The sequence below is a fragment of the Plectropomus leopardus genome, chromosome 5 (assembly GCF_008729295.1).
Source record: "Plectropomus leopardus isolate mb chromosome 5, YSFRI_Pleo_2.0, whole genome shotgun sequence".
NCBI lineage: Eukaryota > Metazoa > Chordata > Actinopteri > Perciformes > Serranidae > Plectropomus > Plectropomus leopardus.
Window position 1 is genome coordinate 2,696,656 of NC_056467.1, and position 144,179 is coordinate 2,840,834.

The 144,179-nt window shown below is 39.0% G+C and overlaps 4 protein-coding genes and 1 long non-coding RNA gene across 8 annotated transcripts in view; 3 read left to right on the forward strand and 2 right to left on the reverse strand.

Moving 5' to 3' along the window:
- Nucleotides 1-11,699: 11,699 nt before the first annotated feature.
- LOC121943647 (POU domain class 2-associating factor 1) lies at nt 11,700-33,458 on the reverse strand. Its single transcript, XM_042487222.1, has 5 exons — nt 33,385-33,458; nt 22,351-22,481; nt 16,189-16,228; nt 15,786-16,078; nt 11,700-12,335 (listed from the first exon to the last, which is right to left on the reverse strand). Exons 1-5 carry the CDS (start codon nt 33,398-33,400, stop codon nt 11,898-11,900), a joined length of 918 nt encoding a protein of 305 aa, XP_042343156.1. The 5' UTR covers nt 33,401-33,458; the 3' UTR covers nt 11,700-11,897.
- A 21,399-nt stretch (nt 33,459-54,857) lies between these two features.
- zgc:113279 (uncharacterized protein LOC553749 homolog) lies at nt 54,858-68,850 on the forward strand. Of its 2 annotated transcripts, XR_006105854.1 has the most exons (11): nt 54,858-54,920; nt 55,003-55,177; nt 57,940-58,061; nt 58,837-58,861; nt 60,267-60,313; nt 60,446-60,593; nt 61,645-61,948; nt 62,907-63,011; nt 64,026-64,172; nt 67,738-67,798; nt 68,769-68,850. XR_006105854.1 is itself a non-coding variant. In XM_042487041.1 (9 exons), coding segments are annotated over exons 2-9 (915 nt in total). In that variant the 5' UTR covers nt 54,858-54,920; nt 55,003-55,014; the 3' UTR covers nt 64,027-64,585. The 2 variants fall into 2 exon arrangements, 1 of the variants encoding a protein (XP_042342975.1); XM_042487041.1 differs by lacking the exons at nt 67,738-67,798; nt 68,769-68,850 and having other exon boundaries at nt 64,026-64,585.
- LOC121943516 lies at nt 68,848-74,097 on the forward strand. Its single transcript, XR_006105855.1, has 2 exons — nt 68,848-68,935; nt 71,584-74,097. It is a non-coding gene; the product is annotated as an uncharacterized LOC121943516 (long non-coding RNA).
- Nucleotides 74,098-83,522: 9,425 nt separating this feature from the next.
- On the reverse strand, nt 83,523-88,102 carry LOC121943715. Its single transcript, XM_042487306.1, has 4 exons — nt 87,906-88,102; nt 87,060-87,281; nt 85,491-86,679; nt 83,523-84,330 (listed from the first exon to the last, which is right to left on the reverse strand). Exons 2-4 carry the CDS (start codon nt 87,196-87,198, stop codon nt 84,144-84,146), a joined length of 1,515 nt encoding a protein of 504 aa, XP_042343240.1. The 5' UTR covers nt 87,199-87,281; nt 87,906-88,102; the 3' UTR covers nt 83,523-84,143.
- Nucleotides 88,103-109,525: 21,423 nt separating this feature from the next.
- LOC121942980 (alpha-2-macroglobulin) overlaps nt 109,526-144,179 on the forward strand; it is a 60,443-nt gene continuing 25,789 nt past the window's right edge. Inside the window, exons 1-28 of one of the 3 annotated variants that reach the window (XM_042486317.1) lie at nt 109,526-109,771; nt 111,869-112,049; nt 113,807-113,963; nt 116,961-117,013; nt 118,539-118,559; nt 118,972-119,140; nt 119,248-119,332; nt 120,399-120,519; nt 120,613-120,727; nt 121,187-121,296; nt 121,876-122,031; nt 122,190-122,426; nt 123,840-123,903; nt 124,919-125,064; nt 125,903-126,052; nt 126,921-127,163; nt 127,891-127,978; nt 128,093-128,222; nt 129,853-130,078; nt 130,762-130,888; nt 133,218-133,339; nt 134,653-134,704; nt 136,120-136,203; nt 136,341-136,517; nt 137,158-137,239; nt 140,983-141,139; nt 143,701-143,775; nt 143,910-144,075. In XM_042486317.1, the coding sequence (XP_042342251.1) occupies nt 109,689-109,771; nt 111,869-112,049; nt 113,807-113,963; nt 116,961-117,013; nt 118,539-118,559; nt 118,972-119,140; nt 119,248-119,332; nt 120,399-120,519; nt 120,613-120,727; nt 121,187-121,296; nt 121,876-122,031; nt 122,190-122,426; nt 123,840-123,903; nt 124,919-125,064; nt 125,903-126,052; nt 126,921-127,163; nt 127,891-127,978; nt 128,093-128,222; nt 129,853-130,078; nt 130,762-130,888; nt 133,218-133,339; nt 134,653-134,704; nt 136,120-136,203; nt 136,341-136,517; nt 137,158-137,239; nt 140,983-141,139; nt 143,701-143,775; nt 143,910-144,075 (3,577 nt within the window). In that variant the 5' untranslated portion in view covers nt 109,526-109,688. Of the gene's footprint in view, nt 109,772-111,868; nt 112,050-113,806; nt 113,964-116,960; nt 117,014-118,538; nt 118,560-118,971; nt 119,141-119,247; nt 119,333-120,398; nt 120,520-120,612; nt 120,728-121,186; nt 121,297-121,875; nt 122,032-122,189; nt 122,427-123,839; nt 123,904-124,918; nt 125,065-125,902; nt 126,053-126,920; nt 127,164-127,890; nt 127,979-128,092; nt 128,223-128,269; nt 128,415-129,852; nt 130,079-130,761; nt 130,889-133,217; nt 133,340-134,652; nt 134,705-136,119; nt 136,204-136,340; nt 136,518-137,157; nt 137,240-140,982; nt 141,140-143,700; nt 143,776-143,909; nt 144,076-144,179 lie in introns of all 3 variants that reach the window. The other 2 variants (XM_042486318.1, XM_042486316.1) reach the window with 2 other exon arrangements.

A 144,179-nucleotide genomic window follows, 5' to 3' on the forward strand; every position in this document is an offset into this window, starting at 1 on the left:
CCTACGTAAAATGTTATCAGGCCTGAAGTAAAGGTGGATGGTGAACGGTGTAAATAACATCACTATATTTCGCAACAACTGATAAGTGAGCCCATCACCTCTGCGTATTCATATCAGAGGGTGTTTCTTTATTGAGTAAATCAAGGGGCTGCGTACATTCGTTCATATTTTCTGCACAAAACTCCCACACCCAGGTCTGATAACAGAAACTCAGACTGGCAAGTCATACACTGTACAGGCGTGCGGGAAAAGTCTTATTTACACATCAAACAGACGGTAAGTGGAGGGTGAACACACCTAATACAAGATAGTACTGTTTTTCTATTTGTGAAGTAGGTTAGTCAACATTATTAAAGTCAGGATTTTCACAAACTGAAAATAAATTGCAGCAAAAAGAACAGTAAAGTCATTCAAACTCATTCCAGCTCACCAAGACTCTTACTTTCACTGTTCGAAGTCATCAAAAGTCACAAATACATTTGAGTATTTTGTATGTAACTGTGTTTCCAGAGGGTTTTAGCTTCTGTTGCTGTGTTTCCACAAGATTTTTTTAGTTTCCTGTAGCTGTTTTTCCAGCAGCTTTTTTATTTATTTTTGCTGTGTTTCTAGTGGATTTTTCAGCCTCCTGTAGCTGCCTTTTCAGCAGCTTTTTAAGCGTCCTGTAGATGTGTTTCAAGCTTCCTCTTTTTTTTCCTTTTTGCTTCCTGTAGCAGTATTTCCAGTGGAGTTTCCACAGCTGTGTTTTCAGCAGCTTTTTCAGCTTCCCATAGCTGTGTTACCAGCTGATTTTTAACTTTCTGTTGCTGTGTTTCCAGCTGATTTTTAACTTTCTGTTGCTGTGTTTCCAGCTGATTTTTAACTTTCTGTTGCTGTGTTTCCAGTGATTTTTTTTAGCTTCCTGTAATTGTCTTTCCAACACCTTTTTTTAGCTTTCCATAGCTGTGTTTCCAGCAGCTTTTTAACAACAAAAAGCAAGTCTTCTTTACCAAGACGTTACTTCTTTTCCAGCCCCCTTAAATGCACACTTTAGGCCAAAAAGTGATTCGTTTTGTTGGAACTTTAGCCAAGAGGGTTTTGTGCCTAAGCATACAGTTTATCCGCTTCATAATAAATGTAACACATCTGTGCTTTGCAGAAACATACAACACTTTCTGCAGGTTGTTCTGTTTCTCTCTTCTAACACTGCAAAGAAAGTGATGCTTTTATGTTACTGTGGTGTTTTTTCACTGAGCCAGGCATGATTAGTGATCATGATTAGACAAAAAAAAGAGGTGCACCACCAAATGTGCATATTCTCTAAACACAGAGTTTAAGTATTTGGCAATATACATAGATTAATCTAAATTACGCCAGCTGGTAATAATCATTAACCACTTCTGTATTTTACCGCAACATTCCTGGCATTAACGCTCCACGTGCATTGCTGCCCTCATTAGATAACTGTACAGATTTTATCTATATGTGAGAGCAGTTGAAAGAAATGACAAAATGTGAGGAAACAATAACATGCAGGCTCCTCTAGACCACTCCTCGTTTTTATTCGTGGTCTGCTATCTTGATCTGCGGCATCTTGGACTATTTTCAGGATAACCTTCACGTAAAATGTTCTCTGTGCTGAGCAGGAAGAACAGGCCTCGGCATGACCGCGCTGGTTCAGGTGTCACTCCTGCTGTTGATGTGCCGCCTGCAAAAAGCTGTTTTTCTTCACAGATGAGGACTGAGATAAATCAAAGTAGCAAAAACCAAAAATGACAGCCGGTGATTGGCACGTTTTATGTACATGTGCAGAACTAAACCCCCCCCCCACCTCCCCGGGCTTTCACGAAACCTTTTGGGAAGGTGTTGTATGACTACAAACTTGGGCACCAAACAATCGTGCTTTTTTGTTGGCTTTTTTAAAAATGACTTTTACCCTAATTCTAGTCTAAGCTTCTGTCATCATGGTGTTGTGCTTGTCTGAGATAAATCAGTTGACATTTGTTTATATAAAGACACCTCACATTGGTTCCTGGAAATACAATATTCTCTTTATTTCCAAGAGTCAGATAAGAAGATTAATACCCCTTTCATTTATTAATCTTTTCAGCACATTCTGCATCAAAGTGAATAACCATTTTTCCCAAAATGTCAAACTATTCCTTCATCCTTTTGGGATACAACTATACACTTTTGCTGTATATGGGTTGAATTAAAAAAGTAAAAAAGAAATGATTTCAGGTTGTTTTCGAGCCTATTTTGTTGCAGCTAAACAGCCGCAGTATAAAACCATTACATGAAGCGACTGGTGCCCCACAGCTTATAAAATAACCAACTTAATGTTTAATTAAAATCATAAATCAAAAGTGTTTGACTGATTTAGTAGCACCAGAGTTAACTTATTAAAAGATTAAAAGACCACTTCATCCACTTCAGAAGGAAAATAGGATTCTTTGCTACTAAAGCAGTGATTTGTTGACAAGGTGAGTCAGTGTTTTTCTTCGGCTATAAATTTAATCTCTATGGCAACCTAACACAGATCTCTGACCTCATTGTGCACTCGGGCTTTTATCAACTGGGATAAATAAAACGATAACGGTTGGCTTACACACTGGCCAAAACAGCAGACACCTTGTACCTCTTTCCACCACCATGAAACCTGCTCTGCCCTAGTTTTTGCACCTAATTTTGAAGCGTTTAAAGCATTTTGACTGTAATGCGCAGATATAAGCGATATGCCAACATGTTTGCATCCCAGTTCTTTACATGGTTCCACTTTGTCAGTGAAATTCTGCTTCAGCTGTTTACACTCTGGGATACGTTACAGTGATGTTGACAAACTCACAGGGTGGGATGACGTAGTACGCGGTTATGTTTAGACAATATGAGGTTACCAGCGTGGACTGTGTAAAAATGCACATGTTGGGAATGATGGTTAGGATTAGGCAACCAGGTCATGGATTGCTGGATTTAGGCAACATAGACATATGCTGTATTATCCCCTTGTATTACGTCATCACTAGCAGCGTTACAACCTGATGGCGTCTTTTTCTGTTTCATGCACACACGACCCGTTCCATCCGGCCCTGTTATTATTGTAGCTGCATGTGCACAAATTATGTGGATGCACCTGGTGCCATTCGACCATACGCCAGCAAACAATAACAGCGCCACCGGGTCCATCCAGCTACGTTCTCAGCAGACGCCTTCCAGCACCGTTCTGCAAAAGGTGGCTTTTGGTGTTCTACAGGTTGGAAAGAGAGGATGGAGAGTCAAGAAATCCAAAAATAAAATAAAATAAAATAGCGTGCAATGGTCTCATTATTAGTTGGTTCATGTTTTTTGGGTGAAAGCTGTCTTTAAAAACAGTATTTGGAGTTAATCAATGTTATCTGCAATTATTTCTATGGTGCATTGATGATACATCCTTGATTAGACAGAAAACTGGTGGGCTGGTTTATTTAGGTGGGAAAGCGGCATTAAAGCATGCGACCTCCAGAAGCCCCAAATAAACTGCAGAGCAATTTTGATATCTTGTATCTTGGGAATATGTATCCTACTTAACAAAACGTTAGGCACGATGACGAGGGCCCTCTCAGGAGTCGTGCTTTCCCGTCTTGAAAAAGGTTTTTATTCCGTGACAATTTCTTAATATGTGATATTAAATAACATTAAGTTATATGCATTTGTTGTGTTGCAGTTACATGCTTTGTAATGTAGCACAGACACAGATAGAACTTTATAATTTAAAGATGGCGTTTTTTTTTTTTTTTTTAAATGTGTTCTATAAATAAATCTGACTTGACCTTTTTTAATCTGAGATGATACTTCCTTTTTGGTGCAAAAACCCCACAGATAAGCTAATAATTATGATTTAGTAGCTGTTCTGGAGCTTTCAGTCATATTATCACACTGTCTCCTTCAGCGGTGTCCAGTCACTTGTCTCGCAGTGCAGTGGCGCTCCCAAGGGGGGACACCCTGATAAAACTGCTGGCCCCCGACATTCATTATTCATTAACTCTTTGAAACCAGGATCAACATCAGTTTTCTTGTGCTGTGTTCAGAGGCCTTTCATATGCTAACTGACCCTTTGAAACTGGAGCAAATTGGTTTGACTTCTTTCGTAAATGTGAGGAAAAAAGGCAGCAAGCAACCTGTCAAGAGATGTCCCACAAATTGCAAGAAATTAGTAAAAGATGACAAGAAAATTACCTTAAGAAGCAATTTTTCAAAAGAGAGCAGAGGTATGAGAAAATGATAAACAATTTGGGGATACAGCTAGAAAACTTTTTTTTAGCTTATTTTGGGTCACTTTTGTTTCTTTTTCTTTTTTCTTTTTGTTGCCTGTTTTCAGGTAATTTTCTTGTAACTATTTTTTACTGATTTTTAAAATTATTAAACAAAAACAACATCACACCAATGTGCTCAAGTTTCAAAGTGGTTAATTAATGCTACTTTTTTAATTCTTTGACTGTTTTGATTGTTTGAACACATATTACCTGGACCAAATGTCTCTCATTACCAGCTTGTTAACGTGACTTGATGGCTTCTTAGAAAGTGAGAAATCCCCTTTTATAGCAACATTATTTCCAAATAAAAAGGGCATAAACCTGTTAAGGGCTTTTTCATCACCTGAAAAACTCTTTAAAGCATTAGAAAAACATGTATTATCCATCAATAAATCCATTAGTTTACAATTTATAAACTCTGTATGGGGTAAGGGTGGATTACGACAAAGTAAGAAGCACGTTTATAATGGCAGCAATTGTTGTGCTGCAGCAGAATGAATATAAAAGGACTCTAAGTGGGATGAATTGTGAAATGTGTATTCTGGGGTGCCAGATTTCTGAGACCCTGGGGCGCAAGCTTTCCATGATAAGGCCTACCGGTGAGGACTCCGTGTGTTTCGCCCCTGCGTGCCATCAAAGGTGCTGCACAGGCATGTTCCTGCAACGCCTCTAAGCCCAAAAACGGAGCACTTTAAAGGGACTGTGTGATCAACACGTGGAGCTCTCGACACAGTACAGCCCCCACTGTGTCTTTGACATGATACAAACTATTAGGCTGATGCACTTGAAAGCGAGCGGACAGAGACTGGCTTGACAACCTTCAGCCAATGTTAAGCCAACTATCACACATGAACTTACCTTACCGTCGCTGCTGAAACCCCCTGAGGACATGTCAACCTGTCTGCGAGGCAGCAGAGGACCAACTGTCCCTGCTTTGATCCACTGTAAGGACAACACATGCTAACTGAATGAGTCATGAGATAAACCATTTGACATTAATCAAAGAGAGCCAATGAATGATGAGAAAGTCCTCTGGAAAAAGGTTACGGGGCCGTGGTCTTAAACCCTGAGGGACTGTTTAGCACTTTTTTTTATTACACTTTTCATTCTTCATTTATTTGATAATTTTGGTTGTGTTCATGTATATGGCAAACATTTTGGCAGGATTGTGCATTTTTGCTTAATCTGTGAATTTCCAGCTCAGCTTCTACGATAAGTCAAAAAAAAAAAATACACAGTGGAAACAAAATTGGTACATTCAGACTGTGCACCATTGAAACCCATTCAAACTGACATTTTTTGATCCCACAGCCATCAAAGCATAAAAACATCCACTGGGTGTTATTCTGGGCTTTTGTCTTGGTATTTGTAATTTTTACTATTTTCCAATTGACTTTTTTTTTTTTTACATATATTTGGCATATGGAGAAAATACATGCTATTTCCATTAGGCGCACAGTCAATGTTACTGCAAACCATTCAATCAAAAATAAATCTACTTTCCTTGTAATATATATGAAAATAATTCTTTTGTGTGTTTTTTATTTCATCTAAATACAAAGTGGCATCATGACAAAAACCTGACATTTAAAGGGTTTAAATTCAGAAAATTAATGCATATTTGATATTTAAGATTAGGAATGATGTTGGTTAAAAAATAAACTCAATTAAAGTAGGAAATAATATTGTATAAAGTGTTTTAAAGCTTGATTTTGAAAACTGCATTTCGTGCACAAAGTGTGTTTAAACGGGCCCTAAGGGTTAACACTGATGAATGATGACAGCTCAGACGCCACTGTGACGCTTTTACTAGCATTCATAAACATACAACCTTCTAAACAAGCACAATCATGTTTGACAAAACCCTAGAAAGCCTTTATGTTCAGTTCACCGAGGATCTTGACTTACTTACGTTCAGGGTGATTTACAAAAATAACTCGGTAACAAAGTTATTATAACAACAAAAACTAAAAACTATGTGTGAAAACATTTTAGTAAACTGAGATAAAAATTAAAAAAAACTAGAATTTATAAAGAAAAAAACTAACTGAAACAATATTGTGTACTTAGAAAGTTAACTGGCATAAAATAAAACTATACAGGAAATGTCTTTAACACAACAAGCATGAGGAGGCATTGGTCCATATGTTTATTGAAATTGGGTGCCAGCATCTGTATGTGGGGCCCCTGTGGTCAGCAAATGGGCTGAAAAATGGGCCCTGTCTGGGCTCCATGACAGACTCACATGGGTGAGTTGGTGAGCCCCACATAGGCTGGGGCTACTAAGCAGGTATGGGCCCAGAATAGATATATTATCTGGGGCCCACTTGCGTAAACCCTGCATTTGGCAAATGCAGGGGACCAATATGGAGCTGGTGACCTATCCCATGTAGGGCCCATTTTTCAGCCTATTGACTAACCACAGGGGCCCCACACAGAAATGTTATGTTGTATTTGTATTAAAACACTGATTCTGACCTTCTTGGCTGTTACAAATGTAATATAATGTATTTTTAATTAGAGAGGGACAGTGCACTATAAAAACATTGTCCTTTTATAAAACAAGGAGAGATGCATTGTACCAGGTTTTCAGCAAAAGCTGCTATTTTCCGCCTGCAGTCCCTGGGCAGGAAGGTGGAATAAATAAATTAATGACAGAAACTGTTTAAATAAAGTGCACAACATCAGTTCATAAATTTTACAATATAATTATCCCCATAGCCCACCCCACCTTATCATGAAAAATCTCACATTTGTGCAAAATTGCAGCTGTAATTTAGTTAAATAACCCCTAAATTATCATTAAAAATTAAACTAATACTACAACTAATAAAAACTAAAACTTAACATTTTTAAACAATAAAAACTATATTAAAACCAGGACACCCTCAATGGGAACTACCTGAAATCAAACTGAATTGAAAACAAAAATTAAAACAAAAAACAAAAAACTACAACCCGTCTTGCAATGGGATCACTCCAGATGTGATATCCATAATTTACAGCAAATGTGGGCCAGGGGCATTAAGTGGAGGGCCAATAGCCTCCTCCCGAATTCCTACCCCCCTTCTTTTGGCTCCTTGCTCACACGTCACGCCATGCCGATTTTCAAAGTCTGCCCTCAATTTGATCTCAACTACACACCCGTCAAGTTTCGTGACTCTATCTTGTACAGTTGCGACGTTATCGTATTGACATAATCTGTCCAGACAGATAGATATGTAAACACCTGTCAGAAAACTAAAAACGGCTTCTGAAGTAGTTCCCGCTACAAAAGTTGTCACCAGGACAATGTTTTGTCATGATAATGCACAAACAGAGACTGACAAGGTGATAATCAGACGCCCGTCACAGCGCTGCTGCTAACTATTGAAAAATACAAAACTTTTATAACTCCGCTCAGAAACCGGCCCTTATGGAATTCATACGCACCTCCTACGCATGAGAAATATGCAATTTCTCAAGTTTCGGCTGCACTATACATGTCTGTCATTTTGATTTACTATCTTTTTTTCCCCGTGTCATTACCTGTTTGGACACCTTTTAGAGTGTCACCTACACTCTTAGCATTTGTTTTGTTTTCGCAGTATTTAATTCTGCATGCGAAAGCCAAAGTAAACTTCTCTTCACATATTCTCATCACATGAGCGGGACCGCCACGTTTTCTCCCCAATGATACGATCTCAGGCATTTCCAGGTGTGTGGTTTGACAGATGAGTTGCAGCCCCTCTCACGATGTCAGTTTCCCCTGGGGGAAAACCCCTGAGACTGCTGAGAGCAAGCGCACTGGAAGACACTTCAGTGTGCCCCTGAGTTAATAAGACAATACCAAGCCTTGGATTTTAGACTTTTTTAACCACCTTGCATGTCTCTGCTTGAACAACCCAAGAAGACTAATTAAGTTAACATGTCCTGAAGTTTAAAGCAGCGTGAGTCTGGTTAATGGCTGATTTTATTTGTCTTGAATAACTCATTTTTATTGTTTATTGATTTTCTACCCTCATCATGTACACAAGCTCATCTGAGATGGACAAACTGTCAAAAATGTGTCAATCATATTGTATTTCAAATTCAAATTGTCAGTCAAATTATTTTTTTGGAAATGATTGTCATCTTGTCCTCCAGGCTGAAGAGAGAAAACACCATCCATATTGCTGAAAGTTCAAAGCCAGCATCTGTGATGGCATGGGAGGGTGTTCGTGCCCAGGGCATCATGGGTAACTTGAAGAAAAAGGTAACACCTGCACACCTACTTCACTACACTATTTTATTTCAGACAGCGTTTTGATCCTGCTTGGATCTTCATCAGGTGGTCCAAGCAGGATCGAAACCTGGTATGAAATAAACTTGTTTGGCATGGAGTGAGCGTGCAGACGTTACCTTTTCCCTCATGTACGCTGAATTGATAGCCTTTCACCTACGTGATGTGCATATCAAAACCCTCTTTCATCATAGGTAACTTGAACATCTGTGAAAGCATCATGAATGCAGAAAGGTATATACAGGTTTTGGAGCAACATATGCTGCCATCCAGATAACGTCTTCTCCAGGGACGTTCTTGCTTATTCCAGCAATATAATACGTTCTGCACGTTTTAACAGTGTGGCTTCGTAGTCAAAGAGTGCAGGTACTGAACTGGTCTGCCTGCAGTCCAGAACTGAGTCCTAAATCAAGCCACAATCAGGAAGATTTTCACTGTCTAAACTGAAACCCTTAGTGTCCTCAGTTACTTACTGAGTTGATGTTAGTTTTTTTGCTTACATGAGGTGGTATTTCAGGCAAGTCAGAAAAGACATACATTGCAAAACCGCAATTGTAAGACTTTTTTTCACTTTTTCTAGGTCACATGATGCTATGGCTATGTGCTTGTCAGTAGGAACTGGCTCCCTCAAGATGCAGCAGGAGCTACAAGAGCTGTTATTGCATCACATAACTCTTTAAAAGTTGAGCGGATCATCCGGAAGTTCTGAATCCACAATTCCTCTGTGAAATAGTGAACTCTCACCTCCCAGAAATCCCTCATACGTGGCTGCTCCCAGTTAGTTATCAGTTTGAATATTAAATATCATGGGGTGTTGGAGTTATAGAAGTCAACATCTGCATCCAGCTGTCTGTAAAACTTTAGCAACAAATTTGCAGTCTCAACAAAACTAATATGCTTGTAGCCCACTCATCCAACATCCGCACTTTGGCTGTTTGACCTGCGTTTGACGTCATTACAATAATCATGAAAAGGAACAAGGACATCAGTCTTTTCTGAGGAAAACTACAACAGAGAGACTGCTGGAAATGTGAAAATTAATAGCAGGTTCCACCGCTGTATTTCTATGAAGTTTCTTACATTAACCAAATGTGCTTCTTATGGCACGTCAACTTAATCGGGCAAAAAGAAAAGGAGAAAAAAGAAGAGCTGGATGGCAGCAGAGGAATCATGGATGTAAACAGAAAAGGATCAACATAAAAGCTTCGAACAGAGCAATCCGTCATGTAATCATGTAGACCCCCGCTGTTCAAATATGAACAAATATGAACAGCTTTCAAGAGTTTACCAAATAATCTCTAATGTTGACTCTTGACTCAGTGAGCAGAGAGAGCAGCAGAAAGAGTGAAGGAGGTTGAAGAAAGGGCAGGCACAGTCTATCATTACTCTTTACGGCCACCTCATTGTTAGGCACACAGGTTTGTGGAGGCTTACTGTATAGTTGGGCATTTTAACATGGAGGTCTATGGGGACTGATTGTTTTGGAGCCAACCACAAGCAGCCAGTCATTGAACTGCACTTTTGGGCACTTTTGCATTGGCTTCATTTTTCAGCCACTGCATTTGCTCTTAATGATTCAGGGAGAGGTGAAGACAGGGCAGGCACCGGTGAGCGAGAATTGACACCATCTTGGAAACGATGACAGAATACAATAATGAATTAGACTTTGTTTACATCTACATTTCAAAAACCAAACCGTTTGAGTATTTGTTCAGGTCTCAATCTCCTTGTTGGAGAGAGCTGTTAGGTTTCAAACACCATCCCTAGACTATGTATCATCCCAGCTAGCAGGGAGTGTTCCCATAACATTGACTAACATTACCTACAAGTTGTAATAATGTTTTAAATAAAATGTTTTTATTCTTGTTCAAAGAACGTTTTAAAGCTGTTTATCACTTCAGATAATGTGTCTACAAGGTTAAATGCTGACTGAGATATAATGTTTTAACTTCAACATTCTGACAATGTTTTGGTGACGCTGAAAGGAGACAGATCAAAACGTTCCCACAATGTTACATGAGAACAAAGGAAGAACATCGAAAAAGCAACATTCAGAACATGTTACTGAGAACCGTAACTTTAAGAAGAACATTCTGGGAACTTAAAGAAAACATACCGCTGAAAATGCTACCAAAACATTGGATTGGTTGCACTGAACGTTTCTCAGAACGTTTTTAGAACCAAAACTTGGTAGCTGTGATCCATATACAGTCTAGGATGGTGCCGCATCGGTGTCAAACAAACATGATGTTAAATTCAGGCAGAGACGTTGATCTTTAATAACTGGTCAAGGAAAGAAATCAGTTAGAGTGGACGCAATGTCAGACTGAAGATGGAAATAGAGTGCGCCCAGTAACTTATCAATACGTTGTTTTACCGTTTGATATAAATCATCAGCAAGAAAAACAGGAAGCAAGCTGTGCAGGACACATGACAATTCTGCAGGCTCTCGTTGACTGACAACATTAATGACAGATTTTACGACGAAGACAAACACCTCAAGGCGATGAAGAGATGGTTGGCGCTGAACTGTGATTTAGAAAACTGCAACTGTCTCGGCCATAACGTCTTTTTATGGGGACAGCAGTGTCTTTTTCCTGTTTTTCAGTTGCTGCAAAAATGCTGCTAACATGTATATAAATCAATTATATCAGAAGAAAAGCTCTAAAATTACACACTCATTTAGCAACGGTCTTAAAACATAAAAAATCATCAGTTATACATGATACAGCAGAAGTTTTGCCCTTTCATTGAGCTTAACTGGTGAATATAACTAAACAACGCTAAACGCAAATACTGAGTTATTATCACACATACAATCTTTAGGCGTTTTGGGCCCCTGAGTGCCTGAGTTTTGGAGGGAAGTTGCCGCCAGCAATTACTCTACTCAATACAGGGCTTTCATAATCAATATGAATAAAGCCAAAAGTACCCTTAACCCTATGAAACCTGAACCTTGGTTTCTTTAAAAAACATGGGAAAAAAGCAATGAGCAACATAAAAGAAATAACCCAATATTTATCCAGAAATAAGTAAAAAGTACTCATGAGTAGTAATTTTGTAACATAATTTTAAATATGTATTTATGATCATATTTTTCCTAGCTTTGTAAAAATAATTTTCTAAATCTGCTATTTCTCGAAATTTGCTGGACATTTCTTACCAAGTTGCTCATTGTCTTTTTTCTCCCCATGTTTTTGAAAGAGATCGCACCGATTTGATCGAGGTTCAAAGGGTTAAATACTGATAAAAGTCTTCTGAAAGACGCACAAGAAAAGTGAGGGCGCTCCAGGTTTCAAAGGGTTAAATGGCAGCCCTTCAGAAACAAATAATGAGAAAAGTTGCACTCTATGGAAAAAACACAAATATTTTCAAACGTTTGGAATGAAGAGCGAGCTGCTGAACGAGTCTTTGCCCTCCTCTTCGTCGTCACCCTTTTGATCCTCCAGAAGTTTATCCAGGAGGTTCGGTGACTCCGGTTGTACCTCTGTATCTTCATCCAGAGACTGGTCTTGTGGCTCAGGGTCCAGCTGGTGTTCTGCACGCTGCGGGAGGTCCAGTATCTGCAGATGAGGCGGATCTACACCCTGAGCCTCCAGCTGAGGGATCATGGTGGTCAAAGACATAGACAGGGGCATGTGGACCAAAGGGGACCCGGGCAGGGCTGCAGAGCCAGGGGCAAACTGGACTCCCGGGTTCGGCACGGTAGAGATGGTGGTGATGGGCTGGGCCCAGGGGAGGTAGGTCAACCCTGAGTCTGAAAGATCCATCTGAGGGAGGGAACCTGGTGCAGGGGCCACAGGGATCGTCTGAAACAACAACAAATACACAAATACTGTCTCATGTTGATCCCAACTAAACTAAAACTAACAAAGACACAAACATTTGCTCAAAACTGCAGTTAAATGGTAGATGGACTGCACCCGTATTGTGTTTTTCAAGTCTTTCAGCCACTCAAAGTGCTTTCACACTACACTTCATATTCACTCATTCACACACACTCACACACTGATGGCCGAGGCTGCTGTTTAAGGTGCTACCTGTTACTCAGTAACCAATCAGGCACACTCACTCACTGATGGGACAGCCTTCAGGAGCAATTTGGGGTTCGGTACCTTGCCCAAGGATTCACAAGGGATTGAACAACAATCATGACAATGACCAAAACGGATTTTCCACTGTCTGTCTGTATTCTTAAGCCTCTGACACACAAAACCGCCTGTCAATGTTGAGCCGTCGAGGAGCGTACGTCGTCCTACCCAGCAAGCAATTTTCAGCTCTAAAAACATTCTGAGAACGGTACAATACAATGTTTTAGTAATGCCTAGTGTTGCCTGACCTTCAGCTGATAATAATAATCAGTCAGGAGTATTTCCACTGCCAGCTCACCCAAGGCTGAAGAGAGCCGAGCGGAGGGCAGTCAACAATCAGGGCCTGCTGGTCGAAGAGGAGAGCAGCAGCAGTCACAGAGAGAGAAACCGTGGAGGCAGCAGGACTCGAGGAAGTAAGCGAGGCTCCCAGTGAAGAGTTCAGCTCGTCTTACGTGTCTCTCTCTGTGTTTCTTCGGGTCATAAACCCCACATAACAAGGGGAGTGACTGCTCTGATTTGGGAAGACTTTAAGTTTGTTAACTCCACTGCCCTTCTCCCTGAACATTAATAAAAACAAGCCTTCGCTGTAACCGCACCCTGCATCTCCTGACCTGATGTCGCTTCCATTGATCAAAGAGGGGTTCTTCCTTTCACACAGGCGCAGGACATATGTTTCGTGGTCAGTTTGGTGTGTTCATGTGAAACTTTTAGGCTGAGACACAGCGAAGTGGCGCCACAACAGGAGTTTTTTAATCGCCGCTATCTCTCCGATGTCGGTGTGGTGTGTCTGGCCTTTTAGTGTGTTTCATTTTTGTTTCACATCTATTAGTTGGCAGGTTTCCATTACAGATTTGTGCAAAACTTAAAGTGATATTTTCGAAAGAACAAACTTGTGGGATGATTGCATTTCTAGTGAGTGATGTTATGAGACTTCTGTCAGGGGTCTATGTGACTTCTCGTTTCGTGATGACATTCCAAAAAACATGGCGATGAATGTTTAAAATATTAGCAGTTATTTTCGGTTAAAGGCGAGGAGAGATGTTCTGCGAGCGATAATGGGAAGGCAAGAACCTTACATGTGGGGGCGGCCACGTATGAGGGATTTCTGGGAGCTGATAGTCCACAATCTCACAGAGGAATTGTGGATTCAAAAATTTCAGACGATGCGCTGAACTTTCTCAGAGTTATGTGATGCAATAACAGCTCTTGTAGCTCCTGCTGCATCATCAGGGAGCCACTTCATACTGACAAGAACATAGCCATAGCATCATGTGACCTAGAAAAGTTTTCCAGTGTCTCCATTGCACTTTTGCAAAATATGGCCTTATTTAATTGCCTGAAATAACAACTCATGCGAGTGTAAAAACGTTTTGTGTGATAAATGGGAGTTTTTTTCGAAATTGCCGCTTACCATTAGTCATATTTTATGCAATTTCAATTTGCGCAAGTTAAAGGGTAACTGAAAACCCGGTTAATGATAAATGGATGGCAAAGAATCTCTTCTTTGTGTCAGTTAACCATCTGTTAACTGTTGGTATCATTATATTAATTACAGGTAGTCAGCTCTGCTTTGATGTAATGTGTAACTCTTGGGCAGTACAGTTGTTTTGCTTCTCAGTGCCAAGCTGCACTTCATCAGGAGGTTGACAGAAAGAAGCAGACTGAAAAAAACTGAGGCTCCAGTCCAGCTCTGCAGCTGCAGGATGTGTCTTTTAGAAACAACACATGATCATTGTGCTCGACACAGATTTAGCTGAACTTCGCATTGCACTCCTGTAACATTGTTGGACTCATGACGGGAAGTTAAAAAATAAATAAATTTAAAATAGTTTACAAAAAGCAGAACTTTAAAGCCTCCAGGAAACCAAATCACAAAAAAAAAAATTCTAATTTAGGGGTCTTACATGAAAAATAAAAAGCATAAAAAATGATCAGACATTAGCCTCAGTCCAAATTTGAAACACTTCCCTTTTAGTTTTTTCACAGTTCCCTGAAGCTGGGTTGATTTGGGCATGTTTATATTCATATCACGCCATATGAATATAAAACCTATCAAAAACTCAAAGTCAGGTGTCAGTTGATACTAATTCAACATGCCAAAATGAAATTCCTCAACGCTCCTTTCAATAGGGTGTGTTCAGAAACACTCACTCTGACTGCGGGAGTGCACTCTGGCACAAACTGGAATTGGAATTGGTAAATTCGGAGCGCTGTTGGAAAGTACCGTTGGGTTATCCAGAGCACTGCACTTTGGGAGTATCAGAGCACATTGTGTGGGAGAAGGAGCAGCAAAGTGCCAAACAGAGTGAATGTGTGATGAACTTAACCGTTTTTTAATTCATGGAGAAACAGAACTCTCCGTGGCTTCACACAGAAGCTCTCTCATTTAGTATAGAGCGTCAGATCGGATTTAGGAACGCAGTCGGTCAGAGGGCAGGAACAGATGGAGCTCCACCACAGCGACTGCTTTGCTCCGTGGCTGTCGTCACTGTTGCCAGATTGGAAATGTTAAACTATCGTACCAGAGGCTAAATAATTATCATATTTTGACAAAAACGATCGTCCGCCAGTCACAATCACAAGAACCAATAGGTTCAATTTATAACTCTAGTAAACAAGGATTTAAACGACTTTTTGACACATCTACGAATCTGCCCATGCCCACTGACTTAGAGGGAAGCTACTTCTCAGTCTACGCGGCTCAGCCCACAGCTTACGTCTTTTTCCAGCAGCCTGACGTAGTTATATGAGATCATGTGAGAAGTGATGCGTAAACACAGATGTAGGAGCCAGGAAATTAGTTAAAATGAGACGTGTAAACTAAACTAAATGCTTATGGGAAGTGTCACAATGGTCAAATGAAGGTACATTACGGCAATATTGGAATTATTGATCGTACAGACGGCAAAGCTGGCTGTCGTGGAGACGAGAGACAGTTGGCAAAGGTGAAATCCGAGAAGGTGTCAATCAAAACGTGATCAGCCGCGCCCACACAGTCTGGAGAAATACTGTTATCCTCAAAATCAGCTGTTGCTGAACTCAGTTTTCTAATAGCTGGGAACTTTTATACTTCATACTTAATGAGACACTGATATAAAATGTGCTTTCTTACTAATGCAAGCCACGTTTCCAGAGGCTTTAAGCATACTTTTACATTCTCTCACTCACCCCAAAGTTGGTGAGCAATGGTGTGTGTGTGTAGGTCAGCATGGTGTAGCTGGGGCACAGAGTCTGCATGTACACATCAGCAGTGAGGGTGGGGGTGGCTGGGTAGGTCAGAGTCTGAGCTGAGGAGTCCTGCTGGTTGTAGTCAGACGAAGACCAGGGCGTTAAAGGGGGCTGCAAGCCGGCGCTGCTGGCAGGTGGTGCAGGTCTCCATCCTGCACACTGCAGCCCTCCATCACAGACTGCAGTCGACGACTCAGCTGGGGAGCCGCCGGCAACATCACAGTCAAACGTGCCTGATTTCGAAAGAGAAGTTTTGAGCGTAAGTCTTCAAAGGCAGGCAGAGACACATGCTCTACTTGCAGAGATGAATTTGGTTTCGGGTAACTCTCAGATGCAGCCGTACCTTGTGTGTATGATGACTGGTTGTTGTGTGTGACCACATCCTAAAGAATAAAAAAGAAATTAAAAAGTGAGTTCAGCATATCAGTAATTTGCAGTGAAACCATAAAAACATGTTGCTGCTGTAAAAGAGTCGACACTGTTATGTTGATATGTAAATATGCAGTATTTACAACTGAACATGTCGAGTCCAGGTGTGAGCAGCAGCTGAGTCGAGATTATAATTAAAGTGTGTTTGTGTGTGTTATAGTTACAGCCAACAGTTTGTTGGTGTATTCATGTACAGGTACAGTCTTGAAGGGTTTGTCTGGTGCAAAATCATCTTTGTTAATTGATTCATGTGTAACTAAAGCTGAATTTTGTGAGTTGCTTTTTTTTTTCATGAACAAACATTTAAAAGAAATATGAAATATGCGTTTCTTTGCAAAAATCCAAACACAAGAAAAGTCCCAAATGATGACAATTTCAGAAGCTTGATTTGGCCTGATACTGGGGCATCATTCATACCCAGCCTTAGCCGAGTTTGGCAACATGACACAGCCCGTCGATCGAGATCATTTTTGACAACAATCTAGAATGGCTGCCGAAATCAGACCAGCTTTTTTGGCCCAATTCTGGGACATAATTCTTTTGAGTCTCGGCCAAGTTGGAATTTAGGACACATCCCGACCACTTTCTTCCATCATGCTGAGTTTGGGCCAATGCTGGGCCAGGCCATTTTTGACAACAGTCCAGTGATGACTTTGTCAGCAGGCGGAATAGGGTCAGTTTATTTGGCGTGATTCTGGGGCAGCATTCATACCCAGCCTTAGCGGAGTCGGGCACCAGGATGTGGCCTGACTTATTTCTTCCAGCATGCTGAGTTTGGGCAGATGTTGGACCACATCATTTTTTTAAATGGGGTGGCAGTGTTGGCAGTAGGATTCAGGTCAGTTTGTTTGGCTCGATTCTGGAGCATCTTGAAACCCGAGTTTTAGCTGTGTCTGGCAATGGGATGTCAGGTTATTTTTGATAACGGCCCAGTGATGTTTGGCGTGTTCTGGAGCATCAATCATACCGAGTCTGACATGAGTCAGGCAACTGGATGCTGCCCAACTTATTCCCTCCAGCGTGCTGAGTTTGGGCCGATGCTGGGCCAGATCATTTTAGCTACCTGGGCCAAAAAAAATGTTTTAAGGCTGGCCAAATGGTTAAGACACAAGTTAAGGCTTGTTTTTCTGTCTTCCATTGGGGCTGAGCTGCCTTTGTAACTGTCACAACTATTTGGATATTGTTAATAACATGTCTGCGATCCCCAAGATTATAGCCTATGTAGAGTTCAGCAAAGAAGGAAACAGTTTAAAGATTGACCAGATTGCGTAAAGGGGATATCATGTTCCCTGAAGGCACAACAGACACATTTGTCTCACAGCAGAAGAGTTTCTTACTGTCAATGAGAGGGTGGAGTCTAGCTGCCCCCACAGATGGACATAGATTAGAAAGACTATTAACAATTGTCTGAACCTACAAAGACCAGACAAATACAACTCTAAAAACCTTACAAAAGATTGGTTCACAGTTGTTTCAAGTCTTACTAAAATACTGACATGCCAATATAAATTTTCGCCGCCCTGGATGCAAAGGTCAGTAAATGGACATGCAAATATTTTAGTTGACAAAAACAATGTCTCAGGTGTATCTTAAGAAACCCTGACTCTATAAATCTATAAAGATCATTTTAAAACCCAGTATACACTGTGCAATTTTGGGCTGTCCCAAATGAAAAATGACACAGTCACTGTCACAGTCATCGATCAAAGACAGCCTGGGATAAATATCTGACAGTGTCAGAAATTTGGGATGTCCATCTCATTGTGTGACTTCTGTTGCGATGTACGTCTACTAACAACCAATAGAAATGCAGCACGAAATAAAGCACTGATCAGCTGCTAAATGCCAGGAGATGCATGAAAAATTCACCTCTTATCTCCGGCCACAAACACGTATACTTTTTCCTTCTGAGCATAGTTTGCACTAAACTTATAAGATTGTGTAAATTTCACAAGGAAGGTCTCCATTAACCCTCAGAGTTATGAGTTGCGCAAATTGACATTGGGATTATAAAATATGTCTCATGGAAACATCAATTTCAATATGCTTACATGAGGCGGTATTTCAAGTGATTAGAAATAGCCATATTTTAACTGCAATGGAAAAGCTTTTTTCACTTTTATAGGTCACATGATGTACAATGAAGAGTAAAGAATCACTAAAAGAGGTGTTATTGTATTGTATAAATTTGAGCTGATTATCCGGAAGATTTGAATCCACAGGTCCTCCGTGAAATAGCTCACATTACACGCCTACGTCTCCTTGGATCAGAAATAATGACAGCTAGCGCGGTGGCTGCAATAGAAATAAACCTGCTAATATTTTGAACATCCATCGTCATGTTTCTTGAAATGTTTCCGCCAGAGGAGAAGTTGCATAATATCACTCAGCGGTAACGCAGTCATCTCATAATTGTGTTTTATCGACATTTTGACACAATTGCTTAACTTTTGCCCATTTCTGTAATGGAAACCAGCCTACTGTTTGCAGGAGGCTTAAAGAATAGGTTCAGATCTGTGTTAAAGGGGAACTTCCCTGCACAGTGCACACCGAGGGACACTACGTCCAGCAGAGAGCTCAAATGAGCCAAGTAACTGCAAGATGCAGCATTTTTATTTATTTGTCTTAATGTTTTTGTCAGTTGTCTGACATTTTATCTGCCTCCCTGCTTCCTGTGTTACCTTTTTGTATGTTTCATGTGCACACTCAGATGTCCATCGTGCAGAACGGTGTGTATATTCTTGAAAGACATCTGTATGCACATATGAAGGAGAGTATTTGCTCTGTATGGGCTCTATACAAGTGAGTGCATAACAAGCAGCGGAACGGTACACAGTCTGCATTGACACAACAGTCAGAGGGAATGAGAGAGGCCGCAGCGGCAGCGACAGTCCTAACTGACAAGTTTTCGGGCGCTGCTTGACACGAGCACGGTGAAAGTGCATCCACACGCCTGCAGTCAGCCAGCAGGGCATGTTCAGAGGCAGCGGGGCATGTGCTGTCAGATGCCTGAGTGACCGCAGAGGCACTGAGGAGCTGGTTAGTGATACGGCTCTGATAGCAGGTGGAGAGTTACAGTGCTCAAAGACTGAACTCGTCTTCTGTCACTTTTACTGAGGAGCTGAGGGTCACAGGACTGAATCAAGAAACATTAACAAGCCGAAAATAAACAACCTTTTCCCTAAAAAAAGGACAGTGAGTTATTTGTCCTGCCAGGGGCTGAGGTATGTTTCAGAGGCTACTTAAAAAAACAAAAAGCAACTCAATATTTTACAGTGGTTAATTTTTTTTAACAGAACATACACTCAGCTCAAAAAAAAAAAAAAAAATTGAACAATTCAATGAAAAATATCCAAAACTCTGAATGACTCTTGAGTTGAGCTAATGCCACAAATAAATCCATACAACACTCATGTTCATTCACATATATGCACAGGTACAGATAAGTACACCATACCTATTACAAACATTTACACACAAGAGACAGACATACAAATGTAAACTCCTTTTGTTTATTTACATGTTTTCTTCTTTTTTCCCCTTTATTTCACATAAAAAACAACTTACTTTGAATTTATCATTATTGTTTTTTTATTATATATGTGTCTGTCTATGTATCTATGTATGCAAACATATGTGCATATGCATGTACTGCCCTTTTGTTAATTAACATTATTACCACTTCCTACAATGATCATACAAATCTCGATCATGCACAACTACAGTAAATCTCCCTATTTTTATGTTCTATATGTAATTAACCTGTACCCATCTGTACCTACACCCTCCCTGTCTGACTGTCATCTCTGTGTCTTTTGTAATTGCAGGTATAAAAAAAAAAAAAAAAGGACAATGAGTTGCTTGTCCTGCACGGGGCTGAGGGAAGGTTCAGTCTTAACATCAATAAAGTTAATACCCTGTGTGGTTATGTACGTGCTGATTGGGTGTGTTTAACTGTAAACTAGGTGCACTTCCACAAAGCACTACGGCAAACACAAGGATCTCAAACCAAAGCTCTCTGGCTAAACAGTAATACCTCGTAAATTTGTCAGCCTGCTTCACATCAGGCTCAGTAGATGTACATAAAAAAAGACCTGCCCTCTGATTTAAATGGGAAAATGTCAGACATTAAACACACATCACAGTGAAAGATGAGTATTAGCAATTACACTTACATCAGAAGATAACAAACAGCTCCACCTATTATGGAGGGATGCTTCATGTTTTTTTTTTCTTTCATATTAAAGGTTGTGCATGAGCGGAGTTTGTTCATGTGTATGTGTGTGTGTGTGTGTGTGTGTGTGTGTGTGTGTGTGTGTGTTTGTGTGCACGTGCAGGAGGTGTAATAAATAGCAAGTGGGAGGGCTCTTTGGCAAGGCTGCAAGTGATTTTGCATAGGGCTGTGTGCCCAGCCCTGGAGCCATGCAGGGAATGGCTGTAACTGTCATGGAAAAACACCTGGATTATATAAGGACAACCCCCCACCCCCACCCCCTACTCGCCAACCCACTCGTTCTGGGATAGGCCCTGGGACCTGACTGCTCACATCCTGATGGCCCCACCGGAGCCCTTTCTTTCAGCTCCCGAATATGCCATCTATAATTTGCTCAATAATGTTCCAGTTAGACTAAAAAACTCCCCACAGAACGATTTCGCTCTGTCCTGTTGTTGCTCGACATTGTCCACTCAACAGGCGTCATCACGCTCTGCAGCGGCATTACTGCTGAAGCAAAAAGGTCAGCCGCCCCACTCATCTCTCCACTCAGTCCTGATGAGAAAAGCATTTTAGCCTGAAGACTTATGGTGATAAATCTCCAGGGTGCATTCTTAGATATGCAACATGTTAACATGGAGCGAAGAGAAAACTGGCAAAATAATGCAAATGCGTTTATCACAGAAACTATTCCAACAAAAGTCATGAACTTAAGTTAACCCTCTAAAACCTAAACATTTTGGCTTAATTTAAACATATATACAAATATTTATGGGGAGAAGCTCAAATGAGCCAAGTAACTGCAAGATGCAGCATTTTTATTTAGTTGTCTTAATGTTTTTGTCAGTTGTCTGACATTTTGTCTGCCTCCCTGCCTCCTGTGTTACCTTTTTGTGTGTTTCATGTGCACACCCAGATGTCCATCGTGCAGAACGGTGTGTATATTCTTGAAAGAAATCTGTATGCACATATGAAGGAGAGTATTTGCTCTGTATGGGCTCTGTACGAGTGAGTGCATAACAAGCAGCGGAACGGTACACAGTCTGCATTGACACAACAGTCAGAGGGAATGAGAGAGGCCGCAGCGACAGCGTCAGCAGCGGAAATTATCCCAAACTACCAAGAAATACGTAGAAAGTTTAAGAAAATTAACTAACAAAAAATTTAATAAATAAAAAAGGAAAGTCTTAAACAATAAAAAACCATAAAAAGACCTGAAAAAGCAAAACCAATTTGCTCAGAGGTCAAAGGTAAAAATACAAGAACACAGGAAGCAGCTCAAGAAAACTGATGTTTATCCAGGTGTCATAGGGTCAAACACCTACCTGTCAGTGTAAGATGAGAAATGTTACTGCTTTTGTTTTTCACACATTTACATTTGTCTGAAACATGAGTCTGAAAATCTCACACAGTGCAGGTTTGAAATAATTGATGAGTCCGACAGCTCTTAATCTTGAATAATTATTGCTCCATACTGTAACTGCTGCTGCAGTTAATCTTATTTGTTTAATGACTTATGTTGCTGTGATAAAGCTACAAGGAAGAAAGGCGGTTATTTATTTGCAAAGGTTTTTTTGGGGAGAAGGATTTTCTTTGGAAAGGGTGGAGGGAAAACCTATATTCCCAAACTTGTGGAAAAGGTTCTGTTGTGTTTAAAATGCATTTGGATGTAAATGTTGCAAAATAATTCAGGCTGTTGATGATATTTTTCTATATTTAAATGTACATTTAGAATCTCACAAAATCAAGTTAAAAAAAAATGTGCAACTGATCACAAAATGTGTTGCTCATCCAAAGTGAAGTCACATGATGATAAAAAGCATCATGAATGTGTGTTATTGTCCTGTGTCTTGGTGTGCTCACCGCAGCAGGGGGCGCTGACTTGGTGCTGTGCAGCAGCTCCAGACTTCTCTTCCTCCTCAGCAGCTCTTTGACCGGGTCTCTGACTCGAACACCTTGGTACGGTCTGGACCTGACCAGGCCTGATGGTGGCGCTGGAGAGGAGGCGAGAGAAAAACAGAGTCATTTGATGGGCCTGCTTATTAAAACTGACAGCATGTGGAATAATAGTGACTTCTCATTTTAAACCAAGAGATAAACATAAACATGTTGCTACATGGGCTACTTCTTAACGTGTGTCACAACAATAAGAAAGAAAATATGGAAACTCCCTTTTACCTGCAGAGATGGGCAGTATATTAGATGTTTAATACCTTTTCAGTATGTTTTTAATTTGTATTTTGCCAGACACAAAAAAATAAAATGTAATTTAAAAAAAAAAAAATAATTAATTAAAACATTTCAGGAGCTTGTATTTGTGTATTTGTGATGCATAAAATATGTTGTTTAATATGTCATTTTATTCCAAATAAGACACATCTGTAGAAAAATAAAATACATGTAGCCCAACATGTAGCCCAATCAGCAGTGCCAAACCACATATTCAGTGCCCTGGGCAAGCAAAACAAAAAAGGAACTAAAACATTATTATTATTATTATTTTATTTTATTTTATTTTTTTCACAATTATCTATTTTCTTTATTAATTGTGTTTGTTGCTACCAAATATAAGAGCTGCTAAAAATTAACAGAAATAGCTCACAAACAATATTAATAAATAATAATTATTTTTCAAAATTACAAAAAAAAAAGCAGTTTTAAGAAGTAATTTCCTTGTACTTTCCCGGAATTTTAATGTATTTTTTTTAATATATATTTTGCTAATTTTCAGGTAATCTCCTTGTAATTATTTACTAATTTCTTGCTAATATTTGGGTCATTCTTTCTTAAAGTGTTCATTGCCCTCTTCCCATGTTTTTAGAGAAACCATGCCAATTTGTTCAGGTTTTTAAAGGGTTAATCACTGTCTGACATCTACCAAAACATTATATTCCAGTAATATTTAGTCAGTTGTGGTTATTGTTGATTTAAGAACGAGTACCCTCTTTAGTAGATTTTCTGTATTTATACACTTGTATTCATTTGAATATTTCGCTGATAAACATCAGGATTCAGTGTCCTCTGGAGCCACACTGACAGAGACTTCAGGCTATACAGTCTCCCGACACTCCAAATGTTTAAAACCAATGACTCCCTGCAAGTATAAGCATGAGGAGAAATCTGACCTGACAGAGAGGGCCTCTTCTGAATAAACTCAAGGCAACAGCACATGTGAAACTGTAGACAATGCCATCAGTCACTACGACCCGAGGATATAAAGCCATTGAGAGAAATGGTAAATGGGATACCATTTCTCTGCAGATGGAGGGCGACCTTCGTACATGCACCTAAACGCTCTTAATTCCAGTTAGAAAGGCGGTGTGTCACGACTGACTTGGTACCTTCAAGTTCAAAATCCCATCCCGACATCAGATTCTGTTCATTTGATACCAGAGTACAGTATTCTGTATAAAATAAACAGAATATGATCTGAGCATCAATCTCCCAAATCTCCCTGCCTCAAATTGAAAGACATCTACTATCATATAATAAAACCTGCTCTGTAAATTAATGTCAAAATATTAGTACTTTATATAATAATATTAGTATTTTTTGTATTATTAGTATTAAAAATATTAATAAATGATTATAAAAAGCCTAAATATCTTTAGCCTGTGTTAACCACACAGACTTTATTTAAGGCATTTTACCAAAAACCCTTTCAAGAACCCCAGAGACTTTAAGGGATTTCAGCATTTTAGGACTCATACTTCACCACATTTATTGCTAACAATGGCTAACCTGCTGTGATTTCAATGCAGACGTCCAGCACACTCCCACTTGTGCTACTGGGACGCAGTCAACTCATGCGATGTCACTCTCACTTCCGATCTCGGACTTTCGATGTAGCTGGAACGCACAATAGTATCTATCTGCAGGCTTGCAGATAGATACTATTGTATCTATCAAAATATTATTTAAGAAGTACCACTAAAATATTACTTTATAAAGTATACACTTGGCCTCTGAGCGTAAGTACTAAATATGAATTAACTTTAATCAATGAGACACAAATACTGGGGAATTGAACAGAAAAATGTACAACATCTAGCCACGCGAAATTGTGTAACAATAACGTTAAACTAACTATGACAGTACCGTTATAAAAGGCACTAACGTTAACATATACTTTAGCTAACATAAGCCTACTAGTTAGCTGCTCTAGACATTTTAGGCTTTACTATTTAATGTAAGCTGATAACTTAAGACAGATAATGACTTGCTTTTATCTTAGGAAATTTATATAGGTTACCGGAAATAATAAGCTAATTAACATTATAGTACTAAATCAATTAATAAGCTGGTCTTGGCAAAATGAAGCCATGTCCTCGTTGAATTACTTTGAACTATTGTCCCCAAATTTAGTCTCATTTAAAACAAATTTAACTTACACAGTCCATCTTCATGTGTCGAGTGAAAACAAAGCCCATATCCTGCACATGGACGTAAAAACGACATCTGCGGTCCGATACACCCTCACAGAACACGCACCATTTCTAACCGTAGAGCTGTTACTTTGCAGTCGGCCATCTTGCTGGCCCTGCCTCAGAGATGTTTCCCCGCCATGCCCGGGCTCTGTGTTGGCCATGAACGTTTGCATGTTGTTTAAACTCAGATTGCTGTCCTGACTGAGGGCGCAGATATTCGAACTTCGGTGGTGAGTAAAGAAAAGTCCGCCAGCTGTCGATGCGAGCATGTAGAAATTTAAGAGTGGGAAGTTAGCTAGCTGGTAAGCTAGCATTAGCCGCGATGCTAACGGGTGTAATGTTAAAACTCCATAAGCCTATGCTAATAGCATTAGCATTTAGAGAGCGGGAAAAATGTAGCTATCAAGCCATTATTTTGTCGTGTGTTAAAACTGTGGTACAGTGAAGGCTTTGTTGGTCAAAGTGTGTATTTAAGTTACTGAGAATGAGTTTAATGCAAGTTTTGATGAATTTTGGTTTCTATTTTGTTAGTATTACTCTAATGCAGTAGAGTTTAGTTCCCCCACACAGAGTTTCAGCAGTTTACAAAATAGTAATTGAAGTAAAATGCCATAATGTGCCTTTTATAGGAAAATTATTAACTGTAAATTGATGAGATTACCTCTAACCTTAAAACACGGTAATTAATATTGTGAATATTGTTGAATTTGTTAAATAGTGAGCATTTAGAGTAACTTTGCAATAGGGGTCTTATTAACTACTATGATTGCTATAGGTATCGACCCTGAAAAACCAATATTGATCGACCCCTACTTTGTAGTATATTTGAGTCTGAGAAACAATAATTTTGTTGGGTTAATTAACTGGGTTATTTTAAAATCTTAAATTGAAACAAAGGTTATACTGATACTTGTTGAAGTGAAATGCTTAAAGTAAAGTGTAGCTTAAATTGATAATGATGTGTAGGTGTAACTTATTATGGATGTGTGACCTTTCTACAGGTCAGGTTTTGGTAAAAAAAGACGGGTTTTTGGACCAATCCAGCACCCAGAGAAGCATCCAGTGAAGAGAGCACCCATTGAAGAACAAAGTTTCCAGTTATTCCAGTTAACTGGATGGCGAGCCAATTTACCAGATCTTGAGAGTGATTGTAAAGACTATTTCATCTAAGGATTGACGTCCTTCGGCACTTCACGGTACGGTAGGATAGATAAAAAAGACACACACACACACACACACACACACACACACATTTGGATTGGACCCCAACCATTGATCCAAAAGGACAGGACTCAGACACTTGGGTGGGGGAGGTGGGGAGGGGAGGTTCATGCACGCACTTTTAAATTTTAGTTGTGACTTTTTATTGGTAAATTGTGTGCTGTGCACTTAACCTAAAGAAATGTTGTTCATCACATGAATATTCTGCACATTTAGCCTCGTTTTGGGCATCTTTAATGACAGTCAGACCTCAGGATCCAGGCGTCCGAGTCCATGTTCCTGGTCCACCTTAACACGTTCTATTAACCACGGTCACACAAACGTAAATCGAGCCCTCACTATGGTGGCATTAATGTTTGTCTGAAAAAGTCTGAAAAAGAGGAGGAGAATGTGGACGCAGTCATGGCTGGGAAAAGAGGCCGACTTGGCGTGCCAATTTTGTGACGAGAGCTCGAAGTATTTGTTAGCATCTACTAGCATTTTGTAGCGTTGCGCTGCTGGTCAGTGCATCATTTTATATGCTGCATCTCTAATGGTTGGTTAGTATATGTAGGTCATTACAGCAGTCACACAGTCATCCCAACTCCTATACTACATGACTTTAGAAATGTTGATGTGATATGTATGAAATGCACTAATATGTATTTGTGGTTTGCAGAAACGTACACGCTAAATTAAATGTGTATGAACTATTTATTTTCAAGCAAACCTGCATTTTAAGTTAAGACCATCAGCATGCTAATATAATCAGCACTAAACACAATGTAACTAATGCCCCTTTTCCACTAAAATAATGTGCGCATAGGTGAGTTTTTTTAACACAGGTAAAACCCACTAAAAATACGTTATGGACTCCCTTTCCTACTGTCAGCAGACAAGTATGTCCTCATATGTGTGTTATATGCAATAATGGAAACATGTCAGTTTCAAAAAAATATATCACAAAGTTTTCAGTGCTAGCATGAGGTGGTATTTCAGGCGATTTGAAAAAAAAAGCCATATTTCTCAAAACTGCAATGGAAGCTTTTTTTTTGGCTTTTATAGGTCACATGATACTTGTCATTAGGACCTGGCTTCCTCTGGCATGATGCATAAGGCGCTACAAGAGGTGTTATTGCATGCATAACTCTTTTCAAAAGTTTAGCGGATCATCCGGAAATTTTGAATTTTACAATATCTCCTCCTCCTGGAATGTTATTGCAAGAGGAGAAGTTGCAGAAAATCACTCAGTGGAAACACAGTTAGTTTTGCAGTTATAGGATTACTTGCTAATCAGGAGCTATTGGGTACACCTGTGATGTTCTCCTCAGCTGCTGGTAATCAGCCGGGCTGGGAGGTAATAGAGGGACGTTGGCTTTTCCTGCTCAGTTGGTTGTGTGTCTCCAGAGAGTCAACACACTCAGTTGGCTTTCTGTGTTTTTTTTTTTTTTTTTTTTTTTTTTTTTTGTTTTGTGTGGAAATCTGAGTTGAGTGTGTGTTGGAAGTGTGTGATTCTTCTTCTGGACATTCATTTTGCAATTTAGACATGCAAATAGTGGGTTTTTAAAGTAATGTATCTTGATTTCAACATAAATGTGTCATCTGTGTCAGTTAAAGGGGAACAGAAGAGCCTGCACATTTGTTGCTTTGGGATTATTATAGTATATGCGTAAGACTGTTTTGGGTTCTGACTATAATTGCAGAGACATGAGCAGCTTCCAGCAGATGTTGAAATGAAAATTAGGCTCTTGATCCCTCACACATACTGTACACATTAACGTCAACGTTAAAGTGACAGATTAATAATGCAGGGTCAAAAGTTCAGTAAGCACAGGCATTTTAGTTTCTGCTGCAAAGCTACAGAAGGTTTTTATGAAAAATCCACCTTTGTCCTTTGGGACATTACGAAAGTCAGATTGTTTCGGGGCGGAGTGTCCCATTTCGAATTTTAACCCTTTAACATCTGGATCAACGTGTGCTGCTGTCAGACGCTTTCACAAGCATTTAAACCACTGACAGCTAAGAAAATTGGCTTGATTTCTTTCAGTAACACAGGAAAAAACATTACAACATCAGCAGGGAATGTCCCACAGACTGTAAAAAATTAGCAGGGGGATTATTCGATAGGAACAAAATCAGGGGGGGAAATATCCAGGAAACTGCAGTTATAATTATATATTTATGTTATCGGGGAAAAAAACAAATAAAATTTTAACATTCTTTAGAGGTCTTTTTTTAACTTCAATTTCTCTTGCTTAATTTCAGGTAATTTTCTTGTAACTTTTTTAACAGTTTTTCTTGCTAATTTTTGGGGGGCAATTCCTTCTTAAGGTGCCCATCACCTTTTTTCACTATATTTTAAGAAATGTAGCCAATTTGCTCATGTTTCAAAGGGTTAAAGTTAGGGGTGTGAATCTTTCAGTATCTCACGATTCGATTCAATTTCGATCCTTGGGGTCATAATTTGATTCAGAATCGATTCTCAATTCAAAACGATTTCCCATTTTAAATCGATTCTCAATTCAAAATATAGGAGGTGTAATTTCGGGATCTACTCCAGTCTGTTTTGCCAGTGGAATATTATGTTATGAAAGCAAAGTGTGTGTGAAATTATGGAGGTTTTATTATGTACACGCTTTTTTTTTTTGTTGTAGAAAACCTTTCTCCCAAGTGTTGGGAATCAGAAAGTAAAAAAATAAACATTGTAATTATTACAGTTCAAAGAACGGACACACTTTTCCAAAAAAAAGTCAGATCCTTTTTTTGCAGTTGTTTGTGTATCCCATTATCTGTGCCCTTCTGCAAAGCAGCTGCTGTCTGTGATGCTGCAGAGCACATCACACTCCTGACACTTCAGAGAGGGCCCTGATTCTCCTGCCTGCTCTGACACAACACAGAGTTTACATCCATATGAGGCCCTGCTGCCTGTTACACTGTCTCCTGATATAACCTTATTATTATTATTATTATTATTATTATTATTACATTATTAGAATAGAATAGAATAGAATAGAATATTCCTTTATTGATCTCCCATTGGGGGAAAATTCCAAATGTTACAGCAGCATGAAAAAAGAAAAGTGAAATGTAACAAAGAAAATAACAATAACAAATAACAATAAATAAGTAATAAAATAAGTATGTACATAGAGGAAATAAGGTATGTACACATAATAATAATTAAGTAATAGAATAGTATGTACACAAAAGATGGATTAGAGAATATATAATAATTATATTATTATTATAGGGGCTACCAGCGTTTTATTCTAATACACGAGGCGCTACCAATAACAGAGCGATAGATACAGCAGGATTAGACCAATCACAGTGCAGTTTGCCCCAGATGACGTGTATCTTACGTAAGCGGATACAAAGCGTCCGATCGTCTTCCGATTGGACAAGACCAAAACAAACCTCTGCCCCCTCTCCAAAGGAACCATGGGAAATCAATATGGCGTTTAGCATCGATGCTAATGTGCTTTTATCATCGAAATATGGATAAAAAACGGACGGAAAACACCCAACATCGGATCTATCATGATGGATTTATTGAACAAGGTCCCGTAAAAACACCCGATTTTTCCCAGGCTGGATACTGAGGCTTCTGAAAGAGCTGCGATGCACCGGAGTTTCCCTCTGAACGGCACAGACGGCAGCTTTCACCGCCGAAAAAAGTAAGACAAACGGTCGTAAAGACTTTTCTAAATGATAAACATTTTAGAGGGTAAAGAATAACCGGTGTTTAGGATTTAGAATCGATTCTAAATCGTTACAAACGAGAATCGAGATTCTTACGTGAATCGATTTTTTACTCCAACCCCAGTTAAAGTGCCTCGCTATGTGATGTTATAGTGGCAAATATCCACCAATAGAAACTGACGTTAACGAAAATTAATACAACTCGATTTCTCTTTCCGTGGATTTGGCAACATCGTGTGACGATTAGGTCAAACGCGATTTAATAATCATCACAACTGCTTCATTTGACGCGAACTTCCTCGCTGAGTGTAAGGATGGGATGGCGGAGGTACAGTTGAACCGGTGGTAAGCCGGTGTTGGTGTTCAGTTTAGCCGGTACAAACAAAATGATGTGTTGGCAAAGGTAATATGGTGTTTTTACGGCAGTGTGGTTCAGCATTCCTCAATCTTTAGTTGTGTGCTCTGTTTGTTGAGTCACCCCGCAGTGAGTCAGTACAGACAGCTCACTGCTACTGGCAACAGCTTGGTTTTGGTAACTGACAAGTGGAGCTACGGAGAAAACAAGAAAACCCCCTGCATGCATGAGAAAGCCCAAATGAAACGTTTAAATCTCAGTCATGCGTGCTGGATTATTGTTCAGCCAGAGGAGGTGTATAGACATGATCCAAAAAAAATGTTTGGGCTGAAATTCAGCCAAAGTTTTCACCAAACTGATATTTAGCAATGGTCCTCTTAATATTTTTTTTTCCTTAGCAAACTTTTACTGAAGAAATGAGAGAACACAAAACCTTTGGTGTGACTTGGTGTTTTTCAAAAGCACAGGAATAAAGGCAATGAGCAACTTGGTAAGAAATCTTTACAGTTAAAAAAAAGTTAAAAGAAAAAAGAAAGCTAATGAAAACAATATATTTATAATTGTAATTACATATTTAAAATTGATACTCCGACTATTTTACATTTCCAAGCACTTTTACAAAATCTTTTTTTGTGTTGTTTGGGGCATTTTTGTTTTATATATTTTCAGTATTTTTCTTGTATTTTTTGTTAATTTTTTGCTAATTTTGGGTCCTTTTTTATTGCTTATTGCATTCGTTCCATACTTTTGAAGGAAATCTAGACAAATTTCTCAGGTTTCAAAGGATTAAAAGATGAATTCTTGTGGCTATAATAAGGAATGCACCTTTGCAACTCCAGAGATTAGCATCATATTGCTTGAGGCACCTGTCTCTTGTTTGTGCTGAAATTATTATTCATTGGTGGAATGTAACCAAGTAAATTTACATCAGTACTTTGCATAAGTACAAATTTGAGGTACTTGTATTTCTACTTTTTTGTACTTGAGTACTTCTTGTCATGCCACTTCATGCATAAAAACATGAGAAGAATTTGTAAAATATGATATTTTGTTATATATTAAAATACCCAAACATTTGCAGCTGAACAGTTAGTTGATTAATGAAATACTCAGTTAACACAATATTAATAGGCAACTAGTTTAATAACCATTATCTTAATTTTCTTTTTTTTAAATCATTGTGAGTCGTTTTTTGTTGTTGTTTGTTTTTTTTTTTTATTAGATTTTAACTTAAGTAACATTTTTTATCAGAGTATTTTGACAATGTGGTGTTAGTACTTTTACTTAAGTGAAGGATCTGAATACTTTCTACACCATTGCAGTAGATGAACATATGTAAAAGATATTAGTTATCAACTGAATCTGGAGGAACAATGACTGATGAGGACTTTTGACTTTTCCTGCTCAGAATTTCCTTCCAGTTTTTCCTTCCAGTGTGTCCTGTGAAAGTAGCTCCCATCACTCCCAGTGACAGAGGAGCGTGACCTGTGGTCCACTCTGCTGCTGTTTCTGCCCTCCTTAACCTCAGGCTGAGAGAGGTCTGATTCCTGTCTGCAGCTGATTCATTTGTCTGCACAGGTCAAAGAGTGTCAGTGGCCTTACTAGACAATCTGAGTGGTGTGATGAAGTACAAATACAGACAAGTCCATGATGCTTTCCAGAAACAGGGACTGGAAGTACAGCTGACTGTCTGCTGCCACACCACTCAGTTACTGTTGCTGCACCTGGAAAGGTTTCTGTTCTTGCATGATACATATGCATTTTGCAGAAACACCAGCAGATGTACTGCTCAAATGTTTCAAATGGGTCCTTGCACAGCCCCCCTAAGGGTCATGGTGAGATTTGCATTGCCTCACTATATATTGTGCAAGCTCTCACCGACACTTTGGTCTTACATTTCAATACATTTTTTCTTCCATTCATTTGCCAAATGTAATTTTTGCGTCTCCAAGCACAATGAATGAATTTAACATTGAACTGGGCATTAAGTTTGCTGAGTTGTACCACTGGTCGATAGGCATTGTAAAGTGTAAACTTAAATAAATTGCCAATGACTAATACCAAAGCTCATTCATGGACAATGCGTGCCTGTGGGCTACTGTAGAAGCTGTTCTGTGCACAGCAGCTGTTTTACAAAGAATGATGCTACTACTGGAAGTGTTTAGATAGAAAAATATCATAATCTAGCACTTTCTATCTCCTATCTAATTTTAAAAAACTTTTTTTATTGTGATGAGTGTGCCTGATTGGAAGCTCTGGTTACAAAGAGTGTGAATGCAAACTTAAATAAATAAATGTCAGTATTTCTTTAGTATTTTCATCTCTCTCTGTTTTAAACAATCACACATGAATACACACACAGAGACAAACAATCACCACGGCACATGCACAAAAAAGAGGAAGCTCCACAGCTGTGCTCTGTTTTACTGAGGTGCAGGCCTGCTGCCATTTTGCATATCAAGATTACAGCCCAATAGCAACGCACAGCCAACATCCAAATGCCCATCTTCCTCTTTCCAAAAGAGTCCGACACTGCAGCATCAGTGCTGATCTTACACAGCTCACAGGAAAACTTGTCATATTGTTCTTTTCACGTGTTGGACGTCTTCCAAAGAAAACACACCAAAAAAAACCCCATTTGTGAACGTCTAAGTCAATGTTTTTAAAGGACATACGTTATGGGTACTGGGCACAGCCGTCTGTTAGTTTTACATCTCTGATTAGCAAACCGTCAAATAAAAGGACAACTCATAACAATTGGTCCAAAATACAGCAGCAAAAAATCAGACAAGTTAAGCTGAATCTACTTATATCAACAACAACCTCTGGTCTACAATATCTACCCACATCATTATTCTTAAAAACGTAATAATTACTCTAAAAACGTTTAATGCATTGCAAAGCAGTCGTACAGGAATGCATTGCATTGCACATCACATTATGTTTAAATTGTTATGTTTACCTCATTTAAGTGACAGGAAAAGCAATGTACACAAAGGTGAAACCCACATTTGAACAATTCAGTATTTACTTTAAATTTTAAAAACCTTCTGCGGCTCTTTTACCTCAATAAATGACATGTTGATTTAAAGTTATTACTTAAATCAATAGATTAATTTTATATAAAAGGATAATCAGGTTGGAAGAAGTGAGTATTTCTCTACAGTTGCTGTGTATCATTTAAATAAAATGGCAATGACATGTTGTACTTACATTTCTCCCAGTGCATACTGCTTATCTGGATTATATCATAGAGTTAAACTGAAGAAAATCAAAGTGGCGGGTTGTCTGACGTGCTTTATAACAGCCTGAAGCTGGCTATCAATCCCCCTGGGATGTCACAGCTCTCTAAACACGAATCTCCCTCTTGCATCTAGTTTCAGTGCTGATACTATTCAGTTGAATCATAACTACAGGAGATAAAACTTTTTTTTTTTAAAGAGAGAAATAACAAGGCAGGGCTAAGGCCAAAATGAAACAGAAATTAAGACGGCTAACATTTTTGAGAATGGCACAAATACACTCAAATGCATCACAGACAATCAAGTAAAATATTACTGATGCAAATAATGTTTTTGTATGTCTGTGACTGACTTCCCTCCAAGACTTCTTCCTCAAGTTACACAGAAGTTAAGTTTGTCTCAGCGAAATTAAACATTAGACTGTGACCTTCATCAGAAGTAGAAAAATAAAAATAAAAAAAAGACCTCATTCAAACAGCACTATAAAAGCTATTTATTTCAGAATAAAAATTGGCACATTTAAATATATTTTACTCAGTCAATTTGTTGTTGAATTACCATGATACTGCTGTTATGGTCTTGTTTCATATTGGAAGGAATATATAAGCATTTTGGCAAATGTGCTTATTTGCTTTGTTTGAGAAAGTCAGATGTAGATTGAAGAAGACTGCTGTAGTCTTGTGTCTGTGTGTTTATTGAGTTGGGTTTATGGTTTCCTGGTTTAAAGACTGGAAGCGGGAAACAGCTAGCTTGCTATGTCCACAGTTCAAAAATACACCTGTGAAGTTCACTTTATATCTTGCTTGTTTAATTCGTACCCATTCCACGATTAAAAAGAAACATTGCAGTTGTTGCTGAGGTTTTATGGGGTGTTTCATGTTTGAACTCTTTCTTAAAGCCATGTGCAGTGACTGTGTATAGATTTCCAGCTCGTTCTCATTCGTAACATGGTACCTGTCAGTGTCTGTCAGTGACCTTCTGTGTCTACTTATGGCGTTTTAGGTATCCTTCTGCGTCAATTGCACGTTGTGAGATGACCAGAGAAGTCCTCATGTTTACACAACAGCACATGGCAACCAACGCTGACCATCACTATGGTTACGGTTAGGCAATAAAGTCAATCCAATGAAAGTCGGTTGTTTGTGGGACCAATCCACCTCCCCTTCCGCCTGCCTTAAAACGCACTCACACTCCTTATATTATGTCATTACCGGCAGTGTTATTACTGTCCAAGTATGTTCTCATCTGACGCCGTCCGGCTGCGTTCCAGTTCAATGCGTCACGCACGTACGCCAAAAGCACTGACAGAGCAGAAGCTTTTGACGAGTTTGGAGTGAGAACAGGCTGAGATTTCTGAAGGTTCGGCATCACAGTGAGGCTGCAAGGTTTGGTACCATGATGCTTTTCACCACTGTTGGCCAATGCTCACTGGCTACTATAGAGTGCTGAACTGAGTTTAAAACTCTTTTCATCACCTACAAAGCAATACACTAGCTGCCCCCACAGTTCAATTTCGGAATTATTGTGTCCCCTAGCCACAGAAAGATCGCTGACATCTTAAGACCAAGGCCTACTGACCAAAAAATCGAGCAAAAGGGTAATGCACTTTCATCACGATCACTACAATGTGATCGTGAGCTTAAGAGGCGTTGGAAGGTGTACTTTTACACTTTTGACAGTTAGGTCGGCTGTTTTACCCTGCTTTAATTGTTAATTTAGGCTAACTACCTCCTTGCCCTGCCTTTTAAAAGCTGAACACTCTGATTCACAATGCCAAACATGTCAGAACCATTTGAAATATTTCAATATGGTTGTGCCGGTCACAAAAGATGACCTGATAAGACGTGAAAGTGCATAACTGGGGCTTGTTCAGGAAGTGCTTTGTTCATAATCAGCACCATTTTTAAGTGAATCCTGAATTCACTATGGGAGAGGAGCCAATATGGGAATGATATGAGCCCTACAGCTGGATCTGTCTGGCTGCCATATCAGGCTGTGGTATTTTAAACATGAGTTTGTGCCCACGTTAACCTGTTAAGGCATGTGAGCAGAGAATTAGTCCAGCTTGCATAATCACAAGATCTTGATAAGAGACAAGAGGCTTTAATTCAATATTTCAGCTGGAAAAGTGAAGGTGAGTCAACATTCTGTTAAGGTTCATGTGTTGGCCATAAACCACACCAAAGTGTCTGCAGCTGACCCAACATGCCTAAACTGAAACTTTCTCCTGGCCACTGATTGGCTGATCAGAGATATAGAGGCCTCCTTCTGCAGTTGTGGCTTTGGGCGGAGATCAAGTTATGGCTGAGTGTAGCGGAGAGAATTAATCTGAGTCATGTTAGGGGTCGCAGAAGATGGCCTGTTGGGGTTAGGGAGCAGCGTCGAGTTAAAAAAGTCTTTCAGCGGTTATAAAGATGTTGCTCACATAAAACTATACAACATAGACAGACACAAATGGAGTATTTCCACCAGCAGGTTGGTTCTATTTAATTCGATACGCATTTTTGCGTTTCCATTGTGAAAAGTTGTGAATGGTACCTTTAGGACCTTTGGAACCATCCCCATTTTTCGGTCACCCCTCTGCTTAAAGTACCTAGTACACTGATCTGGTACTAAAGGTGGAGCTGGAAACACTGCAGTCCGTTGATTGGTCAGTAGAAAATCAACACTCAAGATCTTTTTATATGCCCTCCATTTTCGCTGTGCAGGAAGCAGTATGGCTCTACTCCCTGTACTCAAACTTGCTAAAAACAGAGCTAAAATGTGTTTCTAAAATAATTTAAGGCAACACAAAGGATGTGCAGTAACATAATCCTGATTCATATTAAATCAACATTAACTAGTTTTACCACTTGATCAGATTTTGGTCCGAGTTTGAGAGAGAGAAACTCCTCTTTGTGTCTGCGGCGGTGGCATCGGTGGTGGACAATATGAAAATGCGGCAGCACAATCTTTAGTTTGAGCAACAACCTGAGAGCCAGCGAAACTACACCACATGACATGAAATACACCATCCACCAAAGTTTCACTGTCAGAGGAGAAGAGATATGTGGGCACTGGTTAGATGGTGAGGTATCCCTTTGAGCTAAGGGCAAACAAACACAAACTTTGACTCAGCACCAGCTGACCAGAGAAACCACTGCAGCTCCCGTTAGAGACCATCTCATGACGCCAAACCGGTGTGTATGGTGCAATGAAACATGGCATGAGAGAATTTGGCCAAACAGGTGAGCTACGCCAGATGTATTCATTATGTCCTACATTGCTGTGGATTAGTCGACGGTGATTATTGATTGAGACTGGGCATCAGCGATCCACACCTTAAAATGAACTTTGGTTAGGGGCGTAAATTCGGTTGACAAGTGGCACCTTTCCTACCTCCTATCCCCCTACTTCTTTGGACTGGGCCTTCAGTGTGACAGCAATTATACACCTTTTGAGTTTCGTGACAGCATACTACACGGTTTGAATGCTATTTTAATTGGCTAATTCTGTCAACAGAGTACATTAACACCTGTCAAAACTACTTCTGCGGTAATTCCCGCTACCATGGGTGTCTCCAGGAACGGATTTTGACTCACACGCACACAGACTCAAAGAATACCCACCACACAGTCACAGCTAGTAAACTGCAAATCCTGCTGCCAGAGCAGGAAGAGCCCACGGCAGTTGTTGATTTATGCCATGGTTTCATGGTTTGATTCCAAAGACAGTATCAAAGCCTGTGTTGAAATCATATCTAATGCAGCTATTTAACCAGTGACCTTGTTTCACTTTTGGCCATGGCCAAAATACCCTTAAAAATTGCATGCACGTTTTTGCCTCTCTTGTTGAAACCTTTGGGCCAACAATGGTAAAAACAAGTTTTTTTTGTTGTTTTTTACATGTTTTGGCGCTACTACAGTTTTGAAGTAGCACACCACTGTCGTTAATACAAACTGTGCCTGCAGGATTGCAAACTGTTCATGTCATTTTGGCAAACAGCAGTCTGTCAACAGAGTGTATGTCCCTGCCAATGTTATCAATGAAAACTTGCGATGAAGTCAGTAGCCTTGTTCAATAACGGCTTTACATGTGCATTTGTGACATCATAATGTTCTGCAAAAAGACTTTTGTGGCTATTACTCATCGTCATGACTCAGGAACAGAAGGAGAGACATTTGGTCAGTTACTGAACTGGTGACACTAATCGTGGGTGTCACCTTGAAACTGTGTCGATTGTAGAGATTTTCTTTGCTTTTAGCAGGAAGATGTGTGTGAAGCATCCGTGTTTTCACAGACATGGATGTTAACTGACGTGCAACTTGACCGGTGCACAGAGGCATGCTACCAAAAAGCAGTAATTCTAGCTTTTATCTTTATTTCAGACTGTGAAACAGCCTAAGTGGCCAGGTCTATTAAGCGTTATGTACTTAGAGATCTGACCCACTCAACAAAGTTACAGAGTTTCAAGGCTCTGAATAGGATGGAAAAGGGCACTTTTCTCCCTAATACACCTCCTCAGAATGATTTTGAAGGTGTGATTTCAAGTTTAAAAAGTTGTAAAATGTTGCCTTCATCAAAAATGGACAGGGGAGTCAACTAGCATGCATGTAGCCCCTGTGAGAGAGAGGTAGCCTGTGAAACTGTAGCTCACCAGCAACGACCAAACCATTTTCAGAAGACTGCTAATGGGATTTAATAAGAATCTGAATTTAAATAACGGCGTCAAGATGACAAAAGCTTAAAGTCTGGGAACATAAAAGTATAAAATAAGGAAAAGGGAGTTCACAGTAAACAGAGTTTGTAGTTTAACCCTTTGAAACCTGGATCAACATCACTTTTCTTGTGCTGTATTCAGATACTTTTCACAAGTATTTAACCTTTGATCCCTCAGCAAATTAAGTCTTAAGTTAGATTTCTTTTAAAAACATGGAGGAAAAAAAGAAATGAGCAACTTGGTAAGAAATGTCCTAAAAAGTGCAAGAAATCAGTAGATTAAGAAGCTTTTTTTTTTAAGTTGGGAAATTTTTCCAGAGAACTATATTGATACTGAATTTCCAATTATCATAATTATATATTCATAATGATTTTTTTACAGAATTCAAATTACATTTTTCATGTCATTTTCCTGTTTTTTTATTATTATTACTATATATTTTCTAATTTGTTTGTTTTGTTTTGTTTATGTTTGTTTGTTCTGTTTTGTTTTGTTTGTGTGTTTGTTGGGGTTTTGAGTGGGATTTGTTTATTTTCAGGTAATTTCCTTGTACTTTTTATTAATTTTGTGCTCAGTTCTGGTTCAGTTGCAGATTGCCTTCTTCTTCCCATGTGTTTTTGAAAGAAATCAAGTCAGTGTACTCAGGTCTCAAAGGGTTAAAAACTTGATAATATCAAAGTTTATAATAATAATAAAAACACATTTAGGGTAGTTTTTTGTTTAAGCACTTAAAGTTCATTGTCATTGGATTTAGATAAATCTTCCGTGCACTGAAATAAATAGTTTTTCTGCTATAGGTCACGGCAGACAAAAGAGGTAGTTAGAAAGAGAAAACCGTTAAAAACAAGTGTTAACACACATAAAACCATAAGTATAAAACAATTTTGACTGCAATAATATGGCTCCCTGACATCATTTACTACACCCTGAGGTCAGGGGTTACAATCTGCTTTCCACAATTTAACTTTGTTAATCCAACAAAAACATCATCTTTCTGTTCCCTATCATGGTTGCTGAGTTAATGTGTGACTTTCAAACATCAGCCGACCCGTGCGTGCCTGATTAAAACCAGACCAGAGATAACACAGTGAACTCCCCTACCCTCCCCCTTTTCTGCAGCAGATGATAATTTCCTTCCTTGGAAAACGGTGAATAAGTCTAGTCAGAAAAAAACCCAACTCTGACACATTTCCCTCCAAATGAGATCTGGCAATGTGAAACTCAGAGTATAGACAAGCTGCAGGCTTCTTGCCAAAGCTCTCATTTGTTTGTGGTAATTATGTTAATGTCTTAATATGTCTGTGGTTACATAAATCTGCACACAGAGCAATGGCACAAAAAGCACTTTAAATCTTACATGGGACACCCTGTTATTATTAAGTCTGTCCTTTGTGTCCTGACTGGTTCTGGAACGAGAAATGAAAAGGAAAAGGTACGGTCGGTTACATCAAACGATAAAAGATAAAATAGTATCTATACATGAAGCAGATAATTCTAGTTGGTTTAAAAATCATAATCCTATCTGTAATTAGTATATTACTAATATGAAAATTAATGTGGGAATAAACAAAAGTATATATCCTTTGTCAATGTTTTCTGAGATAAATACGTGGCGAATAAAACAAATTAAAAAAAACATGTACAAGTGCATTGTTTTAGAATTTTTAAGTTCAATGACAAGACAAGTTGATTAATTACAAAATTACCTCAGCTTGTCTTTTATACCAGATTTTTATCGTAACTCTCTGACTGCACTGTAAAAACAACTTGACACATCACCATCAGTCTTCCTCATGTTTCTGTGAAACAGTGTTTGCCTAATTTACATACACTGTATTTAAAGCTTTTTTGGGCTGCTGCAAACAAATGAAAGATCTTGCAGTGTGCACATAGACGCAGCCCGATTCTAATGAAGCAAGCAGTTGTTGTGTTTCCAGTCATTTACTGTAGTTAACTTCCTTTTTTCGAGACTTGAAAGAAGTTTGTGAGACAGATAGCCAAGTTAGGATGAAAGGTTTTACTACAGCACATCAGTTGAACTTAATTTCTTATTTAAGAGCTAAACTCGTGTACTCAGTAATAAATTAAAGTTGGGCTCAACCATACATATATATACATATATATATATATATATATATTATATATAGATATATATATATATATATATATATATATATATATATATATATATATAGATATAGATATAGATATAGATATAGATATATATAGATAGATGCTCCTTCTTTCTCCTAAGGGGGGGGTTAGGTTTCCCTGGGTTTACTCTACATCATTTATCAAGACACAAAAATGCAAAAACGTCATCACCAGCATCAAATTAGCAAAGTAAAGCTGCTGCAAAAATCTGGAGCTCACGCTGAGCCTGAAACTGGCCTGGGTTTGGTGTTGCAGGAGGGAAGCACCTGCATGTACTTCAAGCTTCACTGACCTGCAACGCACAAAAACCACAAGCAGAAACTTTGTCACGTCTGCTTGTTTCACTGCTGAAATTAATGATTTCCTTGTTTGTTTGTTTGTTTTTCTCATGCCTTTTGTTTTGTAGGAATTAAAAAGATATTAAATGACACCTATTTTGACAATAACAAAAAAGTGACACTAGTCGCCTGTCTGCCTATCTTTTGTTGTTAAGCTGCATCCACAGTCAGTGATGATAAGAGAGCAAACAAGTGAACCCAGTGTAACACCTGCAAACGCGTACCGAGACCCGAGATCCGAGTAGCGTTTCCACCACAGACATTACTCTCACATGTGGGCTACGGTGTCACTCGCTGCTCCGTCCAGCAGCACTCCCTGCTTTATACTCTCTCTCTTATTTAAGATTTCTTTTTCTTTTTTGCCTTTATGGGATATAGGACAGCTTAAGCATTAAAGAGGGAGAGAGAGAGAAGGGATGACTTTAAAATTCTGTTTGTATCAACTACACATTTAAATCATCAAGGCTTAAATACATTTTTAAAAACATGGAAAGAAAGCAAAAGGCAGTGAAAGAAGTAATGATCCAAAATATAGCAAGAAATTTGTAAAGTAAATAAATAAAAAAGTACCTGAAAATCATCTTGAAATTAGTCAAATAAAAAAGAAATTATGAAAAAAGAAAAAAACATTCTGAAAAATTTAAAAAAGTTCTGTGACAATTTTTTTCAATAAAGTTATCATCATTATAAATATAGTTTTTCCCTGGCATTTCTCACATCCTTTTTGCCATCGTTCAACAATCAGTTTAGGCTTTTTAAAGGTTGAAATACTTGAGAATGGTGTCTAAAAGCAGCTTGAGAAAAGTGATGTCACTCCAAGTTTCAAACTGCAAATGAAATCTGAATCCCTCACACTGCACCCCCCACCCACGTGCCATCCTGAGCATCACAGTAAGTTGCTTAGCAAGATAAGACGCAGAGAAAAAGCCCAAACTTACATCTTCACAGGGGTTTCATGGCAGTTCCAACATGTCCATTACTCCACTGTGTGACTTTTGTGCTGCTGGATGGATTTTGAATGTGTGCAGTGACTGATGCAAAGTGTGGCGTAGTGTAGATAGCTGATGCAAAGAGGGGACAGCTTGTGATTGTTCATTGTGAGGTGTTTACTCAGACACACACTGTGTACTAATAAGCGTCTGGATTTGTCAGTCGGAGCGCAGGTCTCAGAGAGTTTGTGAAACAGAGAAAAGGAGGGGAATTTTGAAAAAGAGTAAAAGCAGAGGGAGAGAGATGGAGCCATCTGTCCATGAACAGCAGTTATTTCTCAGTGTGTGAGCCTCATTTGTCAGTTTGGCCTGTGGGCTGGGTTTCAGCACTGATAGTATCGCCGCTGCTCTCGGTGCGCTGTAAGGACTCGGGCTGCTATCTCCATCAGTGGCTTTACTTCTTACCCAAACAAAGACGGTGGATTCCTGTCTGTGCCTCTCGTCAGCTGCAAGTGCCCGCAAGACACCGAGGATCCTCCACACTGTTAATCCTAACTACCTGACTTTACAAAGTACTGTGACTCACCTGTGGAGCCCCTCAGGTGTATGAGTTCAGGATCAACACATATGTATTTTCCATTTTCTAATTATGTGGTAACCCTTTTTACGCCTGTAAAATTCAATTAATAGCTCGGGCGATTATTTGCTTAAATGATTGACTCCGACAGGCTTATATCTGGGACAGGCTTTTACTTGCCAAACTGTTTCTAAGCAAAGATGGAAAATACAATCAAATTATTTATTTAACCCTTTTATCATCTTTTTGTTATTTATGTATTTTTCAGAACATGAGTAGAAGGTAAAGAGTAATATAAGAAGACATGGCCCAAGTACAAGAAAAAAGAAATCTATCAGAAAGTGAAATAAAAAAAGGCAAGAAATGACCTGAAAAAAATCTTTAAAATTGTAATTATTATGTGAAATTATTTTAAATATATGTTGACTTCAAATATAGTTCAGTAGACATTTTTCCCAGCTTATTTAAAAAAAAGTCTTCTACAGCTACTAATCTCTTTTTTGCTTGTTTACTATGCAGGTAAAGTACAGTTTTCCTTGGTGCTCATGATTTCAGTTAAATTAACGGAATTATTAATTTATTTAAGTTTATTTTGTTACATCTTACATCTGGACTCTAGCTTTCTGTCGGAGGCAAACTGAAAAGGCAGATTATTTAAAGACACAGTGACATCTAGTGGCTTTTTTTTTAGTATAACACACCTAAACCAAATGGCAGAGATAGCTTTATCAGGTTAAATTCAACACATTTTTCATTAAGATACAGTGACTCATAATGTACTCTACGAAACGATTGAGCAGGATGTTAAAGGGGTTTAAAAAAAACCCCAAAAAGCAGACTTTAACACTTTAGCAAACATGTCAAGTCAGATAGCATGTTTCTGTATACATGGAAGAGCATGTGCCTGAGGCCTCTTTACAGAGGACATACAGTAGGACACACACATTCCTGCAGAGATCCCCAAGGGCGAACCTGCTGTCGTGCCATTAGTTTGAAGGAAAAGTCTTGAACAGTGAGTTCATTCAGGTACAAACCAATCATTGATCAGTTATGAGTCAGTGCTGGGAGGGGGAGAAATGACTAAATGATTCATAAAGAGAAGAAGGCGATGCAGCTGACAAACATTGTTAATTATTTGGAAAGCAAGTCCTGGAAAGCTCAGACGGATGATATCTTAACATGTAAATGATCGAAGGTGGAATTTTCCTTGAAGCGATTTGTTTCATCGTTCAGATCTTGCCAACAGGTTAACCTTTGGCAAGTCCCCAAAACTTACAAGCTCTCAGTGTTTTCTTTAGGCTCTAATTCCTGTCAAGGTGGAAACTAAAGTGCTGCATTCAAGACAGGAATAATGATAATAACCCCTATAATAATATAGCTACAAGCAAACGTAATGAGGGTGAATACCAGTAAAGCTGCACAACGGCATGTTTTTATATCGACAGTGGAAAGTGCAGAGAAAGTGTAAGGTTAGTGTCAGGGTTAGTTTGGTAGTGTAAGGGGTTAACCATAGTGATAACCTCTAAGAGTATTATCACCAACTCTACAGTTCCCTCAGTGCTAAGGAGAATTTTTTTTTTTTTAACTTTACCGTTTTATTTATTAAATATTAAAATTATGTTATATATATATATACATTCTTTTTCAGGTTTTTGTTGTTGTTGTTTTTTTTTTTTTTTTTACTAATTTTCTCATTTTCAGGAGATTTTCATGTAAATTGTACCAATGTTTTGCTAATTTGCAGGTAATTTCTTGTCTATTGCTTTATTTTAATATTCTTATATCAGGCTAGTTTGTTCCAGTTTCACAGGGTTAATTAACCTTGGTGCAGCCAACAGCACACAGACACAGTCAGAGACTAGCTGGTGAACAGGGTGGAGCAGTTAGCAGCTCAAAAAAGCAAACATTTAAAATAAAAAAAACCAGAATAATTTAAAGAAATCATATGCTTTTTTTTCATAAAAAAACAAATGTTACCTCTTAGTTTACATGCTATTTATTTACAGCCCATTCTCATTCCAAAGTCATCAAATATTACCTTTCCAGTCACCTTTCGTGTCCACATGATGATCAGCTGAGAACGCAGCCACACAGAGGTGTTTGTAGTGTTGTTATTCGACCGTGCCGTAACAGCATGAGCAGCGTCAGGTGAAAACGCAGCCGGACAGAACCTGTCACGTCTGCATGATACTCCGTCAGATTTAAATAACGCACCGGTAACAATGTAATATAAGGAGCATCAGGCTGAGTGGGAGGGGCGAGAGGTCACTCAAAAGATACTGGAAATGCTGCAATGACTCACTGAAAAGCAACTGCTTTTGTTGTTTCTTGGTCCTAAACAGTGGCCGCCAGCCTGGCATCCAGCATGCCTCTGTGACACCACGTCCACCATCCCCTCCGTCTCCAGATGACAAACTCAGCTCATATACTACGTCACTTTAGAAACGTTGATATGATACAAATGAAACGTACAAATGTGACGCAATGCTAACATTCTCTTGTGGTGACTGGGCTGGCGGGGCAGGGGCCGGATCCAAAATTTCTTTACTTTTTTAGGTGTGAAAAGCATGATTAAACAAAAATAAATAAAAAATATTGAGTATAAATTTAGATTTTTATATGTTTAAAAACATGTCTGGGGGAGAAATGCAAAATACTGAAATACTGAAGCTGTTTTGAGAAATGGGGGCTGTCATAAAAAATAAAAAATAATAAAAAAGCTTTAAAGAGATTTGGGAAGTTTGGGAACCAATAATCTAAACCTTAAGGCTCTGTGCTTTTACCCCAATATTTTCTACACACTGTGCATGTGTTTTATTGAGAATTTGTGAGGACTTGGTCTCATGGCTGCAGTATTTATTCCTTTCTGAGCTGCTTTAACCTAAAGTGACCTTACTGTCTGACCTCCCACAGGCCTGACAGGCCATGCTGGGCATCGTGTGTTGTTTGTGTGTGTTTGTGTGTGATGGCATTTCCATGCAAATTTCTCTCTAAAGCCCTGTCCCAGCAGCAAGGTCAGATGAAGGAATGTGATGCTGGATTGTGGCAGTAATAGCAGACACTCGGCCAGAGGGGGTGAAAAGAGGCTGAAAGTGAAGCGCTGCGGGGGAAAGGAGTGGTTTCTCTCTCTCTCTCTCTCTCTCTGTGTGTGTGTGTGTGTGTGTGTGTGTGTGTGTGTGTGTGTGTAAGTATGCCATGCTCCAGCGCAGCTTGATTTTGACCTGTGTGTACATGCTAAGCCTTAAAGGGCCTGAAACACGCCTCGACCTGCAGAGCAAATAAACCTGCTCTGGGGGCTGCGGCTTCACTTTCACCTTTCACTTGCACTCTCTCTCTCTCTGCACACACACACTACACACACATGTATGATGTGTTTTGCTCTGTAAAGTGGGTGGACAGTGCTGGCTGGCCCTTCACCTGTGCATGAGGATCCGGGTTTCAGTCAGAAGGCCTGAAACAAATACTCAAAGAAGAAAAAGCTGCAAAGAGCTTGCACAGCTGCTCCCGGTGAATAAAGGGTCAAACGGTGAGAGGGGACGAAAGAATATCCAAAAGCTGGTGTTGGTATTCTGTCGTCACAGGCTTGGTCTCAGTTCAGAAGTTCACAAGTAAAGATGGAAAACAGTCAGTGTTTGTGGCACTGCGGTGTCAAGATCAGCTCAAAGAACAATATGAAGTACATGTGGGAAGTCCCAGCAGTCGTTCAGGTTAATATTTACCTCACATACAGGGGACTGACCTCCTGGAAAGATATTAAAATCTGACTGCGTGCAGATCACCTAGTCCAGTTAAAGTCCAACTGAGGTGCATCTTTATATTTCGATCCGATTGTTTGTTGTCGTGCACTGTTGCTCTAGTCTTTGAGCTTTTGCAGTCTGCATTTTACCCTATTCAGTTGCACTCGTCCCATCTCAAACTGGTTACATCCACACAAGGCACGCCTATCGAGTTTGTGGCATCCTGAAAATACCTAGGCATCTCAATCAATGAAAATATTTATTTTAAGTCCCATATTTAACATATTTTAACCCTTTTAAACCTGTGCAAATTGGCTTGATCTCTTGGCAAATGGCACAAAATGTCTTGGCTGATTATTGGAGCCAATATTTGGCATTTTGCTGATTATCTGTATCAGCGTTTTATTTTAATGATTGGTGTTAAAATCAGTTCATTAAAAAGTGCAAAGTGCAAGTGCATCTGCCTCCACTCGGCACTTAAATGTCGTATGTACTGCACTCATATATCTTCCTGTCTGTAACTAATTGTTGGGTTTTTTTTGTATGCTGTCTGTGTCTCTTGAGAATGAGACACAGTGTCTTAATGAGATTATCTGTATAAATAAAGGTTAAATAAATAAATAAGTACATGACGGAATAGCTCGACTTTTAATCACATTATCTGAGTGTGTTTGTCAGATTTCAAGAAATTCGATTAAGAGCGATTTCAGTCGGACTAACATGTTTACACGTATTTTAGAAGTCCAGTTTGACTAACACAATAACTGGACTTTTTCTGACATCATGTCAACATGCTGAGTGAGGAGGTGCAGCAGCAGGATCGCTCCGTCCTGCACAGTGACACAATATTGCAAACACTGTTTGTAAAATCACATCACCTAAAATAATAACAATCACACATAAACCACACAGACAATAATGTGACATTTAATGCATGAATAACATACATATTTCTCCCATTTGATGATCTCTTGGAGACATCGAGACATCCCATAGTTTGGCATATCGGGAAGTTATGGAACTTCCCTTTTCGGTTCCTAAGCAGTGCTATTGGTAACTGTGCCAGGTGCTTTTACGGTTTATCTTAGTTAAACATCAGCTTCCTCAGAACTGCCCCGGCCAAGTCAGCAGCCTCATGCACAGGGCGGACAGACCGGCTGTCGTGACACTGCACGGACTTGTCCCTCCATCTTATGTCCTATAATTACACAAGAAAACTGAATGGGGCGTTGGGGGGGTTATGACACTTGAGGGCTCACAACAATATAAGTAGATGATTTGCAGGTCAGGTCGGGTGAGGAGGCAAAGCAGAAATAAAACAGTAATGGATCAAAAAATGTATCAGTCTGGTTTTTACTAGTCATGCTCAACACAAATCCAGCTTCTTTTGTGAGAGTGACTCATAGTTTTTGGGTGTGAGGAGTTTGGGCATGCTGTTGTATTGATTTGAGTGATGTGCATCCAAAAAGCTGTGTTTGACGTAATCTAGCATTATTACTGATGTAGCAGCAAAAACAAGGAGCTGGTCGTGTCTGTTTTTGCACAAAACTTTCATCCACATCTGCTCCAACTTTGAGCCGTTCTTTTATGCGTGTGGCGCTGTATTTTTAGAGAATGTTTCCAGGTTTTAAAGATGAGAAACTGTGCAGCAGCTTTGACAAGTATTATCTCACACCTAAAGAACGAGAAAATGGTGTTTTTGTTATTGATAATAGTCATCCTGATTCCATGAGGAATGACTGTGCAGCGCTGTGTGGGTTCTCCTCAGTCACAAAGCAGGACGGCGCTTTACAACCACATGTGACTCAAAAGCATCGCCGTGAGCTGCAGCGAAAGTATTCAGCAGCTACACAGAAACTCATTTAAAGAACACTGCCTGCACCTCTGCACAAGTGAGGGCATGTACAGTTTCTACAGTAGGAAACAAAGTAAACCCTTACTTAATACACCACACACACACACACACACACACACACACACACACACACACTGTGTGTCCCGTAGTTCATATTATTTGAGTGCACAATGGTGCACACAATGTTCCTTTCTACCATCGAGGCATGTAATGACATCTGTTTGACTAGTTTCAGTTATAACTTGTGTTTTTATTGCGTGGCGGGGATGTCTGCAGAGGCAATCCCACTATTTCATCAATGAATGTAACAAAGTAATAATACTTTGCTACAATACTTGAGGTTTTTTGGGGAGGGGGGTCGGTGACTGTACTTGACTTGAGTTTTTATATTCCTGTCAACTTTCACTTTTACTCCACTACATCTCTGAAATAAAATGTATACTTTTACTCCAGTACATAACCCCCCAAGCAAAAATGTAAAGCACACTCCATTTGTTAGGTGGTGTATGTTATAAAGAAAAAAAACTTCTTTTTTTAAATTGTGGCAGATGAAAAAAAGAGGAACATTATCCACCTCCCCTCATTGCTCCCACAGACTAGCAGAGAGAGGGAAAGAGTAAAAAGGGAGGAAAACACAAAGAGAAAAAAGGAAAAAACACTGTGTACTCTGCTAAGTGGGCATCTTTGGTCATCCTGTGATAAAATTACTTAATTAATTAATTAAAATTAATTGCATTATTAAAACTGAGAGTAAAAGTTGTGCGTTATCATGATGGTCATCTCGGTGCTGTGATATAATCAAGGGAGGGTTTTCAAATCTATTTAAACCCACTTGTTTTCCCTGACATCTCATTAACTTTATAATTCTCAAAACTCTGACAGCTTGCTTTTTTATTATTAGCATTTACTTGCACTTTAACTTTAAATGCCTAAATACATGCTTAAATACATTTAATATCATAGTATTACCTTTTTATACTTAAATACAGTAGATATCAGCTACTGTAATCCAATAGGTGACTTTTCCTTTTACCAAAGTCATTTTTTGGTAAAGATATCTGTACTTTTGTGTGGCTTTCAGGTACTTCATCCATCCCTGCATTTATTAATACACCTGATTCTATCAGTGGGAAAACAGACAGCATGCAGAAGTGTTTCAGAATAAAAAATATATAAAAGAGAATCAATATAACTTGCAGAAGCTCCAACAATGTGCCCCCCAAAAAATTAAAGAACAGACCCTCAGAGGGGCTGGTCCCAGCTGGAAAGCGCTCTTCTTTGTTGTTATACACTGCTGCCACCTAGTGGTAAATGCTATCAAATACATATTATATACACACAGCTTGTAAAAGGACCCTGCGACACTAGATGGCGCTATAGGACCGGCTACAAACTGCTCCAAAAACACCATCCATCCCTCAAACTGGAGCTGGATAAGAAGATGATGCAAGAGAGGCTGAGAGTTTGGTTGTAGCAGCCAGTGGAGACATCATACATAGTGAGGGATCCATGATCAGTCTGTACACACTATACTACAACCAGTCCAACAAGAAATATCAATGTGGAATGATAAAACTGAGACTTTCTAACTGATTTTTGACAGCCGGAGGATCCTTAATCCCAGTTTTTTAACATTAGGAGCTAGGACTTCCATCATCCTGTTTGTCTGCAGCTCAGCTCTCATTGGATTTAGTGCAGGCTTGATATGTTTGACAGCGCTCTTCGTGGCAAAGTCTAAAATGCTGCAGGCAGAGCTGCAAGGCAAAGAAAAGCTTTATTTATATAGCATGCTTCATTTCATATCCAGGGGATACCTCAGTGTGCTTCATATGAAGATTAAGACCAAAATGGAGAAAGATAGTATCAGTATGCAGGTTTCCATTAACTCAAACTGAGCAAATTGAAATTGCAAATATAAAATATGCCTAATGGAAACGCGTCAGTTCAAAACAAAACATAAGCCTGCATGAGGTGGTATTTCAGATGATTTTAAAAAAACGTATTTTACAAAACTTCAACAGAAAACCTTTTCCAGGTTACATGATGTAAAAGAGTCATTTTCAAGAGCAAAATCAATTTCAATTCAGTTTTTATTTTTTCTTTCGCCTCTTATCTTATGTCAACTTGAATTGCACAAAAATAACGCTGAAAATAATATTGTTTTTGAGTTATAGCTGAACTATAGAGAGGAAGCAGCACAGCTACTGAACAGTCCCGAAGTAACGGCTCTGTTGTGATCTCTGCAGATTTACGTGTTGTTCTGCTTGTTGTTGGAAGGAATCAAACATCAGATATCAGTTTATTCTTTCAGCATAACCGAGCTGGAAACTCACTACACCTGAACTCAAACCGCGTCCAGCATGTCCTCTCATCGTGTCCTCTTATCGTGTCTTCTTATCGTGTCCCCGTCACACACACAAGGAGCAGAAGGAGGGAGGGGGGAGACGGTGGTCGCTCACGCCGGTGTGCAGCGGTTACTGTAAGCAGCGAGCACGCTAATAAATGACAGTATCAAAGCATGGGAGAGCGCGGTGCTCCGCGCCTGCATCGACTCCACAAAAGTGTAGGGAATACCCCGAGACAGCGCTTTCACCAGGCCAGCTTTCACCACACGTCCCCCTTCACACACACACACACACACACACACACACACACACACACATATACAGAGTTACCCTATGACATCAACACCAGAGAATGAGAGCAGAGCCGACATTCGGAGGCACTGGCGGAGACACCGGTGGAGAATGAAAGAGGAGCGGACACCAGCACAGGCACAGGCACTGGCGTGGAAAATGAGAGCGGAGCGGACATTCGGAGACATTGGCGGAGACATTGGTGGAGACACCGGTGGAGAATGAGAGCGGAGCGGACACCAGCACAGGCACTGGCGCGGAAAATGAGAGTGGAGCGGACATTCGGAGACACCGGCGGAGACACCAGTAGACACCGGTAAATACTGACGGAGAATGAGAGCGGAGCGGACATTTGGAGACACTGGCCAAGAAAGAGAGTGGAGCGGACATTCGGAGACACCGGCCAAGATTAAGAGCGGAGTGGACACCAGCGCAGACACTGGCACGGAGAATGAGAGTGGAGCGGACATTTGGAGACAGCGGTGGAAAATAAGAGCGGAGTGAACACCGGCGAAATCACTGGCGGAGTATTAGAACAGAGTGGACACCGGCGGAGACACTGGCAGAGATACCAGTGCCGAAAATAAGAGCGGCGGCATCACTGGCAGAGACACTGGCGTGGAAAATGATGGTGGAGCGGACATTCAGACACACCTGCGGAGACACCGGCCAAGAAGGATAGCAGAGTGGACACTGGTGGAGAATGAGAGTAGACATTCGGAGACAGAAGTATTTGTCCAGACTGCCACTTTTTTGTGGGATAAGTTCTTTTTCTTTTGATACTTTATTGCATTTTGATCTTAATGCTACTGTGGTTTTATAAATGCGGGACTTATAATAGATTTTTACGTAATCGATCTCAGTGTTTCTTTCACTCATGATCATTTCCTCCAGAATTAAAAAGAACCATCTGACGAACAGCTGCCCAAACACGCTCACACGCTCACACGCTCAGATTAATCAGGAACGTCTCTTAAACAAGATGTGTCTTCTTCCAACCTGGAACAAAGAGTTCCAAGAGTCTGTAACCATTTCGTGACATAATTATCTTTCACCATGAACTGTTGCAACACCGCTTCAATTCACATCTGCCTCTGAAGACTTCGCTCTCACGCTAATTTTACTGTCTGATGGAGAGGTCTCATTTCTGCAGATGAAGTCATACATAATATAAGTAATTTTCTCTGGCAGTCTGTCAGTTACGGCAGGCAAAGTATGTTAGTCACGATAAGTGTTTCTGCTTTTGTCAACGCAGCCCATCAACCAAAGGAACAACCTCTGTAATTATCGTTCAATTATAGGAATTATTCTACATATTTTGATTAACCCTCTGAAACCTGAGCAAACTATGTTTCAGAAAGATGAAAAAAAGTGGTGAGTTACAAGAAAATAACCTGAAATTTAGCCAAAAATAAAATATATGTGTGTAAAAAAAGATGTAATTTTTTTTTTAAAAAAAAGGTGAAAAATATAAATGAATACAAAGATAAAATAGTTCATGGTTATTATAAATATAGTTTTTAATAAATTATTTTCCCTTGTCTTTTATTATGAAGTTCTAACAATTTCAACAACAGTTTCAAGAAAATAACCTAAAATCTAGCACACAAAAAATGATAAAAAAGAAAAAAAGAAATAGAAAGACATAGATTTTAAAAAATCAAAAAAGATGAAAAAACATACATACATACATACATACATGCATACATATAGTTAAATAATAATTGCAATAATAATTATTATAAATATGTATGTGTGTGTGTGTGTGTGTGTGCGCTGCCAGTAGTTTATTGCGATATTACTGGAAAATTTATCACAGTGAAAATTGCAGTAAAAATTCGGCCAAATTCTAACAGTAATGTACAGGTTTCCCCAAATACAGCAAATATTTACGCTTTTTGAACCAAATATTACACTTTAAACCTCAGATTCTACTGTAGAATACTGTAATAAATTTACCGGTAATATACTGTTGGAGTACTTTAGTGACACTGTGAAATAACGGTCGGATGTTTGTAACATCAGCTGCCGGAAATGTTGTTACAGGATATAACTGGCTTCTCTGATCAGTTACAAACACACTGATAATGCCAGTAAAAGTTACGCCACAACTCACCTCCTGCTGATTTAAAAGATGAAATGTAAAGGATCTGCACTTGTAAAACTTTTTTGTGTTTGTTTTTTTGTTAAGCTTTGGCACCGCACCCATCTATCAGTGTTGTGATTTTGGCAGTTTGAGAACCGGTTCTGGCGCAGATATGCCTCATCGGAGGACTGCCTGTGTCATGTTTGTCAGTCCGAGCTTCTGTTCCCCCTTACTTCACCCATTTCTCAGAAGTCAGGGTGCATGCAGCTTGGATTTTCAGTTTGCCCTTAAAGCCCCTTTATCACTGCACGAAAAACCTGCTTACACCCGCTAACGTCTGGCTCTGTAATGTACAGGGATAAAGGTTATAATCAGCATTCTCACCTGTATCAAATCACTCTGCAATAGTCACTGGCATTTGTCAACTTCGGCTCCAACCGGCGTCCATGGAAAAACAACACCCGTGAGAACACGCTAATTTTAGCCCTTATACCAGCGAGAAGCAATGACACACGGCCACAAAATATCTTCTGTCTCCATCCAACAGCGCTCAAACATGATCCAAATAAGTCTGCATTTGGTTAAAATGACAATAATCCTGCAAACTAATCATTCTGTATTACTTTATTTATCAAACGCAGTCAGTTTCCTAAATACTTCTGAGTAAACACAACTGTTAAAGTCAGACTAACTTGGTTTGTTGACGCTGCATCACTTAGAAAGAACCAATTAATTTCACTTTTTAGTGACTTCCCAAGTTCCCATACCGACTAAAACCACAAACACAACCACTGATGGCGTACAGCTTCAGTTTATCAGAGGAGTCCACAGCGCGATGAGTCCTTTGCTGTGGTCATACCTGCTTCTCGGACGCCGCGCCCACCTGAACTCCACACCTTCAGGATCAAACAACTTGATGAGTTGTCTTATATACAACATATCACCTCTGAACTGCACGCAGGTGCATCCATCCACACCTTTGCATTCGTCCATTACCTGCTATTTCAGCTTGCACAAATGCATCCATCTCTTCCAAGCTTGTATGCTTTTTTCTTCTGAACAGACAGTTTTTGGGTTTCTTCAAAGTCCTAATACTGATAACTACATTTTGTTTATGAGCTAAAAAAAGAAAGAATTTCTTTGATGTTAAAGCTGATTTTGAAGAACAGTTTCACCAGTTCATCTATGCAAGGCATTTTGTAGAGAAAGTCACGTGTTTGTAAGTCTCCTCTTAAAAACTGTAATTATCATGTTTAGAGCAAGACATAACTCACTTCCAGGCAACATTCAAAAAATGTTTCTGACAGGGACGGGAGTTATAATTTAAGAGGTGAGTTTCATTTAAAAAAAACAATGTGTTTGTACAACTAAGAGTCTGTGTATTTCAGTGTGCAGGGTGGACTTGTGGAAACAAAGCACAAATATAAATGCATTTTAAAAAAACGATATTTTCGCAGGTATATGGATAAGGAAAGGTTGTGTTAGTTGTGTTTATATTTTATACTTTATTTTGTAATACTGGGGGATAGTTGTATTGTAAATATTTGGATTGTTAAAAAGCTGGGAGAGTCATTTCTAATTTAATTTGGTGGTAGGTAAACTGGGGATGGCTGTGCGTGTGTGTGTACACCAGTTGTAAATACATTTGGGAATTTGCTGACAAAATATATATGTGTTAAAAAAAGTGAGAAAGGGGTAGGGATATATAAGTTATATATAAAAGGGCACGGTGCTTTTTTTTGTTATGGCAGGATCAGACAACACAGCACTGACACACTATGTTTTATTTCTTTTTATTTTTGTTCAACTTTATTCCCTAAATTTTATTTCAACTTTATTCTCAAAATTTTATTTCAACTTTTCAACTTTTTTCAACATTATTATCAACCTTTTGAATTTTTCTCGACATTGTATTTCAAAATTATTCTTAACGTTTCCACTTTTTTATTGACATTAAGAGAAAAAAAAATTCTCCTGCTTGGCCCTAATTCTCTTCCATAGACTTCACAAAATGAGATAAAGACAACAAAAATTTATGGAAACTTTTCCAAATAACATATAAAGTAAACATAACATAAAAATATATTTAATTACCTTTTTTCAAGTCAGTTGCCTGTTTTTTTTGTAATATCAACTTAAATTTTACAGTGTGGGAAATGTATTAGATTTGGGGGATTATTACACTGAAAGCTGCAGATTTGTTTTTAGTGTACTTGCACTGGCGGGTGTTTCACAGCACTACTGCTCACCTCGGTGCTTGTTATAGTTGTGGCTTTGATTGAAAAGTTACTTTGAGTGTAATCCGGATACTCAATGCACTTTATGACAGCCTGTAAACATTTTCTGACACTGTATTTTGGGCGTCGACCAGCGCACATTTCGCTCGAGCTGTAGGCGTGTCCACCCTCATGTTTGGTCCAACTACATGACGCAGTGAGCTCAGACCTGGACTAACAGGTGTGCAGACTCGCGGATTGATCTACACCTCAGCCACAGGTATTGGGCCAACATATTTTATTATTTTTTTAACATTATGAGGTTAAACTCGTGTTTTTCACTTTAACATTTTCTTGTTCAGGAGTTGTCTAAGATGGGAGGACGGTGCAAACGAAAGGAGCCCAGACAAGGTGATGAAACATCGGACACGGGAGCTGGGCTCTCTCCGCTGCCCCGGGACACCGCGGCGGGCTTGACCGAGTCACACACACCTGTCCCCGGCGTGACTGCCCAGGGTGCGGGCGGTAGGCGGAAAGGTAGGACAACTTTGTTAACGACTTTACCCGTTTGGTGGCAGTGTTAGCGGGTTTTAACGGGTTGTTTAGAGGCAGCAGACTTTGCCTAAACGGATCATAAACTTCCGATGTTACTTTTCTAACAAACATCATAGCTCATTAAACTAATTACCGCTAAACTTCAGTTAATAATTGCTCAAATCATTGAACTCAACAGGCTTGTATTTGGGACAGGTGACTAATATTGGACGGACTTGTACCTCCTTTCACACAAAACTGTTGCTCAGCAAGGATGGGAAATACAATCAAATTATTTATTGATAACCCTTTGAAATCTGGGCAAATTAGATTTGTTGTATTCAAAAAGATGGTAAGAAGGTACTGAGACACAAAAGAAGAAATCACCCAGAATTTAGGGAGAAACCTGTGAAAAGTACAAGAAAATTACCTGAAAAAATACCCTTAAAAAGACACAAGAAAGTAAAATAAATTTTAGATTAAAAAAAAAAAAAAATCTAAAAAAAGCGGCAAACGCCATCAGAATGCTTCAAAAAAATCTCTGAAATAATTCAGCTTTTTACGTCTTATTTTTTTACTCTGGTACATCTTTAGTACTGTTCTTGGCACATACTTTATTTATGCACATTTCTTTCTTATGCCAAGGGTTTCATGTACATTATGTACATATACATATATATATACTTATATGCATACTTTTTATTTTTTATGTTCTAATTGTACTTTTTCTTTGCACCGTGGGTATGGAGAGAAATGTATTTTTAATTCCTGTATGTCTGACATGTTGACTTTGACCTTTAAAAATATAGTCTTTTAAGCAGCTAACTAGCCGACAACCCGGTTTAAACATAGAAAGAACGTATGTAAAATTTAACTGCATGGCAACCAGACCAGGCTTCTAATTTAGACAGGCCTTTATTAAAAAACTAAGAAAAAAACGACTGCTCTGTAGCATTGTTTATTCATAATATGTCAGATTTTTAAATGCTAAAATTCTAGATAGCCTGTTCATAGCACACAGTCATATTAATGTCACTATACTCACATTTAATATATGCAAGTTGGACCAAATCATAGAAATCTCCCTCAGTGGGTTATAACGCTGTCCATACAGTTCAACAGCAGCCGAAATGCCACAAAACGTTAAACCAACAACCTTAACAAGTTAAAACACAAACTGAACATTATAGCCTTCATAAAGGTAGGATTTATTGCAGGACTGTGGTTACAGACAGATTTATTTAATTAATGAACTGCCAACTGAGCATGTTCAAATCATCAGCTGATGCTCCGTCAAGTTAATGTTAACACATTTTCAGTATTTTATTCCTAATTTTCTATATAGCCAGGTTTCAAGAGTTGAGCCAGTGGGTCCAAACTGTGATACACACGAGTTACATGTGACGGCTGTTTAATGGTGTAGCTGTTATCCCCGTAACACAAACAGAAAATTTATGGTTTGGTGTCAAACATGAGGAGTGAAGTGTTAAAATTCCCCCCATACTTCGGGTCAGTTGTAAAATAGCCTGGGGTGAAATGTGACATTAAGGATTAGAACAGAAACGGACGACACTGAAGGCTTTTCATTCAACACGTAAGTGACTTTTTAACATGATCGGAGTGTGTGGAAGGGGTTTTCGTGTGTGTCTCTGTTTGTTTATTTATGTTTGCCCTTGTCTTGCAGGCTTGTGTGTGTGTTTGCTCATTTGGTTGTCCATGTGTGTTAAGAATTTTGCCTGGGGTAGATTTTTACACGGTTTCCACATGTTGTTACAACTTTCCCAGACTCTTGTAGCTAAGAACTATCTCACATTAACATTAATATTTTTTCCATATGAACTTGGCTGTGTCTGGCATTGGGTGCTAATTAAGCACATGCAGAATCAGGACTAAACAAAGCATGTGCAGAGTGAATCCCGTGATTCATAGCTTGTTCCTGGTTGGAAAAATTAAAAGCGTTACAACTATCCCCGGTCTCCCCTAACTTAACTTGATAGAGGCTTTCTTAGTTACTTTCCTCCAAACCTGAAAAAAGCTGTTGGCTCGAGCAGGCTATAATGTTCAAGCTCAAATAAAGTCATAGAAAAAAAGTAGTGTCGAGGCGATTCAAAGAAATCCTTATTTCAAAAAACTATAATGGAAGCACTTTTTACGCTGTTATAGGTCACATGATGTTACGGCTATGTGCTTATCAGTAGGAACTGGCTCCCTCATGATGCATAAGGCGCTACAAGACGTGTTATTGCCTCGTATAACTCTTCAAAAGTTGTCATCCGGCAGTTTTGAATCCACAATTCCTCTGTGATATCTCGGACTGTCAGCAAACAGAAATCCCTCATATGTGGCCGCTCCCACGAATAAGAGGCTCGACTTTCCATTATTGCTCCGTAACACTCCTGCGTCGCCTTCAGCTGGAAATAATTATGGCTAGTTTGGAGGCTGCAATAGAAATAAAGCTGCTAATGTTTTGAACATCCATCGCCATGGTAACTGGAATGTAACATCACTCAATGGAAACGCAGTCATCTCGCAAATATGTTTTATCAACATTTCAGAAATATTGCTGAAGTTTTTTTAACAGTTTCTGTCATCTTATGCTATATAGTCCCATTCTGACCCCCAACAAACACGAGGCAGTGGAAACAAGTTTGCCTCCCTCTAAAGTTGTGTATTAAATCAAAGGAGAGCTGATTCTGTGTTGGTGTGTCAGTGCTGTGTTGTCTGATCCTGCCGAAAAACTTCATCATGTATCATTTGTTCACCAGGTGGAAGACGTCCCATTTACGATGATGACAAGGTCTACCTTGGAGTGCGTGTCAAAATGCCAGTGAGGGATCTGCTCAGAAAAATCCGCACAGCTCGAGGCTGGGAACCTCAAGATATGCAGGTATTTTTTTAAGTTTGTTTTGCCTAAGTGGACTTAAATCAGCAACAAAAATACGTTTACTTTGGCAAAGATATTCGTCCAGATGGGAATTCTTGTAGCGCTGTGGAGCTCACCTGGTAGCATCGGCGCTCCGTGTACAAAGGCTGTGTAATTTCCGTGGCCCTTTGCTGTATGTCATCCCCTCTCTTTCCCCCTTTAACACTACGACCGCATTTACGGCCCTACTAAAAACAGAAAAGTCTTTCTTTGCGTTTCTTTAAAAATCTGCGTTCATCTGATAGCATCGTGAGAGCGATCCTTGTGTACACAGATCCACATAAACAACCAAAAACGCTGCAGTATGCATGGTAGTAGTTGGCGCTGTAATTTTGTAATGACACACCATACAAGAACACCACGCACATGCACATAAAGGTGTTCTGCGGAGCGGAGAGTGTAAACTGACAAGTAGACGATTGCGAACGCACGCACAAGAACTGACAGCGTTAACAAACTCAGCAGAGTCAGCAGCAGAAACGCAGCTCGGCAGTCAAATTTGGGACATTTCTTACCAAATTGCATGTTTTTGAAAGAAATCAGCCCAGTTTTCTCAGGTCTCAAAGGGTCAAAAAGCTTGTAAAAGGCACCTGAACGCAGCACAAGAAAACTGACGTCAATCCAGGTTTCAGAGGGTTAATAGTTCATGTCTGAAAAATGTGAAGCATTTAAAAGACAACTCACACTGATGCATGTGTTGCTTTTCTTTCTTTCACATCACACAAATGTGTGAATGCAGGGGACACACGGCAAAACGGACAAAGGTCAGTAAAACCTGTGACAGTTTCGTTATTTAGCTGTGAGCATGTAGACGTTTGTTCCTCCTTTAATGAGCTACGCCTAAAAGTCTGAGAGGACGACTCTCTGACGCTCTATTCCTCTTTAAATACAGATGTTATTTTGTGTGACGGGTTTGTTTTGTACATTGAGAACAAAAACGCTGCACAGTGGTTCAACCAGACTGACAACTGAAAGGGTAGAAAGAGACAAACATCCCTCTGAGCAACAGTTTGATTAAACAGAAGAAATCAGGCATCATCGGCTCAAAAAACGGGAAGCTTAGCAGCAAAACGTGTTGTTTAAAGAGACAGTTCATCCCAAAATACATACTTTTTCTCTTACCTTTGTAGCTGTTTATCGATCATTTTGAAGTGACTTGCTGAATTTTGGAGATATCAGTCATAGAGTGTCTCCAGTGTAATGGCACTAGATGGCACTCGGCTTGTGGTGCGCCAAAAGAAAATAATAAAAATAAAAATACACCTGAAAACTTCAACAGCAATGTCTTTTTCTAGAAATCATGACTCAAGATAATCCACAGACCTTGATGTGAACAGTTTCATCTTGGATCTTTTAAAAATTTTATTTGATTAATTGCAAACATGTAAAAAAAAAGGGAATAGAGAAATTACTATACAAAACAGACACACCAAAATAAAACAGGAATAATTACAATGACAAACAAAAAGAAAAAGAAATGGTCAAATGCGTAATGACTTGGTTTACATATTTGAAAAGGAGTGAGAAGAAGAAAAAACTTAATGAACACCATAATTTCTCCAAAGTCATTGAATTATAATTAACTAGCTTCCTTATTCATTTAAACCTATAATAAAAATAATTAGATATATAAATACACCCACATCGTCAATATTAAAAATCTATGATTTTAAATTATTATTTACAGAAAAAAAGAGGAAAATAAATATTAAATAACCAAATAAATAAACAGAAACCATAGATCGATAAACATATCTGGTGAAACGAAAACGATGAAATTAAATTTGCCCCTTGAATTGTGACCACCCTCCCAAACACTGAACAATTTTTTGAATATTTTCTGGAATTTGGTTATTTTTAGCCTTAAACATTATTTTCGTTGTGTGAAATTCAACAAGATCTGTAAAAAAAAAAAAAAGTTTCTACTGAACTACACCTTATCTCTGTTCAAAGAGCCATTATTGAAGGAATGAAGAAACAGATGATACCAAATTTTTGAACGGATGTGTATATTCTACATATTCTAGAGGTTGTGTGGCTCATTAACCGAGAAAAACGAACAAAATGCTACAAGAAACCAGGCGGCAGTAGACCAACTTAACTCTCTTTCCATTTATTTTAAAGGAAAACTTGCTGTAAAGTCCTTAAACTTGACATTTTCTTCCACAGGAGTTCAAACACGAGTCAAAACTCGCGCGGGACGCCAAAGTGCAAAGGTGAGCCAGATCCCAGGTCCTCCCAGAAGGTTCCTCGGGCTCTATGAAAAAAAGCAGCTTCCACAGAAAGCTGTAAATCATGTCACTTTGCTGTTCAAATAACTCTATATTTGGGCTGCCTTTGGCTTTCAGAAAAAACGCGCCACAAAAAGCCTGGAGGAGCTGGCGATCATCGTCGAGGTGCTGGAGGAGGATCTGCGGACCGGCAGCATGTGCCGTTCCTCTCCCCAATCCTTTTCCTCCTGCAACCCTCTGGTGTCTCCAGGGAGGTCACCAACTGGTAATTATTCAATTAATAGCCCGGGCTATTATTTGCTGAAATCATTGAACTTAATAGGCTTATGTTTGGGACGGGCTCTTAAATCCTTTCACACAAAACTTGCTCAGCAAAGACGGAAAAACAGTCACATTATTTGTTTAACTTGTTGAAACTTGGGCAAATTGGGTTTAGTTTTTAAGTTAATTACCTGAAAATTTGCCAAAAAAACAAACAAAAAATGAGAAATACAAAAAAAGTGAGAAATAAACTGAAAATATATAGTTATAAATATGGTTCACTGGACATTTTTCCTTCGCTTTTTTTGAAAATAGTGTTCTACATCTACTTGTTTCTTTTTTTGCGTCTGTTGTTTACTGTGCTGGGATTACTGTCATGGTTTCAGTAAAAATAAACTGACTTGCCAAGCTAACATTATGTGTAGCACGTTCATATTGACAAAACTTTAAACATATTTACATATTGTACGCGTGATGTAAGCAGCTAACTAACATAAACACCAGCAGATAACAACAACCCGGTTTTATACACCCAAAAAACGTAACTTTAACTATAAAAATGAACTGCGTGGCAATCAGACTGGGCCCTAAACAGAGACAGGCCTTAATTTGTCAAAAGGGACTTGGATGGAAAGGGACTTGGCATCTAATCAGTCCAGTTCAGAGCTTTTATTGTCCCTCAAGGGGAAATTTGGTCTGCAGATTGGTGGTACAAACAATTTAGAAATACAATAAATAGGCACATAGAGCATCATGGTAGCACACAACCAAACTTGATAAAAGGGGTCTTTGTGTGTCAGTAGTGTCAATAAAAGGAGCAAGCTGGGTCAACCGTCAAAAACAGCAATCGAAACACAGAAAAGTCAATAAAAGGAGCAATCACAGTCATATTTCCAGCCATAAAAAGTCTTAAAGTGCCACGGAAACAGTGCACTAATTGGGACTAGGCTTTTATTTGAAGTTTTACGGGACAAAGTTACTCTCTAAAGTACAATGTTGAAAGTATTTCTGCATCAACTACTTCCGCCCCTCACATGCCGACTCTTCTCAATAAGGTTCAACAGGGTACAACAGTGACGAGTCCGATGAAATGATCCCCAGCCCTCGGTCCTACGTGACCTGCTCACCAGGCACAGCAGAGTACCAGCAGACCCGGTCCCCTCCTGGCTTCACGTACCACACCCTCCAACCTTCAAGCTTCGGACACAGCGGAGGAGAGGACGAGTGGTTTGACCCCCTGAACCACGACTGGAGCCTGAACAACTCGGCTTTCTTCTGGGCACAGCTCCACAAAGAGGAGAGCCGGCTCAGGGAGATCTCTGACGCCGTACTGCTGGCCCCCGACGCACACGGCAGGACGTAAGTTTGGTGCAACAGCGCTGATGTAATTTAACCCTCTGAAATCTTTAATATCATGTTTTTAGTTTTTAAACCTTTGAATCCTGAGCAAATTGGTTTGATTTCTTTCAAAAACATGGGAAAAAGGCAATAAGCAGCTTGGTGATTAATGCTCCACAAATTGCAAGAAAGTAGTATATTTAGAAAATTAGTTTAAAATAATCTAGAGAAAAAATTCTAGGGAAAAATCTGTATTTATATCTAATTACATGGTCTTATTTAAAATTATGTTACAGAATTATTATATTTTTAGAAACTTTTTCCCACGTCTGTTGTGTTTTTGTTTTTTTTTTGGTAAATAAAAATAAATAATGATAAAATAATAATAATAAATATTAGTTTTTAAAATGCACATTGCGTGCAACCTGAATACCTGAATGAACAGATTCAAGTGCAAACAGAGCCCCTGCACTAGTTAAATAAATACGTAATTCTGTTTTGTGTGTGTCTGTGTAATTTCAACCAGTTTTTTTTTTGTCTGTTTCTTGTTTGCTTGTTTTTTCAAAAACTGCGTACCCCTGCTTTAATGATGAAATGAATGATGACTGACTGTTTTTTTTTGGCTGCTTCTGTTTGAGGCTCTTGGTTTCGCTCATGCAGGTTTTACTGTCACACTGAAGCACTTAGAGCAGAGCCATCTTTAGTGTTATTAGTAACTCTTGAATTAAAATGTCTTCAGTTAAAACTGTTGTGGTTCAGTTTGTTCAGCTCACTCAGGCCGCAGGCTTCTTAAAACTAAGTCCTACTTTCTCAGCGTACTTTATGAAACGTCTCCACTAACTGCACAGTACGTGACCCAGGTCCAGACCTGTCATCCTCTCAAAAACGGAAGCGCTGCCTGTTTGTGTCGGTGAATACTTTTAGTGTGAAGTCATTTTTTTCTTTGTCTGAATACGTCTGATTGTTCTTGTCTCTCCAGAGCTTTCCATAAAGTGGCGTGTGTCGGGAAGAGGGCGCTGGCTACGCCATCGCCAAAAGAATGGCCGCACTTAACAGCCTGGACCTCAAAGACTCTGATGGAATGGTACACAGACATTTTTGTAAAAAAAAATAAAGAATTCATTACTGCATAAAAACAGAAAAAGGTCGGCACACCGTAGAGCTCCCAGGTGTCAACTTTTATTGTTTCACAAGGCAACGTTTGGATCTTCCTCATGCTTGTAGAGTGAAATGTTGCCTTGTGATAACAATAAAATCCTCTCTGCTGGTCTTTTGGTTTCCCTTTTTGAATGACGCATACAGACAAATTATTTATACTCACGCAGGCATAGAACAAGCACGTTAGTTGGCTGACGTCTTTGCTGGGTGTGTTGAAGTAAAAGTATTTGGGTGAGACACAGGCGACATGAGGCAATATTTCTTTTTTCAGCTGTAGTTATTGTGAAATTGGCCTTAAATTTAATTCCGAGTAGCATTAAAAAAGTCTCAAAAAGTCTTAAATTTAACATCCTTTAAACTGTAGGAACCCTGGCATTAGTGCAATCTTTAACTAATCTGGGTTTTGAAATGTCAGATGGTTACAGCTACTGGTGCTTTAAGCACAAATATTAATTTATAAATAATAATTTAAAACGCGTTGAGAAGAGCCACATGAGGTGGCTCGGGCATCTAATTAGGATGCCTCAGGACGCCTCCCTGGTGAGGTGTTCAGGGCACGTCCCACCGGTAGGAGGCCCCGGGGAAGACCCAGGTGGAGAGACTACGTCTCACAGCTGGCCTGGGAACGCCTCGGGGTCCCCCGGGAAGAGCTGGACGAAGTGGCCGGGGAGAGGGAAGTCTGGGTTTCCCTGCTTAGGCTGCTGCCCCCGCGACCCGACCCCAGATAAGCGGAAGAAAATGGATGGATAATTTAAAACTGTTTTTATCTGTTTTTGTTTTCATTTTTATTTTCCTTTTGTATTTAATGTTTATTTTCCTGTACACTGAGAGCAAAATCCATAGTGACAGAGACGTTTCTATCACATGTTGCCAACAAGTTTGCATGTTTTGTCGCCTGAGGACGACCCCTAGTTTAATGTCGATGTCCCTCTGTTGACAGACCGCCCTCCTCCATGCAGCAAAGCACAACCACCACCTGATGGTAGCAGATCTGATCCGTTTGGGGGCCAACGTCAATGAGACCGACAACTCGGGGAAGACCTGCCTCCACCTCAGTGCTGAGAAAGGCTACATCAGAGTCCTGGAGGTCAGAGCCTTGCTTTGGTCGAGGGTTGGGCAAGACAAAGATATTTTATCATATCGAGATATGAAACTATATATAGTCTTAGATATCGGGTATTGTTATGTTATGGTATGGAAAAATTTGTGTTTTTTATTTTATTTTAAAGGTTACACTACAGTTAAGTTTCTCAGCGAAGACAAAAGAAAAATTACCAAAAAAAAAAAAAAACACACACACACACACACACACACACACACACACACACACACAAAAGGAACTGACCTGGAAAAAACTGGCTAAAATATATAGATTCTGTAACATTACTTTAAAATAGACTCATGTAATTAGATATAAATATATGTTTTTCCCTGGACTCTAGAAATTTTTTTTTGGCAGTTTTTGGAACATTTCTTACCAAGTTACAATAAGTTTCTCAACTTATCAGACAGCTCTACTTGTTTTAATACTCGCCCTTTATCCACTGAGTCATTATATCTACAGTACTAATAATTATTGATCAAAAATGGCATAGTGTTTCAGCCCATATCGCCCGGCCCTACTTTGGTTTCTGCTGATCAAAATTGTGTTTGGGACGCGCGGTCCCTGTTTGTATGTGACACCACTAAAGGATTTTGGGCAACAAACAAGAGCAAATAATGAGCCTCCTCATTGGGTTTCAAAGGGTGTGAAAAGGTGCACTGATAAATAAATGACACAAACAATTTGAGAAAATTAAACCTCAAATTTTAGAGTTAACCAGCAGTCAGGTGGCACATTTGCAAAGACGACCTGTCCACCAAAGGAATGATGTATGTGGGACAACCTGTCTGCTGATCCTTTTTTTCATCATTACAGAGATGTCTTCTGCTTCACCAACATTACTCACACATCAGATCATATTTACTTTTAACGAGTAACATGACCCCATTTGTCACAAGTTATTGGCCGATGCGGATGTGGTTTCTTTCATCTAAACGAGTTATTCAGCTACTTGGCTTCATCTGGGTTGGAGTCAGTAAATAAAAACCTGGAGCACCTCAGATGGAAAGCTGCGTAGCCGGTTCTGTGAGACACACCAACTGTGTACAGTTGTCGTGATGGATGAGTCACGCCGTGCGTGCCGTAGAGAACAATGCGCATCAGTAAATCACACGGTGTACTTTCTAAAGTCTAAAAGGATTGTTACGATCACACGATGCAGCTGTGTGCAGAAATAGAGCAGGTAATTTAGGTTTTCCCAGGTAAGTTGGCCACCTCGGTAACCTGTCATTATGCCTAGTAAATATTTTCTTCCCACTGTGTTTATTTTTATTGCTTATCTCAAATGCATACTGCAGATGTTGTTTGACAAGACAGATGTGCTCGCATCAAACATTTTAAAGGCCAACGTGGAGCCTGTTTCCTGTAGGTACACTGCACAGTGGAGGCACAGTGTTTTTTTTTCTTTATCTGCATTTTGTTTACTTACTACGTTTCACAGCAGAGTGGAAGCTCAGAACGGAGATGGAGATCAAGCAGTGCACTTAAATCGTGGTGTCACACACATCTGCCTCTCACTTCCTGAACCATGTGTGCAAAAACGTGCAGTTTCCTTTGCTATCTGCCTCATTTTAGGCTACAGCCGCAGCAATTAATCAGTTAATTAATCCCAAGCAACAGCTATTAATTGATATGCCCTGCGACTATTTTGATAAGCAAAAACAACAGTGTTTTACAATCTATGTTTTGTCCAAAAATATAAAAAATATGGATCCGCGGTGGTAATGTTTTTATTGAGGCCACAAACAAATGAATGTGTGGGAAACCCTGAATAATAACAAACAGTGTTGGTGCCAGTTTCTTAAATGTGAGGATTTACTTGTTTTACTGAATATTTAATGGCTTTTTGTCAAAAACATCAGACGTCATTTTAGGAGCTGGGAAACTGTTACAGCCAAAATACATGGGACACAGTTACAGACATGCATGCCTGCTGCGTTGGCCTGCACAGGCACCGCGCTGTGTGCAGCTCTGCGTCCCTCCAACCGATAAAAAATACACAGACTTGTCTAAAATCAATCAACGCAATCTGTTAAAAAATGATTCAGATGAATGCCTTATTGTACCAGAGGCAATGTGAAGAAGCGGAGCAACCTGTTTTTACATTTCATAATAAAATAATTCATTCAGTCAATCACTCAAATCAGGGCGTCTTGTAGTCAAAATGATCCTGTTAATGAATTCAGGACCAGTTAACTTCCAAATCCTACATAAAACAGCTGAATTATTACTTGTCAAAATTCAGTATACACAGAGTAAAGCGGCAGCAACGACACTCCACAGAGTCTGTGCAGATAAAAAAAATCCTGCTCCGCTCTACTTTCGCCTTTTTTATTTCTGTTTTTTTTTTTTTGTCTCAAAAATGTATCAGCTAATTAATAATCATATGCACAAATAGGCAGATTAATATACAATTATTCCAACACTATTTGAGATCATACATTGATTTTTCATTTCCTGCGTCTAACTGCAGAGCAAGAACGCACTCATTTTTCCGCCGTGGCAGGTATGAGGTGTGTGAATGCCGCCCATTTCCAAAGCAGGTGATAAATCAAAAGGGTGTAACTCAAAGTGAAACTTTCATCCAACCACACAAACACACGTGCTCCTGCCCTGATTGACCTGTAAACGGCTTTCCAGTTGGTGTGAATCAGGTCATTAGCCGTGTGATTGCGTGATGTAGGGTTACATTAATAATTATCAGAGTTCAGCATGAAAAGTCTTGACAAAGTGTGTTTCTCTTAGTAATCCACATCATGAAATTCTCTCAGGACCATGACAGCTGTGGTACCTTTTGAGTATGTCCAGAAATTTCTCAAACTTAGCCGAAATTTGTAAATTGTAAATAAAACACAATTGCAAGATGACGGAGTTTCCACCAATTGATTATTCTCCTCTGGTGATAACATCCCAGTTACCATGGCGATGGCTGTTCAAAACATCAGCAGGTTTATTTGTATTGCAGCCACCACATTAGCTCATTATTTCCAATCGAAGGTGATGTAGGCGTGTTATGGAGCAATAACGGAAAGGAGGCGAGCCTCTTATACGTGGGAGCGACCACATATGAGCAATTTCCGGGAGCTGATAGTCCACGATTTCACAGAGGAATTGTGGATTCAAAACTTCCAGATGATCCGCTTAACTTTTGGAGAGTTATGTGATGCAATAACAGCTCTTCTATCTCCTGCTGCATCATGAGGGAACCAGTTCCTACTGACAAGCACATAGACATGATCATGTGACCCAGAAAAGACTAAAAAGTGTTTCTATTGCATTTTTTTTTAATATTATTTAGATCACCTGAAATACCACATCATGCGAGTGTAAAACTGTTCACAATAAATGATTTTTGTTTGTTTTTTTTTATTCGACATGTTTCCATTAGGTGTTTTTTTATTCGCAATTTCATACCCGCCTATATTTGTGCTCCCTTGTACTGTGTTCACATTTTGTGACACAGACAGTGAAGCTTATTTCCGTGCAGGAGCTGCTGTGTACTCTGCTGCTACAAATCCATCTTTAACCAGCGTGTATGTTTTTGTTTTAGGTTCTGAAGAACACGATGTTAGAGGGCGTGTTTGTTGACGTGGAAGCCACCGATAACTCTGGTAAGTACTGCAACCTTTCAAACCCACAGAGGCTCCTGAATATTTAATAATGATGATAAATTGTGTTTATGTAGCTCTTTTTCTCTCAAAACAGAAGATGCTTAAAGGAAAACATCACCAGCAAAATTGACCGTTTGTGTGAATTTGTGAAGAAAATTTCTGGCATGCCTTCACAGTGAAGGAAGAATCCAAAAAAGGCAAAAATATGTGTTTGAGAAGTGCTGAGATTGTAGTGTGCGAGTGTGTAAAAGGATATTTTGTTGTAGTTTTGCTTTTGTTTAAAGTGGACCCTGTTTACTTTGGTTTCATGAAGAATGTTTGCCATTTTTGGACTTTTCGTTCACGGTGCAGGCAAATTTTGTTAACAAATTCGAGGTAATACACACGTTAACTTTACAATTAAAAGTTAAAGGGAAGCTGATGTTTGGTCACATTAAGATGCATAAATTGGTAATAAAGTAATAAAAATGATATACATTTTTAAAAGATTATAATGGAAAAAGAAGTATGAAAGGCATGTTTACAAATACAAACGGGGCAGTAATTTATGTAAATACATATATATATATATATATATATATATATATATATATATATAAATCTTCTAATAGAAATCGACCCCAGAAAAGTACCCGATACCGAAGGCGAGTAAAGTAGCGTAGAGTAGAGGCGGTACCATACAGTTGAAACACACCTTAAAAGAACTTGTAAAGTAATAAAAGCAAAACCAGTTCTGTGAAAAACGTATTGTCGCCTCGTCTTTCCACCAAATACTAAAATAGTATCGACAGTGGTATCCATAAAGACTCAGGTTGTTAAGAAGTCTTGATAATGGTGTTTATATCAATTAAAAACATGAACGACCCCCAATCCTAGTCACAAATAAGTTTAGATGGTTCATTTGATTTGTTTTCCTTTGTCAGTTTTTGCGTTAGTTTCAGGTTTGACGGTGAAATGTGTGTGTTCTCAGGAATGAGTGTCCTGCAGTGTGCTTCTGTGGCTCTGAAAGCCACAGTGCGAGAGCTGGAAAGCAGTAAATCCCTCAATTACACACCAGACTCCACACGCTCCGCCAAGAGCAGCTGATGGAGACCCTGGAGTGTCTGCTGCAGATGGGCAGCTACCTTCATACCAATGGTAAGACGCTCTGGAGCAGCCGACATGTTGGTCTCTATTTATTTTGAAATGCAAAAAAACCCATCAAATCATAAATATCAGATCATTTATTATGAGCCCGCAGTGAAGTATTATCCAGTCAGCTTACAACATAACATAACATGTGATTCGAGGGAAAGAACATTTTTTTACTGTCGCTGTAAGCGCAGTAAAAAATGGGACGCGCTGCCGCAGACTCCTGAGCCGCAGCCGAGCAGCTGTGTCGTCTGGCTGGACGCCCACAGCTCAATAACAGTTGTAGCCAGGAGACATTTCAACTGATTAAACAGCGCCGAAGACACTGAGTTCCGGTCCTTCTTTGTTTGTGGTTCAGCTTTTTGGCGGGGGCAGTACATTGCGAAAAGTATAAAAACTAAGAATGAGTCACTGTCGACTCTAAACTTGGTAAACAGACTATACCTAATTTCTGTTGACAAACCTAAATGCTTTGTTCCTCCCTGTTCCCTTTGCCGTGTGTGCTGTGTAGAGTACTGAGAAGTATGTTGGTATGCTTTTAAAGTGCCGTTCAGAGGAATTTACGTAATGAAGATGAGTAGACACAGTGGCTCGGGCCTTTTTTTCTCATCCTCCTGTCAGTGCTAATCTAGCAGCGTGCTTTCAGGACTGATGTGTCTCCTCAGAGGAACACTTGGCTCGAGGGTGGAAAGGTTTGGTAACGACAGGTTGCACGAGAGGAGGAAAATTAGGGACCACAAGTCAACATTTGTTCAACACATGACATGTCACTACACGGCTGCTCTCAAACTCATTGACCGAATTAATCTCAACCCTTAACAACAGTTTATGTTCAGCTTAAGGAGAAATCTTTAAATTGTTTCTCTATAACACCTGAAACACACTGCCTGCTTTGAGCATTGAGTGAGCAGTGTGTTTTAGAGCAGTGCATGATCAGTGTGTGAGCAGTGCATGATCAGTGTGTGAGCAGTGCATGATCAGTGTGTCAGCAGTGCATGATCAGAGTGTGATCAGTGCATGATCAGTGTGTGAGCAGTGCATGATCAGAGTGTGATCAGTGCATGATCAGAGTGTGATCAGTGCATGATCAGAGTGTGATCAGTGCATGATCAGTGTGTGAGCAGTGCATGCAGTGCTATGATCAGCGTGTGAGCAGTTGCATGATCAGTGTGTGAGCAGTGCAAGTGCATGATCAGCGTGTGAGCAGTGCATGATCAGTGTGTGAGCAGTGCATGATCAGCGTGTGAGCAGTGCATGATCAGCGTGTGAGCAGTGCATGATCAGAGTGTGAGCAGTGCATGATCAGAGTGTGATCAGTGCATGATCAGTGTGTGAGCAGTGTTGTGAGCAGTGCATGGTCCAGTGTTGGATATGTGAGCAGTGCATGATCAGTGTGTGAGCAGTGCATGATCAGAGTGTGATCAGTGCATGATCAGTGTATGTGAGCAGTGCATGATCAGCGTGTGAGCAGTGCATGATCAGCGTGTGAGCAGTGCATGATCAGCTTCTATTGTGAGCAGTGCATGAGCAGCGTGTGAGCAGTGCATGCAGTGCATGATCAGTGTGTGAGCAGATGCATGATCAGTGTTGTGAGCAGTGAGTGTCGCTGAACCTGTTTGGGGTTTGGGTTTTTTTTCGGTGCCCGTGTTAACAAGTCAGAGCAGCCACACTGCCAGCGTGTGAGCAGCGCTTGACAGGCGAACCTTGTAGGGGTTTGGTTTTTTTCAGCACAGGCGCAGCACATCCAGAGAAATGTTGGTAAACCGTTTTTTCTGCGTGCCATGCGTGATTTTCAGTAGAAACACACAGTGAAAATGGTGTTTCGATAAATATTTTGACCCTATACCCACTTTTACTACAGTTTCAATGTCTTTTTCTGTCACAGAAATAAGGAAATAAAAAATACAAGTTTTGCTCAAATTTTCCTGCTTCCTTTTCAAAATAAAAGTCCTCTGACAACGTTTCTGTTGACAGAATCCCATCAGTTGTTGACACGAGACATTTTATAAAGAAATGTTTGCAGACTGTGTTGTTGACAAAGCAAGAGCATACAGGACTTCAGAAATGAGTGACGTTGTGCTTATAAATGTGGAAATACAGAACTCATAGCAGCAGGCAGCCCTGCAGAAGCATCACAGCAGCAACACGGCCAATGTGAACACTGCGAGCGTCAAACACGCTGCAGTTCGGCGAGGTTGCCACTTTCAATATGCAGTTTTATCTGCGGCTAGGTGAGATCTCCTGGGAAAATGAAGGCTGATTTCACTGTTTGGCCACTAAAAAAAGGGCTTCAAAATCAGCCGCACTTTCTCACAATAGAGTCACAAAAAAATCTAAACCAGGCGTTGTGCAGAAGAACCTCTTTGATTTAAGCACCGACAAAGCCTTTCCTCTGGCACCTTTCTCAGGGCAAACTTGAACAATTTTGCCTTACAAGTGTTAAGAGTCTTTGTCATCCACCAAGTTCAAACAGCGTCATTTCCAAAAAAGATTGGGACAAATTTCACAACAAATGTCTCTTACACTTGATTGAAAGAAACTTGGATTTGCTTTTCCAATAAAGTGCTATTGCATATATTTAGACACTTATGCAGAGACAAACGTACTTTTAGACAGACTTTTGATGACTAACTCTTTTCCTCTCTCTTTCTCAGAGTGCACATCCTAGATTTTGACCTCTTGGCTCATCGGCCCGGCAGGGCTTTTTGGAACCCGACGGTAATGTTCAGAGTTGGTTCAGGTCTGAATTTGAACGGAGAGAGACCATAGTTAGTGGAGTTTGTTTTCTCTCGAAGCTTGAGTTCAGGCCTGTCATGTAAAGCATCTGGGGTTTTGTGTGTGGTAAAAATGCCTGACCTGCAATCAGGTATTTGTCACAACCCGCACAGAGACGTCAGGTGCACATCAGCTGGTTTCTGTGAAACTTCCCTCGTTTGTTACATTGCAGTAACAAGTCGTCCTCGGTTAGTGTGTCTGTGGCGATCAAAATGTAAAATCCTATGAGAACATTTTTTAAATGTGGTAGTTTAAACTGTCAGAGTTATAGAATTTTACGTCAGATCTGTTAAAAAAGACTTTTTTTACTAGAGGACAGACATTTTTGTAAGTTTTGGTTTTTTTTTTGTGACAGGGAGTAAATCCAGTTTAGAGTGACTGCCTTCACGAGTCATATCATGTAAAACGTGCAGCAAGTTTTAGTTTAGAATATTGTCAAGTTTCTGGACTTTTCTACATATGCAAACTGTACGTTGTCAAATGATTTTTATTGCGATCTATCACTTAAGAAATAGTAGGTTGCTTTCTCGCTGTGAGAGGAGAATATCAGTCAGATCTCTTTGCGTTCTGCAGAAGAAAATTATATTATCTCGGCTCGCTCAGCTCAGTGAAGGCAGGGGAAAGAGAAAAGATTTGCCCTCTGTATGATGTATCACCAATAATTCTGAAATTGTAAGATAATACCACCACTGTGACACTCACAATAAGCACTTAAGTTTAGTTTACACGTCTCATTTTAACTCATTTCCTGGCTCCTACGTCTGTGTTTACACGTCGCTTATCACATAACCTCCTTACAGCCAACTGCGTTTGGTGAAGTTCGAGCACGCGCTGCTGCCGTTTTTTTTTGTAAACACTCGCCGTCAGCATACTGGAAAAAAAAAGAAACAGCTTCTCTCTAAGGCAGTGGGCATGGGTAGATTTGTAGATGTTTCAAAAAGTCGTTTAAATATAACGTATTCGTTGTCGTGATCGTGACTGGCGTGTGATCATTTTTCTCAAAATACAATAATTTTGAGCCTCTGGAACGATACTTTAACGTCTCCAATCTGGTCAGAAAACAAAATATTGTTGGCATGACAAGCAGTTAGATAGATATTGAAGCTATGGACTTAAGCAGCAACCTCTGAGGCTGAAAAAAAAAAATACAACACAGAAGCGCCAAAAACTGCAGTTCAGTGAATGTCCACTTGAGGCTGACTCCAAAACAGAGTAAATCCCCACAAACATGTTGAAATGCCAAAATGTACAGCAGAAATAGCTCATTTCAGCACCCATTACAACTATGCAGCGCTGAATCTTTTTATAACTCACCTGTTTACGTTTGATTTAAGGCCCAAAGCTACACATATTTAAGGGCGGGGCGGTAATCTCCTCAGGTTTCACAGGTTTACATGCTTGTAGGAAGCAGGTGGTGGGCAGCGGTGTAGTGGCGATTTCTACGCAGATGACAGGAGTTTTTTTGTTGTTGTTTTTTTAACTACTGATAAAGTTAGTATTTTTTAATGATAAATGGTCACTAAATTGTGGACCACAAGTGGTATGAAATATGTCGACTTGGAACAAAACCACAGATACATGCAGCACTTAAAGTGAGAGTAGGCGATGAAAATGTAATCAAGAACTGATTTACTCTCCATATAATTGTGTTCATTTAAAGTATATTATTTATTCACTGGGACACTTATAATGTGGGGGATTATTGTATTGAATCTATACTCTTCTGAAAGACTCAGGTGCTGGTTATAGTTTATTTAGTGAAAAAGGAACTACTGTTACAAGTTTCTACAGTCATTTTAATGTATATCAACCAGTTGGGGATTATGTTTCCTGTTTTTATTTGAGTATTTTTTTATCTTCAAAGCTGAGAATGTTTGAAAAATGTGAGTTTAATAAAGAAAAGTCGATGTGTGATTCAGCTTTAAACCTTAAACAACTTTAAACCAATTTGACCTTGAAGTTGTTTTTGTAGTACTAAATATTAATGAATACAAATGATGTCATTGGTTTGACTGCATTGTTTTTCTATATGAATATCAAATCAGGTGATTTGATCTCGTAATAATCATAATAAGTGCCGATTACCAAGTTTGAAAAAATCACAATCATTTTAATCATGATGTTGAAGATTAACGGGTGAGCTCGAGTTATTGTTCTGCTTTTAAGGATTTCACACACAAATACATAAACAACCGTACAAGAATATGTTGTGTGATAATTCAGTTGTTGTCAAGTAGTTTATAATTTGTATAAAATGACAATATTTGTTTAAATACAGTTATTCACATTGGTGATGGATATCAGTTGTAGTTATCATAATCCATGCTCCTGTAATATTATGTGCATGTTCATCTGAAGGGGAAAGAGATCAATAAACTTTTGGGTTCAATAAACACAATCTCGATACTTATTTATTGCCGACTTCAAGGTGCCGATCTGTAAAATACATTAAATAATCCACATAAAGCCTAAAATGTTAATTTAGACAGTTAAACATATTTTGCCACGTATGGAAAACACTAGTAAGGAAGAGTTTCCCCGTGCCCTGATCACAACAAAACTTTTACTTAAAAAAAACCAAAAACTATATTATGGTAAAGTAAGTGTTTGTGTGTAGAAACCAAACTTGCAAAACTCCTATAAACTCCCAAACAATCAATGCTCTGTTTCTTTTCTTTCTCTAAGTATCTTTATGTTCATAATTGTTGTTGTTTTCTTACTTTTATCCAGTATCCAATCCAATATCATCGCTTTGTTGACTTTGTATTTAGTCATTTGTATGCACCAAATGATGATAAGGCACAAACAAACAAACGAAATGTTTTATGGTGAAATCTTTTTCTTTCTTGAATACTGTTAATGTTTACCTGAACTTGATAAAGGCCTTAGCACAAAATACGTAAATGCTCAAGTTACTTCTTGTTTTTATGCTGCAGGCATTATATCAGTTTGGCTAAATTTGGCAAAAATGTCCCCTTGAACTTAACGATGAAGTGACATCATTTGGGTGATCATAGGCAAACGGTCAAGGTCAATGCAACCTTGCGTCCCTCTCATTCTTGTGAACACAATATCTCCATAACAGATTAAGGAAATTACTTCAAATTTGGCACAAACGTCCACTTGGACTCAACAGTTAAGCGACTACATTTTGGTGGTTGTAGGTCAATGGTCAAGGTCAATGTGACCATGCGTCCATCTCATTCTTGTGAACATAATATTTTCATAACAGATTGAGGGAATTTCTTCAAATTTGGCACAAACGATCACTTAGACTCAACAATTAAGCGACTACATTTTGATGGTCATAGGTCTATGGTCAAGGTCAATGCGACCTTGCGTCCATCTCATTCTTGTGAACACAATATCTCCATAACAGATTGAGGGAATTAGTTCAAATTTGGCACAAACGTCCCCTTAGACTCAACAGTGAAGTGACCACATTTTGGTGGTCATAGGTCTAAGGTTAAGGTCAATGCGACCTTGTGTCCATCTCATTCTTGTGAACACAATATCGTCATAACAGATCGAGGGAATTAGTTCAAATTTGGCACAAACGTCCACTTGGAGCGTTGAACTGATTACCACCTTGAAACTGAGCTGATTGTAGATCCTCGGTGCTGCCGTGGGGGAAATGCGTGTGAAGAATCCATGTTTTCACAGACGGATGTAAACTTTAAGTTCAACTTGTCTGGAAATTGAAGGCAAACAACCACGGGGCATAATTCTAATTTTTTCTTTGTTTGTTTGTCTTTTTTGTGTGACCTGGCAGGATCCTCAGTTAATGTAGACACCGACACTAAAGATTCCTACTGTAGTAACTGAGTTAGTTAGTAAAACTAATGTCAGCACCCTTAAACAACAGCATGAACGCAGATCCATTTCGTTGTGGTAAATCAGAGCGGTGAGGCAGCGCTCCTCCAGCTGCCACGCTCTTTCGAAGTATCGCCTGGATTTGTTGGGACTTGCTCGGTGAGTGTGGGTAGATGACTAGTTGCAGCAGTTGTGAGCTGTTTGTTTCTTTGTGCCAAAGTTTTATGTCCCTTTTTCCCTGGAAAAAACGCACCGATACTCACATTCACAACGTATAACGTAATGTGACTGATCTTTTGTGAAATGGGTCTGACTCAGGTCGGGCTTACTCACCGCTTTACGCAGGAATTACTCTGATTACAGTGTACATGTAATTACACTGTTCTGATAAGCCTCTGACGTTTAAGTAACTGCAGAAAAACACCAGAAATCTCACTTCATTTCACGGCAGAAGCCGCAAATCGAGTAGAAGCAGTTTGCGTGTCCGTGTGTGTGTGCTCAAAGACGGAGAGACGACAGGCGGCAGAAAGTGTGTGTGCTGTTCACCTGAGGGGGGAAATAGTTTTGGGCTCAACAGACGGGTTCAGTTTATGAGAGCTGTAACTGCAGGAGGGAGGTAACTAACACTGAATGAAGAATATCAGAGTGAAGCAATATTTACAATGAAAACACTTAACCCTTTAAAACCTGCATCGACATCACTTTGTGCCACATTCAGAAGCCTTTTGCACATTTTTACGAAAAAAAAGAAAAAACAGTAAGCAACTTAGCAAGAAATGTTTTGCAGACTGTTTTTTTAATAAGCGAGAAAAATGTCAACTATATTGATTATTATTATTATATTTAAAAATATTTTTGAAAATGATTTTAAGCACTTTTGTGTGTTTTCTCATTGCCCTCTTTGTTTTGTTTTGTTTTTTAAAATCGCACCAATTTGGTTACTAAGATTTGTAAAAGGTGTCTGAAAGCAACAAAAAATAATGTCTTTCCATAATTCAAAGGGTTAAACCACCACTAAGCCACAGCGCTGTAACACCTCTTCTGCACCTCCATCCTGGCTGACCTCCTGCAGCCCCCCCACACACACACCTCCACACACTCACCCTGCGTCTTTAACCTCAGCCCCCTCCCTCAAACCGAGCCTCCCCCACCGGCTGCACACAGCCGCTCATAACAAATTTAACAGCCTCTCGCTGGCGTGCACACAGCCTCCAACAGAGCTGCAGGCCATTCAGCTCATCCTCTGCTCTCCTCCATCAGTGCAGCGCCCCCCTCCACCCCCCCCCCCCCCCCCTCCATCCTTTCTCCCCGTCTTGCATCACATCCCCTCTTCCACATCCCCTACCGGCTCTGACGCCTTCATCTTACCTCTCCTTTCTGCAGCCAGCGCGCCTCAATACGACCGCGAGGATCTCAATATCTGACTGAGAATGCAAATTCATAGCCGCTGCTTGAATTTTTCATGTTTTCATCGAAGGCTGGAGCGTCTCATGTCATCGGTCATTACGCGGCTCTGTGGCCCATTTATGTCCTGAATACTAACTCATGGTTCGAATGGTTTGATGCAGATTCATAATCTGCATCAAACCAATTCGAACCATCAAAAAGTAACATTATGTTACTGAACGCTTGTTTTAAAAAAAAAAAAAAAGATACCAAAGATAATTTCATTGAGTACACGGTTGCAGCCGGCAAAATTGATGATTTTTATAAACTTAATTAAAAATTAATAATAATCTTATTTATATAACTAATTTAAAACAGAGAAAGGTCAATCAAACAAAAAGCCAAGAACAAAATACAAACCCTAAACAAGAATAAAGCAAACAAAAAACAAGCAAGCTAAAACAAGCAGATCCTGAAAGGCAGTTAAAGTACTAAATGAATAAAGTTTTTAAAAATATAAGAATGAAAGAAATAAAAGACGATAAAAAAGAACAATATGAGAAATAATATAAGAAAGACGACATCACATCGGGGGGGATAAAACAAAGACAAAATCAAATGAATAAGAGATAGATGAACAAATAAATGCATTAAAAAATAAAAATATGGTAAGAACAGAAAATCAGACGGATAACGGATAAATGGAGTAAGAGCAGCAAAATCAATAAAGGAAGTGAGATACAAACAAATAAATAAATATCACATCAAATAAAAGCAAATCTGTATAAGTAAGTTAAAATACGTGATTTAAAAGACGTCACTGATTCTGCAAATCTTATCTCCTTATCTTGTTCGATTATTTTGTCGTTAAAGAGCCGTTACATTTGTCAAGGGATACATTTGGACTTTTTTAGGACTCAGAAGTTGTTCTGTCCCGACAGCACTGAGATTCACGCTCAGCTCGTTTAGCTGATGTTTTTACTGAGAAAAACTGTAATTAAATTGACATTTCAGTTGCACCTAAAAAGACAACGAACAAACAAATACGACGAGACACGATCAGAAACACAATAAAAAGCTTGACCTCCAACAAAAGCCGTGTTTCACGTGGACACTGTTTTTGTTTTAGCAGACAAAAAGAAACGTATTTACTGTTTTGGACTTACAGAAAATGATGCAATACATGCACAGATGGATGCAAACCGAACGGTAACCTTGGAACACGTCTGCTAATTAAACTCAGAGAGGAAACAGGTAAATAAAGCCTGACAGATTCATTCTTGACCTTGTAAACAAAAGTCGATTCAATAATCTCCCGTCAAGGTCGCGTTTTTACTTATTACCATCCTCAACTTTTCATTTTTCCCCGCTGTGAGCAGCTCCTCCATCGCTCTGTGCATTGCATTGTGGTCCATCAACAGCTTCAATAAAACGAGAAAATATCCCCATGGAAACCGTCTGATTTTATATTTAGTCATTTTTCCAGTTTAACCCTTTGAAACCTGGAGCGACATCACTTTTCTTGTGCTGCATTCAGACACATTTCACGAGTGTTTACACCTTTGTGCCCTGAGCAAAACGGTGGGATTTTTTTTTTTTTTTAATTTAAAAATCAAGGAAAAAGGCATAAGCAACTTGGCAGGACATTATCCACAAACTGCAACAAAGTAATCAATTTAGAAATTTCTTTTTTAAAAGCTAGGGGGAAATGCTGAGGGAAAAAAAGCTAGGGAAGCTATTAAAAAAATATATATATCTAGAATTATGTGACAGAATGATTAAATTTTAAGCATATTTTCCAGTTATTTTCCTTCTCTTATTTATTTATTTATTTATTTATTATTGTTATTGTTGTTATTATTATTATTGTTTATTATTATATTATTATTATTATTATTATTATTATTATTCCGGGGGGTATTTATTTAATTTTTTTTGGTCATTTTGTCTTTTGCTGCATGTTCCACAAACTGCAACCAAAATTTTTTTTAAAAGATAGGGAAAATGCCTAGGGTAGAAACAAAAAAAGAAAAATATCTAGAGAAACTATTAAAAAAATGTACAGTCAATCATCACAATTATATCTATAAAATTATGTTACAGAATGATTATATTTTAAGCATTTCCAGGTCATTTCCCCTTTCCCCCTTATTCATTATGATTTTTTAGGTATTTTTCTTGTACTTTATTGATTTTTTTTTTTTTTTTTCATTTCTTCTTTTGCTGCTTGTTGCCTTCACAGTTTTTGAAAGAAATGGAGCCAACACGTTCAGGTTTCAAAGGGTTAAACTCTAACACACACACACACACACACACACACACACACACACACACACAGCTGTCCTGCATCAGCCTCGTCACCTTCCTCTCTGCACCTGCGCTTCATCTCCTCGTCAGTCCGGTTTGTGTTTCAGTTCTGGTTTTCAGTCTGTTGGAGTCTTGATCTGCTGGTCTGATGTTCAGTTTCTGTTTCTTGGCATCAGAGTGATATTTTTGAGTTCCTGTTGCCTTTTTGATCCCCCTGCTCTGCATCACACGACACTTTCCCATCAGCCTCAGCTGCACTTTTCGGTTAGTGTGCGTGTTGTTAGTGACAGCGTGTCAGCATCAGCATTTTTTGGCTCAAACCTCCACAGAGTCCACGATCGGCTAAACGTACGCAGAGGATTCGTAGTTTCACTGCAGGACAAAAACTTCATCACCAGATTTGAGCAGAATATCACGTCTCACGTGTAAAAACTCGCCGTTTCCTCCTGTGAGGTTTCAAGATGCTCGACACGCCTTCAGGGGCAGAGTCATTTCCTGCGTAAACGTCATTTCTGAGCTGATGATCAAGAGTTCTTTGGAAGGTGCTGACGTGCCCACGAACACGAAACTCTCAGGTTCATTTCATCACACACACATTTACACACTGACAAAACACACACATTTAGGAGGATTTACTGCGCGCGCTTTCCCAGAACCTTTAACGGTGCGGATCCACTGCTGTTTTTAGTTGCACAATGAGCCTCATGCAGCAACATACTCTGAAATTTCTCTATTATTTTCTCTCAGCTGAGAGAAAAACAAAAATTAAAACACTGGTGAATCCCAAAAATCACTGGGTACAAACAAAATAAGAACAGATCCTGGATACGAGCGAAAATAAGAGAAAATGTGTTTGTTTTTTGCATGAGGCTCTTTGTTTTGAATCTTTGTGTTCACTCAAAAGCACCAAACTCCACATGGAGAGTCAAAAGAGAAATATTTCACCGTAAAAACGGTGAATACTTCAGTCTAGAAGAGAAAGTGAGGCACTTTAGTGAAGACTGAGCTGATGCTGAGAGGGAAAAAATGCTGAGAAACAAGCGTAGGCAGTTTGTTTCAGTGTCGGATATTTAATGCCCGGGTTTGTCATTATGGGATGGAGGACAGAGACTCAGTTAAAAACAAAGAGACAAATGTGTCACGAGATGCTGTTACCACAAAAAAACGGCTCCATCAGCAGAAATGCCTCTGACACATAATAAATGATAAAACAAATACTCACGTGGGGCATTTCTTCATTATATTTGAGGTGATCTTATATTTTGTTGATAATACTTTTTTATTTAACCCTTTGAACCCTGGACATCAGTTTCAGTTGACATCAGTTTTCTTGTGCTGCGTTTAGACGCCTTTCACATCCTTTTTAAACCTCTGAAACGTGAGAAAATTTGGTTTAATTTCTTTCAGAAACATGAGAAAAACAACAGCTTGATGAGAAATGTCCCTTAAATTGCAAAAAATAAAAAAAAATGTAAAAGGTGACAATTGAAAAAACATAGCAGGAGAATCATTAGAAAATTATCAAATAATTAGAGAAATATATTAAGAAAACTATGTGTTTATTACAGTTATATATTTAAAAACAGTTTACAGTAAAATACACATTATTATGGTTTTTTATTCTTTTATTTTCCCGTTTTGTTGTTGTGTTTATTGCTTATTTTCAGGTCATTTCTTGCATTTTTTTTTACTGTTTTCTTGCTGTTTTTTTGTGCCATCTCTTGTTAAGTTTCTCACTGCTTCCCTTTCATGTTTCTGAAAGGAATCGAGCCAATTTGCTCAAGTTTCAAAGGGTGAAGTCAGATTTTGAATGCAAGACTTTACTTGTAATGGAGCATTTTTACACTGTGGTTTTATCACTTTTCGATTTGTAAAGGAGCTGGATACTTCTAACGAAATTGGTCCTTTACTTTTTCTTTTTGTGTAAATATATGCATCTGTTTTTGTACCTTTTTTTCTACTTTCGAGGTCCCTACATGGGATTAATAATCTTATCTGAAGGGTCTTAATTTAATCCTCATTCAAAGGCAAACTGTGCTACAGATGCACGACATCTGGACTGGAAAATCAAATCAAACGATGTTGTGTTGCAGAGTTACTGTAGAAATCTCCTTCTTTTGGCTTTTTTTCATCTGAGCGGCTGCGGTCTGTTTCTGATCTTAGAGAGACACCTGGTGGAGACAGAGACGTCCAAACAGTAAATCTTACTGGAATATTCTGCACGTCTCCCTGCGGACTCTGCGTTTTCACGGCTCTCTGTGGAGCCGTTGGTGTGAAATAAAACTCACATTTTTCCGCCTGAGAATTATCAGCTTCTTTCTTTCTGCCCTCTGAGCGGTTTGAGATATTAAGCTTTTAAGTTTTTCTGCTCCAATATGCAAAAATGATATAAACCTTTTTGTTTTTAGACAAAAGTGTATCATAGAACCTGACAATTCTCCATAAATATATATCTATCAAAGAACCTGACCATTCCACCTAAATATATATATATATATATATATATATATATATATATATTTACATCTGATGACTTTTGCATCTTTTTTTATCTTATTTTACTATTTATCTAATTCACACCTTCACAGTGCACATGTCCCCGTTGTGGGACTAATAAAGGATAATCTTCTCTTCAATGTATAATTACTATATAAACTATATATTTCTCTTTGTTAGTGTACTTATTTGTACGTATGATTTATTAGGCTCAGTCTGGATGTTAGTGTGATTATTAGGTTAAAAAACAAAATGTTTATTTCACACATTATCTCTCAGTATATCGTGGAATATAAAGTGTTGCTTCATTAAATTTGCTCTTTATTTATATTCTATATGTGTATTTATTTGCATTTTTGCATGAAACATTTGCATTTCATCCACATTATGAACTGATAAAAGAATGGATGGATTTTCACGTCATCTAAAAATGTTTTAAAAAATGTCACATTATAGTGAAGAACTTTATTGAACACACTGCAAAAATCCGATTATAAATCTTATATCAGCATTACAATATGTTTTTTTTAACATTGCATCTGTATCAAACAAACAACAAACAGAAAGAAGACTGAATCAATAGATTTAACGGCATTCTCTGTCAACCCCGTACTTTTTTTATTCTGATAGTTCACTTGCATCTCTCTCCTCCTCCTGCAAGGATTGTGTGATGTTGCCTCATGCACTTGAAAGGCCTACGACTGCTACGAGAGATACCAAGAGATTTCTCTCCCTCACACACACACACACACACACACACACACGCTCAAAAACACAGGCGCACGCACCCTCCACGAGCTGGGAGATGAGATAGGCAGCTTGTTGTCTGTTGACTGCCGGAGCTTGATACGGCTGCGCTCAGCCTCGAGGCTCCGTCACAGCGCAGAAACCAAAGTGGAGAAATATTGTAACGCGCCTGTTAGTGTTTCTCTCATAAACGTATCCCCCTCATCGTGTGGCTGTTTGGGCACCATCCTGCCTCCTCGCTCTCAGAGGAAACAAGATGTTTTGTTGCAGAAAGGTGTCAATCAAAGGCCGCCTTGTGCTGCCGTCCAGCGGTGAATCCTGGGAAATAAACTGACTGCATTGCAGCCAAAAAAGAGGGCTGGAGGAGGCAGTTAACGGGGCAGGGCGGCGGGCGGGTGGGAGGGGCAGAGGGGGATTATTCTGCATCTCTCTATCTCTTAATCCCACCCTCTTCTTATTCTGTGTGCGCTCTTCACTTGATGAAATTTGGGGTTTGAATGGCTGCAGAATGACACGAGCAGCATGCAGTGAAAAACAGTCCAAAGGCAAAGATCAATGATTCTACATAACTGGTTTATTTGGCTGTAATTTGTACCTGATGTAGAATTTCCTGACATTGACATCGATTTCTTTCATAATAAAAGGACCTGAATCTCAGATACATCAAATTGATCAATTGAAAACAAAAATTCCCATGAAGTCGTAACCCAACAACCATTTATTGTTGCGTCAACAGGTGATTGTTTGCTCGCAAAATACAGCCGAGAGCGAGAGAGAGAGAAGAGAAGAGAGGAGGAAAAGGAAAAAAGCCAGTGAATGTTTCTGTTTCTCAGAGCGATAAAAGCAAAAAAAGAAAGAAAAACCTGAGCATGGGGAGAGAAAACGTCGCCAGCTTATGAGAAATATAAATTGACGCGGTGGGAGATCTTGAAGCCATGCAGTTAACAGAATATTGCCTTCAAATAACACTCGCAACATGCTTTTTTTTCCAAAATCAAACATGCATCGGGGGTATTTCAAGTGTGGGTGGGGGGGTTAAAGAAGTGTAAATACTCGACATTTTTTAAGCAATACAAATTCTCTAAATGTTTCTGATAATGGATATTTGTAGAGCATGTTACACACTTTGTCCAGCAATCCCTTTTATTCAGTTAAAGCAAATGATAAATGAACATTATTAAGTAAAAATAACAAAAAAGTTATAAAATAAAATATATATTTCGCATGGATCTGCCTCGATGCTGCCGGCGTGTGTCACAAGAACCACGAGCAAATTCCATCGCTACCGCTGATTCATTTTGTAAACGATCAATCGTCGCAAACTCGGTCGTCACAAAGGCTGTGCGTGCAGTTCGGATCACAGTGGTCACGGACAAGTTCAGCATCTCCTCTAGGAGCCACCTCACTAAGGCTTGTTATAGTTTAGTCACCCAAAACTTCCCCTTTTCTTTTTTTTTCGTAGGAAAGTTGTGTTTTTGTTTGACCATCCTCTCGGAAACAACATTTTTTTTTTGTCTTTTTTTAGAAAAAGAACTACCAAAATCATGCAACTACCATTTCATTCCTGTGAGACAAAAACCAGTTGGTGCTCTTTGACTTTGATGTTTCTCTTGGTGCTGGTCGGGCGGGGCGGGGGGGCGGGGGGGTTTCGGTAGGTGAGGTCAGCGTGGGCGTTTTTGTTTTTTTTTCTTTAGGCACTGCCATCCTGTTTGAGCCGCTGACTGCGAGCCTTGTAGACCTCGATCAGTAAATCTTTGACGTACTGGATCTCGCGCTCCACCGACTCCGCCTTGTCACGAAGCTCCCGGTTCTGCCCCTCGAGGCCGTGCAGCTCCTCCTCCAGAGAGTCCAGCTCCGCCCTCTTACGCAGCCTGTACCTGCAACACAGCGGACCGCGTGAGGTTGACTTCACACGTTTTTGGGTGTTTTTTTTTTTTTTTGCTGCCTTGCATCTTTATTAATGAGTCAAGCGTGCGTGACCTTTGAGCTACATCAGAGGGCGGATTACTCACGCCGCTCAGACGCCCCCCAAACCCCCCCGAGCTGACACGATGTGCTGTTTATTACTGACTGATCTTTTCCAAATTCCTTCTTCTTCATTTCACACACGAGGAGGAAAGTCACAGACAAAACAGACTTATAGAAATGTGAGGCGGGGCTGAGTTTGGCAGACAGAGCGGGACTTTCCGCGTCCCTCCTGCACGCTGCCGGACATTTAAAGCAGCGGGCGGCTGCTTTCTGTAACACTCCCGCCATGTTCCAGCTGCAGAGCCAAACATCCACATACTCAGGCCACGAATATGTTTTAAGTTTTTTTTTGGTCTTGATTTATATCATCACAATTTGCCAATAAAAATATTATTTTAAAGAGATTATAGTTAGTAAATTTAAGTTTCTGTTTCTTGATTTATGTCATTAAAATTTGACAATAAAAATATATTATTTTAAAGAGATTATAATTAGTAAATTTAAGTTTCTGTTTCTTGATTTATGTCATTAAAATTTGACAATAAAAATATATTATTTTAAAGAGATTGTCAAATTTTAATGACATAAATCAAGAAACAGAAACTTAAATTTACTAACTATAATCTCTTTAAAATAATATTTTTATTTTTTAAAGACTATAACCAGTCACTTTACATTTCGGTGTCTTGAATTATGTGTGACTTACGTCCTTAAAATCTGCCAGCAAAAATAATATATATATAAAAAAAGAGGAATATAATCAGTTATTTTGAGTTTTACTGTCTTGACTCGTTAAATTCAAGTCCTCAAAATTTGCAATAAAAATATTATTTAAAAAATATACATATAATGAGTAATTTTAAGTTTTAGTGTCTTGATCTGTGAAAAAAAAAGTTTTAAAAAATCAGTCATTTTAAGTTTTTGTTTCCGGATTTATGTGTGATTTACCTCAAAATAAAAAAAAAAAAAAATAATATAATCAGTGATGATTCACTAGCAGGAAAAAGCCTTTTTCGGGCGTTCACGGTTCATGCTTTTCCACATCCATAAATCACAGTGCAGCTGTTACCTGTGAGCAGCAGTTTTGTTCTGGTCTCTCTTCTTCTGCTTCCTCTCTCCGCTGCTGCCTTCCAGAGAAGCGGCGCCCATCACCAGGGACGGCTTGATGGAGCAGGGCTCGTCCTTTAGCCTCTGGGTGGGGCGGTGGATGGGGGCGCCCATGAGCGTCCCCTCGCCGTCCCCTCTGGACAGACATTCGTAGCTTTGGTCTGCAAGGCATTCTGGATAGAGGTAGTGGCCATGTTGGGGCTCTACAGCCTGTGCTTGTGGCGGCTGGTCGAGGTCACCTATAAAGCTATGGTAAGGCTCCGTGCTGGCCATCGACTGGTGGAAGTAGCCGTCGCCGGCCACCATTGTCTCTTGGGGCATACTTCCGGAAAGTCCTCCGTCTTTGCTGCAGTGCAAGACCTCGAGCCCCGTGCTGTCGTAACTTACATTGACCTTCACGTTGTGCATCAACTGTCCCTCTCGCTTGTGGTGGCCGTCGTACGAGCCACCCAGACAAAAACCTCGGGCAATCTCTTCGCTGCAAAACATTCCTTCTGAAAAACAATAACTCTCCTCTTCCTTCAACGATAAAGCACATTCTCTCACCTTCTTGACGCTCCCGAGGCTGTTCTTGCTCACCGTCTTCAGCGTGGAGTAATGGTTCACAGACAACTCTGTGCTTCCTGAGTAACTTCCCCTCGAGCCCCACGTATCGAGTCCGACTTCCTCCCCGACTTTCACCGCCTCGCTGAGGATTCTTCGCCCGTTGTTGTGGTGGTAGCGGTGGTGGTAGTTGTACGGAGCGGGTCGCGCGATTTTGGTTCTGCCGATGGGACCGCCGCAAAAGCTGGCCAGGTCCAGTTCCCCTGTTGCCAAGGTAACAACCACAGGGCTGGTTTCTGATTGGCTGGTCCCATACGAGCCATAGGGTAACTGGTAATAAGACTGGGAGCCCATGGCTTGAGCACCCTTGTCACATTTTGAGGATTTCTCCAACTTGTTTGTTGTGGACGTGGACTCGGAGCGGAAGTAGTCCTCCAGCTGAGCCAGCTCCTCCTGCAGTAGAGAGGTCATGACCTCCAGATCCGAGGGCACCTTGACATCTTGTTCTAACGGCGAGGGTGGAAGGGATGAGCTGGGAGAAGACTCGGTCGTCGACACAAATGAAGACAAATCAACTTTTTCCGTCATCCAATCTGAGTGACCATCACCTATAAAAATCAAAAAATAAGGATTACAAAAATAGAATCAGTAAAGCAATCCATTATTTCATTCAGCTGCTGTAGGATAACTGAAATAAAAAAAAAATGAAAAAAATACAAATTCAGGAAAAAAATCTTTAAATCACGCAAGGTAGAGAGGATAAATGTAAAAAAAAAAAAAAATTAAAAAGTAAGCTTAAAAAGCAAGCAATACATCCGAAAAATCCAAGTGAACAACTAACCGATCATCTGAAAATGATTGAACAGCATCGTCTGCATTCGATAAATATCCACTTAGCTGTACTCACTGTACGACATTAGCCCCGTGCTGCACTGCGGCTCCGACCTCGGGATGTGGAAAAATAAAAAAGCGTCTTGGCAAAACTCACCAATTAAGTGCTGCCTCTCCGCTGGCTCCGCCCCCGACCTGGGCCGTGATTGGCTGTGGCTAGCCTGTCGGAGAGGGGGAGCGCCGAGCTCGCCTGTGGAAATGGGAGGAATTTTCCTGCGAAGGATCGATGCCGCCATTGTGTCGTCTGCGTCGATTAAATTGTTCAAAAGCACAAAGCGTGCACTGAGTGGATGAAAGAATTGTGGAAACACCTGAAGACCTGTGGGAAGAAGACATTTTTTTTTAAAAATTAGCTTTTTTTTAAATTTAACAATTCTTCAAAATATAAAACTTAATAAAAAAATTGTAATTAATATTTAAAAATACATTTATTTTAAAAGTTAATGAGCAAAAATTAACTCTTTACTTTTGTTTATTCACCTGTAACTTCATGCTGTGAAGCCAAAACTATAAAATTATTGAACAAAAAATGTGGAAAAACAGCAACTGGACATATTTTGATAAACAATAAACCACACATAAAATAATTAAAGTATTAGAAAAAAAAAATACGTATTACTTTAATAACACATTTATTAGACTTTACACAAACATATACATTTAAAAAGTTGTTTTCCACAACGTAAGCAGCAGCTGCAGCACTTTTAAACTGTATCAAAAACCAGAAATCAATGAAACTCACCTTTTTAACACGTGAAAAAGTAACTTTGACATGTTTACTTTAAAATAGTAATAATGGCTAAAACAATCCCGTAAACGACGTTAAATGCAGCACACAGTTACACCTGAGCTCAAACAGTGTTTAAAACAGTCTGTTAGATTAAAGAAAACATTATTCTCGCAACTTTTTCCCCAAAAAAGCTCGCAGCCAGTCCGGACTCACCCCATAGTTTCGGAATAGTCTTGCGGTGCGTTGCGGGAGCAAAGCACGCGGAGCTTGACGGTGAGCAGGAAGACGAGTGACAGTTTAAAAAGCCATTTTTCCCTTTTCACAGCCAGGGACTCTTCATCTAGCGCTTTTTCCACCAACACACTTGCGGACAGAAAGTTTTTAAATCCGCTACTTCTGCAACTCCTAATGCCCGGACCTGATCACAGCAGCCGGGATTAATGCGCAGTTTACAGAGTTCAGCCGGCCGTTACGTCATCAGGCTGGGGACTTTCCCAGTGTGTGTGTGTGTGTGTGTGTGTGTGTGTGTGTGTGTGTGTGTGTGTGTGTGTGTGTGTGTGTGTGTGTGTGTGTGTGTGTGTGTGTGTGTGTGTGTGTGCGGCTGCTCACACACACACACAGCCTCTCCGCCTTTATTTCACACACTATAATCATCTGTGTGATGTCTGTTATACGTTTACTAACTTTACTTTTATCTAAATTATATTTACATAAAAAATTATATTTTTCCCAAATTAATAATGATAGAAATAAGAAACTATACAATTTTTACGTCATTTCTGTTTTCTCTAAATACTGGAAAAGTGAAAATATTCAATTATTGAAACTTAAATACTAAAGAAAAATGACATCAACTTTATCTAATCATAGTAATAATAACACAACAAGACGTTATTAAAACCTTAAACACACTTTAAAACAGAGACGGTGCGGAGAATTGAGGGATGCAGCCGGCACTAGTTTCCGCAGCGGAAGGACACCGTGTTGCAGTTTGAAGGTGTAACTTTAGTTGCAGCCCTGTTGCATCAGATCCGCAGGGGATTCGCTGAACAATGTGGCCACACCATTGGTTTATCTGGGGAACTTTTTTTATTTCTATTGGCCTGCCATCGGTCTTCTGCAGATTGCTAATCATTACACATTAGCACCAGCCTGGGACTGGTTTGCTTTAAATTATAACCAGTATGAGAGTGAAACCATGAACTCCAGCTGGGCTCAAAACCACTAACAGCCACTTCAAATCAATTACCATCTGAGCTGTGTTTATTTCCTCCCATATTTTAACATCAGTTTACTCACTGAATCCTCCAGAGTGGGTTTAATTTAGACATTTTTTCAGTTTAAAGATGAATACTTAAAAAAAAAACACTTAAACTTTTATTTAACTTTTTTTTTTTTTTTTTTACATAAGTGATATGTTTTACCACATTATTTCTTGCATTTTGGGAGGTTTTTATTAATATTCAAACATAAACTTCTTCCTACTCCTTTTCTGGCATGTCGATGCTTGTAAATAGAATTTATTTTGTAACATGTTTTTTACTTAATTCTGTTTATTTGCTGCAACTAATTTAACTTTTTGTTTGTTTGTTATTTTATTATCACATGTCCGAAATACATTTTCATTTATTCCTTCATAAATACATAGGAAATTTTAAAGGTTAGTTATTGTTAAGGTGTTTTAAAATCTGAAGCAGTATTTCAAAAAACAATTTTAATAAAATTAGGAGAAATGTACCGATGTTAATCTCACTGCGAGGATAGCTGAACCGAGAAGACAAATTTTTTATTTTTTTCATTTTTATTGTTATGTCTGTGTTTTATTCATAGTGATCAGTTCTTGTTTTGTGTGACTGTTATTTTTGTGTGTGTGGTGAATACTGACTGGAAAGTGGGATTATTCATGTTTATTTTTATTATTTTTTGTTAAAAAATGTGCGATGGCGTTGGATTTGATAAGTATTCAAATAAAAATGTCTGATTGATATTCTGATGTTGTTTTCTTAGAATTTCTTTCTTCCCATTTTTTGCATGTTAGAAATAAAGAAACTAATTACACGAATGCCTAAAACACTATGTTTCTTCATCAGCTGCATATTGCTTTAAAAACAGATGGGCTCTTTTAAATTTAAGATATAACTTATTCGTCCTCGTGTGTATTTAACCCCTGCATCACATCTTAACTATTTAACAGCATTTTTTTAATCCAACTTCTGTGTTTATATGTTTTTCTGTAACATTTATGTCTTTTGTGGAGCGCAGACGTGGAAGAAACTCCACACAGAGAAGAGTCGGACGGCCGCACACACAGACACACACTCAATACGCTTTATTTGAATCTGTAAATAATATGAGAAGTTTGCAGGATTTAAATATTTAATTTTATACTTTCTTTGACACATAAGGAGAAAGAAAAAGCATCCGTGCCACCTGTTACAGCTGAGATGAAGGAAGATGTTACTCACCATGTATTTCATTTCTGATAAGTCATTTTCTATATTTGTATATCATGAAACGGTGCTTGGTCTGTTTATTTTGGTTTATTAAGCTTCATCTGTGCACAGATCACAAACAGAGATATACAGAATATTCAAAAATCTCCTCTACAATACGATCACGCTGTGCTTTATTTTAAACTCAACCTTTTACATGAAATGTAACTGATTCAAGTGCTGATCAGAATCAGAGCGCGTCAGAAAAATGCATTTATTTACATGAAACACCGACTGGTCAGTCAGAGTTAAGAGTTTCAGACTGATCAAACTCAGTTTAAGTCGCACACACACACACACACACACACACTCTCAAGAAGCTGAAATATATCTCAACACCATCTCATCCTTTGAAAATAATCACTTCAGAGAGTATGCTCGACAGCACTGAAACTTTACCCCTTTAAACCCGAGCAAATTGGTTTGATTTCTTAAAAAAAAAAAAGCATGGGGGGAAAGGTAAAAAAAAATTTAAAAATAAATTAATAAACTTATAAAAAAAATAACCTGAAACACACACAAAATGTAAATGATGAAAACAAAAACAAAAATGACCTTTTAAAAAAGGTGCTGAAAATAAAAATATATTTATTTATTTTTAATATATTTTATTTATTTTTTTAATGTAACGTAAGTTCAACACATAAGTAATATAGTTTTCTGGACATTTTATCTTCCAATTATTTTTTATTTTTTTAAGTTTTGGATAATTTTCTGATTATCCTTCACATCTTTTTTGAAACAAATTTTCAGATCATTTTCTTGTCACTTTTTTTTACTAATTTTGTGCACTTTGTGGGATATTTCTTGCCAAGTTGGTCATTTTCATTTTCACATCGGACTCTGCTCCTGGCTTATTTTAATGTTATGGTGTTTTGTAAGCCCACGTGTGCTGGCCGTAACTGTTTACAGGTCCCAATTATTTTTAAAAAATCATTTATTCATATCAATATCAAAGTAAAACTCAAATTTTAACCCCCCATTAGCCTTTGTAAGCACCATATACATATTAAATAAATTTATAATGTCGTTTTAGGCAGATATCTAAGTATTAAACTCCTCCTGTTGATGTGACACCAGCTGATAATGAATAAAAATATTGTAAAACACACTTGTAATGATATTAAATATGTCTTCATGAGAGAAGTTATAACGTTGACAGATACTCTACTTTAATACGAATTTAAAATGTCCTTAGTTTTGCTTCTGTGTGCATAACAGTGTGTTATAATCCATTCATTAAATGTGTGTATCCTGCTTATTCATGCAAACTAGAAAGATGAAGTCAGGTATGTTTGGTGTATTTGGGACACTTTTTTGGTAAATTACCAAGAAAAGCACCTAAAACTCTGAATAAGTGTTATTTTAGAACTTATTATGCTTCTTTGCTGTATTTCTATAATGAAAATATGATGAAGTATGAAGTGAAATAATTTAGAAACCGTGGATCTTTAAACGCAGAATAATCCCTTACTTCACTCCGATGAGACGTTCAGGTAAAATGGGAAAATCATGTTTCTTTGTTTTTTAAAGGGTTAAATCCATCAGTTCATTCACAGAAAACTATTCGTGTAATCTGCAGTTATTCATTAAAAAAAAGATCTTCCGACTTTTCTGCCGTGCTTTCAGTTCTCTCGCTGCCTGTTACGTTGGTGCCACATTGTCTAAAATAGACGTGTGTGTGTGTGTGTGTGTGTGTGTGTGCAATAATGACAGTTTATTCCGCACCATAAAAAATTTGTTTTAACTTATAAAAGTTAGTGTCTTCAAAGTTTAAGTTGACTGAAATTGAAAATACAAGTTGAATCATTACAAAATTACCAAAACTTGTATTTTCAATTCCAGACAACTTATAATTTTAAATAAGCCCTGACATTAACTTTTTTTAAGTTAAAATGAAAAGTCTATTTTTACAGTGTGGAGTAATCTGGCTGACATGGACTCACTGCATCATCTATAATATTTTTAATTGACAAACATTAAAAATGTCACAGTAGCATGGCACCTGTTGACTAAAAACATCCCGGTTTCATCTCAGAAAAATGTCCCATTTTCCCTCAAATTTTGTCCCTTTTTATCTAAATGCATTATCTGTGCGATCAAAACACTTTCCCACAAAAAGAAAAGTGGATTGTGAAAAATATTTTCATTATACGTCAAACATGTATTAAAATATCCTTTGGCCATTTTTATTGTTACGCTTTTATTATTTTAGCTGCAATATTTTTAATACAAACATGAAAAAATCAACACGTCACCTGGACACAAGTTCTGGGATCAGTCTTTATTTGACTCTTTTCTCTTTGAACCAATCAAAACGATTGTTTCATGTGAAGCACATTTGTAATAACGACTCGGTAACATGTTTGGTGAGTGGCTGATAACATTTAAAGAGCCCAAGAAGTAAAACCTTATTTGTCTTATTTTACCGGATGTCCCAAAATTTCCTGACTTTACCTTCAGTGAAAAGTTGATCTTACTTAAAATAAACTTGGAAACAAATTTCATTGATAAATGACAGTAAATATAACTATTTAACTTAATTTATGTTTACTTTATAGCTACTTGTTAAGTTTAATTTAAAAAATGGCAGTATTTACTTAATTTTGTTAAGTTGTTGCAACTTAAAAATGACAAGTGTAAGTGTAAGTGTGCAGTAAATCAAGTTAGTCTGACTTAACTCGTCATGACGAAGAGGATTTTGCAAACAATGAAGTGAAGACATCTGATCTGATCATTGATTAGTTTGCAACCAAAAAAATGGTTTATGAAGTTGTGAAAACTAAAAAAAAACTGATTTAATTAAACTTGTCATTTTTGAGTTGCAACAACCTCACAAAATTAAGTAAATACAGATGAATTTTTAGTACACTTAACAATTACATAAAAATAATTAAATTAAGACTTATAGACTTTCAATTGGTTTTCTATCTTTTTAAGTAAAATCAACCCGTCAGATTTTACAGTGCATGATCTAATTAAAACGTAAGTATTTGGGCTGAAATCTTGTGTGTGTGTTGCAGCTGCATGTAATTCTGACACACACACACCGATCAGTTTCAGCTGCCACTTCACACTCTGACGCCGTCGTGATAAATCTGTTCTCTGTCATAACATCATTATCATTTCACAGGCTGCTCAGAAACAGGATCCTCATTTAATCATGAGCTTTAATGAACCGCAGAACAACAATAAACAGCTGCAACCACTGCAAGCGTAATTTTAAAAAAATCTAAATATTACACACAAAATGTAGATGTTTTTATTCTAAAAGAAATATATATTTGTAGGCGACTGGAGGACAGACTTTGATCCCAAATTGATTGATCACAAAAGAGTAAAACAGATACATGATGATGGAGTCAAACTGACAAACAGGGGCGATGAAACTGCTGCTCTCTGGTGAAATGTGTGTGTGTTTGTTTGTGTGTGTGTGTGTGTGTGTGTGTGTGTGTCAACCACTTATGTTTGAAATAAAGCCATAAAGTGATAATGCAGTGTTTGAATAAAACACAAACTGGTGGTAGTTTTTGTAGTTTTTCTGTGCTGTCTCTCTCCTGGCTGTCACCTCCTTCAGGCTCCTCGCTCCTGACCTCTGCAGGCTGCCTGTGTGTCACGCCAGCCGCTGTGTGACAGCTCCTGCAGGATGTGTGGAGGTCGGACAGGCTGGCCCTCATTAGTAAAACCAGTACGACTCTGCATGGCTCCCTGGCTGGAGCTCCTCTGCCTATCCTCTGCCTCCCCGGCAAACCAAAAGCTGATTGAAGCAGCCAGGTCTTCTTGTTGCTATAGTAATAGGCAACACTGGCTCACCCCTCTCCTTCGAAAACATGTTTTTTTGGCACCCCTGTAGCCGTGGGTTTTTCAGCGGCCTCCCCCTCGGAGCTCTTACACCCCCATTGTTTACAGTTTTGCTATTTTTGCAGACGGTGCAGTTTTTTTATTATGCATGATGCACCTCTTTAGTCGCGCATGAATTTGTAATCATGTGAGGTCGCGGGGATCAGGGGAAGTTGTTCCTGATATGTGCAATGCCCCTGCAAGAATATTACATTTCATCTGGTTTATCACCTCGAACAAATCACCTATTTAAATCAGTTATGAATGTATCAACAACACAGTCTTTGTCAAAGCATTTCAATGTTTTTGTGACAATATTTCTGCAAAAACTTTAAGATTTAAGAGTGAATACACAGATAATTACACTGTAAAATGCCTGACTGTACATTTGCAATAAATTACTTGCTATTAGTTGCATTGCTTTAACAGTAAGTTACTGTATCATTTGAATTTATTGTGAAACATTACATACATCCCCTAAAATCCTGGAAATAATGTACAACGATGCTGTGATAATTCCAGGGCTTTACACGATGTAACTGTAACATTTCACAATAAATCACTGTAAAAATGATACAGTGATACACATATGAAGATACTGTGATTTTTTAAGGATTTTCCAGGATTCAACTGTAATATTTTGGAATAAATTACTTTAAAAATGATACAGTGATATGAAGATACTGTGATTTTTAAAGGATTTTACAGGGTGTAACTGTAACATTTCACAATAAATTACTGTAAAAACGATATTTTTATAAGGATATACTGGAGAATGTTTGACTGTACATTTGAGACAAATTACTGGCTACAAGTTGCATTACTTTCACAGTAAAATACTGTATCATTTTTGCAGCAATTTATTGTCAGATATTACCACTGCATCCTCTTGAATCCTGGAAATAACTACTAATGGAGAAACCATTTAAAATAACTGAGTCCATCATATTTAAAAAATATTCCATTTTAAAAAAGCAAATATAAATATTTGCATCTTAAATTCTTAAAAATTCTCAGTGACGTTGGTACAAAAATAATACAAATCTGTTCGACATTAACCTCCCATACTTTATTCTGTACACAGATATTTACAGTAGAGTCCACATATTTCAGTGTTGTGTGCAATAGTGAATCTGCTCTGAATTCCTTAACTTGCAGCCGTTTTTCTGTATTGCGGCAAAACGATTGCCTGCTTTTTGTGCAGTATTGCCCTCCATCTGTCCGTTTGTACTGTACAACCATACAGGAGCCCTCTCCAGCAGTGCATCGTGGGATGGGAAGAGCCTCCTTCAAAGACGAAGGCGGCCATGCACTCCTCTACTATGGCACATTGGTATCAGTTACACCATAATTTCATCACCAGCAGCTCCCTGTGAATCCTGCTTACATTAACTTTTTACAGGGATTGGCAACACAGACGCACACATGCATGGCAGTGCCAGCACTTGAACCCATTTAGATTGAACCCCTTCCTTTCAATAGTTGGTCCCAACATATTGTTATTTGTTGATGAAGTGTGTTGTATTTGTATGAACAAATGGTGCGAATTGTGCACAATCCCTGCAGTTACAGTGGGATTACATTGAGAGAAAAGGCGAGGGGGGGATTAAAAAAACAAGAGGATGGGGAGACTTCAAAGTATGCAGGGCTGTGTTTGAATGATGGCTGGCGTATTGTTTTGATAAGTGTTCCCTGAGGAGAACATGTGAGGGAGCGTGTCACTTTCTCCTCTCATCTCTGCGAAAAGGGAGCCGGGCACCGAGGGAACGTCAAAACCAGCCGTAATTACAGCGTTCATGCAACAATGCTGCAGAGCGGCTGCCTCACACACACACACAGCAGCCTCTAAAACACACACAGAGCACACAAACGAATTAATGTGCTTTAAACATGAACCTAAATGAACATGTTAGACCCTGAGATGGTGATGATAATGCTGCTGCACAGGGAGCGAGGAAGAATAGCAAATGTAGACAATTTAATCCAATCCCCCGTGACACACACACATCCGCTTTCATCGCGGTGATCGTATCAGCGCCTGTGAGACAGACAAAACACAAAACACAGTGTCAAACACTCGGGAAATTCTACATTTGTTTACAGTGGCTGTGAAAACTTTAATTAACGTTTCTGCTTTACAAATGCAAATTCCAGAAGCAACATGAATAAAGATGAATTCAATTAACCCATTAGTTTGGCCGTGAACGTCTTTTCAGATGATGAAATGAAGATAACTGTAGGTCTCATTATAAAATCTGCTTTTTTTTTTTTTTTTACACCCCACCTCTTAAACACACATTTACACGAAAACACACAAGAAACACCACACACCATCCCAATGGTGATTTCTTCTTTTATATTAAAATAATTTATCAAAATTTGACGTTTCTTCAAAAATCATCTCATCCACGTTTTTCTCTGTTTGGTGCGACTGCAGCGAAATCGTTTTATTCTGACAGCTTCACACTGAAGTTCACAGCAACTCAACTTAATTAAATTTTTTCACAAAAAATCTAAATATTCACACAAAATAAATGCACAAAGACTAATACTGTCCAGCTTATAGCTGATCGTCTGTTGCAGTGGTGCCCAACGTAGGGGTCAGGGCCCCCACAAGGAGCCGTAAGATGAATAGAGGAAAAATACACAAAATACTATTTTTTGCAAGAGGACTTCTTTGGGATTTTGTGTTTTCTCGTGAAATACTGCACAGTTTTCTCCCAGAAAGACTCAGAAAAGTGTTTGAATGAAACAGTCTAATAAGAGAAAGAGTCATTTTTCGATTCAGCTGCTCACAACTCAAACTCACGTGTACTCTGTGAGGACGGCTGGCAAACAATACTTTGCATTAGAACGTCACAAGCAGTAGTGGATGAAGTATCTGAAACTCACACTTGAGTAAAAGTACAACCAGCTTACAAGAAAATGACTTTGGTGGAAGTTAAAGTCGCCTATTAGAATATTACTCGAGTAAAAGTCTTAAAGTGTCTGATATTTACTGTTTAAAAGTAATCATATTTTATTCAATGTACTTAAGTATTGAAAGTAAAAGTACAAGTAAATGCTGGTAATAACAAATAGGTCTGAGAATTATGAAGTTTATTTCTTTGTAACAGACACCACCTGAAAAATGGAGCGTACACACTCGAAGAAAACGCAGTCTTTTTTATGACTTACAGGATTTAAAGACCAAAATCTAGTTTTTCCTTCCCTCCCATTCCTTTATTCATCCGTCCATCGTTCCCTTTCTTCGTTTTTCCCAATTTTGTAGTAAGTAACTAAATGTTTGGGGGAAATGTAGTGGAAGAAAAAGAATACAGTGTTTTTAAGAGATGTAGTGAAAGTAAAAGTGACAGAAATATAAAAACTCCCAAAAATACTAAGTACTGTGACAAAGGATTATTACTTTTTACACTACACCACTGATCACAAATAAATACTACTAAGAATTATAGCCTAAAATCACAATAAAAACGTCGATCCCTCTTCCAGAAAAAGCAAGAAAAAAAACCTGATCTGTTCGATAAAGCAAGTTTATTTACCAAAATCAAAATGTTTTTCACCGCTGACTCAATCAATTGAATCTTTTCAATCTATTTATGAAGCCAAATATCACAAATCACAATCTACCTCAGTATCTGACATCCCTCTGTCCTCGGACCCTCACAGCAGATAAGAAAACCTCCAAAAAAAACTTTAATGAGTTAAAAACGGTAGAAACCTCAGGAGGAGCAGCAGAGGAGGGATCCCTCTTCCAGGTCACAGACGTGCAGAAGATGTAGTGTAAACGAAACAGATCAACATGATAAAATTACATTTATTTGTATGACAAAATGATGCACGGAGAGAGAAAAAGATAAATCAAACACAAGCTCTTTACACCACCTTGACTGAATAAACTTTATTGCACCTCTTTCTTGCTGTTCAGTAAAGTATTGTGTAACATATGTGCATTATTTAACGATGGGCACGTGCAACTGATGAATTAATGTATTTGCTGCTTTTAATTGTTGTATTTTTTGTTGTTTTTATTGTTTTTTATACTGCAGACGCTGAAGTCCAACACAGATTTCCCACTGGGACAATAAAGTCTATTTAATCTGATATAAAGGCAACTTTTGAGTTAAACTCGATGTAAAGATGCACTTTACTGAGAGTGAGGGGAAAGTTTAAGCGTTCATCAAATTGAATAATTATCAGTATCAGTATCCTGTTTGTGTCACTGCCAAAATAAAGGCAAAATGCCAACAACACAATCTTCAAAAGAAAAAAAAAATCAGTGTTGACCTTCAAAAAAACAGTCAGAACCTCCTGACACGAAGCCGAACTGATCAAAGCCACACAAACACGCAGAGCGCCTCATGCTTTATATTAAGACAGACACATTTACGTGGACGCGTGGGGAGGTTTATTGAGCGAGACAGGCCGTCCACCAGTGGACTGATGGGAAATCAGGTGTGACGGTTAAATAACATCACGTCTGTGCAGGAATACTGATTCTTTCATTACGAATGTGTGAAAGCTCCGGTTTGAAAGTCTTGAGTTGAGAACGGAGCGGAGCAGATGAGTTTACATCCAGAGAAACCCACATTACTAGATTACTGTTGTCTTTCTCAGGGTGTTCCACCGCAGCCTCTCGTAACGATGTTGTGGTTGGGGGAGAGCGCACCGAGCCGTCCCAGCGATTTCAAGTCATTGTGGTCTCATTACAGCAGGCTGTTGGTAATCCTCTGCCTTTGATCTGGGAGCTGAAGGGAGCTGTGTTTTACTGTAGTTTAAACAATGTTCTCCGTGCTCCCTCAGCACCTCCACCAGGAGCCCTGTGGTAGCTGAGGAGCCGCAGCCTGACGCTGAGAGACGGAAAAATGGTTTGTTTTGCAGCTCGATGCAGGTGAGGCAGAAACACAGATGCTGTCTGTGTGAGTCTGAGGTTAAACAGGTGATTCCTCCACCGGGGTCAATTTGAGTCAATCACAAATGCTTTGTTCGTGCCTCTTAAAGGGATAGCTTTGATTTTTTTTGAGTGGGGTTGTACGAGATACTTTTCCATAGACAGTTTATTTCATACAGCAGATGTCAGTCGTCGGCCGTGTTTGAAGAAGCAGGCTGAGTATTTTTGCAGAATATTATCATGTTACAGTGAAGTTGACTTTTGACCTGTTGGATGCAAAATGGCAGCACTTCATCATTATATCCTTTTAGACATTTGTGTGAAATTTTGTCATAATTGGTCCGTGAATTCTTGAGTTGCAGCCAAAGACATGTTTTGTGAGGTTACAGTGACCTTGACCTTTGACCACCGAACTCCAATAAATTCATTCTTGACTCCAAGTGGACGTTTGTGCCAAATTTGACAAACAAACATGGCTTTCTTGAGAAATTGTGTTCACAAGAATGAGACGGACACAGAGTCACTGTGAACTTGACCTCAGGCCATCAGTTTCCTGATCAGTTCAGTGTTTAGTCCAAGTTGACATTTGTGCCAAATTTGAAAAAAAAAAAATCACTTACATGAGACACAACGTAGACAGGAATGCAAAAGACAGAGTCACAATGACCTTGGCTTCTGACCTATGACCAAAATCTCAGTTCATCTTTGTGTCCAAGTGAACGTTAGTTGAGATATCATGTAGATGAGATTGCAACAGCAAGGGTCACAGTGACCTTGACCTTTGACCTATGATAAAAATATCAGATCATCTTTGAGTCCAATCAAACGTTTGTGCCAAATTTAAAAAAAAATCCCTTGAGGTGTCCTTGAGATATCATGTAGATGAGATTGCAACAGCAAGGGTCACAGTGACCTTGACCTTTGTCCTATGATAAAAATGTCAGATCATCTTTGAGTCCAATCAGACGTTTGTGCCAAATTAGAAAAAAAAAATCCTTGAGGTGTCCTTGAGATATCATGTAGATGAGATTGCAACAGCAAGGGTCACAGTGACCTTGACCTTTGACCTATGATAAAAATGTCAGATCATCTTTGAGTCCAATCAAACGTTTGTGCCAAAATTAAAAAAAAAATCCCTTGAGGTGTCTTGAGATATCATGTAGATGAGATTGCAACAGCAAGGGTCACAGTGACCTTGACCTTTGACCTATGATAAAAATATCAGATCACCTTTGAGTCCAATCAGATGTTTGTGCAAATTAAAAAAAAAATCCCTTGAGGTGTCCTTGAGATATCATGTAGATGAGATTGCAACAGCAAGGGTCACAGTGACCTTGACCTTTGACCTATGATAAAAATGTCAGATCATCTTTGAGTCCAATCAAACGTTTGTGCCAAATTTAAAAAAAAATCCCTTGAGGTTGTCCTTGAGATATCATGTAGATGAGATTGCAACAGCAAGGGTCACAGTGACCTTGACCTTTGACCTCTATGATAAAAATATCAGATCACCTTTGAGTCCAATCAGATGTTTGTGCCAAATTAAAAAAAAAATCCCTTGAGGTGTCCTTGAGATATCATGTAGATGAGATTGCAACAGCAAGGGTCACAGTGACCTTGACCTTTGACCTATGATAAAAATGTCAGATCATCTTTGAGTCCAATCAGACGTTTGTGCCAAATTTAAAAAAAAAAAAAAAATCATCCAAGGTGTTCATAAGAATTGGGTGGTCTGAAGGACAGACAACCCAAAAACACAATGCCCTCAGCAAACAGAGGCAGAAAATAACCGTGGCTCTTTTTAAAGGTTGAAAAATCAGCCTAACAGCAACTTTTCACTGCAGCAACACAACATAAGAAGTCTTGCTTTTTCCAGTGGGGTTAAACAGAATGGACTCCATGACGCTGCTGCAAAACACAACTCGTTCATACTCTTCAGTTTTTGTGTGTATTAAGTGTTACTTTCTGAGATTTAAAGTGCTGTTAGGAGGATCTTTTTTCAGCTTGGACAGACCCCCGGCTGGCTACTTACCTCTGCTTCCAGTCTTTATTAAAGCTAAACTAAACCAAGAAGCTGCTGATTGTTGCTTCATATTTAACAACCAGTGAGTACCAGAGAGTGATATCAAAACAGCTGCCTTCTGCGGGTCAAAAACGATTCGATGAGAGCGGCGACACTTAACCAAACGAGTGAACTTGTGGGTGAACAAGGAGATTTTCTTCTCCCTGCGCCTTTTCCATCATGGAGTGTAATGTACCAAATAACTTGTGGTTTGATTTTAATTGTCTGTTTGCATGAGCACAATAAAGAAATGAAAAAAAAACTGCACAGTCAGGTGACAATTCACTGTGGACTCATGAAGCGGTACTTTTTCATACAAACAGTCACTGGGATGCCATGGACCAGAAATTAGACCTCGTCTTTGTCCCTGAACTTTAGTTTAATAACTTCATTATGTGCGTTGGTTCAACATGCACACTGACAGCTCTTTGGAGCTCTGTCATGTTTCTATACGTCACTGCTCCACTGAGCTTTCACCATGGATGCTTATGTCATCATCTCACACGACCCAGCCAATGAGGAAGCAGCTGCAACAAAAAACAACCATTGCAACATGGATTCTTAGTGTTTTTCTGCAATATTTCTGCACTGAATAACAATATCTTGTTATGCTTGTACATCATACTGGCTTCGAGTTTACACACATTTCTTTACTTCACTTGGCATTCTAGGAAATGTAATGATTAAGCATTATTTTCTTCCCAAAGTCAGCCAGTGCTGTACAATTATTCACTTTTATTTATTTATTTTTGTCATTTTCCTTGATTACATTGCAGTGACCCGTCTTATGACACAAGTTGATTTCTATTTGAAACAAGCTGCAGATTTTTTTATTCTAAGTTGTCAATAAAAATAAGGTTATTTAGCCAAATAAGCTCCATGGCTCTATATGGCAATGCCATCATATCATTTTAACTAATATAATACAATGCAATAAATCTACTTGTGCTAATCATAGATGCAAATCAGTGTGTTTTTATGTTGCATTCCTCATCTGTCTCACAGTGGTTTGGTCCACTCTTACTACGCCCATCTGGACCAGATTTTCATGAATGTGCGTTTAAACCATGCTGGACCTGTTCGTATGAGTTAGCCGACTCACTGTAAAGACATTTTTATGTTTGGGTGCTTGGAAATAGTGCCCAGAGGATGAATCCTGCTCACTCTGGCAAAACAGGTAACATGGTAAACGTAATACCTGCTCAGCACAGAATTTAACCCCTTGAAACCTGAGATTTGTTTTATTTCTTTTAAAAACATAGAAAGCAGGCAATGAGCAACTTAAAAAAAGACTAAAAAATGACCAAGAAATTAGCAAAATTTACAACAAAATTACCTGAAATTAGCCAAACAAAAATGAAAGTAAAAATAAAAGTAAAAGGCCCAAATCTAAAAATGACCAGCAAAAGTGCTAATATATATATAAAGGATAATTCTAACAACTATAGATAAAATGATAATATTTTAAAAATGCTCTAATATTCTCTCTTTTTCAGTTAATTAGGTAATTTTCTTATCACCTTTAATAATTTCTTTGCAATTTGTGAGACTTTTTTTGTGAAGTTGCTTATTACCCTTTTTTCCTATGCTTTTGTAAAAAATCCCACAAATTTGTTCAATGTTTCAAAGGTTGAAATGCTTGGGAAAGGCACAAGAAAACTTACGACAATCCAAATTTCAATTTAAACATGAGGAAAAAGGGAACGCCTGCACACTTATCGCTGTGCATTATGTGTAAATATAGGTGTGGTTTCATCTTTTCAAATATTTGACCTGACGGAGATCCAAGCACGATCGAAACTAACTGGAGTCATTCGAATGTCACAAAATGAGGATATCTAACGATATAAAACATCCATGTACCTGTCCTTCAGCGGTCTGATGTCACACAATGATGGCGGCATCCATGGAGAAAAAACAGAAAAATACAGAAATACAGAAGCACTAAAATACATTAGCCTAGATATTAGCACAAAGGGTAGTGAATGGCATGTTCTGATATGTTTCCAGGTATAAAAAATCTACGTCTGTTAACTTATGCAGAGTTTTTCCTCTGTTTTGCTCATATGTGCAAGGAGGCGGCCCCGCTGACGGTGCAGTTGCACATGAACTAACCACAGAAAAACCTGTTTGTCACGGTTTCCCATGTTTTTTCTGTATGTTTGGTGCTGTGCACCTGAAACGCTTGAAAGTCGGAAATTTCAACTAGGAAACTCTGACCTCCGATTTTCAATAGAACGCAGCATAAGGAGGAGTTTTCCTTTAAATATTAAGCCTCACAAAGCACACTGAAGCTAAGAGGCAGTGTCCGGGTCTCTGGAGCTCCCATGGGACTCTTGAAACAAACCAAGGCGGCGCTTAATAAACCTCTAGAAACGACACGGCCAAAAGAACTGAGGGAACCAAAGGCAGCCAGCTCTCTGCTATATCCACCACCTGAAGCTCAACATATCCCTGCTCAAGCTCTGTACACACTCTCTCACACACACAAACACACACACACAACTCGTGGATTTTGTTATACCAATATGGGAATCATACACTCTGATATGGCCTCCCTGACAAAAATTCGGTGGGATTGTGCTCATCGCCGGCTCATGTACCGCCGCTGTGCGCTTCTGTTTGTCCCTGATCTTCAACATTTTGGTAGAAGTGTGGATTCCAATAAAGGCTTGTTAAACAACAGATTTCATTCTCCGACTCAAGAGGGCCCTGCATGGCCCAGAGGCGTAAGCTGCTCCTTTGAACATCTAAATCCCCATGCAGCGTCTGACTTCCCTTTGTTATTCGCTGGTGGATGTTCCTTCACTGTTTTTTCCGTTTGTACTATCGCTCTGGAAAGGCTCCAGCGGACTGTGCACGGGGAGCTTTTAGCTGTAAAAGATCATCTCATTGAGATCATCAAGCTCCAGTTAATTGAACTTTTATATGATATCTTTGTAGGAGTGCAGGGTGAACATATTGTTTTAATAAAGAATTCATCACCCAGAGATGGGGAGCCAGATTTAATGAGCCCCTCCCTGGATTGGAGACATGAAACAAACAGTCTGCTCTCAGCCCGAATGTCTGCTGCCCTCTCCTGCCTGCTGCTGTGAACATGCACACACATCACATCCACATGGAGCCAGAGGAGAAAAACTGTGAGTGTTTACATTCATCCTCACTCAGATAGTGCAGCCTTTAATCCGAGCGCAAAATCCAAGGCTGGATTCTTGGTTGTGGTCATTTTATCAATTTCAAGTTCAGATTTAACAGGGAATTGGCATGACTAAAATTACATACCCACCAATACAGGTCATTCATTAAAAACTACTGTTGTGGCCTTGTGTTTAACACTTTGAAACCTGAACCAGCATCACTTATTTATCTATTTATTATTATTTTCTTTTTTTTGTTCAGACACCTTTTGCAAGTATTTCAATAATTAAATAATTTCTTTAAAAAATATTCAAAAATGGTCAGATTTAAAAGAGTTTTTTAAAAGTGAAAATTGTCCAGAATATTTTATTTACAATAATCAGAATAATATATTAAAATGGTGATGTATGAATATTGTTATTTTTAAGCACTTTTTCAAGTAATTGCTTTGTTTGTTTTTGTTTTTCACCTTTTTAACTTTTTTTTAAGGTAATTTTCTTGTACTTATTTATTTATTTATTTAGCTAATTTATGCTGTTTTCTGGGTCTTTTCTTCTTAAGTTGCTCATTGCCTTCTTCCCATTTTTTTTTGACAAGACATTTTTTGGCAATAAATTCATATAATGTGACGTGCAAACTGTGTCAGTTTAAAAGGTTAATATGAGTCAATCATTTTTATACAGAGCTACAAATAGCTGGCAGCCTTTTTCTGGCAAATACCAAATATATTCAAAGCTTCATTCCTGAGACACTGAGTATCTGTAGAAGTCTTGCTGATGAAACACTTTCATGTTGGCAGCTCCTGCAGGCAGGGTGGAGCAGTGCTGAGCCCCCCGACACACTGGAATAACTGGCATTGTATGCAGCTCAGGTGATGCCTGTTTGGCCGCATTTTTTTCCCCAGTGATTTGTTTTATTCATTATTGGTTCAGGACACAAATATTTATTTTTAGGAAATTCTTGAAACAAGTGGATTTCTATGGGAAGCTGGTTGGTGTTGTGCATATCTTAATTAATAAGCAGAAGTTTTAAACTTTTTTTTCTTTAAAATATGTTTTTAGGTCTTAGTTATACACAAATGATTATGATGGTCACTGTTTTGCAGTGAGCAAAGTGCTTGTTGTTGATGAAAATGTGCACGACTGGGAAAAATAGTTTGTTTTTTTAATCAAAAAACAACAAAATTAAAGCATTTAATAATGTGAAAGTATTTTTTTTATCATAATTGTCATGTAAAAGTAGCCAAACAGAAATTTAAAAAAAACCAAACATTTGAATGAGCTGTGTATTGAGACTGACTGAAGATCAGTTTTTCGGGACCTAACCGTCACCCACAGCCTGTCTACTAACCTGAACACTACCTGTGTTTGAGAAACATGAGGAAAAAAAAGATCTGAAGTATCGGGGTGAAATGTGGAAAACTAAAGTGGAAAATGGCAACAACTGGCAGAAAATGCTGCATTTAAGATAAGAGTAAACACGTAGGAGTAAAATTTACTCGAGTGTGCAAAGTAAACAAGAAGAGTAGACTTTAATCTCGCTGTGAAAAGACTTTTAATCTCCAGCTTTTTGTGCATTGAGATCACTCGAGGAGGAAAGGGTGGGGGAAAATATAGAAAGAAAGAAAGAAAAAAGAAAGAAAGAAAGAAAGAAAGAAAGAAAGACCCCTTTATTTGCTCAAAATAAAAAATAAAAAATACAAAATGTATATTTCTCTCCCCAAAGCCAGAGAAAGAAAAAATAGACACAAAACTATAATTTAACTAAACATACGTCCATAAACCAGGTTATTTCCTACAAAAGAACATAATACATCATGCTCACCATTTAAGTTTGAGCCTGGCCTTTATCAGCCGCAAACAAAAGACGTCTTCACATCATCAGAGTCCAAAGTCTTCTGTCTTACTCCGCCTGCTGAGGTACATTTTTGTTTGACCCAAAACACAATTAAACAATTGACATTTGACTCTCCCCTACAGGCTATATCTGTAGCTGAGGATGAACATGTGTCTAACCCTTTGAAACCTTGGCAAATTCGATTTATTTATTTATTTATTTGTGTGTTTTGTTCATAACCATGGAAAGACTGCAAAGATTGATCCAAAAAAAATAAAAAGTGAAACATTTAATTTAAGTAATAATCAAATAAAAGTTAGAAAAGATGCAAAAAGAACAAAAAATACATGGAAGTTTGTAAAAAAAAAATTAAAAAAGTTTTAAAACAAAACAATAACAATAACAAAACAGAAAATGACCTGATTAAAATACTTTAAAAAATTGTAATTTGTAATATAATTTTAAATCTGCAATTTTACAGTTTTCCCTAGCTTTTTCCCTGTTCATTTTTCCTTTTTTTTTTTTGCTTTTTAAAAATAAATTTTCCAAATATACTATCCTTTTATAGTCTGTTGCTTACCAAATTGCTAATTACCTTTTTGCGCACAAGAAATGTGATGTTGGTATTTGGACTGCGCTGACTCCACTACGGAAGTCATACGATTAGCCCATAAACTGCCGTTAATGGACGACTTGATTCCACTGAATTGCTGATTCAGAGGCCTAAACACTCTTTGTCACGCTCCATTATTTCCCGAAATCACCTTCCCCAGTGGACACATAAAGTGGTAATGTTGACTCTTGTGTACTACCTTGGTCCAAAAATGTCATACCCTTTAATTGTGCGGAGGAATGTTCCTGACGTCCGTCTTTACCGAGAAAAAACCTCTTAGACAAACCTACCAGTGAGGAAAGATCTGATAAGAATAGTGCTGCTCGCAGTAAGTAACCAAAGACTGAGAGACTGTACGTAGTTATCGTCTCTGTTCCATTCAGACGTATCTTTGATTGATTTTTGTAGCAGCGCAGATCAAAGGCAGGAGGAGACAAAAGATAAAAGAAGATAAAAGAAGAGCTGGAGGAGAGACATCCTCGAAACTGTCACAGTGTCACCTCCAGTGTAGTGGCAAACCTGATGTGAATGAAAATCTCAACACAATACACTTTCAGCACTTACCCTTTGTATTGTTATGAAGGTTTCTGATGGTATTCACCTGGCGGCAACCTCTTGGGTTGAAAAATGAAGCAAACGCAGAGCTGCCAACAACTATAGTTTCTCTAATGGCCACCTGAGGCTGGTTTCAGAAACGAGTCGCCTCATAGACCGTGCAGATGATGGAGGAAGCTACCGTGACGGCACCCATTGCTTTGTGGACTGCTGTTTTGAAGAGTTTGGCATTTCAGCTGTCACCAACTAAAAGCTGCAGTTCCTCAAATGGCCACTTGACACTTGCTTCACATCAGGGTCAATCCCATGGATGTGTTAAGAGACCTGGAAACATGTTGTCACTGGAAACTCCTCACATGGTGCCACTCTGTCTGAACCTTCAAGGTCAACCCCTGACGTTTTAGATATCCTTGTGCGCACGCTTTTAACGATGTAGGATGCCGTTACGGTGATGCCAACAAATGCACATGTAAGGAAGTAAACTCTGGACTCCCACTCTAAAGTCCTTATTAACTCCTTATATTACGTGATTACCAGCAGCATTATTACCTGACGCAGATCAGGTTGGACCTGGATACAGCATCAGAGGCGGGACCCTGTTAATTTCTATGAAAGCTGCTTGCATGGTGCAAAAAATGCTCTATTTCCGTTGTACGTTAGGGCACAGATCTTCCACACTATAGGGCTCATCACAGTCACAGTCGACGAGTGCGGCCAACTTCCACCAGCTGACTAACTTCCGGTTTAGCACTCTGCTAACTGAGATGGAGATAAAGTGATTCAATCTTGCGGATCTTCTAGTTTTCTAAACGTTATCTTACAAAACCGAACAATCCTGATAGTTAAACGAATCATTTTACGTTGGATTTGATGCTCAGCAAAATGTATCCATTGATTTACAGATGTCTCTTTCCCAATGTTAGTCAATGGAAAAAGGTTTTCAGAGCCCTGTAAAGTCTCAACCGATCTGCATTCTGTTTCCTGTCCTCACCGGGGAATGAACAGAGGCAGTGTGGTGGGTCAGAGAGAAGATTTTTAATATCCTATGAGAAATTCCCCTCGTGTTTACCCTCTGCTGCGTCTCAGAGGCTGATGGGCCTCATCTCAGTTGTCCTTGACTCATGATGTGTGCTTAATTTACTCACCTCCCTCTGGTTATTGGTTGACTCCTGTTGTTGCCAAGAAACAGGTAGGATCACTTCATCACACCTGCTTACAGGATCCTGATGTTTGTGTAGAGGGAGGACAGTAATAATGATGATGTTGTTTCCGCAGGGCAAGCTCAAGTATTTCATATCAAAAACTAGCAAATAGTGAACAGCATTAAAGGAGCATTCCTAAAATTTTACACATCGAGATCATTTAACTTGATACCAACACAAGCTGTAAAAACATTAGAGTACCCAGTGGTAGTTGAGGGCCTCAAAAAGACACAGGTGAACACCAGGTAACCCCAGTCGATCTGTACAACCAAATCATGATAAAGTATTCTCAGTGGTAATTGATATATAAGTAAAATCTTCATCAGTTTCTCAATTTTTTTCATGAATCTTCAGGGCGCCCATTCATTTTGAAGGGGTGATGTGCGGCAGTTGAACAGAGACAAAGGGGAGATGTACAACTTAGTGACGTTCTTTTAGATTCAGAAATACATGCAAGAGGAACGCAGGCTGCAGTGTTGGTTCAGGCCCGTGAAGTAAGGCAGGTGCACGCCTCATGCCATGATGGCGTGTTTTTAAAACATTTGCCCCTAGGATGTACCAGCTTTTTTGTTCTTTGCTTTTTGTTGCTTGTTTTGTTTTATCTGCATGCAAGTCAATAAAACTTACTTGACTTAACCATGGAGCCACTCGGGACCCCAAACACAGTGAGATCCTGTAGAAAAAGTGTTGCCTCAATACTTATATAGCCTGTTGTTGTCGGGCCTTTTGCACAACATTGTTGAAATTGCACGGTCATCATGCCTGTATCAGATGGGCTCCTGTGTTTCCACCTCCCCGGCCACCCACACAATGCTGGGGGCCTCCATGGAGCCACTCAGGACCCCAACGACGGTGAGATCCTTAAGACAGAGTGTTTCCTTTAATATTCATACAGCCTGATGTTGCCAGGCTTCTTGAACAACACTGAAATTTGCATGGTCATCATGCCTGTGTCACATCTGCTCCTGAGTTTCCATCTTCCCACCCACTCTTTTCCACCCCCATCCCCACCCCCCACCCCCACACTCAGTGCAGTGTGGACTTTTCTCAATTTCCGTAGAAACTGGAGGAGTCGTGCTGGCAGCAGACACAACTGTGTGATTCAACTTTTGGGAAGTGAAACTCTTTTGGGAATAGGGAGGAGGCTGCAAAGCTCCAACGAAGTTGGGGGGGAGTGACTCGGAAGGGAGGAGGTGGCAGTGGTTTGAGGGTATAAACAGCAAACCGCCCCCTCCGTTTGAGCAACTTGCCCTGCACATCCCTGTCCGCAGTGGGGGGAACAAGCTGGTAGTCCGTCCTCCTCCGGTGCAGTCCGGTCCGCTCAACTTGTCCCGCTGCTTGTGAAGCACCGACTCTGCTGTGCAGACATGGCACCTGTCCTCCAAATGTTTGCTGTCATCATCGCCTCTGCGCTCCTGCAAACTGCGACATCGGCCCACCTCAATGACACGTGAGTTAAAATAAAAGGTTGTTGTCTTGCTAAACTGTCGCATCTTTTGTTGTTTGCAAAAGTTTGCTTCGTGCGTCACGCGAGTAGACGCGAAGTGCGTGCGCTGTTGTTGAGGAGTAGCAGCACGTCATGAAGTTAGCGAAAAGTTTGATTTCATGTCGTGTTGTTGTGTGTTTGGTCAAGTATCACAACCCAGTATCTGCAAAGTCCAGTGGTTGGCCTCAGGATAGGCTACTGTTATGCAATCTGTTGAGCACCAGTGTGTGTGTATGCGTGTGCGTGTGTGTGAGAAAGCACCTCCATCTGCTACCACTTAAAACCATTTGATTATTATGCTGCTCATATCTGCTGTAGCTATTAAGAACAATGACTGATAACTTCTTATTTGGTTAACCTACTAAATTATCTGAAGTGGAGGCCAGTTGTCAGTTTAAAGGGTACACATGCTGCTGTTTATGAGGCCAAACTCGTCTTTGTATTGTCTCTGCATATTGATTCTGCTGTGACCTTTGTTTTGCAGCTGTGTGTTGTCTGCACTGTGGCCATCTTAACTCAAATGCCTTTCATAGTTTTGTATCAGTGTCCAATGACTTTTCATCATCATGCAACTTCCGCTCTGGATAAAACAGCATCAATATTCTCAGCAGCACCACCCAAAACTCAATTAAATGTGTCCTTTATTTCTCATTGGCAGCAGCAGGCCCCTGTATGCCAACAAGGCTCAAAACAGCATATTCGGCAGAGAGGTTATTTCGGGTGTTCTTCTGTGCAATTTACATGGTCAACACATTAAAAAAACACAGCATTTCAAGTACTGATTTACATATGTCTTTTTTAGCTGTGCAAAAAGCACTCGGATCTTTCACTTAAGCAGGGGTGTAGGTTTTGTTTCAATATTTAGGTGGAGGCCACATATGAAATGGTGGTTTGGGTTTGTGGTGTCAAACCCCTAATTTTGTGTATTCTGCTGACTTTATGCACCAATTTGTGCCTTTTGTGCATCAATTTATTGTGTAAATATCTTGGATCAGGTAATATTGACTGTAAAATGAAATGTTGGAATTGGCAAACATGATAACTTCTGCTTGTATTACAGACATTTTTTTTTTTTAAGTGACAAAGTAAACATGCAAAACATTAGCCCTAAGTTGAAGTATTGTTTTTATTTTGCATAATGAATGAATATTACAGATTTAGAAAAACATTGTATTTTATGTCTTCATCTGTTGGTGGGTCATAACAATAACATAACAGTATGCATAATATGATATTAACTCCACTACAGAGGAGACTTGATGATCGCTTAAAAATAGGTGGGGAAAAAGTGGATATATTGATAGTGAATTTGGTTATCGGCCAATTAGTTGTTTATTTATCAGCATATTGGAAATCGGTAGTAACCCCTAGTAAATATCTTAAGTTTGTCTGAATGAAATGACACTGCTACTTTCATGTTTTTATTGGAGGCAGGACAAATGAACATGTTCTACATATTGAGAAAATTGAATATTGTCCCACTATGTCTGTCTGCCACTTGCTGCTGAGCAGGTAGTGTATGTGTGTTTTTACAGCTATGAGAGACACCTTTAACACATCTTTTAACCCATTGTTGTTATAAAAAATATTGGTTATTGCCCATTTTTTGACAGATTTCTTGAACAGTTCTCCTCCACCACATACATGGCTTAACATAATTTAACAGTCTTAACATGACACTTTCACATTCAAAGTTCAAAAGTTTCGTCTTCCCTACGTTTACAGTAAAAATGTGCAAATTTAGAGATGAAACAGAATGATTTAAAAACGGGACATGCACACAAGATTAAAAAAAAAAAGGTCAAAATCAAATAGGTGACATTAATTTCCCCTGCTCAGCCTCAGCTGGCATTAGAATAGTTTCTGGATTCCAATAATTGATAAAATAAAATATTGCAATGACAAAATCCATACGAATGACTATTGTTCTGCTTGTCAAAAAAGTGTCCATCAAGATTTTTATTTTCTTTTGCACTTGCACAGTTTTTTTAAAATGTTATTTGGGATCTGTAGCACATCATGTCCTTTTCCAACTAATCTAATGTCTTTCTCTATTTGCAGTATTTTCGCAGTGACCGTCAGCTCCCAGGTGAAAGCAGGGAAACAGGAGACCCTGTGTGCCCACATTCAAGGCCCCACAGAGCCAGTCTCTCTGACCATCGCCCTCGAAATGGACTCTGGCAGAACCACTGTCCTAGAGGAGGCTGTCAAAAAGGACTTCTACCGCTGCCTAAACTTCCAGGTGTGACTCAGCATATGTACACACAGTTTGGCTATTTGCAGGTTAAATGCATCCATGAAGCTTTCAGTGTTCTTTCCTCTCCTCGTCCTAATGCCCCTTATTAAACTAATGGCACAAATACTGGAGTCATTATGGACCTAATTATCCAGCCAGCGCCATGACCGGGGCTGTCAACACCAATGCTTCTCTGTAAATTAGTGCTCTGCTTTCCATCACACCGCTGCTCGCTGTTATGCAACTTACGGGCCTTGCTCCATATTGATGCAAAACGACCCGCCGACCCCAATCAGCTCAGTGACAATAGTACTTAGTTTCACTTCACTCCCCCGTTTTCGGCCCTGCTGCAGGCCTAGTCTGGCATTTGTCTATTTGCAACTAAACAAAGGCTGCTTTCTGCCAAAGGCTAGCTATGTAGCTATGTACCTGCATTCCTCTGGACTACGTCTCCGCCCCCGACCCCATACCCTCACTCTCGCAACACACACACACACACACACACACACACACAAACACACACACACACACAGAAGCAGAAACGCCCCTCACAAATTCAGAAGTGGTTCCAGTCCCTGTTACATAATAGCAGCTCCATTAGCAAGTGAAAACATATGCTACACAAGTATGACGGCATTTTATAATTAACCTTGTGTAGTGGAAGAGGTCTGTTGCTCAATTTCAGCAGATGGACTCACTTCCAAGCACTTCATTTGTGCTATTATAGCTGACAGATGTTGCACCGCAGAGACAAAATGTACAATCTAGAAAATTGCTCGTCAACTGGGCACAAGTTGTGCTTCTGCACAACACTGAATTTAAAAGTCCTTCTTTCCTTTTTTCTCGTTCTCGGGATTCAAATATCCTCTGGTTCTCTGTCAGAACATGATGTTGGATAAAATTTAGTTATTGTGTTAGTCCAACTGAAACCTGACTTATAAAATACACTCCAAAATGTTAATCGGACTGAAATCATCTGGATGTGTTAGATCATTAACACATCTAGAAGATACTCTTTCATGTTTACACCTCAACCGGACCTGAACTGGCCTCAGCGTTCTGTGCATGCTCCAAAGTCTCGCTTTGACCCGGACGTTTAACATAAAGTTTAAGAAAAAAGTCAGAAAAAATCAAAAAAAAGAAGAGGAAAAAAAATGAGACAAGGGTACCACGTAAAGCATAGAGTATGTTGTCACTATAGACTGTATATAATGACTCATTAACCCCTGCTATGCTGAAGTGAAGCTAAAATATCAGGCATACGGGCGCTGCTATCTTGGGCTGGTGAAATTTTTTGGAAGTGGAGCTGTGGTGGTGAAGTTACGCCAAAATGTCCGTCTGACCAGTGGCGAGCAACCCCATTTAATGAGAGCACATGGATTGGCTGTCGGAGATTTACAATAAAAGAGTAAATAGACAAGATAGAAAAAGGAAAATAATTACTGAATGATTTTTAAAAATTAAAAATCACCATTAAAAATAGCAAAAGTGCAATTGAGGTTGAAATGTTGCACTTTGGGGGGACCATAACGTTGTCCATCTTTGTATACAGTCTGTGGGGACACAATTGGTCAACTGGAAGAAGGTCCAATAGTAACTCGTTGAAAGGGGGCATATTGTCACCTACTGTGGTGGAGTCGGACGTACTTCTGTCAATAAATGGATTCTCCCCTGGTGCTTGTATACTGGGATAAGGACAGTAGTCCAGTTAAATTGCAGATGACGTAGCTTTAACTGTGCACACGTGTTCTCTGGTGTTTCAGGTCCCTGCAGTGCGCACCAGAACAGTGGCAACCATAAATGTCACGATTCAGGGTGAGAGCGACTCGATGAGCAAGAAGAGCAAAATCCTCATTGAGCCTCCCGCTTTCATCCACATCATCCAGACTGATAAACCCATCTACAAACCTGGACAGACTGGTAAGTGTCGTAAGCTGCGGTATTACTACTCTGCAAGCGACCCTCCTGCTGTGAGGCAGAATTGCTGCTGCTCAGTCGTGCTGTTCACACAGCCCACATTACTCCCTCTGCAATGCTTACCAATTCAGCTGCACTTGCAAAATTTTTGGACTAAATTGCAATATCTGCATAATGCTGAGCCACTACTTGATAAGTTTAACAGTAATGTCTAAATTCAGCACACAGAAGAGTGGTGGTTCCTCAAGAGTTCCTGGCAATGAAATAAAACCCATCCACCAAAGCACAATTAAAAGCCGACAGCACTTTTTCAGTTGAAAAGTTGTTTTTTTAGTAAATCTTATTTAATTTCTGGAACCATCAAGACACCACTGAGCTCTGTACGCTGCTGCTAACTGGCCTGCTCTGTCGTTCTTTATACATAAGAGTCTACTTGGGCTGGTTCCCCCTTATTTATGTACATATATGTGTAAAAACCAGAATCAATATGGCCTGCGCTCTCACAGTACGCTTTTGATGTCTGTCCCCAAGGTTCACACAGTACGTGGCAAAAATACTTTTAAATTTGTCGCCCCTCCCATTTGGAGTAACTTCCAGAAGGACTTAAAACTGTCTGAGCTGATCACTTTGGGGGAATTTAAGTCACTTTTAAAAGGTCGAGAAAATAGCAATATTGGTCAATGTGACTGCTACTTTTCTACTAAGTTTGTGCTCGCTCTTTGTATTGTGTGATAGTTGTATTTGTCTGTCTGTAGTTTCTGTTGTAACCTGTTAAGCTTCCCTCTTTGCCAGGTCACTTTTGGAAAAGAGATTTTAAATCTCAAGTCTTTTACCTGGTTCAATTAAGGATACACATATATAACATTGTCATATTTACTATAAAAGACCATCACAGTATTTGTCTTCATAGAGAATGTAAAGTTATATCACTCAACATGTAACGGGGCCGCCATGTTATCTCTTTAACCAGGATGTGTGCACTCAAACCAAAATCAGATATTTTACAACATTTGGGAGTGTGAGTGGAGGTAGCGCCTTTAGGGTCTGTAGTTCAGCCTTGGACTGCCGAGTCAAATGTATCTATGTTGTTTATTGTGATTAATTTTGTCCAAATACTGTTGTTTTACCACTGCAGCAGGCATAATTAGTTTTTTGGGGACCGCAAACCTATTGTTTTAACGTGCAGAGGACGCGCTCAGGAGTGGGAGCGACGCTATCGTGGCACACAATTGTTCCCATGCGCCTGTTTTTTAGGGCACGATGGCTGCACCCTGAGATTAACAGAGTTTTAACTTTTGACAAAGAACCAATCACAGCCAACAGATATCCTTTCTTTCATCTGTAAATATTATTAGTATAAAGCAAGAAGATAGAAGATCAACTCCAAACTTGGGATTTTTGGTATGAAGGCTATGACAAGGGTGCTAGTTATGGTTGCCTAGCAACTTTAGACTCAACCTGCCTCCGTGCCATTGACAGTTGGCACCGAATAGCTCCCATCCTCGTGTTTTTTTAGGTTCTTAAAGACGTGGCAGGTGTCCTGGCCCAACACAGCACGGTCCTCGAAACATGGTGGCCTATGGTTTTTCTTTTTTGGAGTCGGACTCGCACCGGGGCCACTGTGACGAGGACACACAGCCACTGAACACGGGGCGCGTGCTCTGCCACCTGAGCTCCCCAGCGCTCCAGCACTTGTATTATTTAAGGAGTATTTCACACATTTAGGGTTGCACCTCCAAAGTTAGAGGAGGAGACTTTAAGTCTGAATTAGGGGTCGAGCTCCGAAAACACTGAGTCTTGATGGTGTCGTTCATTAGACGCTGCCAAAGGCTCTGGAAGAGCTTTGAGCTTTGATGACTTCTTCATGATCTCATCACGGTTATTTTGGCTTCTGCTTGGGGATTTTTATTTTTATTGGAAAGCAAATATAACAAATGGGTGTTTACCAGGCGAGGAAGGTTTCTCAAGAACGTGCTATTGAGCAGGACTGCAGTGTCTTTAAAGCTTCGATCACTGCTTTTTTAGTGATTCATGATTTCTCGGTCTCGGCTGCTTCAGTTTTGACCTTTCTTGTCTTAGTCTGTGCTCCAGTATCATGAAAGAGTGATACTAAAATGCTGCTTCCTGGCACGCTCGGCTTGGTTCCCGTGGACCTTAAAAAGTTTCAAAAGGGGGTAATTAAATTACTCTAAAAACAAGGCCTTAATTGGTATTAAAATGTCTTAAATCAACCTTTCAAAACTCTGAAATTGGACTGTAAAATATCACAGATGTAAACAGTCGGTACTTAAAAAAAACAGTGCCTCTCACATCATAATGTGCTCACAATAACTGTGCTTTTATATATATAAGCCACCTGTTGGATCGTCCCTTTTAATTAATTGATTAATTAACTTTTTAGTTTTTTCTTGAATTTGATTCCAAGTGACATTTAAAAAAGCATTAAAAAGTCTTAAATTACATGTTCCCTAAACATGTTCTCAGTCTTTGGCTTCAGTGAAACAATAAAAAATTTAGATTTTTTTTTTTTTTTTTACAAATTTCACAACATCTTCATCATTACTGGACACTTTGCACTTTTTAGCTGACTTTTGTCCGTAAGAATGCGCCGTCTTTTTGTTTTGTGCAATGTAAGTCACCTTTTGGATCGTCCCACCTGCTGTAATGTGGGAATTTATTCAATTTGCAAAACTGTTTGCTTTTTAATGTTTCATCCTTTAACTGAATTTATTGCAGACTTCTGATAGTTATTGCTGCTCGTTGTTTGGTTTTGTTGAATTTGTTGCTATTATATGTTGTTTATCCCTTTTAACCGACTGAATGTGAATTCAGGGCACTGCTGTAAAAGAGCTTAATGCTCAGTCAGTTTCCCCTGAATAAACGATGGTTGATGATGATGTATTTTGAGTTTTTTCTGTTTACTGATGTTATATATGTGCTGCTTGTTTGTTGTATCCAGAAAATAAATTGATGGTAATTATTTTATTTCCCTTCTTACAGTCCAGTTCCGTATTGCCTCCATGGATGCCAATTTCATCCCCGTGGGTCGAACGGTAGGTTTTACTCGATTTTTGCCTCTAAAAATGATGTGATATTGTATGATGCGAATTCCAACCTGTGAACTTTGTAATCTGGTGTGATTTCTACCAGCCGTCGGTGAATGTGAAGAGCGAGGTCTATTTTGGTTCAGGAGAGTGGGAGGTGAAAGGAGGCCTGTTTGTTGATTTTGAAGACAGCGTGGGCGTGAAGCGCTGTGTGGAGTAGTGTGATAAACATGCTGTCAGAGTTCATTTGGCACACACTGCATTTGACCCAAACATCTGAATCAATACGGGCTCAAGGCCTTTTCCGTTTGTGTAGAGAGGCTGAAAACACGACTGCGTGCAGCCAACATGAAATTAATTCAGACGATGATGTAGGCTGCTAAATAGTAGTAGCTCTAAAGACTAAATCACTTGGTCACGTTGAAAACAATGAAACTTTAATTTGTAAAATTAACCTGAACTGTGTGAGAGGGCCCAACAATGTAAATGGACTATACTTGTATAGCATTCAAAGTGCTTTAACACTACATGTCACATTCACACATTCACACATCAGGAGCAATTTGGGGTTCAGTATCTTGCCCAAGGATGCTTGGGGAGCTGGGGATTGAACCGCTGATCTTCTGATTGGAGGACGACCCTCTGCTTCTGAGCCACAGCCGCCACTGTGTGTAGCTGTTGCTTCCAACTTTTCACCAAAGATGTATCCGTCAAATTTTAGTATTTCCTTGGTAGTATTTTTGTGACTGCACTGTTATGACAAACACCAAAATACTGGCTTGTACACCAGTTTATACACATTTCCCTCCAAATTTGGGATCTTGACTAAAGATTTAAATTAAAGTTGTGTGGGATAAACAAAGGTTGTCAACAAAGTATGAGTTTGTGGTTCTGCATTTGCACTGTCAAAATTATAAATACCACGCCTTAAAATCATTAAATAGTCTTAAATTTGAATTTGTGAAGTCTTCATTGCCACAATCATTTTTTCAAATTTAATATATTCATCTTTTAATTTCTTTTTTGTTAAGTCAAACTCTGTCAAAAGTCCACATTTTTCATGTCCAAACCTACCACTGAACCATCTTTTACTTCATGCTTGCCTGCAGTGCTTGAAAGGGGAAAAAAAAAAGATTTTCCCAGAAATCAGTCTTAGATTTGGCTTAAAATTATTGTGAAAAGGTCTTAAGTGGCGTTCAATTTCAGTGTCCAATTATTGTATTCTTGTTTATTAACTAATTTCTGCCAGGGCGTCAGTGGCTGAGTGGATAACGCAGACACATGCACAGAGGCAGTGTCCTTACCGCAGCAGCCTCAGGTTCAAGTCCCACTCGAGGCCTTTTGCTGCATGTCGTCCCTCCTCTCTCCCCTTATCACTATTCATCTGTCCTATCTAATAAAGGCTAAAATGCCAAAAAATTCTCTCGTGCATCGCAAGTTTTGCTGTGAAAAACTACTCAAGATGATAATGATTTTTCTTCTGTGAACCAACGATGACGATATATTCTAATTGTGTATATTTTTTCTTTTTCAGTACAAAGTGGTGGAGCTCCAGGTAAGGTTCACTTAAAATCAAGATAAGGGGCTAAGTGAAGTGCTGAACTACCCAACCTAATAATCAAGTTTGGTTACAGTAACACTCGTTCTGAGAGTCCTGAACTGAACCGGTTCAAGAAGCAGAGCTAATTTGGTGGGAAAGGGTCGTCTGAGGAACGACTGAAAGTAGCATGCTAATTTATATAGTGTTTTTTGTAGTTTTTCTACAAACAAAAAGCTCTGCCAACTACATAATTTGAAAATGTATAACTAAAGGAAAAAATCCACACCTAGTGGAGTGGAGTAGAATTTACATTTCTGTATTACAGAGGGTATAAAAACAAAAAAAGCTCTTTAGTGCTTATATACTTTAAAACACTATCAAACCACAGTGTATTTTTTATTTTGAAATCTGCCTCTCTCTTTAAAAGGATCCCAATTCCAATCGCATTGCCCAGTGGTTGGATAAGACCATTGTCAGCGGCATCCTTGATCTTTCCCACCCCATGATTCCTGAGGCCGTACAAGGAAGCTACACGATCAGGGCCACGACGAACAAAGGAGAGCAAATATCCCACAGCTTTGACATCAAGGAATACGGTCTGTTGCAGGCTAAAACAAAAATAGATGATCACATTTACCAAAACACTGATGTGTCTGATCTGTGTAAGTTTTCTGTGCTGAGACTTTTGGTTCCCTCGCTGCAGTTTTGCCAAAGTACGAAGTGAAGGTTCATCTACCGAGTGTGATTACCATCCTGGACCAGGAGGCAACGTTTCAGATTTGTGGAAAGTGAGTCCCGCATAAATAGGACAGAAAGAGTTTAATAAATGGCTGCTACCCTAAAATTTACTGGCTTTGTCAAAGTCAAACTGAAAATTGAATTCTCCTTACTTTTTGTAACATTTTAACCATAATAATAGTACTTATAATACTTCTCTGAGTGCTCCTTATATTGTCAACTTCACGATGAGTCAGCTGTCCCTCTTTTATGGCTCCAATGTGGCAACAGCATATTATCAGACTGTCTAAACTAAACGCTAACTTTAGTAATGTACAAAGTAACAAGCAAAATCGTGTGTGGAGTAAAGTATGGAGTAATGTACAAAGTAACAAACGGACTACTGTGTGAACTAATGAGTGCCGTGTGAAATGACCTGCAGCGACGTTCAAAGGAACGAAAAGAGTACCGCACTGACTAATGCACGGAGTAATGTACAAGGTAACAGTTGGAGTACAGTACGGAGTAACGTCAAAGTAACAAATGGACTACTGTACGGAGTAATGTACGCAGTGATGTACATGATGACTAATGTATGAACTACTGTTCTTAGTAATGTATAAAGTAAGATATTGACTACTGTACAGACTATTGTATGGACGAACGTAAGGAGTAATATACAAAGCAACAAACACACTAATGTACGGACTAACGATGGGAGTAACGTACGCAGTAACAAAAGGATTGCTGTACTACGTACAGAGTAATGTACTCAGTAACAAGTAGACTACAGTACGATGTAACGTATGGACTGATGTATTGACTAATGTACTGAGTGATGTACAAAGTAACAAATAGACTACTGTATGGACTAGTGAAGGGAGCAACATACGTAGTAACAAAAAAGGATTACTGTATCAACTGTGTACAGAGTAATGTACAAAGTAACAAATGGGACGGCTGTATGAGGTAGTATATGGACTCGTGCTGAGTAGTGGTTTTTGTGCTGTGTTCTGCTTTCTCAGACAATAATATACTTTGTGTCTGTGTGATTATATTAAGTTGAAATGCTTAAATCTAAAATCAGGATCAACTTCTAAAAATCTTCTTTATGTTCTTGTGTTTTTTCTCCCGCAGATACACGTACGGTAAACCTGTTATTGGTTCAGTCAAGGCAACGTTTTGCAGAAACGCCGTCAGGTTTTACTGGTTTCCAATTACCCAACAAAGTGACCTCTGCAAGTTGTACACACTGACAGTGAGTAATAATTCAAAAGTTTATGCTGTTGATACAGTTTGCTTTCACTTTATCTACTTTAATTTGTTTAAATGGACTTGTATTATCTTGTAGACGGATAAAAGTGGTTGCGCTACACAAGTTATGAACATGACTGAGTTTTCCCTCGAGAAGAGCATGTATGATGACAGCTTTGAGCTGGATGCTGAAATGGAAGAGTACGGCACAGGTAAGCTGACCGAATACACGCAGGTAGGCTGACCGATACTGTTCATCGACTCATTAGTACTCAAATCAGTTCTGAATAAGCAGTGATCTGTATATTTTCTTACTTTTTCTAACTTTTTCATTTATTCAACTTAGAAATAACACAAACTACATATGATGCAGAGGAGATGTTCGCAATATATCCACGTACTCATCACATTTTTGGTCTTTTCATGTCCATTTTTAACATTATTAAGTACCAGTTTCCCTCTATGCATTAGGTCATTTAGCATTTATCTCCCACCTTGCTGTTCACAGGATAAGAGCACCAAAATTGCATAGGGATGACAAATCAGTAGTAATAAATATAAGCCAAGGTCAGGAACCATGATAAAACAGAGAGTAAACAAACAAGGAAAACAAAGCAAAGCAAAAGTAAAGGGGGTAAAAAAATCTGATCTTTATATTTTCTGCCATCCAGGCGTCACTCTGAGAGGCAGCGGGAAGACCAGCTTCAGCAGCCACATCAGGACGGTCAGCTTTGAGGACGTACCTGCAGCATACAAGCCTGGCATCGCATTAGAGGGAAAGGTAAGCGGTCTAATTAATAATAATAATAATATTAACGACTTAAAAAAAAAAGTTTAAATTAATCCACATTTAAACAAATATAAATGCAACCGAGTTAGCCGGGGAGCTAATTTTCATCGGTAGTCTCTTGCCTGTCCTAAAATAACAGTATAGGCAATGGTTAAGAGAAACAACATTCAGATAAAAAGGCACACAACATACTTTAACATGTTTAAGTTAAGAATATACAACACAATTTAACAATATGAGTGTGTAAAATCCAAATAGAGGATGCAGCCTAAAATCTGTGCTGATATTGCTGCTTTTCAATTAACCATTTTTCCACATTACACTTAAATTACTGATTTGATGGGGACCCCCTAATTGTGGTGCTCATACTGCAAAATGCAGATTGACTTTTCTTCTTTCTGAACACATTCAGGCTCCCAGAGGGAATAACTCCTTTAGCGATAAACCGTTAATGGCCGGCACAGCAGAGTTTACATTTTCAGTTTTGCTTTAGACGTTAGAGAGGTAAAACCATGAGTACGTTGTCTGCTGTGGGTTAAGCTTCTGCTTTCTGATTTTTCTTTTTTGCAGGTCAAAGTGATCGGTCCAGACAACAATGCTGTTCCCAACGAGGCAGTATATCTGTTCGCCGGAGACTCCCAAAACTTAACGCTCACTACGGACACGCAAGGCATGGCGTCATTTTCTTTGGACACCACCGACTGGACAGGCAGTGTGAATCTAAAGGTTGGTTTCTGCTCGAGATCCTTTTTTCTGTAGTTGAATAATTTATACAATTTACATCTAATGAAAGAAACTTACCACTATATTGTGGATTTTGTCGGAGATGAAAAACAGTGAAAACTTTGCAGTGAAAATGTGACCTCCGGTTGATGTTTCAACAGGCGAGGTCGAGAAAGACGGAGGAGAACGAGCCGTACGTGGCCAATCTGCGCAGACCGGAGTACAGGTCGGCCTTTCACCACGTCGCAGCCTTTTACTCCAAGAGCAGCAGTTTTTTGAAGCTCATGCAGGTGAGCGGGAAGATCTCCTGTGACAAAGATGCCACGGTGCGTGCTCAGTACATCATCCAAGGAGAGGAGCTAAAGAAGGGACAGGACGTCCTCGACTTCTTTTACCTGGTGAGTCTTACGTGATGCGTAATGTAGTTTTTGCACATGATTTCTGCACGGAGAAGCTATAGAGTGGTGACGTAATGAGTCCTAAAACACGGAAGTTTGTTTGCATTTTTGTACTTCCGGTTCCCTCGTCTCAAAGTCTCAAAGAGGTTTTTGAATGGGTTTTTGGTAAAATGCCTTAAATAAAGTCTGTGGTTAGCACCTGCTAAAGATATTTAGACGTTCTGTTCTGCAACATAAATAAAGTCTGTATAAACCGATTTTTGAACTTTTAAGGTTTTTACGCGTCTTAAAAAAAGGCGGTTGCTAACAAGCGGCTAAATGGGACTACCGTGTTTGTCGGGACATTAGACGTCATCACAGCGACACAGAAACTCATTAAACACTCTTGTCCGCCTTTGCAGCTTTATGCAACAGTCACGCTCAAACTGGTAGATTTATCTGTTTATAATATTTTTCGGTTGTGTTTTAACGTGTTTTTACAGTGTTCGTAGTTGTGATGTTTACGTCATGTGACCACGATGTAGTTCGTGTGTAGCCTAACAATAGCTTTTTACTAATGGTGATTTCATTTATGCTTAAAAACTCACAAAAGTGGTGTTCATCTGTGAAGACTGTCATGCTGAACGAAACGTGCAAGTATCATAAACCTGTGTTTGTCAGAGAGCTTGTTTTTGGCGATAACTGAAAAATCGATTCAGAAGGGTTTTAAGGAGGGAACCAGTGTGATGCTAACTTCTTGGTTGGCTTACAAAAATATGTCATCTCTTCACCACTCTGTAAAAATGGCAAAGTTATGTGTTGTTTACGGTTATGCAAACCGGTCAAAACAAGAGCTACACTCTGTAGATAAAAGTATCGGGCCGCCTGCACGTCACACCTACAGGAGCTTTTATGACATCCCGTTCTCAATCCATCGGCGTTAATATGAAGTTGGTCTCCCGTTTGCAGCTATAACAGCTTCCGCTCCTCTGGGAAGGCTTTCTGCAGGATTTTGGAGTGTGTCAGTGGGAATTTTTGCCCATTCAGAGATCATATCCAGTGTATCTAGAAATTTTCTGATGATTGCTGCTGCCTGCAGGTCCTTTTAAGGTTTTAGCGTATTCACTTTTTCTTCATTCCCAACGATTCCCAAACGGTGCCCTGCCTCCCATCTGACTTTTGCACATCATCGGGATCACATGACTGAAAACAAGCTACCGCCAGTGTCGTCATGTTTCAGAATAAAGTCATTTATGTTCATTTTTAGGTGAATAGTAGATAATTAAACGACTCCATCACCTCAGTCTCCAAAGGACTTTTTGTAGAGATAAAGTGGGGTTGATTCTGTACACACACACACACACACACACACACACACACACACACACAAAATCAAACCTGTAGTTTATCTGCCGGTGTTATGCTCTGTTGTAGGTGATGTCCAGAGGTGGAATCGTGCAGCACGGTCGTGTCCCGGTGGCGGTTAAAGCAGGAACTGGTAAAAACTGTTTCTTAAACTAAGTCAGTCATCTTAAAGGATGTGTCCGATGATGATGATCTGCATTTCCGTTGTCAGTAAATCCAGAAAATAATACAATAATAACCTACAATAATTCAGAGCAAAGACAATTTATTTGCTCTGAATTTCACTTGGACTGAAAATGTGACATTAGTCAGTGTTTTGTTAACACGGCAGGAAACTAAACAGTATTAAGAAATGGCCTTTGATATTTTGTTGGTTTATCTTGGGATTTGATGACAATAACAAAAACATTATTGTATGCCCAATAGGGATCAACGGATTATTGGTCTGGTCGATTATTGGCATTTTGCTGATTATCTGTATCAGTGTTTTGTTTTAATGATCGCTGATAAAATTATTTAATTAAGAAAAATAAAGAAAGGAAGTGTCAGCAGGGGAAAAGCTTTTACTTTGTAGAACCTCAGGAAGCTATTTTTATTTATTCATTTTTATTTAAATTTTCACTTGACTTAAAAAAAACAAAAAGTTGCTGGGAACTTTTTGCATATGATGCTGAAAGTCTAATTACTAATAAAATTTTTATTAAATATTCACTAAAGGCAAAGTTTTGTGTTGGACTTTGTTATGTTCTAAATTCTAAATATTGACAGAGAGACTTTCATTTCTATTGTAAATGCATTGGTTCCAAATATTGGTTGTCGGTGTCATTAACTACTAATAATTGGTATCGGCCCCGAAAAACCAACATCGATCGATCGATCCCTAATGCCCATCTTTGTCCTTTAATTGTGGCGTCAGCTGCTTGAGGTTAATCAAATAGCTGATTTGTGGGGCACCTCAGTAGTTTCATAGATAGGGCTGCAGCAGGTCCCTATTTCCCGTGTACAGTTACGTTTATTGCTGAAACAAAATACAACAATCTAATTTGATACATGCAAAATGAAAAAGGATTTCATTTGTTCATTTTATGTATTTTAATACTTTCACATGATCATATGTCTCATCTCCTCGTCTGTTTTTCCTGCCTCAGTCAACAAAGGCGAGTTGTCCGTGTCCCTCCGTCAGGTGACAAACCTGGCCCCGTTTGCTCAGGTGGTGGTTTACACCGTGATGCCCAGTGGAGAGGCCGTGGCCGATAGCCGGGACTTCCCCATTCAGCTCTGCCTCAATAACAAGGTACCAATAACCAACCGATAAATGAGTCTTCAATGCTGTTCTGACATACACAGGGTTTCCTGCAAATCCTTAAAAAGTCTTAAAAGGCATTGAATTCATTAATTTAGAAATAAGGCCTTAATTGGTATCAAATTCCCTTTGTGTCCCCTTCCCTGTTAAAATAAAGGTTAAATAAAAATAAAATAAAATGAAAAAAATAGATTGACATCAATTAATCTTTCAAAAGTCTTAAAATGCTCAGACAAGGGAAGGGGCATTTAATGATTTTTTTTCTGCATAGTAAAATATTTTCTTTTGTTGTTGTTGTTGTTGTTGTTTAAATAATTTAATTATTCCTTTTCTTACACTTGTCTTGATGGAAATCCAAGCAGTGAAATCTCACATGCAAATTGAGAAACACAAAATCGCTCCGAAAACAGGCCAGAAAAGCCAGATATTTGCCGCTTCTGTTGGTAGACCAAATGGATATGTTTATGATAATATAATATGTTCATTGTATTCTCTATATTCCTCTCTAAAAAGGGTTGTTTTTTCAACATTTGAAGTAGAATATCAAACTTTCTCAAGCGACAAAAAAGTCATGTTTTAAGTTAAAATAAGCATTTGGGCCAAAAAAATTGTCCTGTAATTCTGGTTATGAGAAAATAATTCTTGCACTTAATTCCATGTGACATTAAAAAAAGTCCAAAAAAGTCTTAAATCTACGTTGCCTTAAGCGGCAGAAACCCTGATATAATAATATAAGAATTTTAGATTAGTTTAAGTCTGTATTTTTGACCTGATATCTTCCAGTCAGCTCTGAAACTAATGACCGTCCACCTCTGTGTCTCTTGCGCAGGTGTCCCTGAAGTTCTCCTCTCTGCAGCAGCTTCCAGCAGAGAAGACGACGCTCAGTCTCCAGGCTCATCCAGGCTCCATGTGCTCCGTCAGAGCCATCGACCAGAGCATCCTCCTGCTGCAGCCGGAGCAGGAACTCACAGTCGACTCTGTATGACATAAGCCTCAACGCTTACAACACGTTAACGTTTGTGCATATAACAAATCCTCACCAACCTTTTACTTAATTTAATGGGTAAAGTCAAAATCGGTAGAATTTGGACGAGATCAAGTCATGATAATGATAAGCTCATCTTTTTTTTATTAATTATTTAATTTTATTTTCAGTTTAAGTTATTAGTTTTATTGTTATTTACTGTTGAAAACCAGACAGTACAACAATAGTTGGCAGGCAAAAACCGATAGATACAAATTTAAATTACAAATAAAATAAATAAGAAGAGGTTAGTCTTAGTCTTTTTTTTGTCTTGTGTTTATTTTGATGAGAAAACGGAGAAAAGTCTGGATTAATTGAAGTCATAAAATTAAATACAGCATCATTTACAAACTCTCAGACAACTTGTGCAGAATTATCCGAGTCTTATTCATCCAGTCATGTTAAGGCTGAGCGTTAAAACCATAACCACGTCAATCGTGCTATAACTTTTCCTCGATTGAAACATGAGATGTAGCCTAGTCAATAGACTGTCGATAGAGTTCAGTTCCCTGTAGGAAAGGGTACTCTGTTTGGGAAGTATTTCAGCATTAACTGGATAAACGAGACTTGGATACTGCATTCGTTCTGTGAGAGTTTGTAATTGGATGTGGACCTCTATGACTTCAATTCAGCAAGAGCTGTTTTCGTTATCGGTTTCTTCACTGGAGAGGCATGCCAGAAAAACTGCATTACCTTGGCAAATTCAGAGTAACATATAGTGAGTAACTGAAGTTCATATAGTTATTTGAAGGGTGAAGTATCTGTACCTCCTGCCAATACTGATGACTTACCCAGGCTCGTGTTCGTGTGTGTTTTCGTGCAGGTGTACAGCCAGCTGCCTTTACAGAAGCTGTCAGGATACAGCTATGAGGTTGAAGACTTTGAGCCGTATCCCTGCTTCTCAGTGCCGATGCCAGAGCCCGAACCAGAACCAGAACCAGAAGTAGAACCGGAACTGGAACCAGAACAGGAGCTTGCGGTCGATGTGGAGGCAGCTGGTCGAGCAAAGCGCTCACTCTACTATGGACCGACCAATCAGAAGAATGATGTCTACAGCATCTTTAAAGTAGAAATTCAGTTATTTCGAATATTGACATTGATTGTATAATATTTAGTATATATTTAGAGTTTCTCTGAAGACCATGTCTATAATACATTATGAAGTCATTCATAGTGATTTATAATGCATTCAAAGTGCTTTATGACTACACTCATAAACACATAATGCTTTCTGGTATCAACAGTCATTAAACATTATAGATGTGACTTGTAATGATTTATAAGTATCAAGTGTCTCTTGACTAGTTATAAACTGAAGGTTGGCTGATGGGGCTTATAATGCATAATTACTACCAGTACTCATCTATACACACATCAACAATCAGCTCATAGTGTGCTATAACAGTCCATGCATCATAAGTTATCATTGTGCGTTTTAAGTAAAGTTAGGTACACTTTGATGTATTTGTAATTACGCTACCATGTACCAGAATACTTTGCATGTAATCCATTATTCAACCTCGTCATGAAACATTATGAATGCCTTATAATTCACTACGAATGCCTTTATAATGCATTATAGACGTGGTCCTTATAGAAAGTGTTACAAAAAGGATTTTTGTTTACAGTTATATCTATCTGGGTAATTCAGTTTTCATTTATAACAATTTACTTGAAAAATATAATAGTCTTGTGCTGTATCCCGTGTGTTCATCAGCAGTGACCCAAACATAAACAGTATACAACTTTGCAATCTTTAATTGGGTTTAATCATGTCTCTCTCTCCATTTTAGGAAATTGGAATCAAAATTGTGACCAACTCGGATGTGAAAAAACCTTATAACTGCCTTGAAAGAAACTATGAGCTTTACTATGATTCTGGTATGTTTTAGAGTTTACCAATGTTGTTGTCTGTTTCTTTGGACCTCAGAATAATTATACTGATATCATGTCAACTAGAAGTCTTAAAGGGGTTTGGGTCTCCATTGAAAGCAGGAGATTATTCTGATATGCCTGTAGGCATCGCTTTTGTCTCCAGTGACGAAGAACCATGGTCTGGAAAAACCAAGGAGACTATTAGAACATACTTCCCTGAGACCTGGATCTGGGAGCTGGTTTCTGTTGGGTAAGTTTACTTGTGTAATTGGACTTTTTATATCAATGTGTTTCTAGATGCCCTAGACTCCCCGGTGCCCATGGCCTTCAACATGATGCCACAGAGTTCAGGTGGTTTCATGAAAGGCAAAGAGGAGGAGAAGAAAGAGACCGTGCGGACGTTCTTCCCTGAGACCTGGATCTGGGACCTTGTTTCTGTGGGGTAATAATAACATATATATTACCAAAAAAAAGGGTCGAATACCATCCCCTTTTTTTTTTCCCTCATATTTTCAGACATTTGTACATTTTGAACATAGAAAGTGTGTTTTCACAAGAATGTTGTTTCTTTATGTCATTTGTTATTTATTTCAAAACTTCAACTAATTATCTGTTAAATTGTAGATTTGTGTTTTTTCTCCAATTAACCATTTAGATTAGACGTTTTTTGCTTCCAATGTGCTTATCTTGTCAAATCCACTCTGCCTCTAGGCTGCCCCTGCTGTTTGTATACATACTGCATCTCACATATGCTACTAACAGAATGTGTCTGCAGCTGTCTCTGTGACACCGCTAACCCAGACCACCAGGAAAGCCGCTCAGCCTTGCAGGAAGTTTTTCCCAGTGGTAATTCACATTATTGCAGCGAAAAAAATCCCCTGTGGCCCAAAAAGCAGTTGCTCACCGGGTAGACCCACGTACGTGTGTGAATGCTGGATTCGGTTCCAACCTGCAGCTCTTTGTCATCCCCTCTCTTTATCTCTTTTACGCTTAAGCTGTCCTATATAATGAAAGGAAAAAGCCGAAACAACAGCAGATCAAAATATTTTATAAATTGTATTCATCACACACACATTATACACACGTACGCTTGCTCGACACCAGCAGCTCGACATTGTGAGCATGTTAGCGTGCTGATGTTCTCCATTTGCTAAACAGATACATAATTTTACTCATAAACCTTTAACCCTTAAGGGCTGTTTGGTGCATTTTATGTGCTTTTCATTCTTCTTTTTTTTTAAATAATTTTGGCTGTGTTCATGCATATGGCACACTTTGGCAAGATTGTGTGTTTTTGTTTAATATTTCCTAGAATAAGTCTAAAATACACTGTGGAAAATAAATTGTTACATTCATGTTGTTAAGTGCAAAAATGCTCAATTGAAACTAATTTTTGATCCCACAGCCATCAAAGTATAAAAACATGCATTGTATTATTTCTGGGTGTCATTCTGGGCTTTTGCCTTGGACTTTGTCATTTTTACTGTTTTCCTGTTTCATTTTTACTATATTTGGCATATGGAGAAAATACATGCTATTTCTACTATGTGCACTGTCACGATCAACGTTGCTGCTAATCATTGACACATCCCGGACTGTGATTATCAAAAAAGTAGTTTGCATGTAGTATATTGAAAATAATTCTTTTTTAATAATATCTAAAAAAAAATAGTGGCATCATGACAAAAACCTGCTACAAATGATAAGGACTGGTGTTGGTGAGAAAATTAACTCAAAAGTAGAAAATAATAGTAATGTGTAATAATTTTTAAAGCTTGATTTTGATACGAGTGTGTGTCATATTGACTCAGGCCCTAAGGGTTAAAGTAACTCCACATGACATGAACTTTTTCATTTGCCTCTCGCCCGTGTTTGTTCAGAGACAGCGGGTCGGTGAACGTGGAGAAAACCGTCCCTGACACCATCACTAAGTGGGCGGCCGGAGCTTTCTGCGTCTCCTCTGTGGGCTTCGGCGTGTCGCCCAACACTGGGCTGACCGCCTTCCAGCCGTTCTTCGTCAGTCTCACGTTGCCGTACTCTGTCATCCGAGGGGAGGTGTTCACACTCAAAGCCACCGTCTTCAACTATCTCTCCAAATGCATCATGGTAAGTATTTTGAGTCTTACAGAAGGAATTTATTGAAATGGTTTCACAAGTATGAACGCCTTCACACAGTGAGTTTTTGTTTTTTTTTTGTCTGAAATTCAAAAAACTCAAAGTTTTCTGAACAGGTTTGAATTTCTTTTCGAGGAGCTTTTCGAGAGTTATTTGACTGAGAAGCAGTGAAGAAAATGTGGCGGCGGGACACAAAGATACAATAAGAGAGAGGAGCGGGTCTCACAGTATCATTTCATAACTGGGATAACTCACGTTCAGCAGGTCAGATAGTTAGTTATATTCAGGAGGGTGATGATGATGATGATGATGATGATGATAATGAGGAGGAGGAGGAGAAGGAGGAGGAGGAGGATTTGGACTGAGACAGAGAGAGGGACAGTGCGGAGACAAAGAGGGGATAGTTTTGCACCTTCAGGTCGCCAGGGAGGCAACTTCGGTGTTGAGAAACAAGAAAGCAAATGTGTCTTTTAATCTCGTCTCATATTGTGAATTTTTGCAACTAACAGAGCAATACATGACATCAGACTCCGTGTTTAAGGTCTCTTGGGGTATAGTTCATGGGTAAAAAACATTAAAGTTACATTTTCATTTACATCTCTTTGCTTAAGTGTTTCATATATTTCAAATATTGAAATTTGTGAGGGCACGTTTGTTTTTAATTGTGTCTGCAGGTGAAGATCACGCTGGCTGACTCAGACCAGTACACCTTCAGAAACTGTGATGGCTGCCAGTACAGTGTGTGTTTGTGCGGGGAGGAGAGCAGGACCTTCTCATGGATTGTGACTCCAACTGCTTTAGGTATGACGACAGAAATATTACCACCCTGAATTCTGTTTGACTCAGAAACATGCTTTTATTTTTTTAAATTGAATTGCAATCATAGCTAGTCACATTTACATGGATAACGGATTTATTGTGTAAATGTTCTTTGGATTTCTGTTGATGGATCTAAATTTTTATGCCTCTGTGCCGATGATAGTCGTGGCTGGAGGCACTATGTTTTTCGGATGTCCGTATATCCATCCGTCAGGAGGTCGTTATGTACACCTTATTCTTGTTAACGTGATATCCCAAGAACACCATGAGAATTTCTTTAGATTTGGCACAAACGTCCACATGGACACAACGATAAACAGATTCGATTTTAGGGGTCAAACATCGAGGGATGACCTGAACGAACTGATTCAAATTTGGTGGTCAAAGGTCACTGTGACCTCACAGAACATGTTATATTGGCTGTAACTGGTGAATTTATTCGCTAAGTATGAAAAGGTCAAAGGTCAGCTTCACACTGACATCGTGATATAAACTTTAAGTGCAGCTCGAAGTTTTTGGAGGCTGACAACCTCCAGGCGGTAATTCTAGTTTGACTGGAGAGGTGAACATGAACAAGAATAAAATAGTAATAATAACTTTATTTATGTAGCTGCTATCAAAACAAAAATGACCTCTGCCCACTTTAAACCAGTAAGAAAAAAAACGTAAAATTCTTATGAAAATAACCAAAACAGTTTTGCATTTGCAAAAACCATAACTCGAAAAGCTGATTGAGAAAATGTGTTTTCAAGGACTTTAAGATTTCAGGATATTGTTTTAGAAAAAAAATGTTAGAAAATAACAAAACAGTTATACTGGAGATAATATCTAATATTGGGAATTTTGTCATTCGTTGCCTTAAAATATCAGAATCTGGTGTCATTGCTAAGTACATTCACATATACGAGGAATGTGATTTGGTGTTTTGGTGCAAAACAATTAACATGAAGGAAGAATAAAAATAGTGAATATTAATATTATTAAAAATAAGCTAAGGAAAATATACAGAAAACATATTTATAATTATCATAATTATATGTTTAAAATTATGCTACAGAATTTTTATTATTTTTAAGCACTTTTTTTCAAGTCATTTCCAGTTTGTTTTTGTTTTTTTAATCATAAAAATATGCTCATTGCCTTCCTCTCAAGTTTTGTAAGGAAATCAAGCTTATTTGCTCATATTTCAAAGAGTTAAAATCCGTGCAAAATATCAGGTTTGATTAGATCAGATTAGATTCAGTTAAGGATTGCAATTGTTAACACTTGTTAATTGATTAATTGGTAAAATTGGCAGTTAATCGTTTTTTTGTAGAAAAGGGAAAAAAAAACTTAGCTCCGTTTCAAACAATACCAAACATTTTTTTCCTCAGCTGACAAAAACACTTTGCATATATTTTTGACAGCATTTTATAGCCTCTAGTATAATCGATTAAATCTCACGTTTTCTATTAAGTTCTTAAGGACAGATCAATCAATCGTCCATTGATTGTTATCATCTCTGGAGTCAAAACAAAAATCTGTTAATATTCCTCAAAAACTGAGTGAAGCTCGTCTCGAACGGCGTCAGCCCGCCCCCGGCTCCGCTCCCCCTGCCTCCTCATTACGACAAAGAACATTTCCAAGTGACTGTTATTGGTGTCGCTAATAATCTAACGCAGTCTTCACATCTTCATAATTAAATACTGATGTTGTTTGTTCCGTCCGACGCCAAACTTCCACTCTGGGTGACACAGATGAGACAGAGCAGGCTAATTAATCTGCATTAAGGGCACTGACAGCTGTTGCGTCTGCACCGCTGGAAGCAAAGACGGGGGGGCTGTTGTTGTAACGCTGCCTGGCCTGAAAGCAGAGCATTTCTATCAGCCTCCATCAGCACGGATGGAGACGAGGCTCTGATGAATGTCAAATTGCGCTCCTCTAACTCCCCCTTAGAGGAATGCTGACAATCACTTGTACTAACAAGTCAGGTAGTATCTCTGACGAAACACTCAGAAACCTCTCCCTCGGGGGGTGATCTGTACTTGTCCTCCGTGTGAAGGATTGTGGGCTGTGAAGGAAGAAAGGGAGGGGGTGGGAGATGGAGCGGTATAATAAGGCAACAAATAGGGATTAATGAGGGCGAAAGAGATGGGAAACAGGGGGAGGAAGGAAAACAGGGAGGAGGGATGGAGGATAATGAGTTGGACTGAAAAGCAGACAGGCAGCTGTTTTGCCTCCGTACACAAAATGTGACAGCGTGACAGGGAGTGCGAGCGCTAATCAATACAGCCCGGCTCTCAGGTAAAGACTGTGTTATGTGTCCATGCAGGTCAGGTGAATCTGAAGGTCAGCGCAGAGGCCCTGAAGACTGACACGCTCTGCGGCAACGAAGTGGCCACCGTCCCCGACATGGGCCGCATCGACACTGTGGTCCGCACCCTGCTGGTGGAGGTCAGTGACGGTCAAACATGACACCGATCAGACGAGCACAAAGGTGACTCGCCTGAATACTTAATGGCGAAGACGAATAAAAGTGTCAGGAGGAAGGTAGCTGTTTTTGTTTTTGTTTATGAAGGACGCGTTTAGTTGTTTTTTTCTATGAAAACTGGGAATAACTTTAAACATCCAACCGGTCTGCTCTGTTAACTTATATTAGTCAAAGTTTCAAATAAATAAATCACATTTCACAAAAGAATCAGAATAGTTTTTATAACGTGTGACTGTTTTCATGCGTGCACAGAGGGCTCTGAATAATAACACATACTGAACCTACGAATCAACATATTAGCCTGAGCATGAAGTTTCCATCACTCAAATCATCAGTAAGATGAGGGGTGAGGTATTTTATTTCCTTACATGACATTAGAGGACATTTAAATATAATTTTATTGTTTTTTAAAAAAAACCTCTTTAAACAGCTGTAGTTTTACTCAAAGAGGGCAGAATAGTGCATTTGTTGGGGACTATTTTCAGCTGCGGAGTAGTCCACTATTGATGCTGTAGTGGCTCTTTGGGGCAGCTGGATGGTAGACATGTGACTCTGTTCACTGTAGCTGGGTTTCCGTGACAGATATGTGAAAAGTGCTATTTTCTAAAGTTCGATAAAAAAAAAAAACAACTGCGTTTCCACTGAGTGATGTTATGCGAATTTCCTTTTGCGATATCATTCCAGTAACCATGGCGATGGATGTTCAAAACATTGGCAGGTTTATTTCTATTGCAGATACTCGTTAAAGCCAAACGGGTATCGCCGTAATTTCTTTGTCTCATTTAAGAGTTAAGAAGATCCACACATACAGAGCCACGCTTTGTATAATGTCATGTGACTTTGTTGTTCTTTCTCTTCTTCTATGGTTTATTAGTGGTTGACATCCTTAAAGTCGCGTTACCGTGACTCGGTGTTTCACACCATATGATCTACAAAAGTGAAAAAAATGTTTCCATTGCAGTTTTGCGAAATATGGCTTTTTCGAATCGCCTGAAAACCACCTCATGCAAAAACTTTCTTGCGATGATCAGAAGCTTTTTCGAAATTGAACATGTTTCCATCCGACATATTTTGTATTCACAATTTCAATTTGTGCAATTTTAGGGTTTATGAAAAGCCGGCTAGTAATGAAGGAAAATCCAGCGCAACAATGTGGCTCAGTAATTACTAACTAACCACAGTGGAGCTCAGAGGAAACAGAAATATGACACACGATGCTTAGTGAGGCTTGTTACGTTGCGTTTTATTGACGCTCTTCTGTCTGTCTCCCCAAAAGGCTGAAGGAACCCCACAGATGGTCAGTCACAACGCGCTGCTCTGTCCAGCAGGTGAGCGTTCACAGAAGACCTTTGTATCAAAGCTCCGGGGTCAAAGGCCGTCTTTTGTTTTTTACTTTAATGTTTATTGTGTTTTGTGAGGGGCGTGTTTGTTTCCAGTCTCTGTAAGTTCATACATCCAATAGTCCAAATGTTTTTTCCACTGAGTTATAGATCATCCGTTTCCTCCATTTGGCATCAAAAACATCTCAGTCTCAGCTGGCAGGTCATTTTTTTCCCGTGGTATAAATATCTCTTATGATTTCTAACCTTTTTTGTTTGCAGTAGAGGCTTCAGTCTTGTCTCAGCTCCTTCTTATTGTTTTTTGTGCTTGTAATCAATAATATTTTGGTTAAACTTAACTTTGCATTCCTTTGGTATTTCATATCTAGGATTTTTAATCTCAGCATGCACAGCAGCCGGGTAGCTCAGCTGGTGGAGTGAACACTCCACATAAAGCCCAAAAAATAACTTTAAAAAAAAAATATATATTAGTATTCATATCTTCCCCGAATCCGTGTAACTTGTGGGACCCCCCCCCCCCCAAAAAAAAATGTGTGTGTGGTTTACCTCTGTGTTTCCACATATCTGCCAACATGATTGTTGTGAAACCACTTTGTGTACTTTTTATTTGAGGTGTAATGAAGTGTTCATATATATGTCCATATCTTTGAATTAGTTCAGGTGTGTTGTGATTTAGGTGTATATAAATATATATACATTAAGACATTCTTTTGTTGTAATTTTAGTGTTTAGTTTCCTGACTCATTTTGTCTGGGTCAAAGGTCATCTCGATCCTTTTCGTCAGAATAGAGCGAAAACTGGAGCGCTCGATCAACACGTTCTTCTGTCATGGAGACCTGTTTCACTATGACTGTCGTCGGTTTCCATCAGAATAAAAGGATAATAACGGCTGCTTTTTGGTTGCCAGGAGAATTTATATCTTTGCGTAAAGACTGAAAACATTCGGAAACATCTAACCTGGTCGTGTCCTCCCCTCTGAAACTCATGAACATGTTATAATTTTATTACGTATGAGATTTCGACAGTTTTCAAAAAAAAAGTTCTTCTTCTTTTGTCCTCTTGTGATATTTATGCTATTTATTTTTATTGCTATTGTATTTGTTAATCTATTTACTGATGTACAGCACTTTGGTCATTATTTATAAATATATTTGGATAAGATTTGATATTATTTCAGCTGCACATGAATAAAATAATGCTAAGCCGTAGTTTTATGGGGTTTATATCCTGAGCTAACCAGCTGCTGGCTGTAGTCTCATCTGCCGTACACACATGAGGGAGGTATCGATCTTCATTTTTAACTCAAGAAAGAGAACACGCTTATTTTCTAAAATGTCAAGCTGTTTCTTTGAACTCTTTATGGATCATTTATGTGTTGCCTCCTCTGCTCTCTGTGTTGTCAGAGGCGCCCGTGGAGAAGAAAATCTCTCTTCTGATGCCCGAGATGTTTGTGGCTGGATCAGCCAGGGCGACTGTCTCTGTGCTCGGTCAGTGACGCGACAATCAGCTAATACTGTCCTCTTTATTTCCTTTTTTTTTTTATTTTCAGGCTTGTGAAAATAAATCAAAATAAAACGCTGTCAGTTCAGTGCAGTGTTGTATCTCCGCCTCGTGTTTCCTGCAGGTGACCTGATGGGCCGGGCCATGAAGAACCTGGACAAGCTCCTGGCCATGCCGTACGGCTGCGGGGAGCAGAACATGGTGCTGTTTGCGCCCAACATCTTCATCCTCAACTACCTGAAAAGCACGGGACAGCTGACGGAGGACATTCAGGACAGAGCGACGCGCTTCCTGGAGAGCGGTGAGTCGTCCCGTCTCGTCTGTGAGAGTCGGAAAAACATGTAGATTCATTTTAAGGTTGGGCTTTAGGGTTGTCATTTTAGGGTGACAAGAAAATGATGGAAAAATAGTTATTCGATATTATCAAAAAACGAGAGAAAACTGTCCAGTAACTTTTTCGTGCTCATTTTCGGGGTATTTCTTGTTAAGTTGCTCGCCTGCTTCTTAACGTGTTTTTGAAAGAAATCAAGCCGACTTGCACGGATTTCAAAGCGTTAATCACTGTGTGACACGAAAGCCATATTTTCATTTTTTTTAGCTCACGGTCATCTCAATGAAAGACAAAATGATCTTTGCAGGGATAACTTTCCCAAGTTTTCAGATCTTGTCTCACAGTGGTGTAAATTGCTGTGCAGTGTTCTGACGTCTGATCCGCCTTCGTTCTCTTGGATCTATTATTTAAACCAGCCTTCAGGGATTGCATTTCATCGTCTCACCGATATGTGAAAGAACAGGCGTTCATCGGCGAGCCCCCCCCGCGCAGTCTTCTGTCTGTCTGTCTGTCTGTCCGTCTGTCTGTCTGTGTGTCCGTCTGTGTGTCTGCAGAGGGACATTATTGTGTAAATGTGACGTTTTTCTTCGTGTCTGTCTGTGTGCTGCAGGATATCAGAGGGAGCTCACCTACAAACACGATGATGGCTCCTACAGCGCCTTTGGGAAGAACGACGAGTCTGGAAACACCTGGTCAGTAAACTCGCATCAGCGACATTAATGAGCAAATGCAGTTAACCCTTTAAAACCTGGGCTAATTGGCATGATTTCCTTCAAATACATGCAGAAGGAAATAAGCAGCTTCGGAAGAAATGACCTAGATATGAGCAAAAAATTAGTAAAAAGTACAAGAAAATTACCTGAAAAATCCAAAATGAACATACAAACCAAAAACATGGGAAAGTTAAAGAACAAAAAAAGCAGGAAAACTACCTGAAAAATGTAAAAGATTGTAATAACTCTGTAAAATATTTTAAATATTTAATTGTGATGATTCTAAAAAGTCTTCTTGACATTTTACCCTAGCTTATAAAAACATAACTTTCTAAAAATATTAAAAAATTGCCGTTTTCCCAATGTTTCTTAAAGAAATAACACCAGTTTGCTCAGGATTCAAATGTTTAGAAATTTGTGAAAGGTATGTGACTGTAGCTTAAGAAAAGTGACAATCCAGGTTTCAAAGAGTTAAGGATACAGATAATGACGTGCAATATCCATGACCTAACCCTAACCCTATGAGTGTACAAACAGAAATAGGTCACAAGTTTTTTTACCATTTAAAAATTAAAAAACAAAGCGAGTGGGTTGTAATCAAAACCAGTGCAACATTTTTGTGAATATAAGACCATCTGCACTGCCTTATTATCATTTATATCATTTATATTATATATATTTAATACACTTTTTTATATAACTCCATGCCAGCGATATTATTTTTTGGCATTTTTTGTGTTGTCCATCTGTCCTGTTGTGAACGCAAAATCTCGCCTTGGAGGAATTTTTTCCAATTTGGCGCAAACATTTAAAGAAAATTTAAAGTATTTTAATCCATTGGATCTTTTGGAAACATTAATTCTGTGTTTTAATGCCTTTAAGCTGATAACAGCGGTGGCCCAAGGCATCATGTTTTCAGGTTTATTCATTTTATTATTATTGAGACAATGCAAAATAAAAGTACAACTTTGAACTGATGTTTCACATATAGAGATTTTAAAGCTATTGCTAGTTTCCAAATCCTCTCCCTAGTTAGGCTTTTAAGAAAAAAAAGAGTAGATATCAAGGTTACATACACCAGCATGCATACAATAAAAAAGGGTAAAAAGAAGACCAAAATGTGAATATTTACATAAAGATTACATTGAAACACAACACGCAGTTAAAGTAAAACAAAAATAATAAAATAAGATAATAATGTCCGTCCATCTGTCCCACTCATCAATACGATATCTAAAGAACGCCTCAAGAATTTTTCCAAACTCTTTGGCACAAACGTTCAGTTGGACGCGATGGTGATTTGATCAGAGTTTGGTGTTAATATGTCAAAGGTCAAGGTCACTGTCACCTCTTCTGTGCCATTCTTGTAATTGCAATATATCAAGAATATCTTAAGGGGATTTTTTTTCAAATTTGGCACAAACGGTCACTTGGACTTAATGATAAACATATTCGATTTTGGTGGTCAAAGGTCACTGTGACCTTACATCCGTTTCATTTTTGTGAAGATATCTAAAGATGTCTAAAGGAAGTGTCTCCATAAATGTGGCACAAACGTTCACTTGCACTCTACGAGCAGATTATATTATAGTGGTCAAAAGTCACTGACCTCACAAAAACATGTTTTTGCCATATCTCAAAAAGTTATACTCTTATTATGACAAAATGTAACCAAAATGTCTAATAGGATAAAATAATGAATTGAAAACATACAATCGTCAAGCGGTAATTCTGGTTCGTTAAAAGAGTAATTTCTTTTTTATTTGAGTGTTATTTAAGAAAAATACTTCTAAAAACTGAGGAGGAACCAGAAATCCCACCCACTGTCTGCTCGTTTTAGCGACACACCTGTCACTTGAAAAGTACCAAAATAGTATGAATAATAGAATATTTTTATGATTATATAACTCGTGAGATGTTGCAGTTGCATCAGTGGCTCGAGAACATTTTCAAACATTTATCTCGAGCTTTTCTGTTCATCTCAATATTTTCAGCTCAAATCTCACACTTCATTTGATGAGAGAATAAAAAATGACATGCAGACACAGTGGGAGGTGCACACGCACACACACACATGCACACGCATACACACACACACACACAGAGCGAGTCCTTTCTGGTGTTTGGCACCAGCACACGTCCTAATAATTTACTTTGTGGGGAACCTGCCAGAAAATATTAATATTTGCATTTAATGGGCTTAAAGCGCAGTGCCTCAGGGGATTTAACAAACCCTCTGCTGTTTGAAAGGGTGCTGGGCAGTTTGGCAGTTGGTGAGTGTGTGTGTGGGTGTGTGTTTGCGGTTGGGAGAAACTAGGGCTCTCAAGTGTTCATTTAGATTAGAATTCCAACAGAAGATTGGACCCAATTGTTCACTAAAAATAGACTGTTTTTATTTAAAGCTGCACTAATCATGAGTTTTATATAAACAGAACTACATGTAATGTGACAGGTGTTGATTATAATGATGAACTCACAGAAATTTCAATGCGTGCTGCAGCTTTTTAGCCTCTCTTGCCTCATTATTTTGGTTTTTAGGCCATAAAAAACTTCCCACTTGACCCCATTTACAGATGTAGCAGGCAGCTGTTTTGCAAAAATGCTCTGAAAAATCACCTTTATATCAGCAGCCCAGCACCAAACCACAAAAAAACATTAGCAGAGAGCTGGCAGAGGGAGGACCAAGTCATTGTTGTGCAAGTCACAAGCAAGTCTCAAGTCTTTGCACTTAAGTCCCAGTTCATAAAGTTTAAGTTTCAATAAGAATTCAAGTTTTAATAACATTTTAATAACTGTTATGACATTAACTAAGCATTAGCTCACCAACTAATGTTAATAGTAGCCTTGACTTGTCGTTCTCTATGGCTGAAAACATTAATATATGCGTATTTTTGTGCACCTTTAAATATCAGAGTTTAGCAGAGTCTGCTCATACAAGGGGTCGGTGATCGTTAGTAGTTAATGAGACCGATATTTGGAACCAATATGTATTTAAAATGAAAAATTAAAATCTGTCTGCCAGTATTTAGAATTTGGTTTTTAACAAACTCCAAAATAAACTTTGTTTAAATGCCTTTAGAAAATGTTCAATCAAAGCTGAAACTTCTTATCATATACAGCGAGTTCCCTGCAACAATTTGTATAAAGTCAAGTGAAAAATTTAAATAAAAAATGAATTTTAAAAAAAGGGTTTTACAAAATAAAAGTTGCTCCCATGCAAACATTTGAATTAATTATTTAATTGGCAATTATTAAAACACTGATACAGATAATCAGTAAAAATATTAAATATCGGCCCTGATTATCTGCCAACCTCTAGCTCATACATTGCAATACAATATGTGTATTTTAATATGAAGTGTCTCAGTGGCTTCCTTCAGACGTATTGTGTCTGAATTAGGATCCAAATATGTCAGAGGTGGATATTTTACTTTGCAGACGACCTTTGCCGCCTCCGTTAGCTCCAGCTGGCTTCACTCTGCCGGGCTTGTGTGCGGCTCGGAGGAAGATGATTGTTTAGTTGTAGATGCAGCTCGGGCCGAGCGCCGTGTTAGTGTGAGACAGGCGGCTGTTATGTAATTGTCCTGAAGCTGGGTTCAGTGTGGGGTTACTAACACGGGCGCACGTAGTTAGATCTGTTTTCTAAAAACCTCTGTGTGTGTGTGTGTGTGTGTGTGTGTGTGTGTGTGTGTGTGTGTGTGTGTGTGTGTGCGTGCTTTCAGGCTGACCTCTTTTGTGATGAAGTCCTTCGGCGGGGCAAGACCATACATCTTTGTGCACGCCAAGCACATTAAAGAAGCCAAGAGGTGGCTGTTCAAACACCAGCGGCCAGACGGCTGCATCAGATCTGTGGGGAAACTCTTCCACAACGGCATGAAGGTGATGACAAACATTTGAATGTAGACTTTTCAGTTGGGAGTTATCTGGTTTCAACATCGTTTGCTTGGGTGAATTTTTCCTGTAAGACAAAACCACAGAATTAGTGAGGAGCAATTTGCATGGAGTTTCTGAGAGCTGCGACTGCCCCCGGCCTGCAGGCAAGAGGCTCACACACAGAGGAGGAAATATCCCAAACAAATTATTGCGATACAGTCTCTATTAAAGTCCAGCATTTTCTGGAGCTGAGTAACACCACAAAGCAATGACAGCTGTGTCCGAGGCTGCTACTCATGTTTTTATAAGGAGCTGTTATGGGTAAAAAAAAAAGAAGCCTTTTTCGGGCATAAGTTCTTTAGAGGGAGAATGGGGGTTTTTGGCACAACCTCACCAATATCCAAGGTGCATGGAAAAAGAAGAAAGTCTTGATGAGGTCAAAGAGCTCCAGCAACACTTGTAGTTTAAAGAACAGCTTTATTGAACCGTCACGTTTCGGGTTGGTTCGATAAAGTTGTTCTTTAAACTACAGGCACAAGTTATGCCAGGTACTGCGGATTCATATTTTCACTGTTAAACCACTGATAAGCAAGAAGTCAAGGACAGTCTAAAGACAGTCGTACTTGCAGAGTATTCCTGGTTGTGTTGTAAATACATTGGTGCTCTGTTTATTTCTTTATTTATTTTTATGAGGAGTGATGATCTAAGTGGTGCGGCCCAGCGGCCAGATAAGGGTACAGAAAGGAGTTTCTGTACCGGCTCGGGCTTAGCTTTTACTCGTCTTACACACAAGCTAAGTAGAGGGTAGACAGGTGTGTGTGTGTGTGTGTGTGTGTGTGTGTGTTTCATCATGTTTATTTTCTCAGGCAACCAAAGAGACAAAGTGAAGTGTGCTCAGTTTTGTTCATTTCAGTTTAATCAAGTTTAATGGCCGGTGGGTGTGCTTGTGCAATAAAGTGATAATGCTTCTAATCAGCAGTAACTGAATCAATTTATCTCCACGTTAGAAAACTTGCACGCTTATTGCTCAGTGGCAAAGTGTGAGTTTCACACATTGTTCCCGGATAACGGGGCTTTAAACGAGGCGTCAACCTTGAACTGCAGTGATCGGTGTTTTAGTCCAAACCATAGACTGTATATAAAGACGAACAACGTGACAGTTTCTCCAAAGTGTAACTTTTCAGTCTGGATCGCCCCCTGGTGTCCGTGTGCAGTATAGGTCATAAGGCCCGCCCCTCCATGTTAATGAATGGGACATCGGCCAAACTGAAAACTTAAAGTACACACCAAATAATTTTCCAAAGATGGTTTCTGTCACCAAAGGTAGTTCTCATTACCCCGATGTTTGTTCAAGTGTTTGTTTTATGACAAGTTTGATTTTGATGAGTAATTCAAATCCACAAAAAGGGGATTTTCTGTCATGATTGACAGCTATGAAAGCCAATCCATGTGCTTGCCTTCAATGGGGCTGCTCACAATTGGTTGGACGGGTGTTTTGGAGGGAACACTGCCAATGCAGAGATCGCTACAGCGCAGACTCTGGCTCCGAAATGACAAATGACAAATGTCAAAATGGCAGAGGCCGTAACCAGGATGTTTTAGCTTCACTCAAGCATAGCAGGGGTAAGTTGGGGCACATCATCCATCTTTATATACAATCTATAGTGCAAACCAATAACTGTGTGTTAATATAGATGAGGGGCTTTCACCTCCTCTCACTGTAGACAATATTAGGGCATAGATTGGCTGTCACAGCTGTCAGTCATGGTGGAAAATCCCCCTTTTAGTATAATTTAATATCTCATTAAAACCTAACTTATAAAAATGATCACCTGAACAAACATCAGGGTGATGAGAACCACCTTCAGTGACAGAAACCATCTTTGGGATAATTTTATTTGGCGTGTACTTTGAGTTTTTAGTTTGCCACATTTACTAACATGGAGGGCCGGGCTTTATGGCCTATAATGCAGTCAGACACCAGGGGGCGATCCAAAAGTTATACTTTGGGGGAGCTGTTATGTCGTCCATCTTTATTATCTGGCTTTAGCCCAAACAGGGGTCTTTATAGCATGTTGTTCCCAATCTCCTATAATTCCTGTCGTCTTTTCCCCTTTTGTCTCACTAATAAAGGAATTAAATGCATAAAAACGATTTAAAAACATCAAATACTAATTGTATTAATTTTTAAGTACTCAGTTTAGTAATGATGAATGACCTGAAACTGGCAACATATTGTAGCATTCTGTAAGAACATGAACAGGAAACATCAGTGTTTATATTTTAATGTTTATTTAAAAGGGCACAGCATATTAATGAACATCAGTATAAAATACAAATGTAAACATGCCGGAGTTAGCGGGACTGCTAATTTACGGAGTGCCTTGGCAGGCAACAAACAATAGAAATATCAAAAGAGAAAGAAAAAGAAATACAAAAAAGTATATTATTCAAAGCAAAAACAGCATTTACAACTTGTTTGTTTTGCGTTATTACTTTTAGTTTAGCAACTCTGACTGTAAATGAAAGTTTAAAATACACCTGAGTGCTTTTGATTGTTCAAACAGGGAGGAGTGAGTGACGATGTGTCCCTGACTGCATACATCACCGCCGCCCTGCTGGAGCTGGACAGCAACGCCTCGGTAAGTCTGGCGCCGCCCTCTTCCTGCTCAGACATTGACGCATCTGAGACATTCATCTGTTGAACTCTAAAGGGTCTTTCCTTCAATTTAATTTGTCACGTTGTTACATTTTGTGTTTGCTCGTGCTGCGACAGGACCCCATGGTCCAGAACTGCCTGAACTGTCTGAAGGCAGCAGTGGGCGGCCAGATGGACAACCTGTACACCACGGCGCTGCTGTCCTACACCTTCACTCTGGCTGGAGACGAAGAGATGAGGAGCAAACTCATCACTTATCTGCACCAGAAGTCCAACACACAGGGTGAGGCAGAGAAACCATCAACATCTGCACTTTTAGCTTTTCAGCTGTTTTTTTCCCCTCTAATTTATCCAAAAGTTCAAGCGCTGAATGACGTTGAAATGACA

Excerpts from the sequence above, each read along its gene's own strand:
- zgc:113279 (XM_042487041.1), top strand. The coding sequence starts at position 55,015 with ATGGGAGGACGGTGCAAACGAAAGGAGCCCAGACAAGGTGATGAAACA. Across the intron at positions 58,862-60,266 it reads ACACGGCAAAACGGACAAAG|GAGTTCAAACACGAGTCAAA; the intron begins GTCAGTAAAACC and ends TTTCTTCCACAG. Across the intron at positions 60,314-60,445 it reads CGGGACGCCAAAGTGCAAAG|AAAAAACGCGCCACAAAAAG; the intron begins GTGAGCCAGATC and ends TTTGGCTTTCAG.
- LOC121943647 (XM_042487222.1), bottom strand. Across the intron at positions 16,079-16,188 it reads CCAGTCATCATACACACAAG|GCACGTTTGACTGTGATGTT; the intron begins GTACGGCTGCAT and ends TTTCGAAATCAG. Across the intron at positions 12,336-15,785 it reads CATTGCTCACCAACTTTGGG|ACGATCCCTGTGGCCCCTGC; the intron begins GTGAGTGAGAGA and ends TTGTTGTTTCAG.
- LOC121943715 (XM_042487306.1), bottom strand. The coding sequence starts at position 87,198 with ATGGCGGCATCGATCCTTCGCAGGAAAATTCCTCCCATTTCCACAGGC. Across the intron at positions 86,680-87,059 it reads GGAGAGGCAGCACTTAATTG|GTGATGGTCACTCAGATTGG; the intron begins GTGAGTTTTGCC and ends TGATTTTTATAG. Across the intron at positions 84,331-85,490 it reads AACAAAACTGCTGCTCACAG|GTACAGGCTGCGTAAGAGGG; the intron begins GTAACAGCTGCA and ends GCTGTGTTGCAG.